Source organism: Culex quinquefasciatus, chromosome 2 (assembly GCF_015732765.1).
Source record: "Culex quinquefasciatus strain JHB chromosome 2, VPISU_Cqui_1.0_pri_paternal, whole genome shotgun sequence".
NCBI classification, from domain to species: Eukaryota; Metazoa; Arthropoda; class Insecta; order Diptera; family Culicidae; genus Culex; species Culex quinquefasciatus.
Window position 1 is genome coordinate 121,904,404 of NC_051862.1, and position 109,892 is coordinate 122,014,295.

Genomic DNA, 109,892 nt, shown 5'->3' on the forward strand with positions numbered 1-109,892 from the left:
ACATTTACATTGCATGCTCTCGTTTTTGTTTATTCAAGCTCAAACATCAAAACGCTTTTTGCCTTCCTCACTGAGGTAAGGCTATAATCCTGCTCTAAAAATGAACTTTGTATAAAAACGTCGTAGACCCACCTTCATGTATACATATAGACTCAGAATCGAAAACTGAACAAATGTCTGTGTGTATGTGTGTGTGTATGTGTGTGTGTATGTGTGTGTGTATGTATGTATGTGACCAACAAACTAGCTCATGTTTCTCGGCACTGGCTGAACCGATTTGACCCGAACCTGTTGCATTCGACTTGGTTTAGGGTCCCATAGATCGAGTTTTATACAGATTGAAGTTTCGATAAGTAGTTCAAAAGTTATGTATAAAAATGTGTTTTCACATATATCCGGATCTCACTTAAATGTATGTAAACTATGTCCGGATCCACCATCCGACCCATCGTTGGTTAGGTTATCAAAAGACCTTTCCAACGAGTCCAAAACATTGAAGATCTGGCAACCCTGTCTCGACATATGGTCACTTAAGTGACACTTATGTACTTTTTTGAAGCCGGATCTCACTTAAATGTATGTAAACTATATTCGGATCCACCATCCGACCCATAGTTGGTTAGGTTATCAAAAAGCCTTTCCAACGAGTCCAAAACATTGAAGATCTGGCAACCCTGTCTCGAGATATGGCCGCTTAAGTGATATTGATGTACTTTTTGGAAGCCGGATCTCACTTAAATGTATGTAAACTATGTCCGGGTCCATCATCCGACCCATCGTTAGTTAGGTTATCAAAAAACCTTTCCAACGAGTCCAAAACATTGAAGATCTGGCAACCCTGTCTCGAGATATGGCCGCTTAAATGATATTGATGTACTTTTTGGAAGCCGGATCTCACTTAAATGTATGTAAACTATGTCCGGGTCCACCATCCGACCCATCGTTGGTTAGGTTATCAAAAAACCTTTCCAACGAGTCCAAAACATTGAAGATCTGGCAACCCTGTCTCGAGATATGGCCGCTTAAGTGATATTGATGTACTTTTTGAAAGCCGGATCTCACTTAAATGTATGTAAACTATGTCCGGATCCACCATCCGACCCATCGTTGGTTAGGTTATCAAAAAACCTTTCCAACAAGCCTAAAACATTGAAGATCTGGCAGCCCTGTCTCGAGATATGGCCGCTTAAATGATATTGATGTACTTTTTGGAAGCCGGATCTCACTTAAATGTATGTAAACTATGTCCGGATCCACCATCCGACCCATCGTTGGTTAGGTTATCAAAAAACCTTTCCAACGAGTCCAAAACATTGAAGATCTGGCAACCCTGTCTCGAGATATGGCCGCTTAAGTGATATTGATGTACTTTTTGGAAGCCGGATCTCACTTAAATGTATGTAAACTATGTCCGGATCCACCATCCGACCCATCGTTGGTTAGGTTATCAAAAAAACTTTCCAACGAGCCTAAAACATTGAAGATCTGGCAACCCTGTCTCGAGATATGGCCGCTTAAGTGATATTGATGTACTTTTTGGAAGCCGGATCTCACTTAAATGTATGTAAACTATGTCCGGATCCACCATCCGACCCATCGTTGGTTAGGTTATCAAAAAAACTTTCCAACGAGCCTAAAACATTGAAGATCTGGCAACCCTGTCTCGAGATATGGCCGCTTAAGTGATATTGATGTACTTTTTGGAAGCCGGATCTCACTTAAATGTATGTAAACTATGTCCGGATCCACCATCCGACCCATCGTTGGTTAGGTTATCAAAAAACCTTTCTAACGAGCCTAAAACATTGAAGATCTGGCAACCCTGTCTCGAGATATGGCCGCTTAAATGATATTGATGTACTTTTTGGAAGCCGGATCTCACTTAAATGTATGTAAACTATGTCCGGATCCACCATCCGACCCATCGTTGGTTAGGTTATCAAAAAACCTTTCCAACGAGTCCAAAACATTGAAGATCTGGCAACCCTGTCTCGAGATATGGCCGCTTAAGTGATATTGATGTACTTTTTGGAAGCCGGATCTCACTTAAATGTATGTAAACTATGTCCGGATCCACCATCCGACCCATCGTTGGTTAGATTATCAAAAAAACTTTCCAACGAGCCTAAAACATTGAAGATCTGGCAACCCTGTCTCGAGATATGGCCGCTTAAGTGATATTGATGTACTTTTTGAAAGCCGGATCTCACTTAAATTTATGTAAACTATGTCCGGATCCACCATCCGACCCATCGTTGGTTAGGTTATCAAAAAACCTTTCTAACGAGCCTACAACATTGAAGATCTGGCAACCCTGTCTCGAGATATGGCCGCTTAAATGATATTGATGTACTTTTTGGAAGCCGGATCTCACTTAAATGTATGTAAACTATGTCCGGATCCACCATCCGACCCATCGTTGGTTAGGTTATCAAAAAACCTTTCTAACGAGCCTAAAACATTGAAGATCTGGCAACCCTGTCTCGAGATATGGCCGCTTAAATGATATTGATGTACTTTTTGGAAGCCGGATCTCACTTAAATGTATGTAAACTATGTCCGGATCCACCATCCGACCCATCGTTGGTTAGGTTATCAAAAAACCTTTCCAACGAGTCCAAAACATTGAAGATCTGGCAACCCTGTCTCGAGATATGGCCGCTTAAGTGATATTGATGTACTTTTGGAAGCCGGATCTCACTTAAATGTATGTAAACTATGTCCGGATCCACCATCCGACCCATCGTTGGTTAGGTTATCAAAAAAACTTTCCAACGAGCCTAAAACATTGAAGATCTGGCAACCCTGTCTCGAGATATGGCCGCTTAAGTGATATTGATGCACTTTTTGAAAGCCGGATCTCACTTAAATGTATGTAAACTATGTCCGGATCCACCATCCGACCCATCGTTGGTTAGGTTATCAAAAAACCTTTCTAACGAGCCTAAAACATTGAAGATCTGGCAACCCTGTCTCGAGATATGGCCGCTTAAATGATATTGATGTACTTTTTGAAGCCGGATCTCACTTAAATGTATGTAAACTATGTCCGGATCCACCATCCGACCCATCGTTGGTTAGGTTATCAAAAAACCTTTCCAACGAGTCCAAAACATTGAAGATCTGGCAACCCTGTCTCGAGATATGGCCGCTTAAGTGATATTGATGTACTTTTTGGAAGCCGGATCTCACTTAAATGTATGTAAACTATGTCCGGATCCACCATCCGACCCATCGTTGGTTAGGTTATCAAAAAACCTTTCCAACGAGTCCAAAACATTGAAGATCTGGCAACCCTGTCTCGAGATATGGCCGCTTAAGTGATATTGATGTACTTTTTGGAAGCCGGATCTCACTTAAATGTATGTAAACTATGTCCGGATCCACCATCCGACCCATAGTTGGTTAGGTTATCAAAAAACCTTTCCAACGAGTCCAAAACATTGAAGATCTGGCAACCCTGTCTCGAGATATGGCCGCTTAAGTGATATTGATGTACTTTCTGGAAGCCGGATCTCACTTAAATGTATGTAAACTATGTCCGGATCCACCATCCGACCCATCGTTGGTTAGGTTATCAAAAAACCTTTCTAACGAGCCTAAAACATTGAAGATCTGGCAACCCTGTCTCGAGATATGGCCGCTTAAATGATATTGATGTACTTTTTGGAAGCCGGATCTCACTTAAATGTATGTAAACTATGTCCGGATCCACCATCCGACCCATCGTTGGTTAGGTTATCAAAAAACCTTTCCAACGAGTCCAAAACATTGAAGATCTGGCAACCCTGTCTCGAGATATGGCCGCTTAAGTGATATTGATGTACTTTTTGGAAGCCGGATCTCACTTAAATGTATGTAAACTATGTCCGGATCCACCATCCGACCCATCGTTGGTTAGGTTATCAAAAAAACTTTCCAACGAGCCTAAAACATTGAAGATCTGGCAACCCTGTCTCGAGATATGGCCGCTTAAGTGATATTGATGTACTTTTTGAAAGCCGGATCTCACTTAAATGTATGTAAACTATGTCCGGATCCACCATCCGACCCATCGTTGGTTAGGTTATCAAAAAACCTTTCTAACGAGCCTAAAACATTGAAGATCTGGCAACCCTGTCTCGAGATATGGCCGCTTAAATGATATTGATGTACTTTTTGGAAGCCGGATCTCACTTAAATGTATGTAAACTATGTCCGGATCCACCATCCGACCCATCGTTGGTTAGGTTATCAAAAAACCTTTCCAACGAGTCCAAAACATTGAAGATCTGGCAACCCTGTCTCGAGATATGGCCGCTTAAGTGATATTGATGTACTTTTTGGAAGCCGGATCTCACTTAAATGTATGTAAACTATGTCCGGATCCACCATCCGACCCATCGTTGGTTAGGTTATCAAAAAAACTTTCCAACGAGCCTAAAACATTGAAGATCTGGCAACCCTGTCTCGAGATATGGCCGCTTAAGTGATATTGATGTACTTTTTGGAAGCCGGATCTCACTTAAATGTATGTAAACTATGTCCGGATCCACCATCCGACCCATAGTTGGTTAGGTTATCAAAAAACCTTTCCAACGAGTCCAAAACATTGAAGATCTGGCAACCATGTCTCGAGATATGGCCGCTTAAGTGATATTGATGTACTTTTTAGAAGCCGGATCTCACTTAAATTTATGTAAACTATGTCCGGATCCACTATCCGACTCATCGTTAGTTAGGTTATCAAAAAACCTTTCCAACGAGCCTAAAATATTGAAAATCTGGCAACCCTGTCTCGAGATATGGCCACTTAAGTGATATTTATGTACTTTTTGGAAGCCGGATTTCACTTAAATGTATGTAAACTATGTCCGGATCCACCATCCAACCAATCGTTGGTTAGGTTATCAAAAAACCTTTCCAACGAGTCCAAAACATTGAAGATCTGGCAACCCTGTCTCGAGATATGGCCGCTTAAGTGATATTGATGTACTTTTTGGAAGCCGGATCTCACTTAAATGTATGTAAACTATGTCCGGATCCACCATCCGACCCATAGTTGGTTAGGTTATCAAAAAACCTTTCCAACAAGCCTAAAACATTGAAGATCTGGCAACCCTGTCTAGAGGTATGGCAACTTAAGTGATATTTATGTACTTTTTTATTCCGGATCTAAAAAATAGATGAAATTTTTGTACAATTCCATCATATCAGCCATTGTTGTTAATTAGTGAGGAAGGCTCCAACCACATAGGTGGATTAAGTTAGTTTTTCTCTAAACGTCAAAAAGCGACAGACGATAAGACAGCACGATTCTGACGTAACGTTGAGATACACTGCAACACCGATGGTTTGACACCGACTTCAAATGTGGGGTCCTTTTTAGTTTCCCTCCCTCTTCATACGGAGCTTACACACACTGCCATACGTTTGTTTTGATAGATAGCGCCGTGTAAAAAGTGACAGATGACGAACTAAACTAAAAAGTGTCAAACGAAAAGGCGACAAACCATTTCAGTTCAGTTTATTGTCAAGCGATCTTTGAAGGATCGATTTATGTTGAGGGAATGGAGGATTATGTTGACATTGACACTTAAACAGGATTACCAAAGAGAGAGGAATGTTCATGACTTTGTTGTTTTGGCATCACTTATTGGCTACGATATTGTGCAATATTTGAGAGCTTATGACTTTACAATAAATGCTAGTTTTATAATCAATGTCTGGTATATTTTCTCTAACTTTTCCTAGACTAACTTTTTCGTTACAATGTCATGATTCGAAATCCGGACACTTAGTAGCATATAATTTTTGTTGTAGCTGGCAAAAAATCACGAAATAAATGGAAATGTAGATCAATTTTAAGATAAGTAAAATATGTCTTTACTATCCATTTTACTAGAGCGTCCAATTTCCCGGGGTTACTAATTTCCCGGGAAACGGGAAATTTTCAGCTAATTTCCCGGGAAATCCCTGGAATTCCCGGGAATTTTAAAATTTATTGAAAGTTGTTATGATCTTGGTTTTAATTAATATTATGCAACAAAATTGTATAGGACATCAACATTAATGGTTCAAATATGTTTTAAGATCAATTAACAGCTTGACTCCATTAAAATATCATTCAACTACAAGAAAATGTATTTTGGTATTTTTGATGAGAAATTTAAACTTGCCTCTGTGACCAGTTTATTAAAATGAGAAAAAATAACATGCAGAAATAATGTTTTTCATGACAAATACTGGTTTCGGCTCTTGAACTACACAGAACAAAATTGTGTAAATTTGGAAGGTTGAATATTACCTCTTTTATGATGTAATTTTACCTCAATTTAGACTGAAAAAAAAGATGTAAAATTACACATTTTTAGAGATAAAATTACACATTTTTTTGACATAAAAAATGTACCACTTCCCGGATGTAATATTACCATGATTTTTTTTTCTGTGTAATGGAAAAGCTTTTTAGTGTTGTCAATGTTTTCAAATATTTGAAGCAAGCTTTGAATATATTTTTGCATTTTTTGAGAACAAACAATAGAAAGTAATTTTTCAATGATTTTGCCTTCCTCACTGAGGTAAGGCTATAATCCTGCTCTAAAAATGAACTTTGAATCAAAACGTCGTAGACCCACCTTCATGTATACATATCGACTCAGAATCGAAAACTGAACAAATGTCTGTGTGTATGTGTGTGTGTATGTGTGTGTGTATGTGTGTGTGTATGTATGTATGTGACCAACAAACTAGCTCATGTTTCTCGGCACTGGCTGAACCGATTTGACCCGAACCTGTTGCATTCGACTTGGTTTAGGGTCCCATAGATCGAGTTTTATACAGATTGAAGTTTTGATAAGTAGTTCAAAAGTTATGTATAAAAATGTGTTTTCACATATATCCGGATCTCACTTAAATGTATGTAAACTATGTCCGGGTCCATCATCCGACCCATCGTTGGTTAGGTTATCAAAAGACGTTTCCAACGAGCCTAAAACATTGAAGATCTGGCAACCCTGTCTCGAGATATGGCCACTTAAGTGATATTGATGTACTTTTTGGAAGCCGGATCTCACTTAAATGTATGTAAACTATGTCCGGGTCCACCATCCGACCCATCATTGGTTATGTTATCAAAAGACCTTTCCAACGAGTTAAAAACATTAGAGATCTGGCAACCCTGTCTCGAGATATAGCCACTTAAGTGACATTTATGTACTTTTTGGATGCCGGATCTCACTTAAATGTATGTAAACTATGTCCGGATCCACCATCCCACCCTTCGTTGGTTAGGTTATCAGAAAACCTTTCCAACGAGTTCAAACATTGAAGATCTGGCAACCCTGTCTCGAGATATTACACTTAAGTGATATTGATGTGCTTTTTGATGCCGGATCTCACTTAAATGTATGTAAACTATGTCCGGATCCACCATCCGACCCATCGTTGGTTAGGTTATGAAAAGACCTTTCCAACGAGTTCACATTGGAGACAGTGGAGATCTGGCAACCCTGTCTTGAGATATGTACACATAAGTGATATTGATGTACTTTTTTACTCCGGATCTAAAAAAGAGATGAAATTGCATATCAGCCATTGTTTGTAATAAGTGAGGAAGGCTCCAACCACATAGGTGGATTAAGTTAGTTTTTTTTATTATTATGCAACATGATTTAAATTATACGAGAAATTAACACCATTCCACAAAAATTCTTCTATTTTTTCACATTTAACCCTCTAACACCTGTAGTTGCACCAGTGCTCCATAATTCTTTTACTTCAAATTGTAATTTATTCAGTACTAGGTATTCAACCAATTGAATTAATTCTTTTTGCACAAATTCGATTTTCATCTCATTTGATCATGGTGAAAACAAACGTGAAAAAAATCTCAATTTTAATTTGGAGGTAAGGAGTTAATATTGTTTTGATGAAATAAAATCAATCTGTTAAAAGCTTACCTAATTGTAATAATTTAATACTCATTATTCCCATCTATTCCCAGATGCTTCAAAAATTAATATTCTCAGAAATAATTCTGATATCATAATTTCTGATTAATTATATATAAACTAAACAATACATTTAATTGAACAAAATCATGTTGAGTTTGTTCATTTATTATTTTTTCAGATCAATTTCAAAAAATAGTTCCAAAAATGTAAGAAAATGTATACTCCGCTTGAATTTCGGGAATTCCCGGGAAATTTACAAATTTCCCGGGAAACGGGAAATATTTTTTTTCGGGAAATCCCGGAAATTCCCGGGATTTTTTTTCCCGGGACGGGAAATTGGACGCTCTACATTTTACACCAGAATTTTAAATTAGAATGACTTGTTGTGCTTCGCATCCCGGACACTGATAGAAGCTGATTCAAAATCCGGACACTTTTGCTCCGAATTCCGGACAATCGTTTTTGCCTTCCTCACTGAGGTAAGGCTATAATCCTGCTCTAAAAATGAACTTCGTATAAAAACGTCGTAGACCCACCTTCATGTATACATATCGACTCAGAATCGAAAACTGAACAAATGTCTGTGTGTATGTGTGTGTGTATGTGTGTGTGTATGTATGTATGTGACCAACAAACTAGCTCATGTTTCTCGGCACTGGCTGAACCGATTTGACCCGAACTTGTTGCATTCGACTTGGTTTAGGATCCCATAGATCGAGTTTTATACAGATTGAAGTTTCGATAAGTAGTTCAAAAGTTATGTATAAAAATGTGTTTTCACATATATTTGGATCTCACTTAACTGTATGTAAACTATGTCTGGGTCCATCATCCGTCCCATTGTTGGTTAGGTAATAAAAAGACCTTTCCAACGAGTCCAAAACATTGAAGATCTGGCAACCCTGTCTCGAGATATGGCCTCTTAAGTGATATTGATGTACTTTTTTGAAGCCGGATCTCACTTAAACGTATGTAAACTATGTCCGGATCCACCATCCGACCCATCGTTGGTTAGATAATCAAGAGACCTTTCCAACGAGTCCACATTATTGAAAATCTGGCAACCCTATCTCGAGGTATGGCCTCTTAAGTGATATTGATGTACTTTTTGGAAGCCGGATCTCACTTAAATGTATGTAAACTATATCCGGATCCACCATCCGACCCATCGTTGGTTAGTTTATCAAAAGACCTTTCCAACGAGTTCAAAACATTGGAGATCTGGCAACCTTGTCTTGAGATATGTACACTTAAGTGATATTGATGTACTTTTTTACTCCGGATCTAAAAAAGAGATGAAATTTTTGTATCTGAAAGAGATGAAATTTCATATCAGCCATTGTTGGTTATAAGTGAGGAAGGCTCCAACCACATAGGTGGGTTAAGTTAGTTTTTTTATTATGAATTGCACAAATTTGGACTGAAAATTTAGTGAACGGCATTCTTTAGGTCTCAAATAAGCTGTTAAAATCAATACAATCGATATTTAGTATAATTGTTTTTCTAGAGTTTAAGGAAAGCAAAACCATAATTGAAATATGTTGAACCTGTCAAAAATCTACCAAAGCATTTACAACATTGATCACACAAAAAACTGTGGTAGAAAAGTGTCCACCGTGATCCACCGCGATCAACTTTTGACCCGCGGTACCGCGCTTACGGAAAAACGGAATCGACTTAACACCTTATAATGTGGCCCTCTTAAACCTTGCGGTTTCGTCAACGGATCCACAAGCGTGTATCGTTCTTTTTACGACAATACTCCGCCTCCCGGGTCTCCTAAGTGTGAAGGTATGGCACGGGGAGAGGACACCGAATACCTTTATTAACACTAAGATTTTTTGCGTCTGCTTCGGGATTCGAACCGGCGACCTCTGGATTGTGAGTCCAGTGCGCGGTTTGATTGAAATTTGAAATGAAAGTTGATTTTAGAATTCATCAAATAACACGGTTTATGTTTAGGTTCAGGGTAGGTAAACCATCACCATCGCACTATCATTGATGTATATTTCGGTGCGTTCCTCGTCTCTTAAAATTTCTCTTCTCTTTCGCAGCCGAGTGATGGTCGGCTTGCTATCGCGAATATCGAAAGCCCATCACATCGACGAGAAATACCTTCGTTGGCTCCGATGGAACTATCGTTCCAACCGGAGAGGCACGCACACGAAATTGCTGTATACATACATTGGAGCTCACGCACACAAATGAACTCATTTCTACAGGGCTTACGGGCGAGAGAATTTCACGATTGCTCTTTCTCTTGCTTTTTGAGCGAGGGGACTGGCTGTGTGAGAGATTTTTTTCCGTCTTACGCATCGGTTTGTTCGTTGCTCGTTTCATCGGCGTCATTTTCGCTTCGCTCTCTTGATGCAGTTTTGGGAGAACGCCAAAAATTTGATGATTTGAGCGAGGGACGATATCTAAAAGCCCTCGCCATCGGCGAGGAAACGAGTAAATACCATCCCTAAATGACGTTATACATTTGGAAAAAAGAAATTTGAATCGGACCAAATATTCGTTGGCACCATAACAACCAACGCACTCGCACACGTTTAGTATTTCAATATTAACGGTTAGAAAAAAAATCTTACAAAAGTAGGTGACTTTTAGAAAATCTGGTGTGAAGCGTAACGTAGCATTTTACTTCTCATAATTTTACATCAGACTGTTATAAATTAGATACAAACACAGTTAAATCTAAAGGGCGAATCGAATGTAAAACCTATATAATATTACAACTACAACAACAACACCAACAACACAAACCAACAGACTCTCTGGTTGTCGATTTTCGCTCTCTCAATTTCGCTCCGTATATCCTCTTAAAAATTAACTTTTAAGCCTAAAAATTGAAAAATCTCGTAGAATTGGCGTGTATTTTCCTTTCTGTGTATTTTTTCAGAAAGCTCGTCCAATTTCTTATAAGTTTGTCTTTGACCACTTTTTGATACGATGCAATGGATTTGAGACACAGTAATTTTTAAATGACGAAATACAAAAATATTAGGATAACATGTCTTCAAAGTTTCATTGAAATCGTAGAAGGTCGGGCAAAAAAGTACCAGAAAAATCCTGATTCGAGCTGGAATTGCTCTTCTTTCTCCCTATAACGCTGTTGAAAGTACAATTTGTAATAAGATTGTAATTCTTATTTTTTTCTCTTTTTTTATTTACAGATTCCGCAAAACTGCACAGAACTATTCTTCAACTGTTTTACTTGTCGTGACGTTATCGATCTGCTGCTCTTGCTTTCTGTGTCTGGATTTACATGCGTGATTTAGTAGCTATTGTTGACTTAATTGGAAAAAAAATATTTTATTTTACTACTTTTTTTTAAAACAAATTTAACATCTACATTTACTCCTATTTGTTAAATTGTTATTATCACAATTCATTTACATCTTTGAAATATTTTTGAAATTCTGTAAAGTGCTTAACTTTTTCGGCCACTTTTCATAACGCGTGAGATTCAAACTCATCATCCCGAAATTGATCAACTGTGAGTGCGTTCAAGAAGACAAGACAAGTGTTTGGCACAAGGAAAGAATAAATCGTAACGGCTCTATTGTTGCTCTGACAGCAACAGTTTCGCCGTATTCTGTAGCCGAGTGCTCGAAGAGAATGTTTTATTTTTCCTGTGTTCTTCCCAACCTAGCAATTAGTGAAATTTTAAAGTGTGTTCATCACGAAGGTGCCAAGTGTGTAGTTTGTTTTTGTGTTTTAAATGAAGCTTCAATGAAACCCAAGTGAACCCACCAGCGAATATGAGCGTCTTCCACCGACCCTTCGTGGGTCTTATAATACTGTGCGTCGTGATATCCCTGCTGCTGGCCCAGAGTAGCGATGGTGGCGGAGGTAAGTGGCCATAACCAACAATACAAAAACCTTTAGCTTTACTTGCAAATTCCTCGCGAAAAAATCGTCCCGAGCTTCGCCCTTCCAAGGTGGAGCTTTTTACGAGATAACACAGCGATCAATTTATTAATCTGACATCGATTGCATCAATCAGTTACCTTCTTTTTCGGCACATTTTATGGCTCGAGTGGCCAGCTAATTAATTACCCCTCATTATTGATGATAATAATCGTCGACCAAAACGTGTCGCTCGTAAGAGGGCTGTGGGTCGTAAGATTTTTACGGCTTTTCTTGGGTTCGCTGCGGGCTGTCAGTTGGTGGACTTTTCTATACTTGGGGAAAATGCTGAAATTGGAGAACTCTGTTGGGGAATGTGAAGGTGAAGGCGTTCTTGTGTGATTAATTGGCATGGGTAACAAAATGTAGAAAGATTTTGAGCTTTTTGTTTTACTCAAAAGGGAAATAATAAGTACCTTTTGAAATCTGTAAAAAGTAAGGATAATTGCGTATAAAAAAATAGTCCCAGATGATCATCCGTTTCCTTCGATGCCCTCAAAATTGCGCCAAAAACCCTTCCAAATCAACAACAATTATACAATTTACAGACAAACACGTCAAAGTTGCTCTGCCGATCGATCCACCGACACGAACAAAACGACACTTTAATTCCAACTCAAGTTCCAATTAGAGACCTCTAATAACTAGCTGCTGCTGCTGCTTCTGCTGGCTCCGGCATAAATTAGCTACGCCGGACTTGCCTAGTTCGTGATCGATCGACCTTGATGGGCTCTTTTCAAGTGGACCATCAATAGGCTCTCTACCCGCCAACCTCTGTAGAGAGCTCTTCGGCACCCCAGAACAATGACAACACGAAATGGAGTTGATCAATGTGGTGGAATTTGGCCTTTTTTTTTGTTTGTTGTTGGATGTAACAAACAAAAAAGTTTTGACCAACCAATTCGTCAAGAGTTTGAGGATGGTTAAAACTCGAGTGGGGTTGAAATTGGAATGATTTTCACGAGGCAATGAAATTCGTAACAAAATTTATTTATTTTTGTAGCTTTTCTGCAATTATTCAGGTTTTAGCACATTACATTTTAACTTGCTTATTTTATTTAAGTAAAAATTTGGAACTTTGGTAAAATTGGCTAGTATTTGCAATGTTCATCTGGAATTCAAAATTGTAAAACAAATTTAAAAGTATTTTTAATTATTCCAGTTCTAACCCTTCAGGATATTTAAATATACAGTATCAAAGTTCATAGCACAGCACAGAATATTCAAGCTATTTAGTATGATTCAGCAACGATAATGTGGTCGCGATAACCATAATATTATGTTCTGAATGTGAAAAATATTATTGCTAATAAAATAACTACGTAGAACATAAAAAAACAGATCGTGACCTGACCACCAGCAATGAAGTCATCAATTGAACAAAATACAGCAAATCAGGCGTTACATTTTACGATTATCGCTGAAATATGCTGGCTGAAAAAATATCTCACGAATCGAAAAAAAACAACTTATTGGTTCAAATAACTTGCATACGCAAAAAAGGAGCAAAACAGATTGGTGTTAAACTGGCACTAAAATATGAACGCCTCGCGGAGAAGCGTGTTCTACAAAGGTGTAGGCCGTAATGTATTTTTAATGGTCACAGGTGAATATGTGTGCACTTAGAACGGCCACTAAGGCAGTAAAAAAAAAAGATCGCGCTCACTCTTATTGGCACTTTTAACACTTGCTCTAATATTCAATTCGTGACCACCTGTGAGTGTTTGATGACAGGCTTCTGAAACCATTAGGGGGGCAATTATCAGTTTTAACGAAAAGTATGAGCGAAAATTACACGCCAAACTTCCTACTTCAAAGTGCATAAAAAGCATAGTATTCGAACAAGGGTGATGCAACATTTTGATCAAGATCGAATCTCGCTGATTTATGATCAACTTAATTGCGGTGTGAAGCCGACAGCCGATTGGAATATTCTGATCCATGCCAGGTTGGTAAACACTTCCAACATAGAACCCACCTTAAGACACTGGCAATTTAGTAGCACCGCTCATCGTTTGATGGATGACGTGCATTTAATTGCGATGAGAATCTTTTTCGGTGCAGTTGAAGTTGCAGTTGGCAAGAGTGACACAAAAAAGCATCTTCTGGCGAGTTCAGTAGTTCCGTTAACCATACACCTTTTTTGTGCGCAACTAACAGCCGGATGTGATTGATGGAACTAGCATAGAATGACTGAGTATGACCCTTTTAGCCTGAGGATGCAGCACGTGCATATTAATCATACGTGTGAGCTGTTAGTGCATGTACGCTTTGGCACGTGGGTTGAGGTCAACCGAACCGGTTGTTTGCAGCAATGTGGCAAAATGGTAGTTGAACGAAATTAGAAGCTATACTTAATTTATTGATCATCAACATTTTTTATATGATGACTTTTTAAAACTATAAGTCTACCAATTTCTGGGTTTCAAATTGATACTTTTTACAAGTCTCCCCATCTGTGGTTTCAATTAGGAATCATGGAGCGCAACATTTTCGATTGGTTTCAGTTTGATCAGACACAGACAACAATACTAGTGCATCGATTTCGAAATTGTATGCTTTTTGTGACTTTTAAACCTTCATTCAGACTGTAGTCCTGCTTAAGATAAATTTAATGGTTTTATTCATTTATTCATTAGCTGAAACCTAGGCGCAGAATAGTGGTTCGCAAAGTGGCCTCAATTTAGAATTATCAAAGTGGAACCAATTTACTGTTCGCAAAATGATACCAAGAATTGGCAAGTATTGTGATCGATCTATAATTTATTTTGTCGGTGGTGTCGAGCTTTTGAGGTATTCGAAGTAAACAAATCTTAAAAAGAGGGTATAAATCGAGATTTAGTAAATTTGTCGCTAGCATTTCAATAAGCGCTATGTCTCACGCAAAACGTACGTTTATGACGCTTTTTGAAATATTAGCGACGAATCATCAATTACTATGAATGACACATGCCAAATAATATTGAATAATCTTACTCCAACATTATTACTGCGCTTCAAAGATACACAATCTCGGAACTTCGATTCGGTTGTTCTTCTGATTCACAAAATTCCATCCACTTCTGACGCAATATTTTGTCACGTGGAAATAAAAAAAGGCCTCTTTTGGCCGTCCATCGATTAGTCTACGAACAAAAAAAGTGCGAAGCCCTTAATTTTTCAACGAAAATTTAAACATGAAACGAAGTTGACTTTAAAGCTGTCGGCCACCATTGCTAGTACCAACCACTACACTATGGTACATTGGGTGGCCAAGTTTCAAAAAAGTGGTGTTCTCCAAATATTTTTTATATTTTTTTCTCGAAAGTAAACATTCTAACTAAGAAAAATCCAAATTTTCAAAGCTCTAAGTTTGTTCATTACGGAGATACGCAAGCTGAAAGTCAAAAAATGGAGTAAAAAACTAGCGTTTTTCGTAAAAAAGGTTGATTGTTTAATTTTAACATAGCTCAGCCATTTTAAATATTTTATTAGGACAATTATACATCGTTGGAAAGGTAATGAGATAAGCTTTGAAACTATTAGTAGATAAAATGTTGTTTCCAAACCAAAAACTGAAGTTTTCATCGAATAACTGGAGCATTTTTTTGACAAAACTTATTTTTTTGTGTTTGTTAATAGAGTACGTTTATTTCACTTGCTATGCTACCTACTTCGTGGGCATCGTCGCTTCAAAAATCAATACCTGGTTTCAAGAAGTTCGAAATGACTTTATTGGAATTTTCTGTTGCCTACATTTAAAATTGAGTACCTTAGTCAAAATAAGGTATTCGTACCGAAGTTTTTCAAGCGAAACTGGAGAATCTCAGTTTGATACCGAAAAAAGTATTCAGCAAAATATTGACTTAGCATGATGAATTTCTGCGATCAATCCATGAAACTGATCCACATTTAAGTTCTATGTTGGTTAGTACAAAACATCATAAAAGTACCTTTAACATATCCTGAAGCCGTCAGAAACTCTATAATCAAATGAATTTTCATGAACAAGAACATTAGGATTAGTAAGAATATGTTTTGTATTTTATCGTTTTAATTCATAATTAATATTTCGAATGAAATTAATTTTTCTGTTGTTTGATTTAACAATTAAAATTTTCGCAATTTATGCCCGTAAGGGTGGGGGCAATGGGTCTCAAGTTATATGGCATGGACTCACAAAAAGAAACACACAGCAGTAAATAATAAATATTTGACAAAACAACTAGCTGAACTTGCCTCGGCAAGCACGGCGCGTTGGCGAAGTGGTGTACGCGCTCGCACGGTATGCGAAAGAGCGGGGTTCGATTCCCCGGCACGCCAGATGTGCGGTAGCTTTTTCCTCGCACTGTTAATTTCTGTACTCATTCGGCTTGAAGAATTAGCATGATAAATTAAGAAATCGCGTTGCCCTTTGCTTAGGTAAAACAAAAATCTTAACCTTAGGTAAATATTTGACTTAAAATGGATTTATTACGCTTAAGAAAATTTTGTTTGAGGTGAGGAGGGGAGGGGGGGGGGGTGAAAGAAAGTGGAGGGAGGGGTTGTGTCCTTAAAGTGGGGATGTATTAGCTTATCCATAATTTAATAATATAAACTTGCAATAAAATATATACGCAATTCTTTTGCACTTGCAAATGTTTGAAAATACTATTTATTATAAACAATCCACTATTGAAAAACATGAAAAGTCATAAAAATCGACGTATATCATTTCAATACCATACAATTACTCAAATTTGTATGAAAAAACATTTAAAAAGCAAAAAAAATAATTTGGCCGCCTGTTTGTATGGAGATGGCCCATAGTGCACTAGTGCCTTCCTTTTTATCTACAAGGACTTCGCCGCCCTGGGCTCCTAAGTGTATAAAAGTATGGCACGGAGCGACGGCGCCGAATACACACAAAGAATTTTAGAGCGCCCGCCGCGGGATTCGAACAGGCGACCTCTGGATTGTGAGTCCAGTGCGCGGTCCGATTGATCCACACGGGCGGGACTCATGAACAGATTTAAAAAAATCAAAACAAGTCATTTCCGCAGCAAAAAATATGTCACGCTTGAGCTTGAACATAGCCTTCCACTTTGTTTATGTTTACAGCTGTAAACTGGCTGAAACCTGGGTGCTGAAAAGACAACATGCGTAACCTGATTTCCGAATGATCCCCGCTGCTCTTCACTACACAGCAAAAAATCCGATGGTAAAATCGCATGCAAAAGCATGCACATCACCTTCGTCAAAATAAACACTTAATATTACACACTGCATGTACAATTTTTGTAAACACAGAAAAAAGTTGCAACCGCCGGGATTCAAACCTAGCACTAATAGTAAGGACTGGCGCCTTAGCCCACTCGGCCACTAGACCGATGAAAAGATGTAAGGATTAACGCATATATGAGCTTGACAATTCGGTCAAGTAGGTTTCCCATACTGATGGGCTACATATTTCAGGGTGTAAAATCACATAAAATTGCATAAAATAAAGCAATATTTAATTTACACCCAGACCTTTTACACGCAGCTGGATTACTACTTTTTTAGCTGTGTAATACAACTGCACTACAGCTGTAAAGATAAACAAAGTAGAAGGCTATGTTCAAGCTCAAGCCTGACATATTTTTTGCTGCTGAAGTGACTTGTTTTGAAACATTTTGGATCTGTTGATTTTAAATTTTTCGCCTAAAAATTAAGTGCTTTGCGTTTTTTTTTCGTAGACTAATCGATGGGCGGCCATAAGAGTCCATTTTTGTTTTCCACGAAACGAATGATTGCGTCAGAAGTGGATGGAATTTTATGAATCTGAAGAGCAACCGAATTCAAGTTCCGTGATTTTGTATCTTTGAAGCGCAGTGATAATATCGGAGTAAGTTTATTCAATATTATTTAGCTGGTGCCATTCATAGTTATTGATAATTTGTCGCTAACATTTCAAAAAACGTCATAAACATAGGTTTTGCGTGATACATAGCCCTTATTTAAATGTTGAGCATGAGCATGAGCATGAGCATGGTTGACTGCCAATGAGCTGCTACTCCGTTATTGACAGATCAGCTGAAGTTAAACAATGAATCAAAAATGATCAGTGGGAGCCAACCATCCGTTCACTGTTTAACCTCTGAAGATCCCTAATTTATTAGTCAATACCGGCGCCCTCCCAAGAAGCCTGCAGTTCAACGAAAGGGAGGAATGTTAGTCCGATAGTTGAAGTTGCAGACTCATCAAGCTTACAGTTTTTCACTATATACTTGTTGATACCGCTTGAGACCGTTGAATCCACAGCATCTCCTTCAAGCATCACGTGATTATTATTTTTTGGTTAGTAGGATAAGGTATTGGCTTTTCGATGCCTCCAGAGCTACGATGCTATGGGGAGGACTTTCATAACAGACCCGTCGGCGAGCCTTCCGAGCAACGATGCTATGGGAAGGTCTTTTTGGTTAACACACAAAGTCACTCACACACAATTATTTCACTCCACTATTAATTAATCCAAAATGTCAGTGCGTCTTTCGATCATTATATAGAAATGGCTTTTTCACCATAAAAAATAAAACCTTATTCAAAAAACTATACACAATTTACCCGACGCCGTGCCTTCCGATCAACGATGATATAGGAAGGGCTTTGAAAATCACAAAACAATTAATTAAGATCACCAGAAATAATCACAAAAAACACCAATTACTCAACGAAAATTACGCTCAAGACACAAATAATTCAGTACGTCATGCTATTATTCGATTACCACAATCACTCACCCCAAACGAACAGCGACACAAAAGCACACACACGGCGTGTTTTCTAGAACAACCTTAGCAGGAAAAAATAGTCATCGCTACTTTCAAATGTGTCTTATAGGAAATTTTCTCAGCTTTCCAATGCTTCTAAGAGCGAAATGTTTTATCGGGAAATTTCTGAGATATTTCTATTTTAAGGTTTTTGGTTTTAAATTCCTTTATTATTTATTGGAAACTTTATACTAACAGTTCAGAAAACTTATCAAATGATGGGTTTCATGAGTCAGTACTCATCAAAATGTGTAAAATAAGACAAGGAATAACTTTGTAGAAGGTTGCAAACCGCTAAACATTTTGAAAATTATGTTTTAACCGAATTTTTGAATATGTGGGATTTATTCAGAAATTAAAATCATAAAACAGTGTAAAAATATATTTTATACAAGAATTATTAGATTATTACATATTTTTTGTGTACAAATATCACGTGTCTGCTCTGATTTAGCTTGTTCAACCGAAACTTTTGCAGGTTTGTGATTGTTAATGGTATTATTGAATTTTAATGAATAAATTTTATATTTTCTTAAGCATACAATCGTGGGTTTTATAGAAAACCTAGATGTATGGGTATCAAAAGATCGGAAATTTTATGCCCTTTCCGATGCCACATAGGTTGACTTAAGAATTGTGGACCGGTTCGGATGCCGGCGGATTTTCCGACGACGTAATTCCGGGTTGGTACGAAATTCCAACGAAAATCTATTCTATCGATACAAATACCCCAAAACGGTGTTATACCCACTCCAAAATGTTTATTTAGCAATTATATGGTAATATATTGACATTTAGTTGAATTAAAAGTTTGCAAAATTAAGTTTAGATAAGTTTTATATAGAATTTCCAGAGTTATATAAACTTTTATACTAAGTTGTTAGTAAACTTTATATTCAATCCAAATTATTTTATAAATCAGTCAAGGATGCCTATTTGAAGTTGGGAGACTGGATTTATGGTGATTTGTCAACAAATAACATTATTTATGTTAATTTTTCGAAAGGTGTACAAACTTTTTTTGCACCTTTTTTAGTTTCGTAATAGTATTTGTTATATAACTTTTTATAGAAATCATCTTTTCATGAGCTTTTTGTAGCAAAATGTCTGGCATGAGTTTCTGAACAAAACGTAGTACTAGGTTTCTGTCAACATTAAATTGTTTAGATGTTTCATCACAATATGTGCATAGTGCCCAAGGGGTGTAAATACTTTTTTTACATACTGTATATATTTTTTGCAATTCCGTCGTGAAATTACTTACTTTTCCTGTCATTCTAGAACGACGAAACTGCCTACTTTTCGCTGCCAAAAATAACAGAATCGATTAGTAACCCTTTTCAAAACGATGCTGAAAAGTTCTACTTTTCAGCACTGAAATGGTTGCTGAAAAAATCCTCTTTTTGCAACTTGTTGCATAAACTACTATTTTAAGATGAGATTGAAGATGATCCTTGATCATTTAATACAAAAAAAACTAAAACAATCATTTCATACTAATGAAAAGTATTTCTCCTAAAGCTAGCAACAGTAATTTGCAGTTTAATTTCGAGTATTAAGCATGTTTTGTACCCATGCAATTAGTTAGGGTTTGATTAAGGAAATATGATAATTATTCATAAAAATCGTGTAATACCCTATCAATCTCAAACCTGTAGAAATTTCGGTTGTATCAGCTAATTCCAAGCTGAATCAGAGCATACCGGCGTTATTTGTACATAACAATTATGTAATAATCTATTTGTTCTTGTTAAAATAATATTTCAATGCGGTTTTATTGTTTTAATATTTGAATAAATCCCACATATTCAAAAAATCGGTTAAAACTTAATTTTCAAAATGTTTAGCGGTTTGCAACCTTCTACAAAGTTGTTTCTTGTCTTATTTTGCACATTTTGATGAGTAAAAGACACATGGAACACATCATATGCCAAGTTTCCTGGACTGTTATTTAAAAGTTTCCAATAAATGATTAAGGATTTTAAAAGAAAAAACTTAAAATAGAGATATCTCAGAGAGACATTTCGCTCTTAGAAGCATTGGAAAGCTGAGAAAATGTCCTATAAGACACATTTGAAAGTAGCGATGACTATTTTTTCTCCTTAAGGTTGCCCAGAAAACACGCCGTGACACAAAAAAATTAACCTGCATAATCACGACTTCGCGTCCCCACTTCCAGCGCACTAATCACAAAAAACGTCATAAACATAGGTTTTGCGTGATACATAGCTCTTATTTAAATGTTAGCGACAAATTATGCCAATCTCGATTCCAACACGGAGAAAAAAGAGTTCTCAAAATCGTGAACAAGCGTTCATGAAAATGTGAACCTCGAAAAAAGTGTTCAAATTCCATGGTACGATTTTGAAAAACGTTCCATGAAATTTGAAGTAATTTCAAGCAAACTTGTAGAAGAATCTGGGCAATTTTGTAAAGTTACATTCAAAATTGCAAAGGAGATGACTCTGTTGCATTAATAAGCACATCTCGGGTCTCAATTTAATGAATTGACGCATGAAATCATATTTAAATATTATTACTATTGAACATGATAATGTCAAACGGCTGTTAAGCTCAAATAATAAATGAACCTATTTTCCTAATCACACCACATCCTCACAAAGCAAAGCTTAAAAGCCAATCAATAAATGACGAGAGGTTCGATTTAAAAGCTCTCCAACTTTTGCCTTTTGGCCCATTGCTAATGCTCCTGAACCCTCCCCAAAGTTTGGAGGGGAAAATTGATTTCCAACAAAACAATTTTAGGGTGGCACCCGGGGACCGACTAATCGATTTCACCAGCCTGGCCCCTTTTGTGCTGCCGTTGACCAGCGTCATTACGTCAGTTTCACGGTCAAATCGTCAAACGTCGGTCGTTTCACTATCACGTAAAATCGGCTCAAGTTGAGCAAAAAGATTCAAAGAAGAATGCGCGAACATAAAATGTTTGCCAGTTTAATCGACTTGCAGGATAATAAAACACATTTCATTCACATTTTGACACGTTGCGTTGATTGTTTTTGCACGAACAAAACCAAACTATAAAACACGACAGTTGATTCTTTTAATTTCCTTCCCACGACGAGTCAGTCGGTGGTGGTGGTGTCTATCGAGTTTGATTGGACATTGATGCGGACAAGAGAGGGAGCGCGGGTGGTTCAAAGACTTGGCGAAATAAAGGCGGCTAAATTCCACGAAATCGGTCAATCGCCGCGGAGTAAAGTTGACTTTGTTGCCAAGTTCAATCAATCTACTTGCTCACGCGCTTGACAAGCGTTTTCAGACTGCTCCATTAGTTTGGAGTTGTTCGTTTGGGATTGATTGTTAGCTTAGGTTTGAAAATGTACTAGGTTCTCCATCGATTGAAAACCATTGAAAAAGGGACAAGATGGTTGAACAAAGGTGTATTCAAAGTGTTCTCAACGATTTAATTAAAAAAAACTTTTTTCAAAGGGCTCAATCGATAATTTCCATTGACAAACCTTAAAGAATTCTTCAATAATGATTTATAGGACCACAATCTAAGAGTTGTATGGCCAACATAGAACATGTGGTAGGACAAGCACTACAGTCAGAAGGCATCTGAATTCTATGCTTCAGCTCGCCTCGATAGAATGCGCTTTGAACAGAGTCGTAGAGTTACAGTCGGCAAAAAAGCAAGCAGAAAAAAAACTAAGCAACGCGTGTTCTAAGACCTGTCCGTCGTTCAACCATACAATGAATTATGGATCGTGAATCAAATTTACACCCAAGCGAGGAAAGCCAAAGTCATCATGCAATCATGTAATTCGCTTTTTCACGTTAAAAAAAGCTTTTTCAATGTTTAACCATCATCAAACATCAAAGGTGGCTCTGGCTTCGCTCTTAAGAGCGAGTCCACGAACAAGACATACCCCTTTGTATGGGACGTCGTTTGGACCTCACCAATCTGCCTGAAATTTTCAGGGGTTGTTTGTACATATAAAACTAGCATCTGGCCAAAATATGAGCACTCTAGGTCAACGGGAAGTGGGGCAAATCGGGACACAAAGTTTAAAGGTTCAAAAACGTCAAAAATCTTAAAATGGCTATAACTCAGGCAATTTAATTTCAAATTTCAAAATGGATCAAAGACCGAGCCACGTAGCCCAGTGGTAACGCTTCCGCCTCGTAAGCGGTAGATCGGGGTTCAAATCCCGGCTCGGACCAACACAACTGGTGATCTTTTCCCTTCTGGAATCGATTGCTTAGTAAAGGGAAGGTAGTGTATCGTCACAGACTGGACCTTATCACGACACCTTAGGGAGGCGACCTATGGAATGTTAACATTAACCCTAACATGTTAACATTAAGTTGAGAATGAAACTGTCACTGAATCCGCTTTGTAAATGCCGGCCCCGATACTCTTCAAGGGTGTTCCCCTCAGGAACTGGGAAAGATAAAAAAATGGATCTGAAAGGGCTTAAAAAATGCAACAAAATACAGGGAGAAACATCCCAATTGGTTTAATTTAAAGGGAGTTATTGGCATTTTAGTGAAAAAATAGCATAATTTTCAAACTCAAATAAAAAACTAACTTAATCCACCTATGTGGTTGTTGCCTTCCTCACTTTTTACCAACATTTGTTGATATGATGGGTTTGCACAAATTCTATCTATCTTCTATAAATATACAAAATTTCGACGGTTTTGTTCGAAAGCGAATCAATTCAACACGGAACGTCCGATCGAGGTGCTCTTTGTTGCGTTGGGTTCGTATGGTAAGTTCATGAGTCCAAGGAAGGTTCTTACGCCAAAAAGTTACAACTTTGGCCACCCTGGATCCGATTCCGGAAAAATTGCAGATAGTATGGGAAAGGTTAAAATCATGTTTTGATGACAGGAGGGTGAATAAGCAAAAAAGTCAAAAAAGTTAACAAACAAAAAAAGGCAGAACGAAGTTTGTCAGGTAAGGCTTGTTTCTCAATAAAGAAATACACAAATGTCACTTAAGCGGTCATAACTTAAGACTGAGCGTTGTCAGATCTTCAATGTTCTGGACTCATTAGAAAGGTCTTTTGATTACCTTACCAACGATCGGTCGGAAGATGGATCCGGACATAGTTTACATGCATTTAAGTGAGATCCGGCATCAAAAAAGTACATAAATATCACTTAAGTGGTCATAACTCGAGACAGGGTTGCCAGATCTTCAATGTTTTGGACTCATTGGAAAGTTCTTTCAATTACCTATCCAACGATGGGTTGAATGATGGATCCGGACATAGTTTACATACATTTAAGTGAGATCCGGCATCAAAAAAGTACATAAATATCACTTAAGTGGTCATAACTTGAGACAGGGTTGCCAGATCTTCAATGTTTTGGACTCGTTGGAAAGGTCTTTTGATAACCTAACCATCGATGGGTCGAGTGATGGGTCTGGACATAGTTTACATGCATTTATGTGAGATTCGATTAGCATTTCTGACACTTTTTTATACGTAACTTTTGAACTACTTATCGGATCTTCAAACAATTCAATAGTGCAGTATGGGGCACCAAACCGGATGAAACACTTTTTTATTTGAGTTTAAAAATTATTCAATTTTTTCACTAAAATGCCAATAACTCCCTTTAGATTAAACCAATTGGGATGTTTCTCCCTGCATTTTGTTGCATTTTTTAAGCCCTTTCAGATCCATTTTGAATTTTGAAATTAAATTTTGCCTGAGTTATAGCCATTTTAAGATTTTTGACGTTTTTGAAACTTCAAACTTTGTGTCCCGATTGGCCCCACTTCCCGTTGACCTAGAGTGCTCATATTTTGGCAAGATGCTAGTTTAATATGTACAAACAACCCCTGAAAATTTCAGGCAGATTGGTGAGGTCGATGCGAGATGGGTATGCTTTGCTCGTGGACTCGCTCTTAAGCTAAGAACAAGATTGTCCGTTCGACGCAGAACTTTCCGCTAGTTCGATTTTTCCATGATCTGTCAGTCGAACAATTTACAGGGGTTGTTCAATGCTCGATAACAGGCAGGCTATGACGACAAGCAAATTTGCAAACTTAAGTTCTGCGTCCGCGTCTGACGGAAAATCTTGTTCTTAGCAAGATAACCGAGCTGTCAAAACTCATTTTTCTTCTGGCAATCACATTTCATGACAGCGATCTCTCGTTTGGGTGCACAAACCCGGCCAGACTGGCCGATTCTGAAGCGAAACGCAGGATGCAGGCGGCGATCGCGGCTTTTATGTTTTAATTAATTAGCAGAGAGCACTACAGCGGTGAATAGAGCAACCGACCGCGCGTCACGTCCTCGCTGGTGTGCCGCCGGAGACCGAGGGGCCATGTCCGAGACGGTCACCGGCGGTCGTCACACAGTGTTTTGTGGTAGACACTTTTTCGATTTTTGCAGTAACCAGTTGCGTTCGTTAAAATAGTTTAATTCGGAATGTTTGTCATAGTTGGGCGAGCGCGGACAAATGTGCGGGGAGTTCACATGTGGCGGTCAGCCTGCCAGGACAGGGCAGTATTTGCAGTTAATTAAACAATTTGAGGTTGGATTTGGTTGTACGGGGACTTGTTTTGCAAAACTAGACGAAGGGTTGAATTGTAAGCTTAACTGACATACATTTGGTCAAGTTAAAAAATGGTACCTGGACAACGTGTAATGGACAAATTGTTGAATATCAAATTTTTACTCCACAAAATGTTCAAAAAATAGGTATTACAATAAAAGAAGAAAATGTAATTTTCACAATCTTCAAATTCCATGATCCCAAAAGAAAAAATATTTATTTTATTATAATTGCTAAATATCAAACCAGAAAAGCAATTACACATTGCTGAAGAACGGTTGTTAAGAGTATGCTAAACAACCTGCTCAACAGCACTCGTAAACGATGACTTTTATTTTAGCAAAATTACTGAAACTGAACCACCAACGCGGAACCTTCTTCTGATGGTGGGCTGATCCCCCTGGAGAACTACTGAAGAGCTATTGCTGGTGCCCCTAATTGACCGCGGCGCTCGTGACCAATTTAAGCGAATCACTTCACACCGCCGTGCCGCCCCGGCATGAGCCTGCCATATTTGGATTTTCACTTGTCGAGTAGATATGGTTGAAACAATTATACGAAATAAAAAAAAACAGCATCGCGGAACTCCGGAACCTCCACCGACGACGATGAGGTGCCACAGCATTTCGCCATAAAGCGTCGAAATCTTCCACGCCTCCCATCATCGCCGATCGTGCCTCTCGGACCTGAAGATCATTATCTGGCTGATGGGGCGAAGTGTGAACGTGTATGTGTGAATGTATGTGCGAATCATGCTTAACATATCCCGCTCTCACATGCGCTATTCAATTAAACGGTGATGATGCTGATTTTGTTCGTATTGTTCGTCATTTTCCCATAAATAATAATCGTAAAAAATGTACAAATTCCACAGCTAAAAAAAATCACTCGACAGACAGACACGAGTCACTTCTCGTCTGGCGAGAATGACGGCAGTTTAGGTCGATGTTCGATTCGCTTCCCCCACGAGCCACTAACAAAGAGTCATCTCATCTCTTTGGATCACGGGTCGAAGTTTGCAGACATAAATTCCTAGGTCCATTGACAGGTCAGAATATTTAGCTTTGCAATTCAAACCTAATTACTTGTAATTCACTTGTTAAAGATTGGAGCCTTTTTTACACTCACTTGATCTTTTTTCTATTTATCTGAGCAACTTTCTATGAAATCGGCCGATTTCGACCATTTTTATTTTTTGTATTTTTTTATTTGGCTCAAACTTTGTGGGGGCCTTCCCTATGACCAAATAAGCTTTTTTGTGTCATTGGTCCACCCATACAAGTCTCCATACAATTTTGGCTGCTGTCCATACAAAAATGGTACGTAAATATTCAAACAGCTGTAACATTTGAGTGAATTTTCTAATCAATTTGATGTCTTCGGCAAAGTTGTAGGTATTGTTGAGGACTATTGAGAAAAAATAGGTACACGGAAAAAAATGCAGCAGTTTTAAACAACTTTTTTTTCACAAAAACTCAATTTTTCGAGATTTTTTTATATGTTTTAGGGGACAAAAATCCGCAACTTTTGAGCCATAGAGAAACATGGTCAAAAAATCTGCCGCCGAGTCATGAATTTTTGAAAAAATAGTGGTTTTTGTAAAAAATCAAAATTTTATGCAAAAACAAACTTGACGTAATTTTTAAATCTAACATTGAATTTCCAATCGAGAAGTATTTAACAAAATTTTTGATAAAGGGCTCTGTTTTCAATAAATAGCCAGCGAAAGTTTGATTTTAGCGAAATATTTGCAGTTTAGTGACCATTTCTAAAAATATTTTACAAATGAAGTTCAGAAAATTTGCTATAAAATTGTCCAAGAGTCATTGAAGATTGGACCTCGGGTTGCTGAGATATAGCGGCTTAAAGGAAACACGAAAATTGTAGTTTTCTAAGTCTCACCAAAACAACCCACCATTTTCTAATGTCGATGTCTCAGCAACTAATGGTTCGATTTACCATGTTAAAATATGAAACATTGAATTTTCCAATCTTTTCGAAAACAATATTTTGATTTGTTTTAAATCAAGACTAACATTTTAAAAGGGCCAAACATTCAATAATAAGCCCTTTGAAAATGTAATTCATGGTTTTAAAAAATTTAAAAATATTTTTTTTTCGAAAAGATCGGAAAATTTCACGAATGTTTCATATTTTAACATTGAAAATCGGACCGTTAGTTGCTGAGATATCGACGTTAGAAAACGGTGGGTTGTTTGGGTGTGTTCGGAGCGGACTGTATTTTTTTCACACAAACTTCCGGCGGACTTGGGGGACCAGTTGGGAGGGTCGGAAATACCGCAAGCAAACAGAAAAACACTAGATTTTCTCTACACTAATCTATTTACGGCTACTTAACTTAATTTTAGTGATAAAAACTAGCGTCTCTTCCGACGATCGCGACGAGGTGACTTTACGTCCGACCGGTTCGGCTGCTTGCGATAGACTTAAATCTTCACTTGTTCCGACGCACAGGCTCGTCCTCGTCGTCCTCTTTCGTTGCGCGCCAAAACTCCTCCACGAACATCTTCGTGCGCCGTTCGTTCTCCCTTTCTCTCTCTCGCTCAGGCCGTCGTCAACGGCGCGTTGTTGCCAGCTTCGGCACGCTTGATCTCGCGCGCAGCTCGTTGCGCGCGCTGTGTTTGTTGTTGACAACGACGCCAGCAGGGTTGCCACCTGCTTTCTCGTTTTCGTCGCAGCAAGCGCAGTGCTGCCAAATCAAAACCAAAAATTTCTTCGAGCTGACAGATTCAGGCTCGAACATCCTCCACCCGCGGAAAAATGCAAGTGTTTTCCAAGCGATCCAGATCTCGGACTTCCGCCGTCCAGTGTTGGTCGGAGTTCGTTGACCAGATCCAGGCAAGTTCCGATCAATTACTTCGGGGGGCTTTCGGTTCCGCAACCTGATGCGGATCTGTTTCATCTTGTTTCCATAAATGCTTAGCCTGATGTCGTACTTACAGATCCTGTTGCGTAGCAGTCGCTGGGGCTGCCTTTCAGATTCCTCGTACTGAACGTATCGAGAGATGATCTTCAGTACCTCCTGTTGCAAGCCGATTGTCGGATACCGGCATCTTTTTCTGTTTCCACCTGGACCATCTCCAGCGGCTCCAAATGTCTTCTTCGTCAGTGGGTCGGCGCACACCGACCGCTGGTGTGGGTGGATTCTTCCAGAGCCACTCTTCGTCTTCTTCATAATCACTGGTGCTGCAGCTGCTCGATGCTTTGATCGCTCATCAAACCTCAGCTGTGTGCCAACTGCAGCAACCTTGTGCGGCGTACTTGTACGCGCCGCCGTCAAGAGCGTTGATTGCAGCCGGGCGCTGCACCTTGTCTCTCCTCCTTGGAAACGCTCGGCTTGGAAAGCCAGCGTTATCTTCGATGTTTGTAGCATCGCCTGGAACAGCAGGTAAAACCTTCCTTGTGTTGTTTGATCACTCACTAAACTTGTTTCCTTGTAGGTTTCACCAACTCCCCGATCTTCGATGTCCTTGTTCAACTTGGGTTCGTCCTCAAACGCTTCACGTGCTGCACTGCTTCCAATCGTGCCGTCAAGACCTGGCTGAAGCTCGTCTCGCGCAGAGCCAACAAGTTGACTCTGACGGCGAGTTGAACTCCAGCAGGAATCGCCATGGTGTTGGAACGTGACTGCATCTGCTCGACGCCAGCCAACTTGTTCGCGTTGTGTTTGTCCAGGATGTCTTTCGTCAAATGTGTCTTGCTTGCTATCAATGCTATCAATAAACCACGGCAGGGGTGTGGGCTGCAGGGTTTATTCTGAGAGTCCGCGACGGCTGACAGCGCGTCCGGCGCTAGTTGTCCAGAGGAGCTGGCCTCTGGCGTCACTTGATCCGATTCGGCTTGTTGTGGAGCACCAGGTTGCTCCACCTTCGTTTGTGTTGTCGGTTGCTTTGAGTTTCTCTGGTACTCGGCGTGCAGCAGGGTGTGCTGCCGCTCCTCGCACGTCGCGCACGCTCCGGTGGACACACACTGCGCCGAGGTATGTCCCGTCCGGAGGCAATTGAAGCAGAGTTGCTTCTCCTTCGTCTTGATCAGCCGCTGGGGGGCTGTCATCGCTAGGAATTGCGGACACTTCCAGCTCTTGTGCTGGCCTAGTCCGCACACGTCGCACGTCTGTGCCGGCTCTTTTCCGGCGGTCATGGCCATTTGCTGCTGACCCGGGTTGTCCTTTGCGTTCTGCCCGGGTGGCTTCTTGGTGGGATGTGACGAGTCCTTCTCGTCAGCGATCTTGCATGTGTCGATGATTGTCTTGGGCTTCTCGATCTTGTGGTTGTTCTCGGACCGTTCACCATGCGGGATGGTAAACTCCGGTCGTACCCGATCTTCCGTGTCCAGCTGCTCTGCCAGCAGCTTCCCGGAACGCTTCTGGGGTTCGTCGATGGCCGCCTCGTTGGCGCCTCCGACGATCTTAGTGGTTGTTGGGTTCGTTGTCTCGTCCACCCATTTTGGTACACCAGGCGTGTACGCATTTCTTCGTCGTGTGGGCTGGCTCACTTCTAGCAGCTTCTTTTCGATGACCGTCAGGACCTCTGTGTGCAGGTCGTCGAAGGCGTCGTAGAGGGCATCTTGCTCGTCCCGTGATGTTGACGGAACCATGCCAAGGATCTGCCCGTACGCCGTGTGGTACGCATCGTACGCGGCTTCTACCTCCTTCTGGCACGTCTTCAACGCTGCCCATGTGAGCGTCGTGGCATCTTTCAAGCTGTCAAGAATGGTAACGAGCTTACCTTGAGCCAGCTCACGCTGGTGGACGACGTCGCTGAACCGCTCCATTTCCTTTGCACTTGCTGCTCCGCTACGGATCACGCAGTGCACGTTGTTACCGGACTTGCCGCCGGTCTTCTACGATGTGGCCGCCTCCTCCGATTTCACCAGCCTCTCCGGTGGCTTCTTCGGGCAAAGCGCTTTGGCCACCGATGCTACAGTGGCAGGGCACTGAGCTCGGAACGGCTGCTGGAACCGTTCACTTTGTCACTTTGGGGTTCTTCTTCCCGCTTCACTCGTACTTTGCGCAGATCTTCCAGAACGTTCTGCGCACCTTTTCCGGAACCACTTTCGCGGAAGTCCTTTAGCGTTCACTGTCGGGACCAGTTCCCGAAAGCGTCTTCTCTTACTTTTGAGCTTCTTCGCTTCCGGACCACTTCGCGGAAGGTTTCTGCTCCTCTTCTCGGTGTTCACTTCCAGGACCACTTCCCGAAAGCTTCTTCCGACTCTGCCTGCTACCTCCGCTTCTTCTTCTCTGGAGTCGACGCGTCCTTACTCAGCGCCGCTCCCGGGAGTTGTTGCAGGCGCCTTAGGGCAGTTTCCGGCACAAGAGGGACACCAACGATCGGACCCAGTGTCCGAACCAAGCACGGAAAACAGCCAAGTCTGTAATCGCGGTACTTGGGGAACTTTGTGTCCTCTTGGCCGGAACTTCACTTCACTTGAACCTTCTTTCCGGAACCTTTTTCCGGCTTCAGAAGGTTCTGGACGCATCCAAGATGGCGTCGCTTAGCACTTAGCACTTGCTCTTCGGACGCATTCTGGTCGATTCCAAAATGGCGTCGCCTTTTTCACGCAGGGCACTTTTCCAAAATGGCGTCCTTCTGATCACCACATTTTTTCACCAAGATGGCGTCCTGTTGCACTCTTTCTTCGCGGCGTCTCTTTCCACTCTGTGGGCCTTGTGCCCACTTGCCGCGATAGAAACGACCCTCCGCCTTTTGTCCTTCACTTTCCCCGCAAATCCCGGCACTTCTTGTTCAATTTATCCGGGTCGTTTGGACCTTGTTCGGAGCGGACTGTATTTTTTTCACACAAACTTCCGGCGGACTTGGGGGACCAGTTGGGAGGGTCGGAAATACCGCAAGCAAACAGAAAAACACTAGATTTTCTCTACACTAATCTATTTACGGCTACTTAACTTAATTTTAGTGATAAAAACTAGCGTCTCTTCCGACGATCGCGACGAGGTGACTTTACGTCCGACCGGTTCGGCTGCTTGCGATAGACTTAAATCTTCACTTGTTCCGACGCACAGGCTCGTCCTCGTCGTCCTCTTTCGTTGCGCGCCAAAACTCCTCCACGAACATCTTCGTGCGCCGTTCGTTCTCCCTTTCTCTCTCGCTCAGGCCGTCGTCAACGGCGCGTTGTTGCCAGCTTCGGCACGCTTGATCTCGCGCGCAGCTCGTTGCGCGCGCTGTGTTTGTTGTTGACAACGACGCCAGCAGGGTTGCCACCTGCTTTCTCGTTTTCGTCGCAGCAAGCGCAGTGCTGCCAAATCAAAACCAAAAATTTCTTCGAGCTGACAGATTCAGGCTCGAACAGGGTGAGACTTAGAAAACATCAATTTTCCTGTTTTAAAACACTTGCATGGCAATATCTCAGCAACTAAGGGTCGTATCAACAAAGTTTAATAAAGTAAAATATAGAGAATTTTCTCAGCTCTTCAAAAATATTTTTTTTTCAAAAGTGGACAAACATGTGCACTAACTTTAAAAATAAAAAACTTCGACTATTTTTAAAAAAGTTACCCAAAAATGGCTTCAACTTGAAAACGGTGCATTTTATCAAAATTTTACTTAAGTACTTTTTGATTGCAAATTTGATTTTACATCGAAAAATAAAGTTGAAACAATTTTGCGATCAATATTTCGGTTTTTTGAAAAAAACAGTATGGATTCAAAAATTCATAACTCGATCAAAGATTTTTTGCACAATCTGGAAAAAATCAAAAATAGTGTTTTTTTTTTGCAAATCATGTTTTAGTGACATAAAGTTAAATAAAAAATCATCAACAAAAATTTTACCGTGTATTTTTTTTCAGTGTAGTCCATATTCATACCTACCACTTTGCCAAAGACACCAAATCGATCAAAAAATTCCTTCAATAGATACAGATTTTTCAATTTTCATAAATCATTTTTGTATGGACAGCTGCCAAATTTGTATGGAAAATTATATGGACAAACTAATGATGCAAAATGGCTTCTTTGTGCATACCGAAGGCACCAAAAAAGATTCAGTCGGATTAAAAAACACAAAAAAAATCGAGTGACCGAAATCTGAGAGAACTGCTCAAAATTCTTGTGGTAGCACTTTCCAAAGTGCAGCTTACAGTAAGGATTATGCTCTTCAATCGATGCTGTCTCAAGGTTCGACCTTGGATCGATTACTGCTTCAATGAAACCCTGAAAAACTCGTTTTTTTCGAACGCAGCCTATCGCGTACCTGCTGTACTGTCTGCTGCCCCAGATGATAAAATATTCAATTTAATCAGAATGACACCCCATCCCATTAGCAGCACAGAGGCGATGATAATGCCGCGACTTATCGCCAAAGTCTCGGTGTAATTTGCAGTCACCATCGCCTTAAAATACTGACTGTGAAAATTGCGATGAAAAATTTCGACCTGCTGCTGCTGCTGCTGGTTTGGTCAGTTTCTCAGGCAGAGAACCCACAAGTGGTGCAATTACGCAACCAACGCACAAAAGTCAAGTTTACCTGTATACCTTAACAACCCTCCCTCTTTTAGGGTGGTACACACAGGTGCGTCCCCTGCTGGGCTGAATTTTGCGCACCGCGTGGCCACTGGGCTTGGAATCTGCATACGCTCAGAAAAGATCGCCGTTTAATGAATGCCACTGAGTCTGCAGAGCGCATTCGATTTATTGTTCACGTTGCCAAAGTGGATTAAACCACCCGAGAGAGGGTTTGCGATGCGGTTGCTTTTGGAGTGAAATGGACTGCCTGTTGAAAAATTGAGTCTTGTTAAGGTTAATAAAAGAGAGGGTTTTTTGCTGCTGCTTTATTCAAGAGTGGCAGTTTTATTATTAATGATGATATAATTGGGCAGATTGCCGGGGAGAGTTTCAAGTCAAGCTTGTTCGATTTTGCACATAAATTGAATGATCAAGGAGCTGGCACGGGAAAACTTTCAACTGATTGTCTTAACGTGTTGTTTTATTTCATATAACTCTTCAACATTTTGTTGAATTGAAATCTTTCATGTAGAAAATTACATTGAAAATTAAAAAAGTGACGTTTTTTAAGCTTCTCAAAGAATCGGTCATAGAAGTTTTCAGTTTTTCCATTTTTTCCTTAAATTTAGGAAATTGTTTTCATTTGGTATTACTGTCTCACTGTTTAAGCAGTTTTGTTTAGCTTTCTCAAAATTGATCAAATCTCCTTATACTGGATGTTGAAGTTTAGGATATTAAATGAATCTGGATTAAAAATAAATCCCTCAATCATTTTGTTTTTGCTTTGAAATTAAGATTTTACTCACTTTTTAGTTAAGTATACAAAATAATTGTTTAATATGATGTTGCAAATATTATGAAAATTTTAGTGCATAATTTTGACTAACAACATAAAATAAAAAAAAATCTGAAAATGATGTACTGTACTGTCTGGGACGAATCAAAATATATTTTTGAATTTTTCTGCAATATTCTGATGTATCGTTGGATTCGGTTATAACAGACAATGAATATTACAAAAAATCCTAATTTATGTTTTTTTTTAACTCCAAAAGTTGAAAGTCCCAAAGTGACAATAGCCATTTTTGCCTTCCTCACTATACCGCTTTTAAGCTTAGACCTCCTAGACCTACCTTCATTTGTACTTATCGACTCAGAATCACCAGCTGAGCAAATGTCTGTGTGTTTGGCTGTATGTAGACATGTGTACCAAATCAATATCACTGGAATATCTTGTCACAGGCTCAACCGATTTTGGTCGGAACGGTTTTAATCAATCCGTCTTAACGTCCCCTAAGTTGCTATTTAAATTCATGCAGTTTTCTCATGTATTTAAAAAATAATGGTCAAAAAACTGTTTCATATTAAATTAAAATTATGATAAAAAGGGTGGTTTTTTCATGAAACCCTCATATGTTATATATTTTTAGAAAGCATATGAGAAGACCTTTCTTGTGGATTAAGAATTTTCAAGATCTGACATACCTATCTAAAATTACAAGCAGTTAAAAAAATGGACTGAATTTACATAACCTGAAATGGTCCCGTCTGATCGCCACGAAAAAAGCCTTGTAGAGGGATGCCATTTTCCTGAAAGGCGGTGTCTGTATAATCTTGACAAAAAGTCTGTAGGAAGTCTGTTTTTTGCCTTCCTCACTGAGGTAAGGCTATAATCCTGCTCTAAAAATGAACTTTGTATAAAAACGTCGTAGACCCACCTTCATGTATACATATCGACTCAGAATCGAAAACTGAACAAATGTCTGTGTGTATGTGTGTGTGTATGTATGTATGTGACCAACAAACTAGCTCATGTTTCTCGGCACTGGCTGAACCGATTTGACCCAAACTTGTTGCATTCGACTTGGTTTAGGGTCCCATAGATCGAGTTTTATACAGATTGAAGTTTCGATAAGTAGTTCAAAAGTTATGTATAAAAATGTGTTTTTACATATATCCGGAACTCACTTAAATGTATGTAAACTATGTCCGGGTCCATCATCCGACCCATCGTTGGTTAGGTTATCAAAAGACCTTTCCAACGAGTCCAAAACATTGACGATCTGGCAACCCTGTCTCGAGATATGGCCACTTAAGTAATATTGATGTACTTTTTGGAAGCCGGATCTCACTTAAATGTATGTAAACTATGTCCGGATCCACCATCTGACCCATCGTTGGTTAGGTTATCAAAAGACCTTTCCAACGAGCCCAAAACATTGACGATCTGGCAACCCTGCCGCGAGATATGGCCACTTAAGTGATATTGATGTACTTTTTGGATGCCGGATCTCACTTAAATGTATGTAAACTATGCCCGGATCCACCATCTGACCCATCGTTGGTTAGGTTATCAAAAGACCTTTCCAACGAGCCCAAAACATTGACGATCTGGCAACCCTGTCTCGAGATATGGCCACTTAAGTAATATTGATGTATTTTTTGGAAGCCGGATCTCACTTAAATGTATGTAAACTATGTCCGGATCCACCATCTGACCCATCGTTGGTTAGGTTATCAAAAGACCTTTCCAACGAGTCCAAAACATTGACGATCTGACAACCCTGCCATGAGATATGGCCACTTAGAAATATTCATGTCCTTTTTTATTCTGGATCTAAAAAATAGATGAAATTTGTGTACAGCCATTGCTGGTAATGAGTGAGGAAGGCCTCAACCACATAGGTGGATTAAGTTAGTTTTTCATAAATGTTTGATTCTGGGGTGTAAAAGTAAATTTAAAAAAATACTTTTTCGCTCGTAAGCTGTCATTAACACCAAAACTAATATTTCTTCAAATTTCTTAGGTTTGACCAAAATTAAGAATATACTCAGAACAGGGCTCTTTCATTGTTCCCCACTCATTTCATCCCATGTGTAACATTAACATTTCAAAATATGAATTACATTTAACCATAAATACAAAGTAAATATATATATTAATATATGAATTTTACAACATTTAAATACTTTTTAGTATAACTTTTATTAATTAAAGTTTCATGTTGGCAAAATTGCTCTAAAATGTTCAAGGCAAGTCACCTGCAATGGAACAACACAAAAACATGATGTTTTGCTAAAAAAGTATTGATTTCCGTAAAGTGTTTTGGTCAATGTTAAAACACATTTAAAGAAAGAAAATGCAACAAAAAGCTCATTAACAAAATATAAAAATTGGTATAAAAAGCGATACTAACAACAATTAAATGCAAAAAGTGTTTTAAAATGCATTTTACACTAGTTAAGTTGTTTGGCAATTATTAGTTTTCAAAAAAAGTAAGATTTGACGAAAACAAAAAAAATAGGGAATATTCAGCCTGTCTTAGACTTAATTGGTTAACAATTGTTGTCAAGAGAATAATAAGAAAAAAACGAAACTTAATCCACCTTTAGGTGGTTGGCGCCTTCCTCTTACACATGGTTTATGGATCTCCCCTAACGTGATCGCAGCACCTAAGAGGTCCTAATAAAAATAAGTGATGAGTAAAAAACTAACTTAATCCACCTATGTGGTTGAGGCCTTCCTCACTCATTACCAGCAATGGCTGTACACAAATTTCATCTATTTTTTAGATCCAGAATAAAAAAGGACATGAATATTTCTAAGTGGCCATATCTCATGGCAGGGTTGTCAGATCGTCAATGTTTTGGACTCGTTGGAAAGGTCTTTTGAATACCTAGCCAACAATGGGTCGGATGGTGGATTCGGACATAGTTTACATACATTTAAGTGAGATCCGGCATCCAAAAAGTACATCAATATCACTTAAGTGGCCATATCTCGCGGCAGGGTTGCCAGATCGTCAATGTTTTGGGCTCGTTGGAAAGGTCTTTTGATAACCTAACCAACGATGGGTCAGATGGTGGATCCGGACATAGTTTACATACATTTAAGTGAGATCCGGCTTCCAAAAAGTACATCAATATTACTTAAGTGGCCATATCTCGAGACAGGGTTGCCAGATCGTCAATGTTTTGGACTCGTTGGAAAGGTCTTTTGATAACCTAACCAACGATGGGTCAGATGGTGGATCCGGGCATAGTTTACATACATTTAAGTGAGATCCGGCTTCCAAAAAGTACATCAATATCACTTAAGTGGCCATATCTCGAGGCAGGGTTGCCAGATCGTCAATGTTTTAGACTTGTTGGAAAGGTCTTTTGATAACCTAACCAACGATGGGTCGGATGATGGACCCGGACATAGTTTACATATATTTAAGTGAGTTCCGGATATATGTAAAAACACATTTTTATACATAACTTTTGAACTACTTATCGAAACTTCAATCTGTATAAAACTCGATCTATGGGACCCTAAACCAAGTCGAATGCAACAAGTTTGGGTCAAATCGGTTCAGCCAGTGCCGAGAAACATGAGCTAGTTTGTTGGTCACATACATACATACACACACACATACACACAGACATTTGTTCAGTTTTCGATTCTGAGTCGATATGTATACATGAAGGTGGGTCTACGACGTTTTTATACAAAGTTCATTTTTAGAGCAGGATTATAGCCTTACCTCAGTGAGGAAGGCAAAACTCTTCAAGGAAGCGTCCATAACCAAAGCCACTATTATAGTAGACGTGTATCCAGTAGCCACACCTTTCCCCCAAAAATGAGCCTGATTGGTTGAAACTACGACTTGTGAGAACCATTTTATCATTGTTCTCCGTGTCTCATTGATGACTATACTCTACCCTATTGGCACCACGAATGCAACTAAACAAATCCTAGGTTTTATCATTTGACAGAGCAAAATGCGCTAATTGTACTCTAAAACAACCGGCAAATGTTCAATCGTGCATTTTTCGTTTTTAGCTGGTGCGACTTTTCAGTTGGTTAGTAGTTTATACACAAATGGAGAAAATAAGAGAAATTTTGAGCAAACAATGATGGCACCATAAAAAAAGGTGCAGGTGGTTATGTTACACATGACCAGTATGACAAAGAACTTTGCAAGATGGTTGTTGAAATTTTCGATTACATTGTCTGGTCCAAATTTCCCAAGATTCACTAGATTCATAATTACCATAAAAATTGATACCCATTTTGCCCCTACTCTTATGGTTCGGCAAATGTCCCCCCATCGGAACATCACCGTGGCCTCCGGCCACTTCGGATTGTGGCCACTTCTGCTGAAATGTCAAATTTCATATCTAGTATCAAAAATCATAAAGTTTGATACCCATATTGCCTCAACTCTTATGGTTCGGCAAATGTCCTCCCATCGGAACATCCCCGGGGCCTCCGGCCACTTCGGTTTGTGGCCACTGCTGCTGAAATGTCAAATTTCATATCCAGTATCAAAAATCATAAAGTATTGCCCCTACTTTTATGGTTCGGCAAATGTCCCCCCGCCCCTCGGAACATCCCCGGGCCTCCGGCCACTCCTGATTGTGGCAACTACTGCCGAAATGTCAAATTTCATATCCAGTATCAAAAACCATAAAGTTTGATACCCATATTGCCTCTACTCTTATGGTTCGGCAAATGTCCCCCCATCGGAACATCCTCGGGGCCTCCGGCCACTCCGGATTGTGGCCACTACTGCCGAAATGTCAAATTTCATATCCAGTATCAAAAACCATAAAGTTTGATACCCATATTGCCCCTACTCTTATGGTTCGGCATATGTCCTCCCATCGGAACATCCGCGGGGCCTCCGGCCACTCCGGATTGTGGCCACTACTGCCGAAATGTCAAATTTCATGTCCAATATCAAAAACCATAAAGTTTGATACCCATATTGTCCCAACTCTTACGGTCCGGCAAATGTCCCCCCATCGGAACATCCCCGGGGCCTCCGGCCACTCCGGATTGTGGCCACTACTGCCGAAATGTCAAATTTCATGTCCAGTATCAAAAACCATAAAGTTTGATACCCATATTGCCCCAACTCTTACGGTCCGGAAAATGTCCCCCCCATCGGAACATCCCCGGGGCCTCCGGCACTCCGGATTGTGGCCACTACTGCCGAAATGTCAAATTTCATGTCCAGTATCAAAAACCATAATGTTTGATACCCATATTACCCCAACTCTTATAGTCCGCCAAATGTCCCCCCATCGGAACATCCCCGGGGCCTCCGGCCACTCCGGATTGTGACCACTACTGCCGAAATGTCAAATTTCACATTCAGTATCAAAAACCATATAGTTTGATACCCATATTGCCCCAACTCTTACGGTCTGGAAAATGTCCCCCAATCGGAACATCCGTGGGGCCTCCGGCCACTCCGGATTGTGGGCACTACTGCCGAAATGTCAAATTTCATATCCAGTATCAAAAACCATAATGTTTGATACCCATATTGCCCCTACTCTGATGGTTCGGCAAATGTCCCCCCATCGGAACATCCCCGGGGCCTCCGGCCACTCCGGTTAATGGCCACTACTGCCGAAATGGCAAATTACATATTCAGTATCAAAAACCATAAAGTTTGATACCCATATTGCCCCTACTCTTATGGTTCGGCATATGTCCTCCCATCGGAACATCCCCGGGGCCTCCGGCCACTCCGGATTGTGGCCACTACTGCCGAAATGTCAAATTTCATGTCCAGTATCATAAACCATAAAGTTTGATACCCATATTGCCCCAACTCTTACGGTCCGGAAAATGTCCCCCCCATCGGAACATCCCCGGGGCCTCCGGCACTCCGGATTGTGGCCACTACTGCCGAAATGTCAAATTTCATGTCCAGTATCAAAAACCATAATGTTTGATACCCATATTACCCCAACTCTTATAGTCCGCCAAATGTCCCCCCATCGGAACATCCCCGGGGCCTCCGGCCACTCCGGATTGTGACCACTACTGCCGAAATGTCAAATTTCACATTCAGTATCAAAAACCATATAGTTTGATACCCATATTGCCCCAACTCTTACGGTCTGGAAAATGTCCCCCAATCGGAACATCCGCGGGGCCTCCGGCCACTCCGGATTGTGGGCACTACTGCCGAAATGTCAAATTTCATATCCAGTATCAAAAACCATAAAGTTTGACACCCATATTGCTCCTACTCTTATGGTTCGGCAAATGTCCCCCCATCGGAACATCCCCGGGGCCTCCGGCCACTCCAGATTGTGACCACTACTGCCGAAATGTCAAATTTCATATCCAGTATCAAAAGCATAAAGTTTGACACCCATATTGCCCCAACTCTTACGGTCCGGAAAATGTCCCCCCATCGGAACATCCGAGGGGCCTCCGGCCACTCCGGATTGTGGCCACTACTGCCGAAATGTCAAATTTCATATCCAGTATCAAAAACCATAATGTTTGATACCCATATTGCCCCTACTCTGATGGTTCGGCAAATGTCCCCCCATCGGAACATCCCCGGGGCCTCCGGCCACTCCGGTTTATGGCCACTACTGCCGAAATGGCAAATTTCATGTCCAGTATCAAAAACCATAAAGTTTGATACCCATATTGCCCCAACTCTTACGGTCCGACAAATGTCCCCCCATCGGAACATCCGCGGGGCTTCCGGCCACTCCGGATTGTGGCCACTACTGCCGAAATGTCAAATTTCATGTCCAGTAGCAAAAACCATAAAGTTTGATACCCATATTGCCCCAACTCTTACGGTCTGGAAAATGTCCCCCCATCGGAACATCCCTGGGGCCTCCGGCCACTCCAGTCCAGGTGGTGGCCAGTTCCAATGATCGACTCCCGCGACTACCATGTCTTAGCTGGTCCTTGCCTCCAAGCCATCTGCTCCCAGACCTCCAGGCCGTCTGCTACCGGGCCACCAGGCCATCTGCTTCTGATGTGTTCTCGTCGACGTCCAGCAATAGAATGACTTTTCAGGACCGACCGAGCCGAGTTTTGTTGGCTCGTCGACGATCCGAAAATTATGTATGTGTGAGCATTTAAACAACCAACGCGAGGTCCGCTTCGGATGAAACCTCGGTAGGCACTGAATTTGTCTGAGGCTAAGTGCTAACTTAAATAGTATCGCACGGCATGTTGCAACCATGGTGCTACATTCTCGCGTGACAGTTCCACGGAAGGAGGAGGCAAGGCAAAATTTGCTAAGTGCTAGATACTTGAATCTGATTAATGTGTTCGGGAAAGGTTGCGCTTGACCAATCAGCGTTCGCTATTCTTTAGTAGTTTTATGTTAACTTTTAAGTACTTAAATAAATAAGTACTGTAATAAACATGTTTTAAGATCATTAAGTAAGTCTTCCCTTTCGTTTGGTGGGTAAAACGTTCAAATTGGTCGAGAGGGAAAAAAGATACAATCGTTTGAAATCTTGCACTTTTTTCGAAAATTTGCTTCTACGCGTTACATTTCGCTTCGCGAAAAATCTGGATTGCTACCCTTGTATAGAGCCCTAAGACAAAGTTCTTTGTCAAAATGTAGCATATTTTTTTGGATTTTTAGTCCAATCTGTCTTCTTTTTCTGGCGAAATGATTGAAACGTCGCCGTTTGCTTGTCAGCGATGTGTGCTATCTTGTCACACGTCCAATTTTTAAACAACAGACGTATCACAAAATAGCACACAAGCAACGACGTATTGATCTTATGGAATATCCTGATAGCGAATTGTTAGAACTAAATATTAAACACGAATTTTCGGAACTAAGCGAACCCAGACTTAATGGCAAAGGAATAAGATAAAGATGCATACATTAATTTATCAAACTCTAATTGTCCTTGTCATAAATAAAGGTGTCAACACAGTTACCAGTTCGCTGAAACGTAATAAAATAATTAAATCATACAGCCCATCCGAATCGGCTGCTGATGATCAGAATGTTGTCCATGTTCTTGACCACGATGAGCGCACGAGTGGCACATTGCTTGCAACGACAACAGCTACAAAAAAAAAGATCAATCCAACAATTTCTTGGTCTCGAGAGGCTCGAGTTCCAACGGCTAATGCCGTCCTGTACCGTCCGTAATTTATTTGTTTTTGTGTGGCAAATTATCCACTTGCTCAACTCCGCCGCACCAACCAACCTTAAGCCGGCCCACAATCTGGTCGTCGCGCGAGGGTTCACTCAGCCATGAGTAAGAAGTACCTTGCCTGAGCTGGTGAAGAGCATCATCGCCGGCGCTTTTGTTCGTGTAATAAAATCATTCGAATAAATTAATAAAGTGGTGGTTTTGGTTTTTGTCCGGCAGAGCATTATTAAGGGGAGGTGCTAGGTTTTTTTTTTCGTCGACTTGAGGAGTTACTTTTGAACCGACCGGCAATTGGTGGTGACCTTCAAGGTCTTTCAGGTGCTCTCGTGCGATAAATTCATAAATGTGAGATATTTTAAATTACTTCATAAAGCGGAGGAGAAAATCAGTTTGGAGGATGCTTCCATCGAGAGTGCTCATTAAACCCCGTTTGAGAAGCAGTCAGAATACAATTCCTTTTATATCGCTCACCTCTGCTGAGCTGAGCGATTTAAAGAGTTGCGTCGAGTTCGTTGAGTTTGGATCCGGTTTGGGTCGTCGTCGGCGTAATTAGCCATTTGGCGGGCCCGAAGCACGTGTTGAATTCGTCGTTGTGTATACGCTCTCGAGCAATTAGTCGTTGCCTTTAAGTCAGCTCTACACGGTGCCAAGTCAGGTGCACCAGGTGGAACCATCTGAGGGGGGAGATTACCATAAGCCGATCGGCGGTGTGAACTCAGGGCTTTGGAAGAATAAACGAACGTGCTGCAATTATATAATTCAAACGGAACTGTGATGTCGTGATAGCATCCTGGAGCCGTGTGAAGGGATTCTCGGGCCCAGATTTGCATGACTGACAGTGGCAGCAGGAATTGACAGGAATTTTTGTACATTTACACCAGCAGCTACTTAAGATTTGATTTATTCAAATGAATGGAAAATCGAAGCTTGTCAATGACTGAAGGGAGAGTTGTTTCTGTGGCACGATTTTGTAGAATAACTTTGTAAAGTAATTTGATGCATAAGTGATATTTTGTTACTGTAAAACGAATAATATTGTCAGATATAATGAAAAGTTCCAATATTTGAGGAAGTTTTGAAATGATTCGCCAACCAAAAAATGGGATATTAATTACCCATTAAATCGGACCTCCATTTATTTTTTTTCCTAGAATCAGACCGTTCAACGTTCAACATTCGACCTTTATTTGATTAAAGCCCAAAATATAGAATAAGACATCATTATGACAGCTACTGAACTTAAAAAGAAAATTTCAAAATAAACAAGTCTATTTTTCAATGGCTTGATTTGGGTTACGCAGGCCCAACCTGAGGGCAACAGTTTAAGAACCATTTATCGAAACATAATATAATCCAAAACTCGTCCAAACCAATTATGGCGTCAGTAACAGGATGTGGTCAATCGAGTTTTGAACAACTTTTGAAATTGTCGTATTTCAGATAATTATGAAAAGATAAATTTATAATTAAGCTTATTAAAAACTTTCCACGAAGGTTTAAAAACATGTTAACATACGACAATTTGAAAGCTTACTCAAGATTATATTATGCTTGCGTGTCTTTAATCAAAAGTGTGGGCGCCCGGTGGCAGCTTCAATAAAAATATACCACCAGCAAAAAAAGGGGCTACCAACGTTCAATCCTTCTCATTTGTTGCCCCTTTTATACCGAAACACGAAATAAAAAATAAACTTCAACTTGATCCCCAGATCAAGTATTGTCGATTTCGCTCGCCGTGGCTCAAGAGGGGAACAAGTGCCAAAAAAGAAACGAAATCCGTAATCGCTGGAAAACAGGATACAATAATCTCGTTTGTCATTACTAGGGTTAGTGAAATTTCACGATTTCGCGGACAGCGTGAAATCCGCGAAATTTGGCTTTTTCCGCGAAATCCCGTGAAATTTTATGTTTGTGTGAAAATGTAACGATTTTTCATGAAATAACTTATCAAACTTAAAAAGGAATAAAAATAATGTTATGAACTACTGTAGAATTAAGCGAGTGAATACCCTGGTTTTATTACTATAATAGGGTTAATGATTTTTGATGGTTTCGTAGACGGCGTGAAATTCGTGAAATTTATCAATTTTCTCGAATCATTGAATGCAAATATGGGCAAAAAAATTTGAAAAAATATGAATATTGAAATAACAAGCCATAGTTTCAACATTTGCATGGAAAAAGTGTTTTAAAATGCATTTTACACTAGTTCAGTAATTTTGCAATCATTAGTTTTCAAAAAATGTAAGATTTGACGAAAACAAAAATTTAAGCAAAAAACAAACATTTTGCGATAACAAACATCGAACATTTTCAAAAATTCGAAAGATTTTTAAATCAACCCAAACATTCTTAAAATGATTCCAAACATTCCAAAAATGGAATGAAAAACGCAGGGGAATGAATTTTAAATTTATTTCAGCTGATCCATTGAAATTTTAAGTTCTTTGATAAAAATCTTTTTTTTTCCAGATTTTTCGGGCCAACTTCGAAGGGAGGGGGGAGACAAAAACTTTTAATAAAATTTGTACCAGCCTAACAACTTAATAAATATTTCATCCAAAAAGAAAAGAAATTAAAAAGCTTGATTATATATCTGTGTCAAGTTGATATGAACCATTTGAAGAAATGTTGAGATTTTTGAGTTTTTTAGAAACTAACAAAATTTAGTAATATTTTCATTCGCTGTATTCAAAATTTTAGTGCTATTTTATTTGAAAGGTATAGTTTTGAAAGAAATTAAAAGAATCAAGCTATTTTTTATTCAAAATAAAATTAGGAGTATTTTTTTATCTTAGGAATCATTTTTAAGAAATATAACAAATTAGTTTTGGGCCCGTTAAAGTTTAACGATCTCATCTATATATTTTAGAATAAAAATTTTGATTTTGTTAAAAATTATACTGTTTTTGCAAAATGTTTATAATTTATTTTTTGACAAATGAGCTAAAACCCCTAAAAAATATGATTAATGGGCTAAATGACGCAGAAAATTTAATTTATTTTACTCATTTTAACTGGACAAATCTAGCTATGATATGAAATTCAATAAAATGTAAAATGATATAACAGAAGCAAATTAGCGAAAACATTTGAGCTTTGTTAGTCGAATATTAAAAGAGCAGTTCAGTAAATGAGAATACGCGTGCTCTACATTTTGTTTCAAAATATATAGAGAGCCCATCCAATAACCAGGAGGATTTTTTTTAATTGGAAGAATTTTTCGTCGCATTCAAATTTAGTAAAGATTTGTTTTAAATAATAATACACAATGAAGCATAAAAAGTAGTTTCTGTGATACAAACATAGAATTTTCAGAGTTATTTTAACATTTTTCAAGTGCCGCGAAATTTGCGTGAAATTTGGTGTTTTGAAATTGAGGTCCCCGTGAAATTTGCGATTTTCAAGCGTGAAAAATCACTAAGCCTAGTCATTACTGAAACTTGTTTAAAAAAAAAGCGCTACTGAAGAGCTGAAAGACCCTGAAAGCTGTGTAGGTGTGTCTCGCCGATCCGCACTTGATTGGCCAAAATCCGTTCCCTTTTCTGGTTTGCACTGGAAATACTTTGCGGGATGCTTGAATCTTTGTAATCAATCGACAATACGTTCAAACTTATGTGAATCGTTCCGTGTGAATTAGTATTCCTGCTCGGTAGGTTCCTGCAGCAGATTTGAACAGGTTCGATAAGCACACGTTCTCATCGTCAATGGACATTAGTGGCTCGTAAATCTCGAGTACCGAGCACCTGGAACGAATTTTATAGATCATCGCCAGCAAACGATGCACATTCTCGGCGATGACTTCAACGCCTCGAAGCAACGAACCTAACCTCCAAGAGCAAGGCTTTTCTCAGATCATTTGCGCGACTCCCGGAGCGTCGTCGAAAAGCCGTTAATGTGTCACCTGTCAGGAGAACATGGAATAACTCAGCGCGACGCAAAGTTGATCTCGTCTCGGCATCGGCGTCGTCGAGTGCTTCAAGCTGCGAAAATTAATTACCGCAGATTTTGGTAAATGGTTCTGTCCCCTTGGGCGTCAATATCCGGACCAACCTGTTCGATCCCACCCCGAAAACAAATAAAAAAAAAACGAAGAGTGATCGGCTTAAGTTGAGCAAAAATGTTGCGGTCATAGTTTTAAGACGACGACGCAAACGCTCTAATGGATTATTATGATTGATTACAGTCGGTCTGCGGCGTTGATTCAGATATGCTCAGTATGGTGGATTCTATTACGTGTTAGATCGATTGTGCGACCAAATTCGGCTGGTTCTCATATTTGTGGATTCTGTGTTGAGATGTTCAAGGGGAGAGGTGATATACAGTAGTTCAGTTGAATTAACTATGCCAATTTTGCCGACCATCACAATTTTTGAACATGCAAAATTCGAGGGGCTGAAATTTGAGGGATTACATTAAAAAAAAACTTTCATGAGGATTATATCAAATTCTAAACTCGACAGATTGTATGCTTGGGGCTTATTTACAGTCATGCCCCGGTTTTGATTCATACAGCTGCCTCGTTTAAGCACGACACAGTGCTTAATTGAAGCACAAAGCTTGGCTACATGGGGGACATGGCTATAATCCTATGAAAAATCATCCAAACTTAAAAAAATTAAAAAGTTTTGGAATCGGGATACTGTCAGCTATCCATTGCAGTTATAATAACATGATTTTTTTTTTCGCAAAATACGTATTTTCCTGTACTTTGAAAATGCAATGTTTTCCAAAAAATACTCAAAATTGTTGTTATTACCAGGGCGTCCAAATTTCCCGGGTTTGAAATTTCCCGGGAATTGGGATTTAAAAAAAAGTCATGAGATCTATGTTTTCATTATATTTTGTTATGTTTTTCAAGCTTAAAATCATAGAATTAGCTCAATACTATTAATTGGTGATAATCTACACTTCAATCTTTATAAGGAAGGCCGATTTTAGATAGCTTATAAGAACTTAAAATTGATATTTTTAATCTTTGATGTGCTTTGGATTTGAAATGAACCAAATTTTTTTAATCGAAAGTCAGTAGAACTATATAAGTCTTTAAAATATAATTATTTTATTTTTTTAATATCACTTGACTAGGAAAGCCAAAAACAATCTCTGACACATATTTGACAATATATCTTTAAGTAAGTCCTGCAAACTGGGGAAAATCGGGACTGCAGTCTGAATATATACTGGAGATTTTATAGCAATAAATTTGGAAATCAGTGTTCTAATTATTTTGTTCTGTTTAAAACAGTTACATCGTGAAAACGCATTTAAAAAAATAAAACATTTTGCAAAAAAATAGCTTCAACAGCTGTCTCAACTCGTTGAATTTGTCAGATGCTGGTGTTTTAGGAAAATAATTAAATATGATTTTTTTTAATTTTAAATCATAATAATACGTATATGTTATACCAAGTATCTTAAAAATTTATAAAATTAAGTAGAAAACATTGAAAGTGCTAGGCATCTTGCGGATCTGTAGGATAAAATTTTGTATAATAAATTTTCCCTGATAATTTAAATTAATACTTATAGGGGAAATTCTCATAATTCCATCTAATTTGGAGATTTTCACTGTTGAAACAACTTATTTAGGAAATCTGTTTATAGAAGCATGCCTACTCACTTCACTCTCTCGTCGTCGATATTGAAGAGACCGTCGAGAGAGGGAGTTATTTGAAGGGACTGAAAAATTTATTTCACAGCTGGAGCAATATTGATATCGAGAAGATCGACAGCCAGAGAGTCCACTGTATTTATCACCCGATTTCAGTTGAAAACGTATTTTATGAGCTGTAATTGAACGTCAAAGTTTTGATATGGCAACATTAGAGTTACGCTGGAATTAGATGCTGTTCTCCTATTTACCGAATACTAATTTAAATAATTTTTAAATTCTCATCGATTTCTAAGTGAATTTCTAGACCGAAATTTGTTTTTCATATTTCGGGAAATCCCGGAACAAAATCTAAAAAATCACGGGATTCGGGAATTCCCGGATTTGTAAAAATCCCGGAAATTTTGTCCCGGGAATTCCTGGGATGGAAGCACTAGATATTGCAATATGGGTATCAATTGAGCGAGATTTTTTCATACATTTCAAAAGTAATACCATTTTTTTAAGTATTCAAAATTTTCACAAAACTACGTATTTTAGAAAAATTACTCCAAATTTAAGTTTTTTGCAATATGGGTAACAAATAATCGGGATTTTGCATACATTTCGAAAGTAATAGATTTTTTTTTGAAAATTTTAAAATTTTCCACAATACTGCGTATTTTTGAAAAAATACTAAACAAATATTTTTTTTCAATATTAGTATCAAATGATCATTATTGTTATTAAATGTTTCGAAAATTTTAAAACATTTTTTTTGAAAATACTAAAGTGTTTCATAAAACTACGTATTTTCCAAAAAATATTCTAAATTTCAGTTTTTATAATATGGGTATCAAATGATCGACATTTTTCTTACATTTAAAAAATAAAACATTTTTTAAAAATAATATTTTTTTTTATAAAACTATGTATTTTCGAAAAAAAAAGATTAAAACTTCAGTTTTTCGCAGTATGTTAAATGATCGGGATTTTTTCGTTTATTTCAAAAGTGGTAAATCAAATTTATGGAAAATTTCAGTTTTGAACTGAACTTTCCAACATTTTGAGTATTTTTTCGAAAATACGTAGTTTTGTGAAAAATTTGAGTATTTTCAACAACTTGTGTTATTCTTTAAAAAAAATTGTGTACGAAAAGTGTGAAAAAATCCCGATTATTTGATAACCATATTGTTAAAACTGAAATTTTGAGTATTTTTTCGAAAATACGTAGTTTTGTGAAAAATTTTAATATTTAAAAACATATTACTTCCGAAAAGAATGTTGTGGGATCAATATGGTGAACCTTCCCGTATCTCCTTAACTGTAATGATGTATAATGCATTTTGGGATACTGATCGCCTTAAAATGACGAAAATCAAAATTTTTTTTAGAATAATTTTTTTTGCAAAGAGCAGACATTTTAACAATAGTTTAATTTTTCAACATTAAAATCGAACCAACAGTTGAAAAAGTGACACTGAGTTGCACTGTGACACTAAGTTTTCGCAAAGCCCTAACTTCAGGTAGGTTATCTTCTTGAATGCATTGAAATTAAGATCAAAACATAAAATATATACTTGGTTTTTATCAATGTATCTGTCTTTAGCATTTTTTTTACAAGATTTTCAAACATTTAGATATCATATTTATGAGAAGCTTTCTAATTCAAAAGGAATTTTGCATCTAAGAACCAATCAATGATGCAAAATATCTTAGTTGGTCAGAGGAGCGAGACCTCCTTGACCTAAAGCGCAAGAAAAAAAATCGTTGGCCGAAATTCTGGAATATTGTTCAAAAGCAATTATTTTACTTAAAAAGAAAAGTCCATCGAAATCCTTATTTTGATTAAAATAAATTAATGTTGTGCTCAGGTTATGAAATTTCTAGTTTCATAAGATTCCGTGTCTGTTTTGATCGCTAGAGTTTTTTTTTATTAGGCCCTATAAACATATGAAAGACAATAGTTTATTGGTCCTTTCAAAAAAAAAACTCTGGATCTGTTGAAATAATCTACTTTTGTTTGAAATAAAAAATTTAACAAATCGATTTCGATAATCAAATATTTGTTAATTTGTTAGAATCGTTAAAATTTATATATTTTTATTGTATCATCCAACTCATTGCAGTCATTAAAAATAACAACGGAGCAAAGCTTGGAGAGTTGGGGTGACAATTATATTTCCCAGCCAAGTGAACGTGTTCCCCCCTTAAATGTCAACGCGCCAATTTTTTCCCCCGTGCCATTAAATCACTCGTGTCCTCAAACGCCGATTCATCGAACCTTCTCTCTTCCACTAGTGCTGACTGTATTTGACTGTCTAACCGTTGACATAACAATCAAACTGGCTTCTGTTTTGTGGCGCGACGACGACGGCGCGTGAAAAACTTGGCAATGCAAATTGAGTGGAAAATTGGCGACTGCTCCCAGTTTTGTGTGTTGAGTTGAGTTGTGTAGTGTTTTGCTGTTTTGTGTTTTTGCGCCACCAGGCCAAACAGACAGGTGCCGTACCTAGGCCAATCGATCTATGAATGACGATGGCCTGGTTGACTGGCCAAAAGTTTTGCACACGAGGTGCACCTTGCAGCGCAAGCAAAACTTGTTAAATTGCAAGAAGTGAATGCATTCGAGCTGAGCTCCTCGACGTGACGATGCAGCATTTCGACAAGGTCGCTACAATTTTTATAAAATTAAAGAAAAAAATAATTCTCACGCGTTTCTGCAGGGGAACACGCTGAAGAGAATGGATCCTGGCTCTAATTGACCAGTTCCAATAAATAAATCAAAAACTGTCAACCGCTGGCAGTCTTAAACGACTTCTTATTAACTTAAAAATCTAATTAAAGCATAATTGCAAAATCGGGCATCCCCGCAGGGCGATTAATTGAAAAAAAAAACAGCTTGGTGAATGTGTGACCCCCTCGCGAGACCGTTTAGCAATTTAGCGCAAATTTTCCAATCTATATGAATCGCGGCTTGACCCAGAGAGCCGAGAGCCTCTGACCGCTGCCATCAGCTTAATAGGCACGCGTGAATGGTTCGGCGATGTCACGTTCATGCACAGCAAGCACACACCGCACAGTAATGGGTCGCGCGCAATTTGTGAGAACACGCATTCAAATCATGATCCATGCCCCACAGCCAAATCCTGAATGGAATGGCATAGTGAGAGAAGCGTGGCAAGTATGTGGACAAAAAAAAGTGAACTATACTTGTTCGTTTGCAAACATTTAATTTTGTAAGACTGTATAAAAAAGTAAGATTTTTGATGAATGTTATACTATGAAAGCTATACAAATTTGATCAATTCAGAAAATGTTTTACTAAGGTTTTTTACAAAGCGTTTTTCATTCTATTTCAAATCATCCATTTGCAACAAAAATTTGGAGCAAGAGAAACAACCGCTCGTACGGCTGTCATTTTTTTATAATTTTGATATTTCCAGTATGAGGAATTGTTGCTAGCAATGGAATTAATTGATTCTAATACCACATAACCACCATAACGACGTAAACGCCACGAGACATACACTGAAATAAAAAAAAAGTACCAAATTCCTAAATTCTAGGAATTTTGCCTTCTTTCCTTATTAAGTAATCCAAAAAACACGATTACTAAATAAGGAAAAGTGGCAAAATTCCTAAAATTTAGGAATTTGGTACTTTTTTTTTATTTCAGTGTAAGATTGTATGAATTTTGTTCAAAACTTTTGTTTTCTTATAACATGTTTGATGCTAGATATAATTTTTTATGATATTTTGCGTGACCCATATTCGGCAAGGAGTAAAGATGGCATCAACCACATAGGAGGATTATGTTTGTTTTTGTATATAATTATTGAGATTTGAGAAAATCAATTGAAATTAAAGTACCGTTAACCGAGGTTACTTTGACAGTTTTGAAAAATGAAGAGTACAAAATAATTAAGTACGGAAGTGTTAGAGAAATGATCCAAGTACCGTCAGTGGGGGTGACATTGGGTCTGGGGGGTGAGATTGGGTCAAAGTGATTTTTTACGGATTTTACCATTTTTCAGGTTATTCTCAATGAAACTTAATTCTGTTAAAGGGGTTGTGTAGGGGACATCTTAAGATGACTTCGCTCAAAAAATCTCGTTCCTAAGAACAAATCCTGTTATTTTGGCAGATGTCTAAAGTTAGGGTACGTTTTTGGCCAAAAATGACCTCTCGAAAAATCATTTTTCTAATATTTTTGTTAGAATTGCTCGAAAACTACCCAAATGTTTGAAAATCTCCACTTCAAACATTGTAGCGTGTCAATACGATTCCCTCGAACAAGAAACGCTGTTGGATGACTTGTTTTTACCATATCGTTGTATTTGAGCATCATTTTAGTTTCATTTGACCCAATGTCACCCCTCTAAGGGGTGAGATTGGGTCAATTTTCAAACTATTGGCATTTAAGGTAGTTTTCATCAAAATCCACCATATTTTGGGAAAATGTTAGTAAACTATCTAAGAACAAATCTACGTTGAAAGATTTTCGATGTTATTTAAATTGTTTTTGTTATTAAGAAATTTCGAGAGGTGTATTGTTTTTTGACCCATAGTCACCCCCACTGACGGTACTTCAAGAAGAAGTTTTCATAAAATTTTAAAAAGCTGAAAAAGTCAATTGACTATACCTAGGAAAATGTTTTTTTTTTCATTAAAATATTTTTATTATGTCCTTTTCGGTACTTGGACCTGGTTAGGATCGAGTCGGCTTTTATTAATAACATTGTTCTAAAGCTAAGAGTAATTACAGAGGATCTTGTGTGAAAATGTTAGCGGGAAAGGAACCGATTACTCACGGTCTACTCGGGGTTAGTAGGGAAGGGATTTAGGAAAATGTTGATGAATGGCATTATTGTGATACTTTCAAAGCGTCATGATTTTCTTAAAGTAAATGATTTCAAATCGGGAAACGGAATTTATTTTCGGATTCGTTGGACTATTTTTACTAAGAGAAGATATTTGAAAAATAATTTTAAAAAAATCTCCAAATGTATAGGCATTTTCAGATTTTGATTCGTTTTTCGAATGCATTTTGAATTTATAATTTTATGAACAAAAATAATTTTAATTAATTTTGACTTTTTATTTATTTCACCTGAAATTTATATGTATTTTGTTAAAAGCTGAGAAACTTATTTTACTAAATATAAACATAGATTTTTTTTTGTCTTTAAACTATATCTTCAACCTTATTCATGGTACATTTGACGTAAATTAAAATTTGAACATCTTAAATCTGATTTTAACTAGAACTGGGACTTCGGATATCCGGATAAGTTGCAGCATTGATAATTCTATAAGAAAATGAACTAACTCATACATGCCAGCTTTGTCTCACGAATTTGGGGTGACATTATGACGAAACAAAATAATTTTACAAGTTTTTAAAAGACCTTCAATTTTGCATCACATGAATTATAGTTGAATACTTTTATCCAAAAAAAACTATCCGATCCGTTACATTTTTATTCCTAAATCTATTTTGGGTTTCTAAAATATTGTTATTCAAATAATTTTCAGTTCAGTTACGATTTTCGTACATCTCTTTTGATTTGGTTTGATTGAAAATTTTCGACGCAACTTTTTTTTCAACACTATTGTAAAAACTTGCATAGTGCATAGTGCATGGACCTTTTGTGGTCTACCCCAGTACATGTTTTAAAAAAAATAATCTTGATTCAAACCTTACTTGTAATGCACCGGTACCATAATCTCCATAGAAATGAGCTGGCAGTTCATTTTGCTTAAGGGGTTACATACATGTATATCGGCAAAAAAAAACTGAGGTTAGTATGAGCACACACATCAACTTGTTTTTAATTCTTTTTTTCTTGGCATTAAAGTATACATTTTCACCTACTTTCAAAACAAATTTGAAGATATTTGGTTGCATCGTTGCCGAGATATAGCATTTTCAAGTGAGCAGTTTCAAAAAACGGGTGCCACGATATCTGAACATTGTCTTGACCAAAGCTCAAAATTTTGGTGAAGACTCGTTAAATCGATTCCATGTGCATGACGAAGCCCGATTTTCAAAAAAAAATAGTTTTAAAAAAGATAAAAATATTTTTGTGTTTTTCATATAAAAAAGGTTAGTTTTTGATTTTTGTATTTTTTTAAAAAACTAATTTTTAAAAATTGGGCTTCGTTATGCACACGGGATACATCTTGAAAGTCTTCACCTAAAATTTCAGCCAATTTGGTCCATCCCATCTCGAGATATCGTGGCACCCGTAAATCAACTCAGGGTTTAGAGAAAAACGCCAACAAAGTTTGACAGCTCGCTTTGCGTATGGCAAAATTTTGAACTTAAATCGTCTCTTACTCAGTTTAATCATTGAATATCTTCATGAAACTTTCAAGAGTGATTAATAAACATCTTTTGAGTAGATTTATCAAATATTCTGTTTTATAACATTTTGTGATTTTCTACATGTATGTAATCCCTTAAGACGCATGGCGCTTCAAATACATTAATGTACTGAAATTTGTTTTTTTTATCTAAACAGCATATCTACGAATCATGTTTATGGATATTTAACATTTTGTACACGTTAATTTTTTTTTTTTTTTGAAAATCATAAAACAATATGTGACATATTTGCAACGTGGCGAGTAATAACCTTTCTTATAAACAAGACAACAAAAACTTATGTCCAATATATTTCTAAAATGTGCCACAATGTGCTACATAAAGTGCATGTTGGCAGCGGTTAGCACAAACCCAATGGCATGTCTCAGCCGATCAACCAACCAACCAACGAGCAAGTAAGAGGAGAGCCCAAATCGTTGCACATTGGTCACGATCACGATCGCGATCATTCGTCTAGAGCTGCTGCTGCCGTCGAACTTGATTTCGGTCACCACATGTGTGAGTGTAGTTTGCTTCACTTTTTCTTTATTATTTTGCATGCCAAGGCAGCTCACGCTGCCCAAGTCCCGCCGTGTGGGTCACAAGTTCAATTAACTTTCCTTTCTCCCATCCATCTGGGGTCCAGAACTAGGCGAGATTGTACGGCGATGATTTGCCAACGGTTGACCTCTGGGCGGATCGAGATAATAACGACGCACACCCTGAAAATAAAGACGTTTCGCTGATTTTAAAGGGAAACCCACGCTTTTTGGCGAAAACGAGCTCGCATATTTCACCCACAGATTTGTCAGGTTTAAGTAACATCTTTGCAAATCGGCTCGTAAATTCGTAAGCAATCAATAAAAATTTACGACCGTTTCGACGATCCAAAGTCGTTAACTACGCGAATTCGACTTCGCATATTGATTCCTTATTGTTCCAACATGCGAAACTGGTTTCATCCATTATGATGGTACATTAAGTCCAATCAAATTAAAGCTTTTTATGCCGTTTTCCGCAATTCTAGTCAACTCGTTAATGAATGGACAGTGTTTGCTCATCCACTCTATTACTATATACTACTAAAAGCCACTATGGAATTTGCTTTTTCCCCTCGTACGTATATGATTAATGACGTCCGAAGATTTCCATCACAAACCTTGCCATTCAGTTATCATACGATCTACGAAAAACATACAAAAGCCTAGTTTCACCAAGTGCCCAGACCTTTGAACTAGTCCGGTTGCCCCTTTAGGCAAGGACATTCCCCGGCCGACTTTCGGCACCTCATTACAAACCATGCGCATAAATCTTAGCTTGAATCTTGGCCCAAAATCTCAGTCTGATGAATCTTGTCTTCTTTTCTCTCTGTTTCATGTTTCGCGCAGAACGGCTGATGAGTCACGTGGAGAAGCAGCGGTACGACGGATGGTACAACAATCTGGCCCACCCGGACTGGGGTGCCGTTGGTAAGTCACTTTTGAACAAAGTACACAGTATTTTTTGAATATTATTAGAATACATTCAATAACCATGTTTTATCATAATCATATCTGAAAAAATACTAGAAGCATCCCACATTCGTTACAGAATCATCAAAAAATAAACTCAAAGTTTGTCAATTATTCAAACAATTGTATCGAATAAATTAAACCTAAAGGTAAATCAAACAAACGTCTTGATTTTTTTAAAGACTGTTTGATGTCTTACTGACATTTTTATACAGTCTTAAAATCTATGTTTTTATTATATTTTTTTGTTTTTCAAGCTTACAATCATAGAATTAGCCCAATACTAATAGTTGGTGCTAATCTACAAATTCAATCTTAACCAGGACAGTAGGTTTTAAATAGGGCGTTCAATTTTCCCGGGTTTTGAATTTCCTGGGAAACAAGAAAAATATTTTTTGAATCCTGGGATTTCTCGGGATCCCGGGAAAATTTTGCAGCAGTCATAAAATCTATGTTTTCATTATATTTGTTACGTTTTTCTAGCTTAAATCATACACCCAAAATTCAGAGTCGAGATAATCGATCTCTCAAAATTTATTGAGGGCTCAGTGCCAAAATCGATAGAATAATGGTACCAACTCACACCATCATAACAAATGAGTTCATTCGTTAGTTGAATCAATAAATCTCCAACAAGTGTCATACATCGACTTCTGACTTCTCCTTGGTCACCAAGCTGTGGTGGCCGAGGCAGCTAAGTCATTGGATTGGTTTGTCAAAGGTCGACACTTTTGGTTTTTTGTTTGACGGATAAACTTTTTTTGCTAATGAACCTCGAGAGAATAGTTCTATCGCCCATCTCGAGCTGTGTTCTCTGCGTCCGTGAATGGTACCACTATTCTATCGACTCGAGACCATCATTCTCTCGGACTAGCGCTGCCAGTTTTGGGTGTAAAATTAGCTCAAAACTGTTAATGGTGATAAGCTACACTTCAATCTGAACAAGGACAGCAGTCTTTAGATATTTTAAAACACATTAAAAAAATGTGTTCTTTGATGTGCTTTGGAATTAAATTGAACCAGAATTCTGAATATTGTGGGTCTCGTGGCGCAGGGGTAGCGGCTTCGGCTGCCGATCCCGATGATGCTATGTGACGCGGGTTCGATTCCCGCCTTATCCACTGAGCTTCTATCGGATGGTGAAGTAAAACGTCGGTCCCGGTTTCTCCTGTCTCGTCAGAGGCGCTGGAGCAGAAATCCCACGTTAGAGGAAGGCCATGCCCCGGGGGCGTAGTGCCAATAGTTTCGTTTTCGAATATTATTCTTTTATTTTTTTATTTATCAGCAATTCTCCACGAAAACAGCATGGAAAAAAAAGTGCTCGGATCGGGCTCAAAATTTTTCTGGGGGTTCCCTAGCTGAAATAATTAGACCCGTATTTTTTTGTTTGGCCATTAGGGTGACCTACACCGTGTTAGGGTGGTCTAAAAAATGGCAATTTTCGTCGATTTTCGCAAAAAACACTTTTTTCGAAAAATCATAATTCCTCGCCATTTTAACCGATTTCAATTGTCTTATACGCAAATGAAAGGTTATAAGTTGACCTTTCAAAGAAAAATAGTAAGAAGTTTCAAAAATCTAGCCTAACATATGAAAAGGGCGTATGAAACTTTGAAATGCCGTTTTGACGGTGTCTGGACCAAAGAGCCTATGTCTGGAAATATTTTTTTATTGGATTCCCCGGACATTTTTACGTAACATACCAAAAAATGGGAGGAGTTCATTAACAGGATTCAGAGGTATGATTTTTTGAAAATAAAATCCGTGTTTTTTGACGCGCCGCGCGCAAAAGCCGGAAAATGACGAAATTGGAAAAAAATCAACTTTTCACTAAAACTGCGATAACTTTAAAATTTCAGCAATAACCTATAAATGTTTAGGTACCAAAATTTTCGTAATTGAAAGACGGAACTTTTGGTACCCATACATGTATAGGTCATCGCTGAAATTTTAAAGTTATCGCAGTTTTAGTGAAAAGTTGATTTTTTCCAATTTCGTCATTCTCCGGTTTTTGCGCGCGGCGCGTCAAAAACACGGATTTTTTTCTAAAAATCATATCTCGGAATCCTGTTGATAAACTCCTCTCTATTTTTAGTATATTATGTAAAAATGTCCGGGGAATCCAATAAAAATATTTCCAGACATAGGCTTTTTGGTCCGAACACCAACCGAACACCGTCAAAACGGCATTTTAAAGTGTCATACGCCCTTTTCATATGTTAGGCTAGATTTTTGAAACTTCTTACTATTTTTCATTAAAAGGCCAACTTATAACCTTTCATTTGCGTATAAGACAATTGAAATCGGTTAAAATTTTGACCCCGATCCGAGCACTTTTGTTTTTTTTTTCATGCTGTTTTCGTGGGGAATTGCTGTTATATAATATAACATTTATATAATACAATTTCATTGAATGTGCCTTAAACAACAAGAAATAAAATTATACCAGATAATGTAACACTTTGGATAAGTTTAGAGTTATATGTTTTATATTTAAAAACATATTTTAAAAATTATCTTTAAGTCACTACCAACCAACTACCAACTGGGGATAATCTGGACTGCAGTCTGAATAGGTACTGGAGATTTTAGAGCAAAAGATTTGGAAATCGGTATACTAATTGTTTTGATCTGTTCCTGTTGTAATCGAAATCAATCAAAACAATCAGAACATTATTCAAAAACAAATTAGCTTAAACAGCTGTCTTCATTCGTTACTTTTGTCCTGATTTGCTCCAGATGCCGATTTATGATGAAAAGTTAAAAAAAGTTAAATAAATAAAATTTAGTAAGAAATATCTAAGGCGCAAAGCAATTTGCGGATCTGTAAACAAAAATTTAAACAATTTTTTCTGCCAAATTAATGCTGTTATATGCCGAATACAAATTTTAATGCTTTAAAATGCTCATCGATAACTAATTTTCAAAACCAAATCTGAATTTCTAGATCAAAATTTGATATGTTTTCAATTTCGGGAATTCCCGGAACAAAATATGAAAATTCCCGGAATTCGGGAATTTCCGGTTTTGGAAAAATCCCGGGATTTTTGTCCCCGGAATTCCCGGGATGGACGCACTGGTTTTAAATAACTTAAAAGAATGTGTGTTTTTTTTTTGTTCTGTGTTTAAATTTACTACATTTTTTAATACAATATGATTCCAACTAAGTGAGTCTTTTATAAATATATTGCTTTTGTTTATTTTCAATTGTCCTTGAGGGAGCGGGGTTGAGATTTCCAAATAGTGTCCACGTGGTTTATAGATGGTCCCATAAAAAGTAAATTCAACTTGAGGAATGATATCTCTGACCTACTTATTGATAAGCTTTTTTAGTGAAATTTTTATTTTATTTTACGATATTCTTACTTTTTTCAATCTTTTTTTTACAAATAAACTATTGTGGTTTGGTTGAGCGTTTAATAAATCATGAAATCAAAAACACAAAAAACAACTTTCCTTGCACAGTGTGCACCCTTAAAATATTTTTTTCAACCAATTTAAGAAAAAAATGAATTATATTCATTGTTTGACAATGTTCTATACCTCGAATACTCTAAGTAGACGCACGTCATGGCTGCAGAAGATTATTATTGCAAATCAATGTTGAGGGTCTTTTTCAAATATCAGTGATCTAGAAAATGATTTACCTAAGGATTTTTCATTTATTCCCATTTTAAAACATTCCATTTTGGTTTCATTAATCAGAAACTGAAGTACAGTCATCCCTCATATTCGGAACAGTTTACAGATCGGCCAATGTTCAAAAAATCATAGCAAATCGATAATTGATCTTAATGATTTCGCTTAGAAAAGCTTTTCTTGCGATCTTTCGAATGCTATATCATAAAACTGAAAATTGTAGCTTTTATATCAAGTTTTTGAAGAAAAACTTTGACTCTTGAAATCCGCAAATTCGGAACACTTTTTTCTTACGGATGTAAACAAACTTTGGCTCACTTCATGAGTACATAATTTTAACAAAATAATTACTTCACGCCAATGAAACTAAAGCTTAGTTATGTTTTATGAATGGTCTGATAACTTTTTTGTGATAATCATCAGTTAAATTCAGGTGTTCCAGAATTGTGGGAGTCACAATAACATCCCACAATTATGGAACAGGCAATTTGACGGCAGTGTTTTGCTGCTCTGAATAGTCTTTAGATGCAGTTTTTGTTTTAAAATTTCTACTTTTACTAGTGAGCAAGAGAACGTCCAAATAAAGGTCCTAAAAATAGTAGGGTCGACAGAAAAGATGCATTTGGCATGCTATTGAAAAATTATCACTAAAATGTTCCGAATTTGTGGGTGTTCCGAATATGTGGGATGACTGTAGAGCAGTAGCAGACTTGTTTTTAAATAATTAATGCTCAAACGGAATATAAAAAAATCTTGGTGAAATATCAGTAATAACAAATTGAATTGAAAGGTTCAATAAAATCGCATGAAGATACAGTTCTGCCGACCATTGAAAAAACGGCTAATATCCACTTTTTGCAAAAAACTAACTTAATCCACCTATGTGGTTGGTGCCTTCCTCACTCTTTTCAAACAATGGGTGATATGTGATATGATGGGTTTGGACACAAATTTCGTCTGATTTCGTTAAGTTCCGGAATACAAAAAACACACATATAACTCAAGGGCTCATAGCTTGAGACAGGGTTGCCAGATTCTCAATGTTTTAGACTCGTCGGAAAGGTCTTTCGATTACCTAACCAACGATGGGTCGGATGATGGATCCGGACGTTGTTTACATACGTTTAAGTGAGATCCGGCTGCAAAAAAGTACATAAATATCACTTAAGTGGTCAGAACTCGAAACAGGGTTGCCAGATTATCAATGTTTTAGACTCGTTGGATAGGTCTTTCGATTACCTAACTAACGATGTATAACATGATGATGTTTGGTTCAGTTTACTGCCATTTATTCAACTTCCGAAAATATGCGAAAACACATTTTTATACATAACTTTTGAACTACTTATCGAAACTTCAAGCAATTCAATAGCACCTTATGGGACCCTAAGCCAAGTCGAATGCGACTGGTTTGGTCAAAATCGGTTCAGCCAGTGCTGAGAAAACTGCGTGACATTATTGGTCACATACACACACACATACACACACACATACACATACACACACACATACACACAGACATTTGTTCAGTTTTCGATTCTGAGTCGATATGTATACTAGGATGTAACAAAAATGACTTTTTGGCGGGCATTCAGGGGTTTGTTCCGGTGGGCATACTGAGCCTAAATCCCAAATATGAGCTTGATTGGACGTAACAGGAGCTGGCGCTCCGCCCTTCAATTTTAAATGGGATTTAACCCGTAAAAAAAGATTTTTTCAAAATGTCACTTTTGAGGCGTTTTGGCCACCAATGCGTTTACCAAAAACATCACTGGCGTGTAGGCCAGATCCTTGCGCATCTTTTGATATATATAACATTGAAGTTTGGAGCATCCTGGAGCTCGGTACAGACCTTCAAAATTTGGCATTTTTTCGAAAAATCGGTCCCAGCAAAATCAAATGGCGTCTCGGGCGTCGCGAGGTGCGACGCATATCTTTTTTGCCGGGGCCGATTTTTCGAAAAAATGCCAAACTTTGAAGGTCTGTACCGAGCTCCAGGATGCTCCAAACTTCAATGTTATATATATCAAAAGATGCGCAAGGATCTGGCCTACACGCCAGTGATGTTTTTGGTAAACGCATTGGTGGCCAAAACGCCTCAAAAAGTGACATTTTTGAAAAAATCTTTTTTTACGGGTTAAATCCCATTTAAAATTGAAGGGCGGAGCGCCAGCTCCTGTTACGTCCAATCAAGCTCATATTTGGGATTTAGGCTCAGTATGCCCACCGGAACAAACCCCTGAATGCCCGCCAAAAAGTTATTTTTGTTACATCCTAATGTATACATCAAGGTGGGTTTTCGAGCTTTAAATAAAAAGTTCAATTTTAGACCAGGATTATAGCCTTGCCTCAGTGAGGAAGGCAAAACGAGAGATTAACACAAGGCGGTAGAGGATGTTCCAACGCATCTCCTGAAGCTTGAATTTCACTAAAATAGTGTTTAGATTTGGCTGCCGATGCGATAAACCATACGGCTAAAATGCCACTCTTATGGGAAATTGCCTTGACGGAGATTTGGTGACAAACACTAAAACGAGTTTTTCTCAGAATAGGTACTTGATTTGGCATAATAGCCGAATTTTCAATTATGGACAGAGTTGCATACTGTTTGTCATGCTATATGAACATTATTTCACAATATGCTGAAATTATAAATTAAATTCCATTCAATGTTGTGTGGAGAAGGATTTTACTGTTAAAACAGCAATAAAAAAGTCAACTTTAATTAAATTTTCACAAATCTGCAATCGAGACAGCGGAAATGGACAAAAGGGGTATAATTTTCTTTTTTGCCCAAAAACTATCTGCTTCATGATAATGACACCTCTGACTGCTTTCAGCATCAAAAATCAAATAAAAACTTGCCACTGAAAACCACTCCCCAATCGCCACAACCGGGTAAAAGTCCAAATTCGAGTGACGACAAAAAAGAGGTCCTTAGCTTAATGACTAATAATACGAATCTTGTGCAGCGGCCGCCTCAATAGCACAGAGTACGGATAGACCCCGCGGCTGAAGTTCACACAGCTCAGAGCAGCAGAGGCCAACTTTAATAAGCTATCAATTATAGAGCTGTGAAGTGCTGAGGCGGTCCCCTTTTGATATGCACAGAACTGAGATATCACTCTCATGGGAAAGCATTTTTTGGCAGTGAAAATGAAAAGATTGATACAGTCGACTCTCTGGCTGTCGATCTTCTCGATATCAATATTACTCCATCTATCGATGAATTCTTCAGTCCCTTCAAACTGCATACTTCGATTGGCTTTATTCCTTGATATTTTCTCTTGCTTGAAGGATCTCTTCCTCGACAGTCCCTTCCCAAGCAACATTTTAGGTTTTAAGTAGGCCATAAAAGCCTATTTAGGCAGTATCAGGGTTTTCAGAACCATGATAAAACCTGTAAGTTTAAAAATGTTACTAGGGTTGGATTCTGTTTGCTTAAAAAATCTCTTCCGGTTGTCAATAATTTCACTTTCTCATGGCTTGCATAGACATTTTTCTTGGCGAAACGAAGGTGTTTGACATAAGTTTGTTTTTGTTTGATGGACGTTGCCATGATTCTCTCCCATAGCTGGGTATCAAGAAAAAAATATTTTTAATCGAGTCTTCATTTTGCATCGTTCTGTAAACTGATGATTCTCTTCCTCGACGGTCCCTTGGATATTGACAACCAGAGAGTCGACTGTATCTTAAAATAATATCTTAGTTATTATTAGCACAAAAACAATTTATTAGATTAATAATTATTTTACTAGCACAGTAAGACACCAAGGTCAGTTTTTAAATATTGGTATTCCATAACAGTTAAACCAAAAAGATCAAAAAATTCAGTGAATCACCAACGAACACCAAATTAGATACTCACGACGGTATGTCAGTCAAATTCATACGTTTGTTTTTGAACTTCAAACCCAAAACCACCATACATCCTTCAGACTAAACAACCAACCATCATCTTCCACTGAACTGCCAAAAACAAAACGTGAGGGTAAAGCGCGTAAACCTAATTAACACCCGAGGAATGCAGATACCGGCATCTTTAGTTGAGAGCCGAAGTTTGCTGAAACTTTGTTTACCATTTACAAATCAAGCACAAGCTGTGATTGCAATTTGAGATTTAGCACACATGGAATTTCAAACTGAAACCTTATCAGTTTCTCAATCATAATAACTTGTTTTTGTTGAGGTTGTGAAATTGTAACTGCTATTACTCTACGGGTCAGTTTGAGTTTTTTTTCTTTCAAATTAAATGATATTTAATTTTGTGTATTCAATGGCGTCGTCTATAGAAAGGTGCACGCGAAAATGACAATTGAGAAAGGCGTAATTAAAAATTGAGCCGTTGCATAGCATCAAAAAGTGATCAAAGACACACTAGTGGGATATTGAACGGGCTTTCCGACAAAAATATACTGAAAGAAAAATACACGCCAATTTTTTTTATGAGTGCAGGGATGAAATGTTCATCGCTTCTTAGCCTTAACAGGCCTGAAGGTCATCAATAGTAAGTAAGTAAATCTTTCCCAGTTCCTGAGGGGAACACCCTTGAAGCACAGTCTGTGCTTGAAGAGTATCGGGTCCGGCGTTTACAAAGCGGATTCAGTGGCTATTTCATTCTCAACTTAATGTTAACATGTTAAGGTTAACATTAACATTCATTAGGTCATTAGGTCGCCTCTCTAAGGTGTTTGTGACGATACACTACCTTCCCTTTACTAAGCAATCGAATCCAGAAACGATCATCATTTGTGTTGGTCCGAGCCGGGATTTGAACCCCGATCAACCGCTTACTAGGCGGGAGCGTTACCACTAGGCTACGTCATATCCATATCCATATTGTATGGGAATTAGGGTGGTTCGTCGCACTTGCATACAATCCAGGAATTGCCGGCAATATGTACAAATAGCCAATCGCACTAATTTTCCATTCAAACTTTGTAGAAAAACTTTTTGTCCAAATATTTTTGAAAAATTCAAAGTAGGGTAGGGTAGTCATCAATGAGACACTTTTGGTTTTCAACTTTCAACGATTTTTCTATTTTTTTCATCAGCATGTTTTAATGAGCTTTTTGTTACATTTTCTTTCTTTTAGTGTGTTCTAACATTAACCAAAATATGAGATCGATCCGACATCTACAGCCAGAGTTATTCAACTGTCTCATTGTAGACGCACTTGGCAGGAACAATGAGACACTCTATGAAAATCAATACTTTTCAAGTAAAACATCATGTTTTTGTATTGTTCCATAGCAGGTGACTTGCCTTGAACATTTTTGAGCAATTTTGCCAACATGAAAGTTTAATTAGCAAAAGTTATACTAAAAGGTATTGAAATTTTGTAAAATCCATATATTTATACCAAATAACTTTGTATGTTTGGTTAAATGAAGTTAAAACTCTATAAATATGCCAAAAACCACTTTCAATTCATGTTTTGAAAGATTTTCATAGATTTTGAAAAGTTTAATGAAGAAAAATCGAAGTGTCTCATTGTTACCCATGGGCTGAAATGAGTGGGGAACAATGAGACAGCCCTGGATTATGGGTATATTCTAAATTTTGGCCAAACCTAATGAAAGGACATTGTAGCCTAACTCAATCCCTATGGAACGTCGAAAGAAATTTGAAGAAATATTAGTTTTTGTGTAAATGGCAGCCTACGAGCGAAAAAGTATTTTTTGTCCATAATTTACTTTTACACCCCGGAATCAAACATGTATGAATAACTTTTCAAGGGAGCGTCCATAACCAAAGCCACTGTTATGGCAGATGTGTATCTAGTAGACACACCATTCCCCCAAATATGAGCCTGATTGATTGAAACTACGACTTGTGAGAGCCATTTTATCATTGTTCCCCGTGTCTCATTGATGACTACTCTACCCTACACGTGTTTCTGGGGTGGCTGCCGATCCCTAAGTTGCTATGGGGCGCGGGTTCGATTCCCGCCTTATCCTCCTGGCCTTCTATCGGATGGGGAAGTAAAACGTCGGTCCATTTGCGTAAAAGAGGTTTTGGGTGACTCACCACACATAACCTTCGGACGCCTAGAAATGAGCAGAAACTTGCAGTAGAGACCACAAAAGACCCGGGGGTCGTTAAAGTGGGTTGCTTTGCTTTTTTGTGTTTCTGGGGTTCCCAAAGTTAATGCATCTCCTCCAGTTAAGCCTGCGTAGTCATTTTTGCCAATTTTTGTAGGTCAGCCTATGTGGTTGGTGCCTTGCTCACTGCTTACCAAAAATGGGTGACATGATGGGTTTGGACACAAATTTCACCTGTTTTTTTTTAGATCCGGAATAAAACAGTACACAAATATCACTTGAGTGGTCATAACTTTAGACTGGGTTGTCAGATCTTCAATTTTTGAAGACTCATTAGAAAACGTTTTTCGATTACCTAACTAACGATGGGTTGAATGATGGATCCGGCCGAAGTTTACAAACATTTGAGTTTTCATCCGGGTAGGGGAAGGTGGGGCAAGACGACCATATGGGGCAAGAGGAACAATCGCTCGTACGGCCGTAATTTTTTTCAATTTTAATTATTTCCAGTATGAGGAATTGTTGCTAGCAATGCAATGAGCTAATTCTACTACCACATAACCGCCAAAACGACGTAAACGCCACGGAGCATATGATTTAATGAAGTTTTTTTCAAAACCTTTGTTTTCTTATAGTATTAGAAAAGTACAAAATAAGGATTAGGGTTCGTTTTAAGGCTCAATTTATCAAAATGCTATTTTTCCTAGATCAGTAGTGTCCCTACCAATGACATGCACATATTACAAAGTATGATTTAACTTTTGGTTATTTTTGTTGAGAGCTTTTAAAATCTTGTTCAGGTGGGGCAAGTGTACCATATGGATTTTTAGTATGGAAAAAAATACGAATTGCTGCAACAACATATTTTATTGGGAAATAAATACATGAAAGTACTTAAAAACTGATAAACAATTGTTAAAAAAAATGTCCATACAAAATGTAGTGATATTATGAAAATTTACTGTTTATCATCTAAGTAATGTTTTTTTTCGTAGAAACGATAAATTTTATTAGTAAAATATTATTATTTAATCTAAAAATGGAAGAAACCTAACAAATACATTCTAATCTGATGTATCTAGGTGATAACAGTTCAATTGTTAGCAAATTAACATGTTTTTTTATGCACTGTTCCTCTTACCCCAACGGGTTGTTCGTCTTGCCCCACTAGTTGAGTAGAACGTATTGAAAATCAAAAATTTTTAAATCAATTTTTTACATTAAAAAACTGGATTTTTTAAAACATGTTCTAACAAAGTCTTAGTCAAGACCTAAAAAAAGATGATTATAATAAAATCCGACCGATTTTTTAACATTTTAATGGGTTATAACGAGCATTTCCTTAGCTTGTACACTTGCCCCACTTTCCCCTATATGTGAAAACACATTTTTATGCATAACTTTTTAATTACCGTAAACTCGGGTGACTTTGATAGCCTGGGGCGACATTGATAGAAATTTGATGTGGTCACTTATTTTGATACACCCAAAGTAACAGTCTCGTCTTTGCATATATGTTCGATAATAAGCTATTCCTTAATGCTTACATACTCAAAATTCTCAAAAATGTTTAGATATTAATTTGACGGGCATTTCAAAAACCTATCAAAGTCACCCCGGGCTATCAAAGTCACCCCAGTTTACGGTACTTATCGAATCTTCAAACAATTCAATAGCGATGTATGGGACCCTAAACCAAGCCCAATGCGACCAGTTTAATCAAAATCGGTTCAGCCAGTGTTGAGAAAACCCACGCTCCATACAAAAAAGATTTGTTTTGTATGGAAATTGTCCAGGGGGTAGCAGGGTCAGAGATTACAAAAAAGTGTCCACGTGGTTTATGGATGGTCCGAAAGTTTGTTAATTTTACAGTTTATTTTTGTAAAAACTTTTCAAGTTCAAAATTACCTTTTGGGCCAGTTTTATTAATTTGTATTAAATATCAATCAACAAACGAGCCGTTCCGCTGAGTCACACACGATTATTAATTCATAAAAGGAGCCACATAAACGACCGACCCACCCCTCTTTAACTTGGCCAGAACACACCAAGCGCACATGTCAATCTTGCTCAAAGAACCTGCCAAAGAGGCGAACTGCCATGTCATGTCGATATTGCAACGTGCCAGTTTGTGTGTGCTGGCGGGGACCAATTTGCCTTTGCAATTATTATTAAGCTCGCATAATTTGTGTTCTCGTGCGAGGGCAGTCTAAACTTATGACTTATCTCCGACTAAAGCTATGCTAAATTAATTTACACGCCGGGAGACAACATAAACTGTGGCGTTATGCACTAATGGATGAATTTTTCGAGGGAGGGAGTGGGAGGTTGAAGGGTTAAAAACTATAATTACAATTTATGAGCTCGTCAGTGGCATTGGAGCTGGCTTCCGTTGAATTAATTACCATTTAACTTTCATGTTAAACGCGTGTTGACAGCTTGGATTGGCTATGGCTTCTCATGCTGATTTTTAACGTAATAATAATTCTCATCTCATCTCTTTTCCCCACCAACAGACAATCACCTCACGAGGAAAGCGCCGCCCGCCTACTCGGATGGCGTTTACGTCCTCGCCGGATCGAATCGTCCCTCGCCACGAGTCCTGAGTCGGTTGTTTATGCGTGGCAAGGACGGCCTGCCCTCGAAGCAGAACCGCACTGCCCTGTTGGCCTTTTTTGGCCAGGTCGTAACGAATGAGGTCGTGATGGCGTCCGAGTCGGGTTGCCCAATCGAGATGCACCGGATCGAGATTGAAAGGTGCGACGAAATGTACGACCGGGAGTGCCGCGGGGATCGGTACATTCCGTTTCACCGGGCGGCCTACGATCGGAACACCGGCCAAAGTCCGAACGCGCCCCGTGAGCAGCTGAACCAGATGACGGCGTGGATCGATGGGAGCTTTATCTACAGCACGTCGGAGGCGTGGTTGAACGCGATGCGATCCTTCCAGGATGGGTTGCTGTTGACGAACGATAAGGGAACGATGCCGGTGAAAAACACGATGCGGGTGCCGCTGTTTAACAATCCGGTGCCACACGTGATGCGGATGTTGAATCCAGAGCGATTGTACCGTAAGTGTCAAAAATTACTCAGTATTAAATCTTAGTTTTAATTATATTCGGGAAATGCTATGATTTGGCTTTAAAATTGTTTTTTAGCAGTTTAAATTAGGGGGTTTCTTTACGAATTAAAACACACTATTCGTCTCCATCAAAATACTCAGAAACAATGATTTATTGCTCCACAAGGGGGAAACTCTTTCCGTTTTCATATATTTAGCGATTATGCAAAAGTTGTGCGAATTTGGTTAAAAAATGACTTTTTGGCGGGCATTCAAGGGTTTGTTCTCGTGGGCATACTGAGCCAAAATCCTAAATATGAGCTTGATTTAACCCGTAAAAAAAGATTTTTTTCAAAACTGTCACTTTTTGAGGTACACAGAAAAAAAAATCATGGTAATATTACATCTGAAAAGGGGGACATCTTTTATGTCAGAAAAAAGGTGTAATTTTACCTCTGGAAATGTGTAATTTTACCACTTTTCAGGTGTAATGTCACTTTTTCAGTCTAAATTGAGGTAAAATTACATCATAAAAGAGTTATATTCAACCTTCCAAAATTACAGCTTTCAATTTTTTTTTAAACACGCAATGTAGGGGAGAGTGGGGAGACTTGATCCCCTTTTTCTGTATCGCCCATAACTCTTTCAATTTCTCACAAAACTTTGAACTTTTTGCATCAATTGAAAGCTTAAACATTCAATTATGTTTGAATGATATGAGTATTTCATCAGATAAACTCTTCGAGTCATGCCAAGTGTTTTAAAAAAATATTTTAAACCTGCATTTTCAAAATGTTGAAAGGGGGATCAACCTTTCAACATTTTGAAGAAATCTTAAGCAAAATGTTTCTTATTCATCCAAACTTTTAATTTTCTATAAGTTACAGCAATTTCACATAAAACCTGTACGTTTGTGTTCAAAATATAACAAGTTTAGCATGCAAAATATTTAAAAACATAAAATTTCCTTTTTTAGACCAAAATTGAGCATGTTTACAAAAGCTGGAAATTTTTGTTTACAAAACTTTTGAAAAAAGGTTCAAACTGCAGTAAGTTATGTACAACTATACTAAAGGAATCTATGTACGAAAACCCAGCCCAATTTTTTAATCTTGAGGCTGATTCCAGTGACTGTAAAAAGGCAGGGATCAAGTCTCCCTAAACGTACTTTTTTAAACAATTGATTGTAAAATAGTATGACGATAAATTTAACATCAAATGCTTATGGGTTTTGGAGTTGATAAGTTTATCAAACAATTCGAGTATAAAATATATTTATTTGAATAAATTTTGAGTGTTTTCTATACAAATCAAAACAAAGAAAAAAGATCTCTTGGAGGTTTTTTGCAGCACTTATTAGAAAAGTGTGTGTAACTGAATCTAAACATTTTTTTTTCTTTGTTTTCTTACAATGAGTTTTAGTCAATTTCGCACAGCTTTCTAGAACAAAGCTAATTTTTTAACCCACATGCTGACGAGATACAGGCTTGGGATCAAGTGTCCCCAGGGATCAAGTCTCCCCACTCTCCCCTAAATAATAACAAACAGGTTTTGTTTGAACGTCCGCTCTGTGCATTGTCCCGAAATTAAGTTGAATTTGGTTGCGGGAGTCCCAATTAATAATTAAAAATGTTTACAGTAGTCGGGCATGTACGTGTGTCAAACGCGTTCTGACATCAGTGTCTTGCGAACCTTCGTGGTGAACGGACACTAGAGCTGCGGTATTTTTTTACTACCTAAGCTCAGAGTTATTTCAAAACAAAATTCACAGTCTTTTTAAAGACTACCTGAGTTATTTTCCAAAATTCTAAACAGTCTTTTCAAGACTAACCCCGCCTGAAATTTTGTTGTATTTTACAAACGAAGCCATCTTTTTAAGAGAACTTTGCTTGCAAAATGCGTCAAAACAAAGGTAAACGCAAATCTTCTGAAGATTTGGTCGTTACGTCGGTGAAGCGTTTGAACGCTAAACCGGCTAACGGAAGCAGAAAAAGAAAACAGCCTCTTCTGAGGTCTGATTCTGATTCTGAATGTGAGGTCAATCCTCCAATTCCATTGACAAACAGTTTCGGTGTTTTATCCGAAACTGATGACAAGGAACCTTCTCCTCGTACTGAGCCTTCTGCCGTCGAGAAACGAGTAAAGGCTCCGCCAATTGTAGTGACTTCCGTCTCCGATTTGGCCAGCTTTCGAACGCAACTGAAGAATTGCAAGGAAACTTGCAATTTGAAAGTTTCGTTCCAGCTTGGTCGAAGAGGAGAATGTCGCTTGTTGACGGAATCTTTACAAGATCACCAAACTTTTGTTGGTTATTTGAAAAACCACAAACACAATTTCTACACGTATGAGACCAAGAATGCTCGGCCATTCAAGGCGGTCTTGAAAGGTCTCTCCAACGACTTGTCGGTGGATGAGATCAAAAACGAACTTAAGGTGTTGCTTGGCTTTGCCCCATCCCAAGTAATACCGATGAAGAAAAAATCAAACGGGAATATTTCTCGCTTTGGTTTGACTTCACAATTTTATCTGATTCATTTCAACAGAAATGAAATCAACAATTTGAAACTTTTGGACAAAGTTCAGTTTTTGTTCCATGTACGGGTAAAGTGGGAGCATTTTAAGAAACATGGCGGTAATGGCCAGAATCTGACCCAGTGCCGGCGTTGCCAGGCATTCGGTCACGGTACTGATCATTGCGCCATGGTTCCAAAATGCATGGTTTGCGGGGATTCTTCTCACGACAAGGACAATTGTCCCGTGAAAGAAGTCACCCAATTTAAATGTGCAAATTGTGGTGGAAATCACAAATCAAATTTTGGGATTGCCCCATCAGAAAAAGGTTTTGGATTCTCGTGCTAAGCATCAGCCGAAATCCAAACCGAAATTTTCTCAAAGTCAGGTTGTACCTGAAACTTTAAATCAAACGTTTTTGCTATCTCCTCTAATGAAGAGCTAGAAAAATACTTCTACCATTGAAACAGGCAACGGTATTTCCTATGCTGCCGCTGTTTCAGGTACATCCAAAATTTCAAATCCTCTGCAATTCTTCCTGAAATTGGCCAGGTACCTCAAATTTCATTTGAAAATTTTTCTGCTGGCAACGCTTTGGGATCTTCTGATCTCGGCGATGTTACGTTTGAAAAAATGACTTTTTTGCAAAACTCACTGTTTGGTTTGATTCAAACAATGAGTAATGCTACATCCATGATGGAAGCAATCCAGATTGGATTAAAATTTGCGAATGATGTTGTTCTTACCCTGAAGTTTAATCATGGATCTAAGTAATTCCATCAATATTATGAATTTTAATGCTCGCTCTTTAAAAGCGAAAGAAAATGAATTTTTCAACTTTTACGAGTTCATAACGTGCATGTTGCTGTTATAACCGAAACATTTTTAAAAACTGGCACTTATTTGAAAAGTGATCCAGATTATAAAGTTATAACTAATAACCGAATGAATCGAAATGGCGGTGGAGTTGCAATAGTTATCCACCGTAGTATGACTTATAGCACGTTACGTGACTTTAAGTTAAAAGTTATTGAAAGTTTGGGCATTGAACTTGAAACTTCTTTTGGGAAAATTATGATTGCAGCTGCATATTTGCCATTCCAATGCACTGGGGAAAATAAAAATTATTTCAAAGGGGATTTGAATAAACTTACTCGGCATAGATCTCGATTTTTGATCATCGGTGATTTTAATGCCAAACACCAATCTTGGAATAATTCAAAAGTAAATTCCAATGGTAAAATTCTGTTCAGAGATTGCACTTCTGGTCTTTATTCGGTTTTATACCCGAATGGGCCAACTTGCTTCTCTTCTGTTAGAAATCCATCAACAATTGATTTGGTTTTGACAAATCAAAGTCAGTATTGTGGTCCTTTAGTGACTCATGCTGATTTTGATTCTGATCATCTTCCAGTAACTTTTTCACTTTCTCATGAAGCAGTTACCAGACCCAATAGTTCTGTGTTTAATTACCACAAAGCTAATTGGGACAGGTATCAGCATCATATTGAGAATAATTTAAATCATGATTTTGTTTTAGAAACCAAAGCTGATATTGATTCAGCCTTGGAATCTTTAACTAATGCAATTTTGAATGCTAGGAATATTGCTATTCCAAAAGTCCAAGTCAAATTTGATTCTCCCATTATTGATGACGATCTTCAGCTTCTGATTCGTCTGAAAAATGTTCGCCGAAGACAGTATCAACGTTCTCGTGATCCTGCACTGAAGCGAATTCAAAAAGATTTGCAAAAGGTTATTGACCACAGATTCACTCTCCTGCGAAATGAAAAGTTCGCAAGAGATGTCGAACAAATTAAACCTTATTCCAAACCTTTTGGAAACTTTCAAAGGTTCTTAAGAAACCTCAAAACCCATCCCTTCTTTAAAAGATGGTGATAATATTCTATTAACTAATGGGAAAAAGCTCAAAAACTTGCTCAGCAGTTTGAGAGTGCTCATAATTTCAACTTTAATGTTTTGAGTCCTATTGAAAATCAAATTTCAATAGAATTTCAGAATATTGTTGAACAAGAATTTTCATCAGATGAAGTTTTTAATACGGATCTGAATGAAATAAAATCTATTATCAAAAATTTAAAAATATGAAAGCCCCTGGTGAGGATGGCATTTTTACATTTTAATTAAAAATTACCAGAAGCAACTTTAAGTTGCTTGGTCAAAATTTTCAACAAATGTTTTGATTTGGCATATTTTCCCAGTAGTTGGAAAAATGCCAAAGTAATTCCGATTTTGAAACCGGATAAAAATCCTGCTGAAGCCTCAAGCTATCGGCCCATTAGTTTGCTTTCATCTATTAGTAAATTATTCGAAAGAATAATTCTTAATAGAATGATGACGCACATTAATGAAAATTCAATTTTCGCTGATGAGCAGTTTGGATTTCGCCTTGGGCATTCAACTACTCATCAGTTGTTGAGAGTTTCAAATTTAATTCGAAGCAACAAATCTGAGGGCTATTCTACTGGCGCTGCTCTTCTAGACATAGAAAAAGCATTTGACAGTGTTTGGCATAAAGGTTTGATTGCGAAATTGAAAAGGTTTAATTTTCCGATTTATATCGTGAAAATTATTCAAAATTATTTGACGGATCGTACTCTGCAGGTATGTTATCAGAATAGCAAATCTGATCAACTACCTGTACGTGCTGGCGTCCCTCAAGGAAGCATTTTGGGTCCAATTTTATACAATATTTTTACTTCTGACTTGCCTGATTTGCCCCCAGGATGTCAGAAATCACTTTTTTGCTGATGACACAAGCATCTCCGCCAAAGGCAGAAGCCTTCGTGTCATCACAAGAAGATTACAAAAAAAGCTTGGATATTTTCAATTCTTATTTGAAAGAATGGAAAATTACTCCAAATGCTGCAAAAACTCAACTTATTATTTTCCCTCACAAACCAAGGGCTGATTTTCTTAAACCAAAAAGTCATCACATTATAAAGATGAATGAGGTAAATTTAAAGTGGGAGGATCAAGTGAAATATCTTGGACTTGGTTTTGACAAAAACCTTACCTACAAGGATCACATTGAAAGTATCCAGGTTAAATGTAACAAATATATTAAATGTTTGTATCCACTAATAAACAGGAATTCTAGACTTTGTCTCAAGAATAAACTGTTAATTTATAAACAAATTTTCAGACCTGCCATGCTTTATGCTGTGCCGATCTGGACAAGCTGTTGCTTAACCAGGAAGAAAAAACTTCAGAGGATTCAGAACAAAATTCTGAAAATGATTCTGAAACTTCCTCCCTGGTTCAGCACCAGTGAACTTCATCAATTAGCCGAAGTTGACACTTTGGACGTTATGTCCAATAAGATAATTGATGCATTTCGACAAAAATCATTGCAGTCTTCAGCTGCATTGATCCGCTCTTTATATAGTTTATAAGTTAGTTTTAAGGTATCCCTTTTCCCTTTTGTACATGTAGGACCTCCTACATTTGAAATCACTGAATTGCGAAAGCTACAATATTTCATGAATAAATGAAAGTTGCTAGTATTTAAAATTGAGGTGAAAAGTCATCGTTTGTGATTGGACACTCAATAATATTTTAACTGAATGAATGTACATGGAAAAAAAAATTTGAATAAATATAAATTAAAAAAAAAAAAAAAAAAAAAAAAACTTCACGTGGTTTTGCTCTTTTCCATGCCTGCCAGCCAGCTGAGCCTGAACGCGTTCTGACAAAATCCCTTTGGGCAGTTGTCGTATTTGCAGCAAGTTTGAATGTGAATTCAGGGTAAAACAACAAATGACAAATTACAAACTTCTTTCATATGCACGGAGTTTTCTGGTTTTATTGACTATTGCAGGATTGACATCTAATCTTGAAGATTTTTGAAGGTCAAATGGTGAGGCATTGAAAGCTGCACCAAATTGCTACTTCGTCTCAATTTAACCAAATTGCACGAGCACGACAAATTGATCTGTGCTGAACGGTTCTCCACATTTTAAACACTAATCGAATTAAATTGAACTAAAACGCCTACCACTATGCAACACGATCCACAACCTCTTCTCTCTTTCGACAGTATTGGGCGATCCTCGTACGAACCAAAACCCGGCGCTGCTCTCGTTCGCAATTCTCCTTCTCCGATGGCACAACGTGGTCGCCAAGCGGGTGCGCAAACAGCACCGCGACTGGACCGACGAGGAGATCTTCCAGCGATCGCGACGGGTCGTGATCGCCAGCTTGCAGAACATCATCTCGTACGAGTACCTGCCGGCGTTCATGGACGCGGAGCTGCCCCCGTACAGCGGGTACAAAGCGGACACCCACCCGGGCGTTAGTCACATGTTCCAGGCTGCGGCGTTCCGCTTCGGACACTCGCTCATTCCACCGGGGTTGTTCCGCCGGAACGGCGAGTGCGACTTCCGGCGAACCAACATGGACTACCCGGCGTTGCGACTGTGTTCTACGTGGTGGAATTCCAACGACGTGTTGGACGACACCCCGATTGAGGAGTTTATAATGGGGATGGCGTCGCAGATTGCCGAACGCGAGGATCCGCTGCTGTGTTCGGACGTTCGGGATAAGTTGTTTGGGCCGATGGAGTTTTCGCGGCGGGATCTGGGCGCGTTGAACATTATGCGGGGCCGGGACAATGGGCTGCCCGATTACAATACAGCTAGAGTGGCGTACAAACTACCAAAGAAGAAGACGTGGCGGGATATCAATCCGGAGGTGTTTGACCGACAGCCGGAACTGTTGGAGTGAGTTGAAGAGCGGGGTTGTTTGGTGTTAAAATTCTAACATTTGTGAAATTACAGCTTGCTCATCAAAACCTACGATAATCGGCTGGACAATGTGGACGTTTACGTGGGCGGTATGCTGGAGTCAGACGGGAAACCCGGCGAGCTATTCACATCGGTCATCATTGATCAGTTTACCAGGATTCGGGATGCCGATCGATTTTGGTTCGAGAATGAGGATAACGGGTAAGACATTTAGTTGCAAATCTTCTTTATGAAATTTCACCTATTCTTTTGTAGAATTTTCACCAAGGAAGAGATCGCTGAGCTACGCAAGATTACTCTGTGGGACATCATAGTCAACAGCACGGACATCGATTCGGACGCAATTCAGAAGGATGTCTTCCACTGGACCGAGGGTGATCCATGCCCTCAGCCGGAACAACTGAACGCCACGCTGTTGGAACCCTGCAATTATCTGGAGGGATACGATTACTTCTCCGGATCTGAGCTGGCCTACATTTACTCGTGTGTTTTCCTTGGATTTGTACCGATCCTCTGCGCTGGAGCTGGTTATTGTGTGATCAAGCTGCAGAATAGTCGGAGAAGGAAGCTGAAGATCAAGCAGGAAGCGATGAAGTCTAACGGTACTAGCAAGGCATCGGTGGAGAAGATGATGGCAAGGGAGTGGCTCCACGCGAACCACAAGCGACTGGTGACCGTCAAGTTTGGACCGGAAGCGGCGATTCATACGGTAGATCGGAAGGGTGAAAAGCTGAGGTCGTTCAACTTGAAGAATGTGGACGTGGTGACCGTTGAGCAGTCGGCGGAGAACTACAAGAAGAAGAAGCCTTACATTCTGCTGAGCGTGCCCAACGATCACGATCTTGTGCTGGAGCTGGAATCGAACTCTTCGCGTAGAAAGTTCGTGAAGAAGCTGGAGGATTTCCTGCTGCTTCACAAGAAGGACATGACCATTATTGAGGTGCAGCGTGATTTGATGCTAGCGAAGGCTGAAACACGCGAGCGTAGACAGAAGAGGCTGGAGCACTTCTTCCGTGAGGCTTACGCGTTGACCTTCGGGCTGCGACCGGGTGAACGTCGCCGAAGATCGGATGCTTCCGTTGATGGGGAGGTCATGACCGTGATGCGAACCAGTTTGTCCAAGTCGGAGTTTGCCGCTGCGTTGGGTATGAAGCCGGACGATATGTTTGTCCGCAAGATGTTCAACATTGTGGACAAGGATCAGGACGGGCGGATTTCGTTCCAGGTAAGATCGCGATCGACGTTTGTTTCGGCGGTTGTCATGATTTTTTTAATTTCCAGGAATTCCTCGAAACCGTTGTACTGTTCTCGCGCGGTAAAACCGACGACAAGCTGCGGATTATCTTCGACATGTGCGATAACGATCGCAACGGCGTGATCGACAAGGGCGAACTGAGCGAGATGATGCGATCGTTGGTGGAGATTGCGCGCACGACTAGCGTCACGGACAACCAGGTGAAGGAACTGATCGACGGGATGTTCCAGGTGGGTGTGATCGAGACTTTGGCTTGTTTCAAGAACTTCGATTTGACCGTACTTTTCCACAGGACGTCGGGTTGGAGCACAAGAACCACCTTACCTATCAGGACTTCAAGCTGATGATGAAGGAGTACAAGGGTGACTTTGTGGCGATCGGTCTGGACTGCAAGGGTGCAAAGCAGAATTTCCTGGATACCTCGACGAACGTGGCCCGAATGACGTCGTTCCACATTGAGCCACCGTCGGATGCCCGTCGCAACTGGATGCAGGAAAAGTGGGACAGCTACACGACGTTCTTGGAGGAAAACCGACAGAACATCTTCTACCTGTTTCTGTTTTACGTGATCACGATCGTGCTGTTTGTGGAGAGATTCATTCGTAAGATCAGATCAACAACCGAGAGATCAAAGACTAATAAGAATCTTTTTATTTCAGACTACTCGTTCATGGCCGAGCACACCGATTTGAGACACATTATGGGAGTTGGTATTGCTATAACTCGAGGATCAGCTGCCTCGCTGTCATTCTGCTACTCGCTGCTGCTGCTTACCATGTCACGGTATAACCTTCTTGATCTTCACCTTTTCACAATTACAACTTAACCCCAATTCCAGCAACCTCATCACCAAGCTGAAAGAGTTCCCCATCCAGCAGTACATCCCGTTGGACTCCCACATCCAGTTCCACAAGATCGCTGCCTGCACGGCGTTGTTCTTCTCGCTGCTGCACACCGTTGGCCACATCGTCAACTTCTACCACGTGTCCACGCAGTCCATCGAAAACCTAAAGTGTCTCACCAAGGAGGTCCACTTCACCTCGGATTACCGTCCGGACATCACGTACTGGTTGTTCCAAACCGTTACAGGTTAGTCCGCTCTCACGAAGACTTGATCAACAAACCTACAACGACTTCCCCCTTCCAGGTGTCACCGGAGTCATCCTGTTCGTCATCATGTGCATCATCTTCGCGTTCGCCCACCCCACGATCCGCAAGAAGGCGTACAAGTTCTTCTGGAACGCGCACTCCCTGTACGTCCTGCTGTACGCGCTCTGTCTGATCCACGGCCTTGCCCGTCTGACCGGTGCCCCCCGTTTCTGGATCTTCTTCATCGGCCCCGGCATTATCTACACGCTGGACAAGATCGTCTCGTTGCGGACCAAGTACATGGCGCTGGACGTGATCGAGACGGATCTGCTGCCGTCAGACGTGATCAAGATAAAGTTCTACCGGCCACCGAATCTAAAGTATCTGTCCGGCCAGTGGGTGCGGCTGTCTTGTACCGAGATCAAGCCCGAGGAAATGCACAGCTTCACGTTGACCTCGGCGCCGCACGAGAACTACCTGAGCTGCCACATTAAGGCACAGGGGCCGTGGACTTGGAAGTTGCGCAACTACTTCGACCCGTGCAACTACAACCCGGACGATCAACCGAAGATCCGCATCGAGGGTCCGTTTGGCGGGGGCAACCAGGACTGGTACAAGTTTGAGGTGGCCGTTATGGTGGGCGGTGGCATCGGAGTTACGCCGTACGCGTCGATCCTGAACGATCTGGTGTTTGGAACCAGCACGAACCGGTACTCGGGGGTGGCCTGTAAGAAGGTGTACTTCCTGTGGATCTGTCCGTCACACAAGCACTTTGAGTGGTTCATCGATGTGCTGCGCGATGTGGAGAAGAAGGACGTCACCAACGTGCTTGAGATTCACATCTTCATCACGCAATTCTTCCACAAGTTTGATCTGCGAACGACGATGTTGGTGAGTAGGGAGCTTAGACCATAGATCTTTTTTTGAAATATTTGAATCTTAGACCTTAGACTATTATTGACCTCAGAGGATCTGTTTTGTATGTTATACAAATGTGCGATTTTCTCCTATTTTCAGTACATTTGCGAGAATCACTTCCAGCGGCTATCGAAAACGTCCATGTTTACCGGCCTGAAGGCGGTGAATCACTTCGGCCGCCCGGATATGTCTAGTTTCCTTAAGTTTGTACAAAAGAAGCACTCCTATGTAAGTTTGTTTCAACTTTTATATATTTCCCGAAACTAATGTTCAATTCATTTTCCCAGGTATCAAAGATAGGCGTGTTCTCGTGCGGGCCACGACCGCTCACCAAGAGCGTCATGTCGGCGTGTGACGAGGTTAACAAGGGACGAAAGTTGCCATATTTTATTCATCATTTCGAAAACTTTGGCTAAGCGATTGCGGTACGGTGGTTCGTGTGCCTGTTTTTGCTCACTTAGGTTTCTATACCGTTACTCTGTGTACTAATATTTTTACCGTTAGTTTAGCCCAAGTGTAACAATCCGGTCCCCCTTCTAGGATAATTGCTTACCGCGTAGATTCGTAATTTTATATGTTTATTATTATTATTATTTTTGCAATCGTTAAGCTCAAAATATTGCAAATCGTGTCCAAGTCCAAGTGAGTGAAAGTATTATTTCAAGTGTCGCCGGAGTCACTTGAAGCGTGTTATTTTTCTGTGAAGTTTTCATCATCTGAATGTGAAGCCTAGCTACACAGTTTTCGTCGGAAACGAAACCGATACTTTTTATAAAATAAAAGTTAATAAAACTTCATCTGCCAGCATATCAAAATAATTGATAATGAAACGTGAGTGATATTACTATTAATTCATGTAAAAAAACGAAGAAAAAGGTCATCGTCTCACCGCCGAGCAAAATTCATTCACAAACGTCGATCTACAGAGTGTAAGGCATTACCAGCAAAAGCAAGAAAGCGCCGTATTTGCGCGAAACCCTTAGCTTGTAATCACCCTAAATGTAAACATAAACTGCCGGATTTCATTTAAAACAAAACAAGAAACGAATACACCAGTTAAAAAACGTAAATCTGTTTTGAAATTGAAAATTAAATGCTCTTTTCATCTAGATTTTTTTTCTACGTCTTGATCTAAACATATTCTCAGTGCTATTTTTGTCTTCAGAAATGCTTCATTTGGTGTTCATTTTTGTGTAGAGTTGTAATCAAGAAACGCAGCGTTTGTAAGAATGTGTAAATAGTTTATGTAAGTCAAGTCGCCAATATTTATTACTCTAAATAAAATAAAGTAGCGAGAATAAAACAAAATGTAGTTTTGTTACTTAAACATTCCGAAACAAACCATGATTGCAGAATGTAATATTTCATTGAAGATTCAAAGAAATTATTCAAATTAAATTGATTTTGTGAAGGCATAAACTTTCAGTGTTATTATCAAAAATTTCATGTGTTACAGAATTTTGCAATGTTGGACATTTTAGATCAATTTTTTAATAATTATTTAAAAAGAACTATCATTATCTAAATCAATACATTTTAATGAATTGAATTGTTGAAATCTTTGCACAAACTCTATTTATTCACTGACAATATTTTCGATTTATTATACATCTTTAAAACTATAATTTCATAAACTACCACTCTACGCAAAATTGTATATGTTCATAAAAGTGCAAACAGACTTGTTGTTATTTTTAATTAATAATTCATTAAAAATAACAACAAAGTCTGTTTGCACTTTTTCCAAACAAAGTACTCGATTTTATGAGTTTTTCTACATGTATAAGAAAAACTAAACTAAAAATGTCAAAATCAACCAAAAATGACATGAGACAATTATGCGTAGAACGGCAGTAAAATTCTACGAACAGTAGGATGTAACAAAAATTGCTTTTTCGTAGCCATTCAGGGTCTTGTTCTGGTGGGCGTATTTAGTCCAGGTTCCAACTATGAGGTTGATTGGACGTTACAGTAGTTGGTTCTCCGCCAACGAATTTCAAGTGATATTTAACCCGTACAAAATCTTTTTTTTGACTTCAATTGTTGGGGCTATTTGGCCACTAATCAAATCATCCGACCCAATTTTAGAAGAAAATTAAAGGTTTATTGCCTATTAAATTATCAAAAGCATTTTTTTCAAATATTACATCACCACCATCATAAATTCAAAAATTCTAGGTCATATTGGAGTAGTTTACTGCCCATATTAAAATAAATGTGCAAAAACAGCAAGCTGAGCAAAACGTAAAGTAAGTTTGTCCCACACATAAGGCTATGTGATAAGTTTTGATTTGATTTGATGATTTGATGTGATAACCAACAGGGCCACAAGGATGACCTATGTAGCGGTTGCCTAGAATTACAGTGGCTCAGACTCAAAGGAAGCATCTTCAAATTACTATCGTATGAAGGGCCAAAAGGGAGTGGTTGGACGCGAACGAGCAAAATCACTCACGGTGTCCTCAGGGGATGAGAATCTCCTTCCGACAGTAACCTCCAATAACTCCGAAAAAAGTCTGACAAAGCTGAAAAACAGGGCTCGCACCCTGTTGGGGGCCTAAAAGGGCGCGGCAGACAGCTGGAAACTGACAGAGGTCAATTAGACAATCCCCACGAATTGTATAATTAATAAACTATTTTCCCCTTTTGACGTAGTTTTGGTCTTCCACTATCCACATCCAGTCTCCGCCATTACAGCATACCGTCCACTGCCCTGATGTTCCCTTCCCGATCCCCGGCATTGGTTCTAACTACTAATAAAAAGGAAAATCATAGATGAGAATAGGAGAGCAAATCGAGCTCAGTATCCCCTCACATAGACTGGTAGTAAGTGTGAAAAAAACAATGGAAAATGTAAAGATAAAAAGAAAAATTAAAAATATAGAACGTCAATGCGGATGGATCGATGATCCCCTCACAAGGACATATTAGGTTTTACACCGTGACGTCATTTGACAGCTCTCGTGCACTGTTTACATGGTCTTCGTCGATTTTCGACGAATTTCCCCGAACAAAATCGACGACCTCATCGACCATGTAAACAGTGCACTCCTTCTAACCTCCAAATCGAGTCGGTGTAAAACCTAATAAGAGACAGATGGTAGGAAGAGAAAAAGAAGAATAAAAATGCAGGAATAAGAAATAGTCAACTCGGATGGAGAGCAATTGGGACTCTTCCCTCACAAAGACATCAATATAGAAAAATATTCAACACGCTACTTCAATCATCATGGTAGTAAATGGATTGTGAATATGTCAGAATAAACGAAGAGTCTTTTGGTGATAATAATAATGGAAAGATCTCACCGAATCACGAACTCTTCAAAAAAGGAGCTATCTGCAGCCAGCAACCATTTCCGCCAAACTTGACCAATTCGGAAGATGATCGTCAGCTTCTGGGTTTTCTTCGATTTTGTAGGCAACCGGAAATTGACCGGGTGCATCCAGCAAAATCTTCTACTGGGACTTCTGCGGGACCGGAATCACAGGAACACATGAAAGGCTCCTCGGTTGCTTGCGTTGATGTGAAGTCGACGAACAATTATCGCTTCATAGACAACTTCCTTTACCAATTTTTAGATTATAAATTCCCCATAGATTTTTCATTTGAAATTCGAGAAAAAAAACTTATTCAACATTTCGCGATTTCTTCACATTCTTTGGAGGATTCCACCATGGTCATTACCCTCGGAATGCCACTATGACCTCGGATCTATCTATGACCCCCGTCTTCGGACTGGTTTGGTCCACACATCACAAAACAGGCCTGTCACGATACTGCTGACTACAAATCTACTAAAATCATTCACATAACAGCAATTGGCGCTTCGCAAAAACCCCAGAATTTTCCTTTATAAACTTCCAAAAGATTCACTCTAGCGACCCAGGAGATTTTTTTAAAGGCATGAGTTCTTTTCCTTTTGTAGACCCGAATCGTGGAGGACACTCTTAATTTTCCTCGGAGAACTAACAGTACGCAGGAGGGAACCACAAAACGAAACGTAACCGACGACAAAAATAAAGAAATTTTTGAATTGATTTTGATTAACAATTTTTTCCAACGAAAATGACGCGAGCGAAAAAAATTGCGACCTTTCTATTTTGCGACCTACTTCGATCCATAAGGCTATGTGATAAGATTTCGATAAAAAAAACTGGATTTCCTCCAGATTTCTAGACCAAAATACTGGATATTTTTGTTTTTTTTTTTTTTTTTAAATGGCACACGCTTTTAAACCAAACTGCATCAATAACTCTAATGTGATTATACGAACAGGGGCAGTTTATGGGTTATACTTAAACGGAAAAAAAAATCAACGTCAAGTTCGATTCTGGAGTTTTTTTGAACAGGTCCAATAAACCAAATTTTCCGTTTTTGCTTTTTGGGTGTTTTTTAATACCCCTGACTCAAGGTGGTTTCAAAAACACTCAAAAAGCAAAAACTGGAAATTTGGTTTATTGGACCTTTTCAAAAAAAAAAAACTCCAGGATTGTCCCATCGTTGCAATGGAGTACCTGATTCGAGTGGTAGAAATGACAGTTCTTCCATAAGGAATACATTTTAGAAAAAAGCAAAACCTGCTCGAATGGAAATGTTCCATTGTTGGGTTATTTTTCCTACCAAGTATGTATTTTCTGTCATAAAATATAAATTAACATAAGTTTTAATGGCCCAATCAAACATGTCCCAGTAAAATGTTAACCCTGCTAAAAAGGTTTATGATATGTATGTTCTGATTTAAACGATAATTTAATTTAATTCTAAGTGTAACGCATGGCTAAAAAAATAGATATTGTCTATTTAAATTTAAAAAAACAAGACGAATACTTTCCGATATTAAACTTTAAAAATGTGTTATGTAGTCTAGATGGCTTATCTAATTGTCATCAGAAAAAAATATAAAATTTATGATTTCGAAGGCCGTTTCAAAGCAATAAGTTTAGGTTTGGGTCTTAAAAGAAAACTATGAAAAGTTATTCCGAGAATTCAACATTCACTTATTTAAATGTGTGTTTAAATTGGGTAACAAGAAACAATTTATATAAAAAAAACTATCGTTAAAATTACGTTATGAAATTATTTCTATCTACTGTACTCAAAAGTTGCAATTATGTATATGAAATTTGATGTTTAATTAAAATAGTTAATTTGGTTTAGGTTTTTGTAAGCACAGAATATATTAATCAAATTTTAACTTTGAAAATTATTATTTCTCTCATTTACAAAACGCGCCAAAACACCTGAGTCCAAAAATACGCCGAAATGTAGGCAATTTACAGCTTAACAAAGGGTGGTATGCACTAACCAGGAAAATTTACGTGAAGCTTCCTCATGGATTGATTTATGATGATGGAGCACAAGCCGTCGAACAGTTTTTGCTATGTTCTACAATTTATTTCTTATGGAGCGAACTGTCAAAAACTGCTCAACGTGCTCCATTCAGTCTGTTTTTTTTTATTTTAAAGATAGTCATGACATTATGACTTTTTCGTTAATTCACTCAATATTCATACATTTAATCAATCACCCAGCGTCTAGATTACCATAAATTGGGTTGTTTTCTTGATAGATAGAAGTCTTTTAGGACAATTTAAGCAAAATTAAGATTACAATTTTGATCAACTTCAGGGATTTTTTCTGAAGAAAGTTCAAACGATACCAAACATCCAAAATTTCATTGTCCCATGTTCCAAAATCAATTATGAACAACTTTCCAACCAATAATTGCATCATTTTGGCAATTATGTTTCAAACACGTTATTTGGATGGAAAACAATCTTCGGGGTTGTCCACAATAAAAAAAAAGCCACAAACATGGTCAATTTCAATAAACGTGAGGCGTTTAATTGATTTTCCTTGTTTTTCCACCACTCATCTGCAGTGATTGCTTTTTCTTTCTTTTCATCTTCTTTTATTTTGCTAGACGTTGAGTCTGGCTCAAAATGACGATCTTTTCCATCCTTTGGTAGAGTGGGTGTGTTTGTGTGTTGAGGGAGGAGTTTCTCCGAATTTTGCTTGTTATGAATTGAATTACGTGAGCTTGCCATAATTACCACGAACCGCAAATGATGCAAAACGATCATTTGGAGCTTCTTTTTAACTTCCTATTGGAGAGGAAATTATCCAGTTGTTTTCAATCATACGTTTGTTTGCGTAACATAAATGTTAATTGTAATATTTGTGATTGAATTTGAAAAGAAAGCTTCAATCAAACTCTCAATAATTTTTTGGTTCCAGTTTATTTTTAAAGATTCGTCACCCTGCCCAACTCCATCTAAATATAGAAACACTCGAAAAGCTCTGTGACGGGCCACTGAACCGGTCCAAACAGATGTAACCCAACGAGTTTCTCATATTCTGCCCAGACGACCAAGACGACGACGATAGCAATTATCACGAATCTGACTGGGATTGCCATAAAAACGACGCGTGCACAAATTTTCCATGTTCATGCAAAAAGAGGCCGGTGCGTGCGTTAGATGTTAAATAGTAATGAAAAAAAACTCCAAAGAAGAAGAAGAAGCAGAGGAGGGTAAAAAACTCTCAGCGCAGAGACCAACCTGACAAAGTTACGTAAAAGCGCACATTTCAGCACTCCAGGGGGTCTCCGCGTGAGTACGCCGTCGCGACGCCACTTTGAGACCCACCAAGCCAGGCCCGGCCACGGAAGACGCGTGCGCGCCAAGATCGTTGACGTTGAGGCCTCATCTTTCTTTATCAACCTCTGGTGCCGGTGCGCGACTTGAATTGCGGATGGTAGGTATTTTCCCATCAACTGATGGAGCAGCTGTTTAAAACAGACTTTGCCACAAACGCGGATGATGACGTGGGGGTTGCTAAACAAGCCCGGTGTGGCACATAAAATTGCTGTTTGCATTGCAGCAACTCTCCTCTTTTTTTTTTTGCTGAGATTTTTTATGGTTTTCCTCAGTCGAGATGACCCACTGATTATGGGCATGTTTGGCGAAAAAAAACTGCTGGAAAATTGCCTACAGTTAAGGCAACACGAATATTTCGACAGCTATGAACATTTACCCAACACCTTCATTAGAAAAAAAACTGATTTATTTTACATCTGTTTCCAGCAAAACTGAATCTTACTTGGAATGAGTCTTGAAGCTATTTTCTTAGTTTATGTTTTATTTTAGAAATAGTAGATTTGTCTTTATTTTCAGGAGCAAATTTAGGGCCATCCGAAACCCCGTGGATTTTGGACATTTCTTGTATTAATATTTGGTTTGATATTTTCCAGCAATTGATTTTCCAGTTTCGTTTCAAAATACCCTTTAAGCTCTCTTTTCATATTTGATGGAATTTTGTTTTATCAACTCATGCATTTTCAACAACTGTTGTTTTCTATTTTTGCTTAATGCCAATTCACACTAAATTGAAAATGTTGCCTGAACCTTCTCGAATTTCCATCAAACTTTGTCCTAAGGGATGACTTTTGTCCCTGATCACGAATCAGAGCGCCAGTTTTTGATATTTCGTGATGGAGGAGTGGTACGACCGCTTCCATTTTTGACCATTCGAAAAAAGACAATTAATAATTTGCAGCCTGAAATGGAAACGGATTAGTGATCAGGGACAAAAGTTGCCCCTAAGAACAAAGTTTCACGCAAATCGAAGAGGGATCGGGGCAACTTTTTCCGACTTCGTGTGAGTTGGCGTAGAATTACCCAAATAAATTGCACGCAATTTAAATTATATGGATGAAATATTGTCCATCCGTTTCGTAGGTTAAAAGAAGTCATTTTGCATCATTAGTTTTTCGTTACACTTCTTCATACAATTTTGTGGTACACAGAAAAAAATCAATTCCCGTAACCGTGAATTAAGTTCACGAATATGAGATCCACGAAGGAATTTATTCATGAGTATGGTGCATTTGCACCATAAATGTGAATATATTCCTTCGTGGTTCTCATAATCGTGAACTGACTTCACGGTTTCGAGAATTGATTTTTTTCTGTGTAGGCCATACGGAATGGGTATGCAAATGTATGGAAATCTGTATCTTAATAAGGAATTTTCTGACCGATATGGTGTCTTTTGCACAGTTGTAGGTTATGATTAGGACTTTTAAAAAAAACTGTACACGAACTCTTACGAAATTTTCTGATTTTAAAATGAGTTTATAACTTTATAATTTCATTTGAAATAAGAAAAACTTTATATTTGTAGAACCTTTTAAATAGTTACGGTTATTTTTTTTATTCTCAGCATTTCAACAATATTTTTTATCAGTATTTTTTATTTTTTAAAGAAGTATTTTAAAAGTGAAAAAAACTAAAGGATATCGAAAATAAATACCCCAAAACATAGTCACTTGAGATCGGAGAATTTTATCGAAAAAAAATTAATGGTTAATTGTGAGCCTATTGAGCTTAAAAGATGATTTTTAAAACATTGTCCATATTTTTGATATTTTCTCGAAGACACGATTTTTTTAATTCAAATCTCTTAAACCAAATTTTGTTCCATCACGTAGAAAGGAAGTCATTTTTAGCACCCCAAAACATATCGAAAAATCTCGAAATTAATTTTTTTTTGAATTAATCTTTCAGTCATAAAAAGTTTAATGAATGAAATTGTTTTTTTTTTTCGTGTAAGCGCTAATCATAGCATACAAGTTTACAGAAGACACCAAATCGATCAAAAAATCCGTTTCAAGACACAGATTTGAATACATCTACAAACCCATTTTGTATGGAGAATTGTATGGAAAAACTAATGATGTAAAATGACTTCTTTCGACATAAAAAACATCAAAATCAATAATACAAAATTTAAAAATCGTGCATAATATTGCGAAATGCTAGAAAACTACTCAGCTGAATAGTTAATTTCTCAGCTATCAAATGAGTGCTTCGATGAACTTTTCAGCACTGTTATTATTGGTGATGACAAGTAGGCCATTTTGTTCAACTTTTAAGCAAATGTCTAGAAGAATTATATTATTCATTTGTTTATTATTATTCATTCGCTAAAGTAAATCATATTTGAAAAGATTTTTTTGCAATATCACGGAAGAGTTGGAAGAATTAAACTTAAGTTATTACCCCTTATATGACTGAAAATTACGAGGCATAAATTTTGTCTCTGCACTATGAATGTTGCATAAAAATAATGATTTGAAAAAGTTTTAAAATAAATCTCCACGCAAAGAAATTGGCAGCTTTAATGTTCCCAAGATTGAAGTCCAGGTTGTTCCTGGTAATTCGAATGATCTCCTCTATTGATCAAGTCAATAAAAACAGCATGATTGAAGTAAAAAAAGGCCTTGCGAAAAAAAAGGCAATCAATTTCCCATCAACTCCCAAAGTCAACCACCTGATATTTGCAATCTATTTCGTGTTTGTGAATCAAATATAAAAACAAAACCTTTCCCATCCATCACGCTCCAATATCCAAACAAGCGCAAACTTTCGGGTCATGGAACACAGGCAGGACTTTAAACAGCATGTGGTTGACGTGTCAACATACGATGCCGGAAGACCTTGCGCTGTTCTGCCATCCGCAGTCATGTCATAATGGAATGTGTGGTACTAAGGAATCGTGAGCGACACTCGATCCTCGTCCAGTCAATGACCGCTGTTGACTTCGGTTTGTTGTTGTCTTCTTATGTCGCCCTATCGTTCCTTTCCATTCACACGCAGGCGGTTTTGTTTTGTTTGTAGGCTAGTGGGTTTATGATTAATAAGGGGCTACATCGTTTGTCCTCTGTTTATTAATTTTATCTTGTCTGTCTTTTCTGTCTTGTCTGTCTTGTCTGTCTTGTCTGTCTTGTCTGTCTTGTCTGTCTTGTCTGTCTTGTCTGTCTTGTCTGTCTTGTCTGTCTTGTCTGTCTTGTCTGTCTTGTCTGTCTTGTCTGTCTTGTCTGTCTTGTCTGTCTTGTCTGTCTTGTCTGTCTTGTCTGTCTTGTCTGTCTTGTCTGTCTTGTCTGTCTTGTCTGTCTTGTCTGTCTTGTCTGTCTTGTCTGTCTTGTCTGTCTTGTCTGTCTTGTCTGTCTTGTCTGTCTTGTCTGTCTTGTCTGTCTATTCCGACGACGTAACCCCTTAACATAACCCTTCAACTGCTCCTATTTCGTCACCGTCGTCGTCCTCAACACGTTTAAATGAACAGAGGGAGCAGCAATATTAAGGTTATCAGGTTCGAAGCCTGCAATCAGGAAGCCCAACAACGCCAACAGCGCAGTGTTTGATCATCAACCTCAACCGCGTGCGGCGGCTTCCAGAAAAGGAACGTGTCGAGTTATTGAACTTGTTCGAGGTTAACTTCATTCACTTCACCGCCGCCGCCGCCACGCTGTTGCTCGTTAGGTCAGTGGTGTCGCTGACCGGGCAGCCTCGTGTTGATGCAATTTTTGTCAACCTGATATGATAGTGGGGGAATTGGCTTTGTCATCGTTGAAATTAAGAGAAGGTTTATTTTTTTTATGTTTTAAATACAAAATTTAATAATTGCAACATTTTTCAGAAAACAGTAAAATTATGAACATTTTGAAACTATTTTTTTTAATTCATAAGAAAACGAAACAACATATCATTAAACTTGATTTATCGTAAATCACTCCAATTTTAGGGTTAACCTCCTCAAAAGAGCTCTATGAACGTTCAAAGCTAAAAATAAGTAAGAATGCGGAAGACACGCGGGACGAATAGTAATAGTCGTAAAACGTCCAAAAAGGAACGCTGACACATTACCGATTTTTGCTGGTGGATCAACACTTTGCACGTGCACGCTTACAAAGTGGCAAGGTCGGGAACGTAGCTAATTGCTTTTATTTCGATTTTATAACTCACTCTTCTTCCTGGATGTTGAGTTTTGCTACCGATAGGTATCTTCCACTCTCGGTGTACCTCCTGAAACTAATGGATATAAATAAATATGTATGATATGTACTCACGTGTCGTTTCGTGTTTTGTTATTAGCCACGAGGTCTTTGCGCGTTTTATCGCACTTTAATTGGTCGTCGTCGTAGTCGTGATTTCCTTAGCACGCGGTAAGCTATTTATTGCGCCCTTCAAGTGTGCGGCGATGACAATGATGATGATCATGACGATGACGCGACTAAGGGCTTGACTTTGCAACTTCGCATTGGCATAATCATGATTTTTTTTCGTTCAGTCTGAAAATTATCATTACACGTTTCCTGGGGTGACTTTGGTCACGTGAAGGGCAATATTGCGCGTATTCCCGAAAAAGACACGCGGCATACCAGCCTCGAAACGACGCGCCTTTCGGCAAATGCGCGCTGTCAAATCCCATACTGTGCGTTTTGTTTTTGTTGATCTTCTTCTTCGAATTGCACGGCATTGTTGCCGGGAATGTTTTTTATTGCACCAAATGTGCAGAAAATCGCTGACAACAGTGTCTGCGGCACATTCTGAAATGCCGCGCGGCGAGTACATTCGAGAGAAACGGACAATACACCTATTTCATTAATGAACTTTTTATCATTAGTATCAATGGTATTATGTAGATCTCTTTTGAAATTTTAAATACTTATCAGGAATAAAGGAGACTTCTTTTGCATACATACTGCACTTTATTACGTTTTGATTGCAAATTCGATTTTACATCGAAAAATGAAGTTGAAAAACTATTGTGGCCAAACCAATATTTAAATTTAAAAAAAATCAGTATTGTGTGTGTGTGTGTGGTCCAATCCAATACCCGCTAACCGGTAGCGAAATTATGGGAAAGTATAATTTGTATCAGACTGTGTACATGCCGAATGCTGATACAGCTTATCTCATTCCCGGGTATTAGGTGGTGATAGCCCTCGCGCTGCTTCCAACGACCCATTTCAGAATGACAGAGCTCCTTGCGGTCCAATTCCGAGGTCGCTGGGCATTGTTCGGCCCCGCCTTAACATAGAAGCAGCATCTGAAGGAAACTCGATCTATATTTAGACTTCCAATCCCCTCAGGCAAATCAGGGATCAGCGCGTATTTAATAATATGAAAAGAAGAGATACCATGTTTCAACACTACGGATCAATTCACTGCTAGAGTGTAAACCTTCTGATGGCCGACTGCTTAGCGTTCCAGACCACCACCAATCCAAAGGTGTGATTTCGAATCCCACCTGATTCATTTTAGTTTTTATTCATATTCAAATTCCTGATTCCAAATTTCAAAGGTACCGACCGGGATTTGATCCCTGAACCTTCTGCTTGGGAGACAGAAGCCGTAACCATTAAGCCACGGAGCCGGTTGAAAGGGACGTGGTTCTCTGTATGGCTTTTTACGAGATGAGAGCAGAGGACAACAATCATCTCAACGTTTCCACTTTACCCTAAATCTACGTGGAATCAGCTGTGCAGACCTCATGTATGACAGGAATGCAGGTTGAGCGACTCCCACGGGTAATTTTAAAAAAAATCAGTATTGATTCAAAATTCCATAACTCGATCAAAGTTTTTTTGCCCATCCTGGAAATTTATGAAAAGAAGTCCCCTAAAAAAATAAAAAAAATAAAAATAGTGATTTTTACAATTCAAGTTTTCGTGACTTAAAGTGAAATGAAAAATCATACATTTTACATTGCATCATTTTTTTTCAGTGTAGTCGTTATCCATGCCAACAACTTTGCCAAAGACACCAAATCAATCAAGAATTCCTTCAAAGATACAGATTTTTGAATTTTCCTATATCATTTTTGTTGCACAGCTGCGATCGCAGTAAGCCGCGCGCGCGAAAGGTTGGGGAAAAAATTGCAGCACGATTTTTGACGGCTCGAAATGCTTCTACACACAAAAAAATATTACCGTAATGACAAAAGTAACTTATTTTTGATTTAAAAAGTTGCTTAAATTAGCTTGAGGGAAAGTTTTTTCCTTGTTTAAAATATGAAAACTTTTACTGGTAAAGTTTTTGAAAATCTCCTTACTAGCTGATTTAAAAGTCTTAACTTTTAATACGACTGTAGAATTTCTTTCATTTTGACGTTTTCGTGTAACCGTGTACGACTAAGTTCCAAATGTAAACAAACACTTTGGTGGGTCCGGTGATGCTGGTGATTCTAGGCAGCAGCCAGGAATCGGACGCGGAAACCTTCGTGAGCCAAACAGTAGCAGCGGAACGCCTTCGAAGAAGGGTGGTGCGGGTGCGAGACGAGCTGAAGTGCTCAAAAAGGACAAGGCGAGCTTCCTGCAGGAACTGCAGCTGTTCCACGACCGGAATGGGTAAGAAGAAAGCTTGAGTGTTTTGTGGGGCTTGTGATTGATGTTGTTTGTTTTTTTTTTTAGGATGGGAGGTAGGAATGTGGATTCGCACCGGTTGTATTCGGTGGTGGTGGCCCGGGATTGGTTATTGAAGGTCAATTCCCGCGAGGACTGTAACGAGATCATCGGGGAGATGGTGCTGCCGAAGAGTTGCGTGAACAACGAGATTGCGTTGAAAAAGATAAACATCCGGTTTTTGGACAAGTACGAGACAAGTGATTTTCACGGTGAGGAGAAGGAGCCGACGAAGAGGAAGACGTCGAGAAGCGGGAAGGTAGCCAGAGCGGATGTTGTACTCGGTGCCGGCGGTTTACAACACCTGTGAGTAATGAGAATGTGTACAGTGGCTTGCCAACTTCACTTACTTCCATCTCTTTTAGCAAATAACCGTCCACAAATGCTCATCTCGCGACGGCGCAGCTCCAGCCGAATGAACCTGGACAGCGTGCCGAAAAAATCTGTGTCATTCTCCAAGGAGGATGAAGTGCTCGAAATCGAATTCTGTTTCCAGGGCCTCATCAACCCAATCTTCCGGATGCGCTTCCAGAATCGGGAACTCCCCGTTCAGGTACTTCACTTTCCAGCCAGGAAACGTCGATCACCCTTGCCGAATCTACAGCCAATTTCTCCAAACCTGTCCTGATGAAGGCCGGCAACGTGACCATCCTGTTTTCTACTTTGCTGTCGCACGTCGAAGCGTCCGTCTGGAACCGTCCAGCTTGGGGTCTTCGGATGTGACCGGTGGCGTACTCTAAGAATCGGTACAGCTTGGACTCGGATTTTGACCAGAAGCGTTAAATACAATAACAAAATGTCATATTTAACATACTGTTTAAAACTTTTAAAAATAAATATAAAATCAAGCCTAGAATCAAACATATTTTTCTGAAATTAACACTGTAGTATTAAATGTTGTTTATGCTTGCTATAAAAAGGTTTCTTTTCCAATTAAAAGTAAAACACTTTTACCGATACAACGATTTTGTTCCATAAATGCATGGTAGTATCAAAAACTTTCCAACTTTTAAATTGAAAAGTTTGAACTTTCTACGAATATTCACCAACGCGAACTTTTAATCCAACGGGCGATCATTTTAAATTCAGAGTATTTTTTCTTTGTGTGTAGAGAATTTAAAAGTTGTCGTTTCACATTTTCTTGTGATAAGATTTTCTACAGTTTTAAGTGCAACTTCTTTGTTAGAACCACCGAAACATGGGGAAATATTGGTTGAGAGCGGACATACTCAGTGCAAAAGTGAAAGTGTCCACGTCAAACGATCGGCCTGTCTCCTGAGAAGAACCTGGAATCCGACGATCGTGATACCGCCTCGCGGCGTCTTTTGAAGATTTGAGCTTTATGTTAAAGATTTGCTGTTTCTTGATGAGAGCTTTCCAACATAAGTTGTTAAATCATTATATTCCCCCATATTATGATATTATAAATTAAATAACCCTTCTATCCCTTCCCCATTATCCCTTTCCCAACTCCCATTTTCCCCAACTTGAATTGCCCAATTCCACTTCCCTCTTAAAAATATAATTATTTGCCAATTTACACTTACACACCACACCTAACTGATTCGGAGCGTTTGGTACGGTATGCCTACGCATCCTTCCTCCCCTGTTGATTCTGTGAAATGGGATCCGTTTGCCGAATCTGTCTCTGCGGTTAATGCAACGCATTAGGCCTTGCCGCATTAATTATTGCTGTACATTTTTGGGGTTACTCGGATGTACTGCAATTATTAATATAGACAAGAAAGGGCTTGAGGCGTAATCTAACCGCAAGTTCTTCCAGGATGCTTTCTTCGGACTGGCTGCCGGAGATGGCTGACATTTCGATTGGCTACACTCTCATGGAAGAAGCAATAAATTGGCTTAAATTTGTGTTTCATTTGATGTAAAATTAAATCAATTTACACGCTCCAGCTATGTGCATCAAACGAAACTTGTTATTACGTTTCGTGTATTGTAAAATTAGGCTGGAGAATTTTCCTGTGAAATTTGATCATTCGCGTTATGAAAGCCGCAATATTACATCGGATTTTCGATTACATTAATCTGTTTTCTGTTAATTTCTTAATTACGTTCAATGTAATATTCATAATTTTTTAGTGTGTGCGCTTGTGTTCGATTAGATTAGATTAGATTACACAGAAAAAAAAATCATGGTAATATTACATCTGGGAAGGGGTACATCTTTTATGTCAGAAAAAAGGTGTAATTTTGCCTCTGGAAATGTGTAATTTTACCACTTTTCTGTTGTAATGTCACTTTTTCATTCTAAATTGAGGTAAAATTACATCATAAAAGAGGTAATATTCAACCTTCCAAAATTAAAGCTTCCAAATTTACATTATTTTTTTCTGTGTATATCATTTTTGTTGGACAGCTGCCAAATTTGTATGAAAAATTATATGGACAAACTAATTATGCAAAATGGCTTCTTTGGGCATACCGAAGCACTATGGGGTATTTCCATATAAGCGAGCGGCCAAAAAAATTTTTTTTTTGCTTTTTTTGTGACTTTTTTGTGTTGTTTGTACTTAGCATAATGAAAACAAATGAATTTTGATATTTTTCCAAAAAAAAAAGTTTAATTTTCGATTTTTTCATATATTTGAGGCCACATGCATTAAAGTGGTGAATTTTAATATTCTTGCTCTGTCTATTTGATGCCCGGAATGGCGGTTTATGCTATGTTAAAGTTTCTGATTTCCGTTCAATCTCCCTCCCCTTCTTCTTGAGTTAAAATCCACCTCTCTTTGAAGACCCTCCCCCTCCAATTAAAATTTGATTTTTGCGGTGTTTTAGAATTTTAGACGGTTTATTTTATGGAACATTGTATGGATTCTCGTCCACGTTTTTTGTTGATCCACTTTCACAATTAACGTTTTCCACGATAAATTCTTCTTAATCAAAATCACTATGTAACCGATTGTCGTTAGATTACTTAAAATATGAACTTCTTCTATGGAATTTTGTATACCTCGTTTTGAAGCTACAGAACAACATGCGTAGTTTTTCCTCTGTGGTTTTTCCCTGAGTTGATCATGTGATGGTTCTGCAATGTTGTAATTCTTACAAATATACTCGAAAGCAGTTCTCACGTTTTCAGAATAGTGCTTCGTTATATCGTACAGGGACACTACGGTATTATTATCCATACTTTCAAAAGAACACAACAACGAACTGATATGAATATTCGACGAATCGTTTCTGTAAAATGCTTAGAATAGGAATTTCTAATTTTATTAAACGTACTTAGGGTACCAACAAAGTCATGAATATCAAATCAATTTCAAAACATACATAGCAGGTACGTCATTTCTGCCTCCGCAGGTAAATAATGTGATTTTAACCAAGCGTATACGCGAAATCATTAATTTTCTTGCATGAATCAAAATGTTCAAAATGGCATAACTCAAAAGTGCACATAAGTGCACTTTGAAATTTGGAGACAAGTTAGGACATGGTTCAAATTTTAAGCTGCAAAATTTTCAGATCGCACAAATGCACACAAAAAAGTACTCCATTAACAAAGTTGAAAAAACTAAATTTTGAATAAAAATCCATCTTTTTGATTTTTATTATTTTTTAGCCTGTAAAAGTGTGTTTTGTAAAATGTTATTGAAAAGTTGAATCAATTACCTTTCTGAATATATATAATGATGCAGGAAAAATACATAAACAGCTACACAGTACAACTATGAAAAATAATCATATTTTTGTCAAAAACATGTTTTTCTTACCATTTTCGCCTTTGAAGGTCTGCAATTCAGTGAATTTTGAACCTACAACTTTCAAACTCCGGATTTTTCTTAGTTAGAATGTTTATTTTCGAAAAAAAATACCAAAAAAATAATTAGAGTATGTCGGTTTTTCGATTTATGGCCGCCTGAAACCCCATAGTGCGAAGGCACCAAAAAAGTTTCAGCTGGATATTGCGCAATTCTCACTAACTTGGACTTCGCACTAAATTATTGCTATCGATCGCACTATTGCGACTTGTCAAACTGGCTTGGGAAATTTTAATTTTTTCAAAAAATGATCAAAGCGAGCCGATGTTGCTCACCTGCCAATCGCAATTTTAAAGTGCGAATGTCCAGTTTGATGGAAACTGCGACTGGAAATGTAAATAAACAACTGCTGGTTGCCTAGTTTTTGGAAATTTTCTTGTCAAAAGTGCGAGAGAAAAGTGCGGGCCAAATCCAAGTTACAGTGCAAGGATCAATATTCGTGCGTTACATTTTAGTACAGCGAACGAGGGGTGTACATTGCAACTCCTCCCTCTTTAGTAAGATAGGAAAGATTTTCAGTTAAAATGAATACAATTTTGTTAGTTTATCTGAATGAATATAATTTAAAAAAATCTAGTTTGCTGTTTCCAAACATTTCAATTCCCAGAATACATCGCCCTAGACAAAAAACGAAACTTCTGGTTCCTGGGATGGAACTCTTTTTAAACAAATTATTACACTCTTAACTCACTAGAAACAGAAGATTTTGAGACTACATTAAACAGCCAGTCGACAAAAAATAACTATTTGTTAGTATTTTTAGTTTCAATAATATAAAAAGGTTCTACACCACGAACTCATCACCTTGTTTTGTTCAACCATCCACACATCAAGACGATACTTTTTCCACTCTCACCGTCAGGAAAAAACAAAATGGCCTCTTTTTTGTCTGCTCCTCGTGCGATGCTCACTTATTTTACTCGGTACAACTCTGGATTTTCCGGAACAATCGATTATCACCGACTGTCTTTTTCACGCGGAACAATTCCGTTGCTTCACGGACCAATCGATTATCACCAATTTCCCCGATCACCAAATTAAAACTTTTTCCTATTTTGCCTTCCTCACTGAGGTAAGGCTATAATCCTGCTCTAAAAATGAACTTTGAATAAAAACGTCGTAGACCCACCTTCATGTATACATATCGACTCAGAATCGAAAACTGAACAAATGTCTGTGTGTATGTGTGTGTGTATGTATGTATGTGACCAACAAACTTGCTCATGTTTCTCGGTACTGGCTGATCAGATTTGACCCAAACCTGTTGCATTTTACTTGGTTTGGGTTCCCATAGATCGAGTTTTATACAGATTGAAGTTTCGATAAGTAGTTCAAAAGATATGTATAAAAATGTGTTTTCACATATATCCGGATCTCACTTAAATGTACGTAAACTATGTCCGGGTCCATCACTCGACCCATCGTTGGTTAGGTTATCAAAAGACCTTTTCAACGAGCCTAAAACATTGATGATCTGGCAACCCTGTCTTGAGATATGCCCACTTAAGTGATATTGATGTACTTTTTTGAAGCCGGATCTCACTTAAATGTATGTAAACTAAGCCCGGATCCACCATCCGACCCATCGTTGGTTAGATTATCAAAAGACCTTTCCAACGAGTCCAAAACATTGAAGATCTGGCAACCCTGTCTCGAGATATGTACAATTAAGTGATATTGATGTACTTTTTGGATGCCGGATCTCATTTAAATGTATGTAAACTATGTCCGGATGCACCATCCGACCCATCGTTGGTTAGATTATCAAAAGACCTTTCCAAAGAGTCCAAAACATTGAAGATCTGGCATCCCTGTCTCGAGATATGGCCACTTAAGTGACATTTATGTACTTTTTTGTAGCCGGATCTCACTTAAATGTATGTAAACTATGTCCGGATCCACCATCCGACTCATCGTTGGTTAGGTTATCAAAAGACCTTTCCAACGAGTCCAAAACATTGATGATCTGGCAACCCTGTCTCGAGGTATGGCCACTTAAGTGATATTTATGTACTTTTTTATTCCGGATCTAAAAAATAAATGATATTTTTGCACAATTCCATCATATCAGCCATTGTTGGTTATAAGTGAGGAATGCTCCAACCACATAGGTGGATTAAGTTAGTTTTTTCTCATACCGATGCACTGACAAACACCGATGTTTACTGAGGAAAACTGAGAAAACTCCTTTTTCTCGTTGCCAATTAATACGATGAAGTTCGGATGATGAGAAGAGGAGTGCACAAGTCGAGTTTCAGATGTTACCAGATTTATTCAATCTGTCAGCAAAGTCGCTTCAGGACGTTCTTGTTTTTGAAAAATAATACAGTCATACATCTTTTGCTTATTTCATCAACAAGGATGATGAAATAGCTCCAACTCTTGCACACAGATCAACCCGACAGACTATTCACTCAAAACCAATCATCACCAAGATCCACCCCTTTTTCCACCCGTGGGTTGATGAGAATCGGTGTTGAAAAGATTATGTCAGTTTGGATGCGCCCTTTTTCGCCGCAATATGCAGGGCGTTGCACGAAATTCAATCTGACACCCGTGATTTGGAGTTAATATTTTTTCTGCACTAAGGTTCACAGAGATCAGTTTCGATGAAAATTAAGGGGTTTCAATGATTCCATCAAAGTGAATTAAGTGAGAATGATGGCGACTTTTGAATCACGTGAATTTATGGCATTTATTGAACGTGTTTGGAAGTTAAAAAGGTAAGTGGCACGTTTTGTCAAAAACTTCAAATTAAAAAAAATCTCCTCGTTGAACTTTAACATCAAATCTCATACACAAAGGGTTCGTTGCTGATTTCCTAAACAAAAGACTTCAATCAAACAGTCCACTCCACCTGCCTGCAAAACAATTCGGGATTTGCTGCATGAGTTTGACCACAAATTCAATATCATGCTCACCAAGAGAGCAACAGCAAAAAATCTCGAATTCCTGCTCACGATTCGATGACGAAGCCAAACGAGAAGCCAATCAAAAAAACAAAACATCGCGAACCTCTCGTATCGCGTATACGTACATTTGTGTGAGTGTTTTGTGTCGGTTCAATGTCGGTTGGTTGGCTCTCGAACGGACCCAGCCAAGTCGTGGAGAAGTCCGCGATCGCACGGCCAGTCATCGATCTAACGATCACGGTTGAGTTCAAGGACACACTCCTTGAGGTACAACAACAGTAAGGCAACGGAGTTCATACACGGAAAATTGATTCTCTCGCACAAACACACTGACGAGCAGACTCTCGTTGGTGCCAATTATTGGAAATACTTGACCGGGCAGGGTGCTGGCAGGGGTTTGTGAGGAGCGTCACGTCATCCTTTAGTGCTTTGTAGTAAAATTTTTGAGCTCTAACGGTGTACGAAATTATTCACTTTAAAATCGATGATTTGTTAATTGAAGACTTAATTACCTATCAACGCCTGCGGAAACACTCAAGATATGAATACCGTACCGTCTGCTGGCTTAATATATTGTTAGCTTATTTCTATTTTTTGCCTATAAATATTTGTAAGTGCCTAATCTAAACGTGCACAAATTATTCTAGTTTTTTTTTAAGAGCGAGTTTTTCACCGATGTGAAACAGGTCGTATCGAGGTGCTCCGATTTGGATGAAACTTTCAGCGTTTGTTTGTCTATGCATGAGATGAACTCATGCCAAATATGAGCCCTCTACGACAAAGGGAAGTGGGTAAAACGGGCATTGAAGTTTGAGGTCCAAAACACATGAAAAATCTTAAAATTGCTCGCATTTCCGTAAAACTTCATCAATTCCAGCTCTCTTAGATGCATTCGAAAGGTCTTTTGAAGCCCTTCAAAATATGCTATAGACATCCAGGATTGGTTTGACTTTTTCTCATAGCTTTTGCAAATTACTGTTAAAAATTGATTTTTTTGAAACCTTAATAACTTTTGGCAACAGCCTCCAACACCCATACTCCCAAAGGTCAAAAGTTAGGGAATTTCATGGACTATAAGCCTACGGTATTAACTTTTTGGCCAATCGCAGTTTTTCTCATAGTTTTTCAATTTTTCTAGAACAAACATTTTACAACGTTAGTTTTTGCCCTGTAGGCCAAGAAGACGGCACTTTTTGGTCTCAATTTTGTCATATTCGGAATCCTCGGTCAATTTCACGTAAGTTAGAAGTATTGGAGTTGTAATTTTGATTTAAAAATAATTAAATAAAACATTTTTGAAAAAGAAATAGATCTTATTTACCCTATGATCAATACGTCAAATGCTGTATCAAGTAGGCGAAAACTTGTTTACCCCTAATCCGACAAAATTCTAAATAATATTTTAATTAATTCTAAATGGCATTTTTTCCAATCAAATTCAAAATTCCAACACCTCAATCTAATGTAAAATTTTCTGAGGATTCCGAATATGTCAAAATTGAGACCAAAAAGTGCCGCTATGGAGGCCTACAGAGCAAAAACTAACGTTGTAAAATGTTTGTTCTAGAAAAATCGAAAAACGATGAGAAAAACTGCGATTGGCCAAAAAGTTAATACCGTAGGCTTATAGTCCATGAAATTCCCTAACTTTTGACCTTTGGGAGTATGGGTGTTGGAGGCTGTTGCCAAAAGTTATTAAGGTTTTAAAAAAATCAATTTTTAACAGTAATTTGCAAAAGCTATGAGAAAAAGTCAAACCAATCCTGGATGTCTATAGCACATTTTGAAGGGTTTCAAAAGACCTTTCGAATGCATCTAAGAGAGTTGGAATTGATGAAGTTTTACGGAAATGCGAGCAATTTTAAGATTTTTCATGTGTTTTGGACCTCAAACTTCAATGCCCGTTTTACCCCACTTCCCTTTGTCGTAGAGGGCTCATATTTGGCATGAGTTCATCTCATGCATAGACAAACAAACGCTGAAAGTTTCATCCACATCGGAGCAACTCGATACGACCTCTAGAACAAACCGAGCAGAATCTACAAATACTGCCTCTTAACTCTTAAAAAATCCTTAAGCTGAATAATTACCTTTCTTTGCAACATAAGACACTTTAATCGATTATAACGGTAAGAATGAGACCACCCTAACAGTTTTTGACAGGTAAATCAGTTTGCAAAATTCTCATTGAAATGCACCTTCACTTTTTGCTAGTCGATCGATGCTCGACACGTGTAGGTTTAAAATTAATTCCATCTCACGGAAGTCTGCATTCATTTGCATCAAATTTGCATTGCATACATTTAATTATACAAAACTTACCACGTTCTAATTGAGTGTGATTAATGTTTTTTTTTTTAAAGTGACTGGCAACTCTGGAATTCCAGTCAGATCCTTTTCAATCATTTTACATTTGGGTGAATGTAAATCCACTGTTGAGTATCACTGACAAAATCTGTTCCAGATTTGCCAATCCCACATTCGTTGGTTCTTATTATTTCAACCAGAAACACGCCCCTTACAGTAAAAAACCGACGTCAAACGAAGAAATAAATAAAACCACCCACCAGGAAACGACAATCTAATCCAATTTTTTGTTCATGAACTCCAAACAATCACCTTAGAGCGGCCACTACCACTAAGTTGATAAATGGCACGTCCACCAGTTCACAGTTAACTATACCCTCCTTTGAACAGGAGGACGGACTATCTGATTCGTCGGCGTCTTCCACCGCTCCGAATGATGTCATTCGAGTTTTACGAAATGGCTTTTTAGAACGCGACTAAGATTACAATCTCGAGCTAGAACGAACGAAGCTACACGGGATTGCTTCTCTTGAGCTCGATTGTCTGGCTGGCGGTTCGTGGATTAAGACTTTGCAGCGAATGAGACCACAAAACTGGCTGATGTTGGCTGGGACTAAGAACGGCAGCCATCCATCCATCCATCCGGGGGAGGTAATCAGTTTGCCATCTCAGACCGAAGCTGCAAAGGCTGTCACGATCAGATCCAAGGGCATGTCGGTTTCCTTTTATCTGTGTTGATAGGGTTATTGTGGCAAAATTTGTCAATATCAAAAAAAATCAAGTATTTTGAATCCTTAGGTCATTAACAGGTTTGCTATTACTTCAAATTATAGTTCCAATTTCAGCTCTAAAATTGTGAAACTTTAATTCTCTACCTATTCTATGAAATTGTCATTCCCTACCCTATTAATTTCAGCAGCACGTTTCTCGTAAATTTCGCAAAAATAATTGCGCCACAAGTACCATGAATGAATCAGTGTTGATGCAAATTTTATGAAAATATCTCCTACTCTAAATTCACTCAAGCTTCGTGGAATGCGTGAAGCAATTTCAACTCCAAGTCAACTCCTTGACTCGTCGTCCTTTCGGCGGTGGCGCGACGTTATGATTCACTGCTTAAACCCAGAGGAGATACACTTGAAGATCTGGCCGGTGGCCGCGCGGGTTGAACGAACTAAAACAGGTCACTTGCGTAGGTGATGGTCGGTAATTTGCAATTAGCTTATGTTTTAGTTCAGCACAGTAGCGTGTCTGATCTTGATAAAAGTTTGAACACATCGTCATTGTCGTGTTATCTTGGTGCGCGTGCATTTTGGGCCAAATTGAGTAAAGAACGCAATTTTGTGCACCTCATCTTTTTGACTTTCACAGACCCCAAAACTAGAATTCAATCCTGAGATATTCAATATAAACCAAAAAACTTCGTGCATCTTGTCGTGCTATCTTGACACACCCTGAAAATTGGTGAAAGTGTGACAACTGGTCAAAGGGAGTTCAGCCAAAATGTGTTTGACACACGTAAATTCCCGACTACCACAAACATTATTGATTATAACTCTAGACTGCGACAACCAAATACAATTAAACTTCGGGACAATGCCCATAATGGTCAACTAAACAGAACGTGTTTGTTATTTTTTTGAAATTAAATATGTCTTTATTGAAATTTCTTATAATAATTACATTTCATTTACATTCTAAGTGGTATGGCTACATGCTCTTCATCTTTGTTATATTTTTCGTTTTCTTATTAACTGTTCACATTCATTTATTTACTTCTAAAGGGTGACGATTCTCGAGATTTTCAATTTCCCGGGAATCGAGAGTTGAACTTGGCAATTTCCCGGGAATTCCCGGGACCCGGGAGTTTTTTACTACGCCAACTGTGTCAAAAATTTAAAGTGAAAAGTAATAAATTTGTGTCTTTTAAATTAATTCAGTGAATGAACTCATACTAATTCTATGAAACGTTAATTTAAGCAGCCTTATTGTTTTGAGGAACTATATAAAACTTTTGATTTTTTTTCTGAATCTGCAAAAACAAAATCGTTTCTTGAGTTTATTATGACTCAGAATTGTAGTTTAAAATATTTACGAATCTTAATTCGCACTGAGTGATTTTTCAAAAGGTCCAAAAACTTGTTATTAGATTTTTGTAAAAAATATCACGAATATAGCTTATATATAATTTCCCATTATCGGGAATTTTGCAATATGATAAATAACGACTCAAAACAACAAATTAAGTTGCTTTTTTGTATTTTTTAGTTCAACATTTAATATTTATTGAAGAAATATTTACAGTTATCAGGAAAACCCAAACGTTCATAAAAAACTAGATTATGAGGATTGCTAGATATGGAAATTGAACTTAACTTGAAAAGGCTTTTCGCTTTTACAAATAATTAGATAAAATAATGTTTGAAAATAAAACATTTGATTTCATATCTGGGGTGTGACCGCTAAATAATTTTAAAGGTAAATTTTGGGGTCCACCTTTTTTGGCATCTCTCAATTATAGTTATTGGAATTTTTGACAAGTTAAAATTTACACTTTCTGAATAAGAAGATTAAAAAAACATTGGTTTATTTGAACTTGAACATCGAACATTGGACATTCAATGTACTAAACAATTTTTAATTTTTCAAATGTTTTTCTGATTAGTTTATATAATTTTGCTTCGATATTTATAAGTTTAAATTTCCCGGGAGTCTCGACTGAATTTCCCGGGAATTGAGAGGTCCGAAAATGGTCAATTTCCCGGGAATACCCGCTCGTCACCCTCTATTTACTTCAAATTGTTTTACATTTTTGCATTGAATAGAATACATTTGGGTAAAAAAGAAAAAAAAAATCACTTTAACACGTGTTTTTTATTTTTTACATGGCGTTAGGGTTTTCATAAAATTGCGATTTTCTCGGAACGTCAAATAGCGACGTGCGACAAAATGCGCGAGAGCGTCGACATGGAAATTAGGATTTTTTGTTAAATTGTGCTCAGGCAGTTAGTTTTACAATTCATACTCTTAAATTTTATAACCTATTCCTAATTCCTATAAAATCACAACCAAATAACACAAAGTATTCACAAGTAACGGGTTCCAACTCTCAATATCGATATCGCATTGACATTGTGGTCATTACTTAGAAAATAAGTTTACTCTCCAAGGCTGCACTGTGCGTATACTTGTGAATCACACACGCACGTACACCAACCACATGTCTCCGTTGCGATTCCGCTGTACAGCCGCGAACGGGAAAAAGGAAGGAAAACTCTAACCAATAATAACTAGCGGATTGCATTACCAAGGTGCATTGACGGCAGCTGTCTGTCGGTCGGTGGGAGTGTTGTTTCGTATCGAGTATCGAGCAGCACCACACACACACACACACACACTAAACAGAGGAGGCCTAGACAAATTAACCTTGCTCACGGTTGCTGAACAGAACTGCAGCAGGTCGTGTTGTTAGTTTGCTACAAAGTCACTGAACACTTGGTGACCGGGAGGGCGCTGGAAAATTGTCTACGTGACTTTGAACTTCAGGTTGTGGTGACTGAGAAAACACTTATTTGAAGAAAAAAACTCTTTTTTTTTACTTTTTGAAATATGTTTTCCAGGGACGTAGCCACGAATTATCATCGTCGTTTCGTCTTCTCCCCACTCTACACTTCAAAAAATTTATCATCTTCAAATTGCCACGTAACCTTCAAATTTGAAATTTGAGTGTATCAATATTCTACATTAGTTTAGAGCAGACAACTACGAAAAAAATAAATTAATAAGTTATCGCGATTTCACAAAAAAAAGTTTTCAAAAAGTTGGTCGTCGTTGATCATGGCCAACTGCGGTTAATTTTGACGCTAGACACACCCTACAAAACACCAATGCAATCCTCTCTGTGGTAAACACAACGCAGTAGGGCTAGCTGGTTTAATTTTTGCAATACATTTTCGGGTGGTCTCGGATGTACTGCAATCAATAATGAAAAGAAAAGTGCTTGAGTAGGCCGTCCAAAAAAATGAAAAAAAAATGTCAAATCTTTGGTGCTCACCCTCAGAATGATAGATTAGGATGTCTCGAACAATGTTTTCATATAACAAATCGTCGCCGTCGTGCTAACTTGTCGTACGTGCATTTTGGGCCAAATTGAGTTAAGAACGCCATTTTGTGCATCTCACAATGCCACATCATTTGACCTTCACAGTGAACAAAAAGTGACGAATTTTCAAAATTCTTCGTATGTAAGCGTTTTTGCAAAAAAAAAACATTGGCTACTATGACTACAAACGGGAAAGCATATATTTTGGATATTTTTATTTTACACGCTCAAAAACAATATTAAATAAAAACAACATTTCATGAGACATGAGAACATGAGATTTTCTCACAATGTGACGTAAACGACATATTTTTAAGTATTGCTCTGTGATCTTCTCGATATGAAAAAATAAAGCTCTAATGGGTAACTTTTTTTGAAAAATAAGTTTTTTATGAATGCATTTGTTTCATTCGAATGTTTATGAAAAAAAATCACGTTCACAGCTTGGAGATATGAACTTTAAAAAAATAATTTCGATTTGTGATTATTTGTCGTTTACGTCAAATTGTGAGAAAATCTCATGATTTTCATGAAATGTTTTTAACAAATGTCGTTTTTGAGCGTGCAAAATAAAAATTTCCATAATAAATGCCTTCCCGTTTGTAACAGTACAGTTATCTCCACTTTTGTGATAATTTACCAAATGCATCGTTTCTGTCGACCCTTCTAATTTTAGGACCTTTATTTGGACATTCTCTTGCTTTTCACTAGTAAATGTATTACTTTTAAAATCCAAAACTGTATCTCAAGACTATTACAATCATAGTAGCAAAACACTGCCTTCAAATTGCCTGATCCACAATTGTGTGATGTTATTGTGCATCCCACAATTGTAGAACACCTGAATTTAACTGATATTTTTACAAAAAAATGTTATCAGACCATTCATAAAACATAACTAAGCTTGAGTTTCGTTGGTTTCAGGGCGTGAAGTCATTATTTTGTAAAAACTACGTACTCATGGAGGGAACCAAAGTTTGTTTGCATCCGTGAGAAAAAAAGTGTTCCGAATTTATGGATTTCAAGGGTCAAAGTTTTTCTTCAAAAAATTTACAGCATTCGAAAGATTGCAAGAAAAGCTTTGAAATGAAGGTAAAAGCGAATCATAAAGTTCATTTATCGATTTTCCATGATTTTTTGAACATTGATCGATCTGTAAAGTGTTCCGAATATGAGGGATGACTGTAGCCACGCTTATATACTAAGAATTTTGAAAATTCGTCAAATTTTGTTCACTAAAATGCAAATATCTTGGCTTTACGAGAACGTAAATTGAATGTTAAAAAAAAGCAAAATGATCTCCGTAAAATTTCCTATAAGCTAAATGCATTTGTTTTGGCTGCAAAATTTTTTGGCTCGTTTTGGGGAGAGATATTTTTTTTTTTTTGCTAAAAAATACAATTTTTCTCCCTAAAACGCCCTGCCATGCCCAAACACAAGCTTTTATTGACTATGTCTGTACAGAAATTTGTTCAGGTGACATTAAACTATAACTTGAAGCCCAAGGCGACCAAATTTTAATGACTTTAGTATGATTGTTACGCTTATTTCTGAAAAATATTCATAAAATTCTCTTTTTTTATTTGGGACTTTTTGTTGTATGATTGTTCGAGACATCCTAATGATAGATTTAGGGGTAAGCAATAGAGATTCGACAATTTTTCATTTTTTGGGATGCCCTAGTGCTTGAGGCGTAATCTAACCACAAGACTTTCCAGTATGCTTTCATCGGACTGGCTGCGTTTGTGTAAGATTAGATTTTTTAGATCAAAAGTTGAACTGACATGACATCAACTATGAGATCAACTGCGACATCAACTATTGATAAAAATATATAAATTTTTTATATGTTCCTAAAAAATACTTTTCGCCATAAGCTTTTAGTTTTTTTTTGTGGTTGGGATCTTTTCTATATTTTTTAAGATTTTGACTTGAGATTGCAACTAATCTGGATTCATTAATTAATTTGAATCATCATAAATTAACAAAAAAATCTTTAACTTTTCATCACTAAATCACAAAGGTTTGATCTGATTGGAAGAAAATAATCCCTCCTTTCTGAAACTCCTGCCAAAATCAATCGCGCAATTTTTCAGCATGATTAATAACAGCCCCTTCAACCACAGACCCAATAATTTACACCCACTTCAGGGCAGTGATCACTGGCCACGATAAACACTTTAGGAATTTACATCCATCAGCAGCACCCGCAGTTCCTGCTGCCGGACAAGACAAGACTCCACTCTTTTGCGGAGTTGTTGGACTGATCGACAGCGCGCACACAAAAAAATCAGACCACCGCTGGTTCAATTAATTCTACTTCCTACAAGTGTGTGGCATGGAACCTACAATATCACGAAAGATAATTGACGATTCCTGACCGCGGCGGTGAAATATCTGTAGCATTAAGGAGAGTACAAAAAAAACGCCTAACAACATAAACACCACCTGCAGAATCGAAACACCCCAGCTTCGAAAAATTCAATTCCAGCGTTGAGAACTTCTCGTCGAGTTGTTGTTGTTGAGTTGCCAACGGTTCTGAAGTTTATCGACAAGCCGTCCGTCCATCGACAGCCAAACAGTTCACAATATCTGGAGAATAACCTTGAACAGTTTTTTTCCTTACTTGGCCGGTAATAACAATAAAAAAAATATGATTTCTGCCACACTGCCTGGGCTGACTTGCCTTATTGGACACATTCCTTGCCCACACGGGTGAGTTGATGAGTTATTTTTTCATTATTGCCCAGGTATTTCAGATTCGGATCGCTTCGTTTGTTCTGCTGCTACCTCGGCTACTGGCTAGAGTGTGACTAGTAGAACGCAGAATAGTAGTTCGTCATGCCTTTCGGAGTGGAACTCTATCGGGTAGTGACTGGGCTGCCGCGAGAAATATTCTGAATAGCTTAAACAAAAAGCCAATCACTAATGGCTAAAATTAGCAGCGTAAAAAAAAACAATTCCACAATCGACGTGGGTAAGTTGAATGCGCTCTGCCTGTTAGTTCGTGTACTTTGCGGGTTGAAGGTTGATCGGATGTGATTGGCGAAATTGGTCCTGACACCACGTGTACCCTAACAGCTCCGCAGGAATGTAAAGTACCGTGACTAAGCTATCGTATATGATCTGTTTTGAGGAATGAGTGATCTCAATTAGAAATGTTTGAGGGATTTGAAATTTTCTGCATCCACAGCCAACGGAAGAGATAAAAACAGTCTCGAATTTATCTGAGAACCTAGAGTTATTAGAGATAGGCCACCTCAAAAGAAAAGCACCAATCGAACCAATCGAGAACTGTCAAACGGAGGTACCAATCGAGCATAGAGTTAACTACGTGCGCATGTATTGCGTGTACGTACACGAAAAAAAGTGAGGTTAAATTTTGTCTGGTCAGCAAAAACAAATGGTGCGCTAGTGTGCGTACGCGAAACGTCATAAAGCTCTATTAATATTGATTTGGTTTAAAGTAAAGAGTTTATTTTATTTTATTTATTTATTTGTTTTATTCCATATAGTAACTTAAGACATAGTCTTTTTTATGTTACAGTGTGTGTTCTGCTGAGTTCTGCTTCAATTTAAATTAACTAACTTTAATTTATTTGGTTCTCTTATTTAACTAGTGGTTAATGTTGAGGTTGGCGAGTAAACTCTGCTTGAAATTATATTTGGAAGTATTTTGTTTCAATGTTGTCGGAAGGCTGTTCCAATTTACAATGCCCCTAGCAAAAACGATTGACTGTAATAAAATGAGCTATGGTTGGGTATAAGAAAGCTGTAAGTTCTGGTGTTACGAAACGGTACTAATTTTTCATAAAGGTATGTGGGTTTTTTGGTGTTAATAATTCTGTGTAAGACAACACATGATCTAAATTTATAGAAGTTTGAAAAACTACATCCAATAAGGTGTTTTTGTAAATGCGAAACCCTAGACATTCTAAATATTTAAGTTGAAAACATATCTTACACAAGCATTCAAAGCAATACGTAGCCTATCAATATTTTACAAGCATTGACGCCTTCTAACACGGAAGAAGAAATGACACCCTCGCAAGAGGCAGTAAGTACTATTAATAATTTAAGTATGTCTCCAAAAATTTCTTCAACGGAACAACAGAATGCGAATGAAATTCTAATTTATTGTCAGAATTTCAATCGCATGAAAAGCCCAGGCAAAATGAAAGAAATTTCTTTAAACATTCTCTCACATTCTTTCGACATTATTCTTGGAACTGAAACTAACTGGGACGGGGTGCCGAAAATTTGACGTTTTTCTTCGGTTTAGAGTTATTTTTCATTGGCAAATTCCAAGAAAGTTTCTGATGATTTTTTTCGGAGTTGTTTTTGCTGTAAGTGAATCTACAAGCTGAAAACAAAAGTGAAGCTCTGCATGATTTTTTTCGTGTGGCGTAACGGGAAGGATTTCCGTTTGGTTCCAGCCGTTCCGGCAAGGCCAGAAGTTGTTCACAACCCGCGGATGCCTGGATCCGATGATGTTCTAGTGAAGCAACAGCATTGTATTCGATGTATATTCGGTTTGTCGAATGCCCTTGGTGAGATCTTTCCATACGTTTTGTTTTTGCTAGATCATTCATATTATATTCTATTTATTAAATGCAATATCCTTCCTACTCCACCCCATCTACCATGTCCTTAATCCAAATTCAACCCCCCCCCCCCCCTCCTCCCTCTTCCCCCTCCTTGAATAATAATAATTACTTGCCAAATTTACACTTACACACCCAACCACAACTCATTCGGAGCGTTTGGTACGGTATGTCCACGCATCCTTCCTCCCTGTTGATTCTGTGAAATGTGATCCGTTCTCAGAATCTGTCTCTGCGGTTAATGCAACGCAGTAGGCCTGGCCGCTTTAATTTTTGCAATACATGTTCGGGGTTACTCGGATGTAATGCAATCATTAATATTGACAAGAAAGGACTTGGGGCGTAATCTAACCAAAAGTTCTTCCAGGATGCTTTCTTCGGACTGGCTGCGCTTGTGTTCGATTAGATTAGATTAGATTAGGAACTGAAACTAACTGGGACGAAAGCGTCCACCCTGAAGAAATTTTTGGAAACAATTATTTTGTATTCCTAGGCAATAGAAATTTAAATCTCAGTCAGAAAAAGTCAGGAGGCGGCGTCCTCTTAGCCATAAATGCCAGACTTAATCCAAAAGAAATTGTAACTGAAAAACATTTTCAATTTG

The 109,892-nt window shown here is 38.3% G+C and overlaps 1 protein-coding gene across 1 annotated transcript; it reads left to right on the forward strand.

Annotated features, from left to right (window-relative positions):
* Nucleotides 1–11,502: 11,502 nt before the first annotated feature.
* On the forward strand, nt 11,503–79,634 carry LOC6034142 (dual oxidase). Its single transcript, XM_001844451.2, has 13 exons — nt 11,503–11,789; nt 54,926–55,006; nt 67,248–67,802; nt 74,364–75,045; nt 75,103–75,270; nt 75,325–76,294; nt 76,351–76,554; nt 76,617–76,926; nt 76,984–77,107; nt 77,163–77,413; nt 77,472–78,304; nt 78,431–78,559; nt 78,619–79,634. Exons 1-13 carry the CDS (start codon nt 11,699–11,701, stop codon nt 78,745–78,747), a joined length of 4,527 nt encoding a protein of 1,508 aa, XP_001844503.2. The 5' UTR covers nt 11,503–11,698; the 3' UTR covers nt 78,748–79,634.
* The last annotated feature ends 30,258 nt before the right edge of the window (nt 79,635–109,892 follow it).

What these genes read in the sequence shown, in the direction of transcription:
- LOC6034142 (XM_001844451.2), top strand. Translation starts at nt 11,699, where the DNA reads ATGAGCGTCTTCCACCGACCCTTCGTGGGTCTTATAATACTGTGCGTC. An exon ending in CCCGGACTGGGGTGCCGTTG is followed by an intron (nt 55,007 to 67,247) that starts GTAAGTCACTTT and finishes CCCCACCAACAG; the next exon opens with ACAATCACCTCACGAGGAAA. An exon ending in GAATCCAGAGCGATTGTACC is followed by an intron (nt 67,803 to 74,363) that starts GTAAGTGTCAAA and finishes CTCTTTCGACAG; the next exon opens with TATTGGGCGATCCTCGTACG.